Raw genomic sequence first — 144,179 nt, 5'->3', positions numbered from 1 at the left:
ATAAGGGAACAAGCATTCCTTTACCTTGAGGAGACTGCTGTGACTGCTCTCCCCCCCCCCCCCCACTACAGGATGCAGTACACGCACCATCAGTGTGACTGTATTCGACCTGGAAAGTAGAATAAGATTGAGCTCTTAGACAGTTGCATCGGGTGAGGGATTTGTGGGGAGTGCTGTGTTCCTGCAGCCTGCTTGCCTCCACTGCTCCCCTTCATTCATTCATATTTTTATGCTGCCTTACCTCCAAGGAACTCAGTGTGGTGTACAAAGTTCCTCCCTCCTTTTGTCCTCACAACAGCCCTGTGAGGAAGGTCAGGCTGAGAGAGTGACTGGTCCAAGGTCACCCAAGAAGCTTCATGGCTGAGTGGGGATGTGAACCTGGTTCTTCCAGGTCAAAGTCCCACTCCTGAACCATGACACCATCCATGCTTTATTCCATGCACTCCCTAGTCTTGAAAAGAAAGAAGAAATTGGAGGGCTAGAGTATCAGAGAGATCCTAACCCACCACATTCCTCCCCACCCTCTTCCTCCTGCTCCATTCTTCTTTTTTAAATGCAAGGAGGTGCAACCCTTTTTTAAAAGGGTGCAAGGAGGTGATGGAATGATGGAAGCGCCGGCAAGTTAGTGCGCCATTAGGTAAGAAGGGTCAGCAGTTGACATATCCCCTGTGCTTCACTGATCTCAATTGAAGAAAAGATAAACAAGATTCCCCATTCCATATTTTGGAGACCTAGTAGAATTATTTTCTTTTTTTCATTATACAGTGTTAACAGGCCATGGGTGGAATTTAATAGCTGTTTCAGAGTCAAGGGCAGGGGATTTATCTTACTTAAAAGGTAATTACCAATCTGGTAACACTGTAATTATTAGAACAAGCAAACATCATGGTAATCCCTATGGACTTCTTCAACCTTCCATGGCTATCTTTCTATTACTTGAATTTACAGGGCTATTTATTGTATTGGCAAGAAATACGTACTATAATAAAAAGTGAAAGCATGAATGCAAGTATATGAATGCAAGTACATAGATTCTCAGTTTTCACATCTCACATCATATTGACTTTGAGGTTGAAATTATTTTTAGTGACAAAAGGCTTGGACTGGATTCTAACCAGTATACCAAATATAGATATGTCTTTGTATCCATATAGTGTGCTTATTTCCCTTGCTTATATATTGGGTTTGCTTATTTCCCCTTGAAATCTAGGCAGATGTAGTGTATACCAATCCCAAGGACCTATTAACCATAATAACCTTGTGCTACTTTTAGGAAAGGGGAGTCAGAAATTTTAGACATAAAAATAAGCACACAACTTTCTCTGGATTGTGACCCATGTGCAAATGACATATACCTTATGGCTATAAAAGAACCTTAGCTAACTACGTTTCTGAAACACTGTCTTCCATTTCACTCTGCCACAATGCTTGCCAGTTAGTTACTGAGCAAAGCATTCTAGATGAGCTGTTGGATTGCTTGCAGTTTATGTTGGGCATAACATGTGGCCCTATTTATAATCCAAAATGTTCTCTTGGGGAGAGATGTGGGTAGTATCCATATGCAGACACTGACAGCCCCACTTCCATAGTTCTTTTGATTTACAATGTGATGGAGGCAGAGGAGAAGGAATCACCTTGTATCTCAATCCCTTCCCTTAGGCAGAGGTTACTTGAGGTCAATGGAGCCTCTCTTTCTCCTAGGGGAATTTCCCATTAAACACCCTGGGCTGCTTGTACCCTTGTCTGTGATTTCTTGACTACCAACAGCTTTTTTTGCATGTGAGAAGGCGGCTGGTTAGCCCAATATCCACAGTTGTAACCCCAAATACTCACCTAATTTGGCAATGGTGTTATTTGCACTGCTTTCCCTCCATATTGGGTCTGAGAAAGCATTCCTTCAGCCTCAGCCACAATGCAAGGAACAAAAGTGCTTCAGTTTCCCTCTTATAGGATGCCACCACAGCTTGGATGATTTCCAATCCTGATCAAGCTTGGCCTGTGCACCAGCAGCAGTTAATATTGCTGTGAGATCAAGTAAGAATGTAAGAGCCCCCCAAATTAGGCCAAAGGCCCATCTAGACCAGCGTCCTGTATCTCACAGTGGTCCACCAGATGCCAAGATACATGCATCCTGCACTGCATCTGGCATTCAGAGATAGGTTACTTCTAGAACCAGGAGTTTGCATATACCATCATAGCTTGTAACCTTTGATGGACTGTTCCCCCATCGACCTGTCCATTCCCTTTTATAGGCACTTAAGTCAGGTGCCATCACCACTTCCTGTGGCAAGAGTTCCACAGATTAATTACATGCTGGATACAGAAATATTTTCTTTTGACTGTTCTAACTCTCCCAGCAAGTGTTCCTTGCCTCTTCACTGCGGTTGGTGATAACTGCTTCTTTGCAAGTTCTAAAAGGGCATTTTGGCCCCAATTTGCCTCCCTGTGTTCAGAAGGCGTTTCTGTTTTGCTTTGCTTTTCTTTTTTCCTGGCAAGTAGGACATAACCAAAGAGCTCTGTCCTACTTGCTAGACACAGGACCCCACTTTGCCTATGCAGTAAAACCTTGTGAAAGACCATCACATAAGCCTGTTATCTGATTGCTGCCAGAATGTGAAGATATCTCTATAGTCGAAGCTATTAGCAATGGTGAACACTGTCATGTTTCTTCAAACTGTCCCTCACTGAGCAGCTGGAAGAGAAATGCGCCATTTGGAGAGAGATAAAAGAGGAACAAGAACACAGCTGCAGACTTCAGTTCGCTCATACAGTGCCACTGAGACTCAGAGCTGCAGTAAAGCTGAAAGCATTTCCTGACCATGCTGGCTTCCAGATCAAGATGTGTTTCACAAAGCACGAGTCCAGGACTTACTGTGCAGGCTCATCTAAGTCGACAAACCTGGTTTTTCAGGTGAATTTCATTATAAGCATACATTTCACCATTTCAAAACTAATGTGCAACTACTATCTTAAGGATGAAATATATGCAACCCTCCCATACATGCAAGCCAATGTGCTTATCCATTCCTAATCATGTCTGGGGCACCCTACATCTCACTTACATGGTCCTCTCTGAGGTACAGACATGCCCCCTCTTCTGTTCTGGAACGCCCCCGCGGGTAGCTGTAACCATGGATATGGGTGAACGCCCATCCCTACAGTTCGGAGAGCTGAGGTGAGGGGAAATTCTTCAGGCCTCCCAATGCCTTATAAGGCATTAAAAAGTCACTTCCAGTTTCTCCATGAAACCAGAAGTAGCATTATTCCTATTGAAGAGCTCAGTCTGAGCTTGGCAGAGGCCGGGGACGGACGTCCTCTGCCTCTTCGAAGCTCAGAATCCTCTCTGGAGATGAGGGTTGCAGGGGAAGGTGCTGGAGGGGCCTGGACCCAATCCATGGATAACTGAATCTGCCGAGACAGGAACTACGGATATGGGGCTCCCGCTGTAGTCTGTGTACCCAGGGTTTGGAGCATAGCAGAATGCTTGTTGAACTGTGAAATACAGAAGGGCATCATGATATCAGGATGGGCTGACTGCATCTTGTTGCTCCTGGCTGGAAACCAGTAAGTGGAAAAGGATAAGAAAACTCTATTTAAAATACCTTGCACATAAATGTGGAAGGGAAACTATCATCCCAATTTCTCCTGTCAAAAGTTGTCCTATTCATCATGTTCTTCATGCCAAAATGTAAATGAATAAAGCTAGGTCAACACCATGAAAAGTATTCATTCCATAGTTCTGGGCCAGATAGGTGCAGTATATCAACTACCATAGTAAATTAATATAATACTTTTTATTTATTTGACATGTTTATATCCCACCTTTTTATTCTCATGAGCCACAAAACGGCTCATGGTCAGATTAAAAACAACAATCTAACAATATTAAAAACAGTTACAAGGCAGATAAGAGAGCAGTAATTCAAGCCACAGCACAAACTGGACCTACAAATTAAAAGCAGCCCAGAACACGCATGTTTTTTGATCATGGCAAAATAAGACTACAGTGGGGACAAAGCAGACCTCCTGAGACAGGAGTTTCCATTACCTGGGTGCTGCCATATAGAAGGCCCTCACCTACATACACAACCCATGCAATTCAGAGGGCGGCATGACTCTCCAGATTGGAGATCATGCAATCTTATATGGTGGAGAGATGGTCTTGCAGGTTCCTTGGGCATAAGTTGTTTAGGGTTTGAACCATGAAAACCGGCACTTGAACTGACCCAGAAACAAACTGGTAGCCAGTGTAGCAAGTACACTGGTACTGTATTTATTTATTTAAAAGATGTATATCCTGCCTTTCACCCTAAAATATAGGATGTTCAAGGTGACTTACAATAAAAGCAAATAAAAACAGTAAAGCAATATCAAAAATTAACCATTAAAAATAAAAAAATGAAACAGCAGCAGCCAAATACCAATACAGTACATACAAAAATAAACATTCAGGACTTCCAGAATGACATTTGTGGCAGGATGGGAGTGGGGGTAAATGAGCTACCAGGCTTGAATGGAGAACATTTCAGTACTTTTATCCCTGGAGGGGTAACAGGAAAGAGAGCTGAAGATAGTGTCAAGTGGTCTAATGTAATGGGGTGATGTCTCTAAGAAAACGGGGTTGAAGGAAAGGCAGCTAAGTACTGGGGATGGGGAGAAGAGTGATCTACATTGAAACCTCTGATGGGGAAGAGGTCTGAGGTGTGGCAGAAGGCAGAAAAATAATGAATCTATTCAAACATGAGGGATAAGAAAGAATTGGGGGAGTGTGAGGTTATGGGAGCTTCACAAGTTCTCCTTGCAGAACAACATGGGAAGGGACTGGGAGGGTTTGGACCTCAGTGTTGATGGAGCCTTGTGGGAAAACAGTTACCAATCATGTCAGAGCTCCTGCTTCCTGTTAACATTCTCTGGTCATCCTCTCTAGCGTGCAGGCTTTCTACCTGTGTCTGTATATATGTTTCATGCTTATAGCAACTAGTAAAAGAAAGACATGATCAATCTTCGCACTTGCAGTAAGAATCAAAACAAAGTCAATGGGTGCAGGAGAGTGCAGGGGTATGCAGAGATAGGGTTCCCTGTATTCATGGTTTCTGTATCCATGAGGAGGGCCTGGAATGCATCGTCCATGGATATGAGGGAATGCCTGTATATGATAAATCAGAATCCAAAGCCAGCCATTGGAGTAAAAAATATAATATATATGCAGTGACAATTTAAGGTGTTGGGATTGGTCAGGTTTAAAAAAAAAATACACATCATTTTAGGGTGAGTTTATGCATTCAGTTTTGTAGACATTTCTTAACATGCGGTTAGAAATCTCTGTAATGTTTCCATTGTTAATATTTATATAAATGTGTCCCACTTCGGGAAGGCTACAGCTGCGGGGTTCGGGTATGTACAGAAATAGTTATACAAATATTAACTGCTGAAGTTTGACAAATATTTCAACATTCATGCTGAGAAATATTTTTAAGGAATAACTATGTTTGAGTGAATTAACTAAGGGCACAAACCCCAGGAGGGTCACAAACATGCCATAAAGCACGTTTGCGCATCCTTGGGAGTCGGCTGGGCCAGTGCAGAAATGCATGCTGGTCCATGGAAGCTGAATCCAGCCTCTACACTGACTTTGGGGGGGGGGAGCCTTGCATCAACTAAGCTCATCTGACACAAGGCTCTGGGGACGGCGGGGAGGAGGTTGGAGGGAGGCGTTCCAGGGTGGGGGGAAGCGGAAAGCAATCCCGGGGACGGGCAGGCAGGGAGCAGATATGCGGGATCCTAGCCCCCATTCCTGAGCAGTGGGGAGTGGCTTCAAGCCGCTCTGCTTTCCTCAGACTTTTGCCACCTCTGGAGGTGCACAAGTTCGACGAGACCCATTGGGGCTGCAGTGACTTACTCAGGGGCAAAGGGAAGAGTTTCCCCTTGCTTCTGGCTGAGCCACTTGAGGGCCCTATCTTGCGCTGGATACAATGCAGGCCTCCTGGCCTGTCTGTTCCAGCGCAAGATAGGATTGCACTGTAACATTGTTAATTGGGGCACAATCTCCCCTGAATTGCCGAATTATTCTTCACCATACAGGAAACAGAATACATGGACAGCAGCATGATACATGGAGCTTATACTTGAGAATCAGGTTGCATCTTCCTAAAGAATTTGAATTCCTTTATAGATTTTTCCTGTACTGTTATAGTAGAGATTATCTGACTTCACTAGTGTGCCTCTGCTCAATCTTTTGCACTGAAATGGAAGCAAGATAATGGATTCAACTGAAAGCCCCAGGCACATTTTTCCAAGAACTCTGGCATCAGGCCCCAGGCAGGCACCTTGTTCTGCATCACCATGGCACTTGCCAGAGGAGGTAGTTCTGACCTGCTGTTTGCTGAACTAGGGGGCTGTTCGCAGGACCACCCCCCCCCCCATCCAAGGATCCTGTGTAGAGGTGTTTGAAAATGGAGTTATTTACATTACTTCAAAGTAAGTCCATTGTATTTAGTAAGACTTGGGTTGCAATCCTAACCAACTTTCCAGCACGGACACAGCTGTGCCAATGTGGCGTGCACTGCATCCTGCAGTGGGGAGACCATCAAGGAGGCCTCCTCAAGGTAAGGGCATGTTTGTTACCTTACCTTGGAGGCTGCATTGCGGTTAAGTCAGTGCTGGAAAGTTGGTTAGGATTGTGCCCTTTGGCTGCAAACCTATCTTACTGGAAACAAACACCTCTGCATATCACTTATCCACAGTTCTCTGCTCCCCAAGCCCATTACTTATCTGCAAAAAGTGACCTTAACTGTGGCGCCAAGCACCTGCATTCTATTAGCATTCTCTCAGTCTCCGTCCACCAACATTCTGGATGGCTGCTTCTCACATACCTGTCTAGCATTCTAGAATAGGCTGTAAAGGAAGAGACAGAAGTGCTTGGTGCCACACTCCTGTCTCTTCCATTTCAGCCTGTTATAGAACGCTAGAAGAGGAATGCGTGAAGCAGTCAGCCGGAACACTAGAGGACAGAGAAAGCCAGAACTCTAACAGGGAGCTTCCTGTTAGCCTTGTCTTAGTCTTAACGCTCTTCCAGCCTTCCAGATGGATGCTTCTGGTATTTTTCTCTAATGTTACATAACAGGCTGCAATGGAGGAATGATGAGTGCATGGCACCATAGTGAGCATAAGATCCTTTTTTTATATGCGGTTTTGGTATCCACGGGGGGGGGTACAGGAATGTACCCCCGCCATGGATACGGGGGGTGTTTATACTACATTGTCACTTTGGAGAGAGCAGTACTGAATCTAGCAGGTTAGCAAGAGTCAGGTGACATTAGAGGGGCAACTAGAGTTCTAACTTATCCTACATGCTGCTACCTCTGATCTGATCAAACTTCTCAGTCTGATGCAATGGAGCCCTCAGACTGCCTCCTCCTCCATACCTGCCTGCTTCCTGGTTTCCCTCCAGATTCCAGAAATTACCCACAAGTTAAAGAAAACCCACATCTCATTGACATCTGTTGCAGAGTTGAGCAATGGGGCCCCCAAGATGCTTAGCTTTCACTGGCTGGTGCCAAATGTTGGGGAGGTAGGCCAGATGGTGGAACTGAAACGAACCATTAAAAAGTCTTTATATTCAGTAAAGCATTCCAAGTTTGCTCTAAGTACCTCAGAATCAGCATAATGTACTCAGATTTGCTTCAACTGTTTAAAATTCTAGTTCTATTTTCTATCATCTGCAGATGATCATGTTGGATATTCAATCACTCTCTCAGCATGATGTTGCACTTTCGAAAGTATAACCTTGAAAAAAGTGAGGCTGTATCTTATTAGCAGCAACAGAAACTTCCTGTTAAAGACAAACTGAAAATACATTTTCTTCCTAGCAAACAAGTGACAACTTGAGGGACAGGGCTATTCTGCTTGACAGGGCAGAGTCAAGTGGCAGCGGGGGGGGGGGGGGTGTCACGTGAATTGACATGAGGTGTCCAGTGTCTCTCCACCATTGCCTGGCCAGTCACCCCAGCTGGCACTGCAACAACACTTTTCCTCCTCATTTTTCTTCCCACCAAGGAAAGGAAGATAGCTAGGAAAAGATCATGGTGGCAGCGGTTAGTCCTAATGGACTAACATAGAGTGAACTTGTAAGATATCTGCTGGAAATCTTACAAACTGCCCAAAAGGTGGACGGACAGACCGTTGAATGGATACACACACACACACACACACACACACACACCCCATAACTTGGTATTCTATTGGGTAATAAATACAAAGTTCTGGGCTGCTGACATGGCAAGCACTCTGCTATTCTTAAGGTCATTACCTCCAGCAAGCCTCAGAGGCTGTGAAAAGGGAACACCAGTTTGCAGAACCTAGATTGTCACCAGTAAAGTGGTGTCAGGGGCAGATTGAGGGCAGTTCAGGGAGGGGAGCAGGTCAGATCAGGCTCAGTTCATGTGTGGTACAGAGGAGAATCTCACTGGCAGCAACATTCTATCCCTTGTTCCTGGCCTGGACCTGTCCCCATCTCTCCTCCTATCTACGCCAACCAAACAGCAGGCACGGGTCTGAGGTGACCCATTCAAGACCAGGCAACCTAAGGAGAGGTAAGTTAAAATGTTCTTTACTTACCTCCCTTTGGCTGTCTGGTCACAGTTTGACAAGGAGCTTTTTCTGGTGGCATCCTCATTATGAGAATTCTGTAGCTTCACTCTCAGCTATCTCTTTTCCCAAGACTTTGCTGCATGAGATGCATTCTAGTGACACAGTCATTTGTATTGCCACTTGCCATATCCTTTCGGATGTGGGAAGCACAGAACTAGACTCAGAAAACCACCACTGATTTGTAATAGGGGAGATTCTTGTAATATTTCCAGTGTGTATTTAAGATCCCTTTCCTTGTCATGGAGAACATTTTTCTTTTTACTGATGTCAAAGCAGCAGTAGGTAGGCAACCTTTAGTCTCGAAAGACTATAGTATCGCGCTCTGAAAGGTGGTTCTGGCACAGCGTCTAGTGTGGCTGAAAAGGCCAATCCGGGAGTGACAATCCCTTCCACACTGGGAGCAAGTGCAGTCTGTCCCTGGTCTGTCTCCCTGGCTATAGGCCTTCCTTCTTTGCCTCTTTGCCTCAGACTGTTGGCCAAGTGTCTCTTCAAACTGGGAAAGGCCATGCTGCACAGCCTGCCTCCAAGCGGGCCGCTCAGAGGCCAGGGTTTCCCACTTGTTGAGGTCCACTCCTAAGGCCTTCAGATCCTTCTTGCAGATGTCCTTGTATCGCAGCTGTGGTCTACCTGTAGGGCGCTTTCCCTGCACGAGTTCTCCATAGAGGAGATCCTTTGGGATCCGGCCATCATCCATTCTCACGACATGACCGAGCCAACGCAGGCATCTCTGTTTCAGCAGTGCATACATGCTAGGGATTCCAGCACGTTCCAGGACTGTGTTGTTTGGAACTTTGTCCTGCCGGGTGATGCCGAGAATACATCGGAGGCAGCACATGTGGAAAGCGTTCAGTTTCCTCTCCTGTTGTGAGTGAAGAAATCCTCTGTCTCTGCTGGAGAGAAGGTGGAGTACCTCAAGATATGAGGGATACAAACATCATCACTGATGTCAAAGCAGCAACACATTGATTACATGCTTTTAGAGGGCTATGAATATTGCTGTCACTCAGAGTGCCATGAACACAGGTACATGTGATAGAAATCGCACACACATGACAGTGAGCATTTCTCAGTCCCACACAGCAAAGAAAGGACAGCTCTTCCAAGCATAAAGACCATGGAATGTGATGTTTATGGGACCACTTCCTTCATTATTACTGGCTAATGAAGTGCCCAATGTTGTGTGAGCCAAAATGAGAGGGCTCAATGCATATCATTTGTGCTACAATGAGTGCTTAGTCCTCTATGACTTTTGCTCATTCCTATCATCCCGTTCCCCCCCAATTTTCTAGGGATGTTTGTAGAGGCAATGGTGAAAAGACATTCAGTGTGATTTGCAGCTTCAGCCATTTTGAACTATGATGCGTTTTGTGCAAACGACTGCTGAGGAAGCATAATCATTTATAGGCTAGCAAATACACTTATTTTGCTATTAGCTGTAGCAGTTCTGTCTTCTCTTCAGTTGTTATTTCTGATTTGTTTTCTTCCATGGTGATTTTGGATGCAGTCCCCCACCCTGCTGCCAAATTGAAGTGGAGTGATTGTTCTGCTTGATGAAAGAATACAAATTGGCAGCCTTCTTTTCCGTTATCTTTTTTTCCCCTTTAAGTTCTTTCTTGCTGCACTTTTCAGGGATAAAATACATCACTCTCCAAGAGGACAGGAGCACCTTGAGCATATTAGCATTAGAATGAATTCATAAGCAAATCAGAACCTATCCAAGTCACTAACACAATTCAGAAGAAAAGAAGCAATAGAAAATCTGGCCAAATCTTTCTCAGGCAAGTGTGCTTTTGATTATTTGCCCCATTTCCTGTACTAAATTTCTATATACTCCAAACAGAATGCAGATTATTTTGATCCTCCACAACAAAAAAATATATATTCCCAGTATTGTAAATATTACCAGCAGCAGAGGACTTGCTTTGGCCATCAAGCCTCTTGAGTGCGCTCCAGAAAGGAAGTCTCTCACAAAAAGGCCTGTCAGACATCACAGCAGCTAAAAGAATTCTGACATCTTTTGGATACTGATCCAAAGCATTTTGCCAACAAAAAGACATTGAGGGGATTTGTCTCGACTAGGGGTTAGAGGCATATTGTTGGAAGTATGCCACCCCAGATGCTAAGTATCATGTTCTGAAAGACTAATACAGGAAATGAATGCAGGAAATGCACAATGTTGTGTAAACGTTGGGTAACACCCACAGTTTCCTTGCTCTGGAGAAAGAGAATGGCTTTGAAGGAAAGGGAATTGTGGAGACTGCCCGTACTGTTAAATTGTTACCTTTCCAAAACACAGAGGCTGCTGGCATAGGGAATAGTGGAAAATATAAAGGGGCTTCAGTTTTCAGTGGCTAGAGCTCCCTGTGTTAGATGCATGACACTCGGTTGATCATAACCAGTTGCGGACCTACCATTAGGTCTGATGGGGCAAAAGCCCCAGGCATGAGTCACTAGGACCCCTAGAACCCTCTCTGAGGCTCCCAACAGGACAGAAACTGTGCCTCCAGTTTCCTGGAAGCATAGTTTATAGTGTCGGGGAACCTCAGATAGGCTTCCCTGACCTGGTCCTGGGTCATGAGAGGCTCTGTGAGCCTCAGGTGAGTAGGGGAGGGGTGAATTTTTATGCAAGGGGGCGGTGATAGCCCGCCGGGGGTGCCATCATGGACCTTTGCCACAGGCGCAGGGTTGGGGAGGACCACTGCTGATCATAACTCCTGGTTTAGTCACAACCAACTAACGTAACTAATCATCTGGAATTGGTTTTGCCAAAATTTCAGTGCGTGTCTGCATCCCTTGGCATGTGGAGGGGGTGGGGATGGAGAGAGAGTTATTATAGATACTTGCCTACAAGGCAAGAAATTTCTACCAATAAATCAAGTGTAGATTGACTCCTCTTCTTCTGTGGGCCACTCAAGGGTCATGCTGTTCAGGCACATTGCGGCAGCCAGGAGAAGCCTGGAGGAGCTTTAAAAGTGCTTGCGGAGGGTCTGTGAAGCTCCCAAGGAACATTTTGAGTGATTGCAGACAGCTTACAAACACACAGATTTGTTTACATATGTCAGAGCTCTGATGTAGAGTCTTCTGAGCAGGCTAGTTCACGCCAAACCCAGGAGTGCCTCTTAAAATGACAGTGAACTGTATAAAAAGTTGTCTGGCAGCAACTGAAGCTGGGTGTTGTGCTGAGGTAAGCTGTTTATGTTGCTTTATATTGGTACTGCGTTTGTTTTGGATGGTTTTTAAAAGTGCAAATGCTTTTCTGCAGTTTCAAACCTGGATTTTTTTTCTTTAGCAATTAAATGCAATGTTCAATTCTGTTGCTTTGGGGGAGAATGGCACACGGTACTACGTATGCTTTCAAAAACAGTGGCATGGCTCAAATTCTTTCCCCCCTTTCAATCAGGCTCTGGGGCCTCCTCACAAGCCCCTTTCCCTAAGTTTACCCCCAACTTATCCGAGGGTCATGAAACATTCCATGATTTTTGACTGTAAACCTGCCCTTGTCTTATCTGTGAGATCGACTTATAGGCAAGTATCTATGGTAGTAGGGTCCCCTGTATCTTTCCATCAATCTCCTCAAAACCAGGTAAATCACACAGGTTGAAATGAACAGGCAGGCCTGAAAGAAACAAGTATGCAAATTCAAATAAAGAAATATGAGGTAGCCTGATGGCAAAGCTGAAGCTGTCTGATTCTAATGTTACAACTATCTTCCCATCCACAGTTTCAGTCAGTTATGAGGATACGTCTAGGGGCATTATGTATTATGCCTTTAAGCCAAATGTTGAGCACAAGGCCTAACTGTTCAGTCTTGCTGCAGAGACCTTAGGAAGTTGTTGAGCCTGAGAGAAGAGTCTGAGGCCAAAAAGTAGTAGAATTTAGATCAGGGGTGCTCACACTTTTTTGGCTCGAGAGCTACTTTGAAACCCAGCAAGGCCCGGAGATCTACCAGAGTTTTTTTACAATGTTCGCGCCATCATAACATATAACATTTATGTGTACAATGTATGTTGGTGTACCTTGCATAACCGCATGAGCCAATATTGCACAACACAACATAATTAACTATAAACATTTTTTGTAATTACTTGAGTTTACTTTGATGACTTGCACTGAAGTGGATGCATAGTCTGGACAGTAGCTGCTGACAGCCAGCCTCAAGCTCACTTCCAAATGGTCATCAGTCATGGTGGAACTTAATGATCTTCATGTAGGAAAAGGCTGACTCACATAAATAAGTGAAGCCCTTCCTGCCTCAGGTGCTCTTATATCCTGAGGGCCCTATTGCCTTCAAGTGGCTGCAGCTGTGCAGCACACTCTGCTGGATGCCCAGGCCTTACCCTTAAAGGGGCCACTGCTGACACCACATCTACCTCCTCACCAGATCTTCCTCAATTCCAATACAAGTGGGGGGGGGGGGGGCAGATCTCTATACAGACCAGTGCAAAAACAGGGGAAAGGTGTGGGGGAGGGAAGATCTCTATATAGACATCACAGCAAGACCAGTGCAAAACCCCTTGCACACAGAACCAACAGATGGAAGTTGGGGGGGCAGATCTCCATACATACCAGTGCAAAAACAGGGGAAAGGTGTGGGGGAGGGAAGATCTCTATATAGACATCACAGCAAGACCAGTGCAAAACCCCTTGTACACAGAACCAACAGATGGAAGTGGGGGGGGCAGATCTCCATACATACCAGTGCAAAAACAGGGGAAAGGTAAGTCAGCCCCAGTAGAGTCAATGGGGCTCACTCCCAGGGATGCATGGACAGGAGAGAAGCCTGCCAGTGGCTCCTCTCCCAAGGAGGAGCCTGCCAGGGGCTCACTCCCTGGGCTCACAAGCCTGCCAGCGGCTCACTCCCAGGGATGCGTCGACAGGAGAGAAGCCTGCCAGTGGCTCTTCTCCAGGTCTACTCACGAGTCAGCCCCAGTAGAGTCAAAGGGGCTCACTCCCAGGAATGTGTGGATGGGAGAGAAGCCTGCGATCGACTCATTTTGCCTCGCGATCGACCAGTCAATCGCGATCGACGTATTGAGCACCCCTGATTTAGATATTTAACAGCCCAATCCTATTGGACTCTGCCAGAGTAGACTGTCTTATACCAGTCGCAAACAGCTCCCCGGCAGTCACATGTTGCCGAATCACTGGTGGGGAGGTTGGAGAAATGATTATGACTCTCTATGTCTGTAGTCTCCTCTCAGTGAGTTTACAAATGGCCCTCTCTGAGTAAGGAGTGGTCTGCATCCAACTGCATCCATCCAGTCTGAAATCAATGTTGGTTCTGTCTCATTTCCGGAAAACCTGTGACTGCATCTTCACAGTCTTCTTAAGACTGCATCTTCACAAACTTATGCAAATTTTAAACAAAAACAGACAAGCACACATTGATCCGGTGTCTCCAAAATAAATGGTACGTTAAAAGTGAATGATATTTTGTTAAATTAGGAAACAAAATGGAAGGGGAACATTTCCAAGCAGCTTAAAAAGTCTGGTTTCCATCATTCACGGGTGACACTGTTTTCGCTGCAATGAATTGTTTGTGCAGCACCCTCTCTGAATCCACAAGAAAGGGCAAAAACCCTTTGTAAACACATAACACCACCGCATGGGGCATGCCTGGAAGGCAACAACAAAACAGGAAGCAGAGACAGCTGCAGCAGGGCACAGTTGATGCCAGAGATCAATAAATACTGAGATTTTTTTTTTAACTTCTCAGTTTCTTTTAATGATTTCTCCTATTTCTTATAACTTTCCCTTTTTTCTCCCTGGTGCTGTTTGTATGAATTCAGCAGTTTGAATTTTTTTTGTTCGAGGCACTATCCACCCCAAGGCTACATTAACTTTTTATGAGGTTTCTATCCCTATGGATAAAAAGATTCCATATTTCACCTTTAAAACAGCAGCCCTGTGTCACGATTCGGCCAGCCAGTTAGAGAATGTCATTCAAGCAGTTTCTTTTCAATCCGTTTAGTACTGGCAAAAGTGTGTCTACCTGAGAAATCACTATGTTGCTCCCATGACACCTGATTACTCATCAGTTCATGCTATTGAGCCCAGTTCAAATCTATGCACACTATTCACACTGTGCTTTTTTTCGCCCCTGGTAAACAGGCAGAGACTAGCAAAAAAAAAAAAAAAAAATCATCTCCCCATCTCAGGTCAAGGGTGGCCAGTCTTTCAACTTTAGGACTCTTGGACCTTTAACAATTGGGTAAAGGAGGGAATTTCACCAGAATTTCACCTGCTGAAATTTCCTCCACTACACAATTGTTAAAGGTCCATGAGCCCCAAAGTTGAGGGGTTGCCCCCCCCCCCGTCCTAGGAATATATAAAAATTTCACACACTCTCCCCTTCTTCAAGGAAGAACATAAAATCTCACATGCTGCCCAGTTGGTAATATTTGAATCACACAACACGTCTGTGCCAAGGAATGTATTGAAACAATCTGCAAGTGATGAGGCACTCCGAGGATGCAGTCCTATTAGTGTTGGCACTAGGTAGTCTCTGAGGTAACCCCCCATGGAGCTCTCTGATACTTATTGGGTGCTAGCTTGCTACTAGTATTTTGGGTTTGGGGGTATATCCAATCAGGTGGGCCCTCTAATGGGAATGGGCCCTTGGCCATGCCCAACCTCACCTAACTTCTTCCTTGACTCCTAAGCGCCCTATGCATAAGCTTACCCTATGCATATGTATTTATAATCCCCATTGGGGCTTAGTTCTGAGTAACATTTGATCAGATTGTGCTACTAACCTGTTGTACCATTTCAACATATTTCCTGACAAAGCAAAAAAAACCTGTATGAATTTGAACTTAAAGCTGCTTTCTCCTGTAAATACAAATAGGACATCATTCCCCATGTAGTTATTTATTCATGCATGTCCCCAGCATGGTGAGAGGTGTGGTTTTATGTGCAGAGCCTGATGCTGTAACTATGTGCAGTATTGTCATATTCTTGCATCATCCTTGAAAGTGGTTCCCATGAAGTGTGCTTTCTGTTGGGATATAAAGTCTCAGCTTTTGAGGAGCTGAAATGCTTATGGAGCTGAAATGGCTTAGCTTCTCAATGTGTCTCATGATGTCCTTTTGTTATTTTGTGCACACAACATACGAAGACATCCATTTCCGTGGCACTGAGTGGGTGGAGCAGATATTTTCTCACCACATGTCATATCTTCGTCACAGGGTGGGACTTTCACTGGATTATAGACTACATCAGTGTTTTTCAAACTGTGGGTTGGGTCTCCATTAATTTCAATGTTTTATTTTTAATATATTAGACTTGATGCTACCCTGGTATGTGACTGCGTTTGGGGAAATGTGACAGATCTGTACCTTTTAACAAGCTACTATGTATATTCTTTTAACAATGATAGTAAATGGAACTTACTCTGGGTAAGTGTCGGTAGGATTGTAAAAAAATTTCCTGTTTGATGATGTCACTTCCAGTCATGACATCACTTCCTTGTGATGTGATGTCACTTCCTTCCTTCCAGGTGGGTCCTGACAAATTCTCATTCTAAAAAGTTGGTCCTGGTGCTAAAAGTGTGAGAACCACTGGACTACATCATTCTTCTCTCTGTGATGGACTGAACAAATCACATCAACACAAAAGTGCAAAGGAAGAGGAATCCAGAAAAGTAAGGATGCACAATGTGACCAAATGGGATCAGCAAGCAGGAATTCTTACCTGGTTGCTGAGTTCAAAGTGGAGGTAATTTTTGATTTCGGTTTGGACCCTGAGCTGTTTAAGATGAAAGCTTATGGAGGTTCCAGAGGCTGATCCCAGTTCATTCGCAAAGAGTCAGTGACAGTAGATGTCTTTGGTGGTTTTGGCTTTCCTGCATCAGAGCATGTCCCATGGATATGCATTTATTTATTTGAAATATTGGTATCCTGCCTACTCTGCAAGGGAGGCATTCTAGATGGCTCACAACATATTAAAAAACACACTAAAAGTAAAATCAATAATTAACCAAGCAAATAAAACCCTGCAAGTGAAGCAGCTGCTTTCGAGACTAAAGGTTGCCTACCATTAAACAGCGTACAGCGCCAAAGGAAAAAGAATGACGTGGAATCCAGAGGAGCATAAAGTTAGGTCCCAAGGATAAATGGAACAGAAATGTTGTTGGTCACTGTTGAACAGTGGAAATGATGGAGCCAGTTTTATATCCAGGGCAAGGAGTTCCATAACCTGGGTGCCACCATAGAAACGATGTCTTCTCTCACGTATCATTCCACATGACCTGATAACCTCACTCAGCAGTTTCATGTTAAACAATGTGAACCCTTCAGATACCAAAGGCCAGTGGCCTTGATGATGAGCCAGAGTCTAGAACTAACCTTCTGGAATCTACCTTCCAAGAAGGACCAGAACTACTGCAACACAGGGCTCACAAGCCAAATCCCAGCCAGTCATTCTAGAAGCATATCATGATTGATAGTATTGCAACTCACTGAGAACCAATAGGGATCGACAACAAAATACAGTAGATCCAATAGGGATGCACTTCGCCCATTTAGTTCTCAGCAATTGTCATAAAATAGTACAACCAAGCCATTCTGTCCCAAGAACGCGATGTTAGAGACTGGCCAGTAATTATCTGGACCAGTTGGATCAAGGGAGGGTTTCTGCAATAGATGGTGGACAACTGCCACCTTAAGGTAGGATGGAATCATGCTCTTCCCAAAAGGGTTTGTCACCCTCCCAGCTTTCCAGTTGGAAAATACCCTCCAATACTCTCCAACTTTCCAGTGCTGATGCAGCCATGCCAATGGGACATGTGTTGCATTCTGTGGTGGTGAGGAAGTCATGGAGTCATGGGCTGCATTGCGGTTGCATTGGCACTGGAAAGTTGGATAGAATTGGGTCCTCAGTCAGTCATCGTCCCCTTGTTGCTCCATAAAAGATCTTGTGGAAAGCTAGATCATCATCCCCTGCAACTGTTACTTATCCACAGGGCTGTTGGGAAACTATTTATCACACCAGTGTGATAGCTCTACAAAAGAAAAGGGTTGATTAATAACCAGCTTTAGGGTAAATAATGTTATTTAAACTGAATTCACACCTTGCACAGAGTGAAAGTATAATTCAGGTTGCTTGGAGATGGGAAGTGAAAATAAATGATCATCCCATCCCCCTTCATTTAGCACGCGATACCTTTTTTCCACACTACTGCTTACAAGGCAGTATTATATATATACACACACATTGGAAAGGTAGCTTCTTCAATAAACATTTTGTATGCCTCACTGGATTTTATAGCTCTCCCATGCAGGCCACGTGAACTAGAAATAGCAGTCTGGGAAATATTATTTCTCTTGAAATAACTCATGACTCATTGTGTGATCACCACTGTAAATCTCAGATAATTCTATTCTTTTTTTTTGGGGGGGGGAGGGTCATTTTTGTACAGTAATCTTGTGTGCAACATATTGTCAAAGCAACACATGCATCTAAAAAATATATTGCACTGATCAAATAGATTTTTAACATCTAAAAATAGATTTTAGAATGGCGTCAACTGCAATAAATTTCACAAGGGGGCAGCTTGATCCTATTGAAGCTTCAGAACATTCTAATTGGAAACATCACTGCAGGCCAGTGTAAAGTGTCCAACAGCCTGCAGAAGAGTTATGATAATCTTTAGATTTCATAAATGCAACTGCTGCAACACATTATTGGGGGGGGGGGCTGCCTATGAGGAGGTCTGCAGACTTCAACAGGTCCAAAGTATGGTGGCAAAATATTAACTGGTACCTGTAGACCTGATTTCCTCTCACCAGTACTTAACCCATTTTTGCCCAACCCACAGGTGTACACATTTGGTCCCTGTTGAGTATATGCAGAAATGGCTTAAATATCTCTATTAGCTTAGAAGCCCAGGTGAACTTTCACTCAGTGGTACAGCACATATTTTGTATCATCCCAAGTGCAATCCCTGTCACCTCCTGTAAGCACCTGTAAAGACACCTGCCTGAAATCTTGTCAGTATAGAAAATACTGAGCTGAATGAATGGACGACTGGATTCAGTTATGTTCTTAGTATGTTCCACCTCCAGGTTTGTTTCCAAGATCAATTCAAAGTGCTGATTTTGACTTTCAAAAAAAGAGTTTGCAACCAGGATACATACAAGTTTGCATGCTCTCATACAAACCAGTCTGTGTGCTAAAATAAGAATTGGCTCTGGTTTTCTCCATCTTTAGAGGTGAGGTTGATAGCTTCAAGAGTCTTTTCCATGATGGCATCCAGGCTACAGAGAATTCCCATCAGGCACCAGTATTGCTTTATTGCAATTAAACACCAATTAAAACTGTTTTATTTATCCAAGCTTTTACTGGCATTTAATTCCTGATGGTTTTTATCCATAAGCATTCATATGCAGTTTTTTTTTGTTTGCTTTTGTTTTTTGGCTGCTGTTTCTGTTCTGTTCTCCATTTATTACAATGCATTGTGTTTTTAACTTTGGTAAAATGACTTGGAGGCTGAAAAGAGTTTTCAATTAAAAAAAAAAAAACTACTAAAAGAAGGTTGGGCACAGAAGTTATGCCACAGCATGTGCCACAAACCAAATCACCTTTGTCTTCCCCACCTCCTTTGTAATATGCTTTCATTCAGCTTTCCAATGGAGTAATTTTCCAAAATAATGCTTCTTGTCTCATTACAAGACAAGCCTATTGTACCAACTAAGCAAGAGAATACTAGCAAGCTCAGTATGCACAAAACCATTGTTATCATCTCTGAACTGTCACATATGGCAAAGAGAGGGGGGGGGAGATCATGCTCCCCTGATTATCAGAGTTTATCAGGGATTGAGAAACTTAAACAGTGGAAGAAACAGAAGGTGCAGTTTGACAAAAGGTCCTCAGAACCTTTAAATCAGTCGCTTCCAAGCTCAGTGAAAGGGTTATTGATTAACACTGGTGTTTAGCAACTATCTGAGAGCCCAACTTGTAGACATTTTCTTATCTGGATGTGTTTGTTCATTACCCTTAGGTCAGCATGAAGGATGTTTTTAACCAATACATTATTGGGAAGGGAGCAGCCTCAGTCTCCTCTGAGATCAGAAAACCGAGAGAAGTCTCTTGATTCTTGGAAGAACATTAGAAGTACATCATGACAAAATGGGTCTTAGAGGAAATAAATAGAAATTCAGCAATCTCCTTAAGAGATTAGTTTCTTTCCGCTGCAAATATGTTGTAAACTTTTAACAAATTGTTGCTTTTCTTCCTTGGGCACACAATACACGTGGCGGGCTTAGTTAAGAAGCTTCTTTAAACAGGAGAGACAATCCTAGGGCAGGAGAGAAAAATGAGGGTAGCTTGATTTTGGCATGTATTTTTGTTGCTGTTTATGAGCTGAGCCACTCAGTATATAGACAGTGGGTATATATGTTAATCCTCACGTGTCAGGGGAGCTGCAACCTATTTTGTTGCTAGTTTAAAAGCTTCCAGATTGCTCTCTCCTACTTTGATTAGACTTGCCTTCAGTTTCTTGCCTTGTTATTCTGCCTGTGTTACAATGACTGCTATTCTTTTGTGACTGCAAAAGAGTAAATAAAACTCAGTTTTGCTGTATGTGGGATTAATTGATTCCCTCAGCACTGCTATTTCATTCATCATCATCATCATCATCATCATCATCATCAACTTTATTTATATCCCGCCCTTCTCCCCAAAGGGACCCAGGGCGGCTCACAACATATTAAAAACATATTAAAAACACATTAACATATACCCATGAAAACCATAGTCAGATAAAAAGTCAGATAAAAAGAGCAAAACGTAGCAAATCAGAGGAATCAGGCCTGTAAAAATACTAAAAAGATACAGAAAAGATCTAAAATGCCATGCACTCAGAAGGCATCTTTAAACAAAAATGTCTTCTGGCCTCACCGAAAAGTCTCAAGAGAGGGAGCCATTCTCAAGTCAAGGGGAAGGGAGTTCCATAATGTTGGTGCCACTACTGAGAAGGCCCTATTTCTTGCCGCCGCCCCACGTAATTCCTTAGGCGGCGGCACTTGTAAAAAGGCCTTCTCTGATGACCTAAGAGGATGAGCCAGATTGTACAGAAGTAGGCGATCTCTGAGATACCCTGGCCCAGAGCAGTATAGGGCTTTAAAGGTCAAAACCAGCACCTTGAATTGGACCCAGAAACGAATGGGCAGCCAATGCAGCCCCCGGAGAAGCGGGCTGACTCAAACCGCCTAGCTCCAGTGACCACATGGGCCGCTGCATTCTGCACTAATTGCAGTTTCTGAACCGTCTTCAGGGGCAGCCCCACATAAAGCGCATTACAATAATCTAACCTCGATGTCACCGTGGCATGGATCACCGTGGCCAGGTCTACACGATCCAAGTACAGCCGCAGCTGGCGCACCAGCCGAAGCTGAGCAAAGGCCCCCCCTAGCCACAGCCGCGACCTGGGAATCCAGGAGCAGCTGCGAATCCAGGTGGACCCCCAAGCTGCGGACCTGCTCCTTCAGAGGGAGTGCAACCCCATTCAGAGCAAGCCGATAGTCCAGTACCTGCATCAAGGATTTCCAAACCAGGAGAGCCTCTGTCTTATCCGGATTTAATTTCAGCTTATTAGCCCCCATCCAGATCCTCACTGCCTCTAGGCAGCGCTCCAGGCCCTCAACCGCCACCCTGGAGTCTGGAGGAAAGGAGAGATAGAGCTGGGTGTCATCAGCATACTGATGACACCCCACTCCAAACCCCTGGATGACCTCTCCCAACGGTTTCATGTAGATATTAAATAGCATGGGGGACAGAATTGAACCCTGTGGCACCCCGCACCTCAAAGGCCAGGGTGTCGAACAGGCATCCCCCAGCACCACCATCTGGGACCGACCCTCCAAGTAGGAGCGGAACCACTGCAAAACAGTGCCTCCAACTCCCAACTCGGCCAATCGGCCCAGAAGGATACCATGGTCGATGGTATCGAACGCCGCCGAGAGGTCCAGCAGGACCAACAGGGACGCACTCCCCCTGTCCAGTCCCCGGCGTAGGTCATCCACCAAGGCGACCAAGGCAGTTTCCGTCCCAAAGCCCGGCCTGAAACCAGATTGAAAAGGATCCAGATAATCCGTTTCATTCAAGACCCTCTGGAGTTGGGCCGCCACCACCCACTCAATTACCTTGCCCAGAAACTGGAGACTGGCCGGTAGTTATCCAACACTGTGGAATCCAGGGAGGGCTTCTTCAGGAAGGGGCGAACCACCGCCCGTTTCAAAGAAAGTGGCAACGTCCCCTCCATCAAGGAAGAATTAACCACCCTCCCCGTCCACTCAGCCAGTCCACCCCGGGCATCTCTTATTAGCCAAGCTGGGCAAGGGTCAAACAGGCAGGCAGACGGCCTCACACTCCAAAGGAGTCTGTCCACATCCTCAGGCTGTACAAGCTGAAAGAAATCCCACAACACTGGACAAGCAGTTGCCAAGGGGACATTCATCCAGTTTAACAATAAAATAATACAACATCCAAGTGACAGCTCACTGTGTGGGTAGGAGCAAGCACGTCATGAGGGGTGGAAAATTAAAATCTGCTTGTAATCATCTGAGTCAGTCTACTGATTATTCCCAAATGTATTGTTCCCATTGGTAGGAGATGGGAGTTCTCCTCACTGAAGGTCTTCAAGTAGAGACTCATCAGGCACCTGTTGGAGATGCTCTAGGACAGGGGTGTCAAACATAAGGCCTGTGGGCCAAATGCAGCCCCTGGAAGCAATTTATCAATCCCCTCCCCCATTATAATTGGGATTTCCCAGCATGATAATTGGGCTCTCACATGATCCTGAAAATATGAATAAGATTTGCATATTTTCTCTTCTGTCATTTGCAGCTAATGTGAAAACAAAGTGTTTATTTCTGGTCATCATCTGCTTAATGATATCACTTTCTGTTTAATGATGTCATTTCTGGCCCTTGGCAAGCACCATGAATGCTAACTTCAGCTCTCTGTATGAAACGAGTTTGATAGCCCTGCTCTAGGAGGGATTTCCTGCTGCAGGCAGGGGTTGGACTAGATGACCTCGTTGATCTCTTCCAACTCTATGATTCTAAGAATGTATGGACTTATGAAGAGAAAATGGGTAAAAAGGGAGAGATTAAGCTGTGGATAATCGCAAAAATTGTGACTATTGCCAGAGGTGTCGCGGGGGGGGGGGCGCTGCACTAAGTTTTGCAGAGAGCCTCCCTGTAGCGTGCAAGCGGCTCCTCCCCTCCCCTTTGGAGCCATGTGGGTGAGTGGGGGAAACGGAGGCAAATGGCTCCTGAGGGGAGGGGGAGGAGCTGCTTGCACGCTGCAGCGAGGCTCTCTGCAAAACTTAGTGCACCGCCCCCCTCTAGTGGTAGTAGTAGGCAACCTTCAGTCTCGAAAGACTATGGTATCGCGCTCTGAATGGTGGTTCTGGAACAGCGTCTAGTGTGGCTGAAAAGGCCAATTCGGGAGTGACAATCCCTTCCACACCGGGAGCAAGTGCAGTCTGTCCCTGGTCTGTCTCCCTGGCTATGGGCCTTCCTTCTTTGCCTCAGACTGTAGGCCAAGTGTCTCTTCAAACTGGGAAAGGCCATGCTGCACAGCCTGCCTCCAAGCAGGCCGCTCAGAGGCCAGGGTTTCCCACTTGTTGATGCCCACTCCTAAGGCCTTCAGATCCCTCTTGCAGATGTCCTTGTATCACAGCAGTGACACCTCTGTCTATTGCAGCTTATTTTGGAATATTTGTGGGTCCAAAAGCCACAGTCTGTTAGTGCCTTTATTAGGGCCAACCAAAATTGTGAATAATAAATTGTAAGTGTGTTAAGATGTATGCAGGAAGAGTCACAGAGACTTAAGTAGTAGCATTTTTTTCTGATGCATTCCTAGAGCTTTGTATTAAGTGTGTCATTTTTGTGCCATCCCTACAAAACAAGTCTACAATTACTGTATACCTGTTTGGTATGCTAGTAGGCACATAAGACAACTAGGTTTGCAGGGGACATTGCAGGAGACACAGTGAAAATAATGTGGTCGCATTTTATGCATGTATGGATATCATGAAGACTCCACATTCAAACTCAAAACTATAGTGACTCATCTAATGTTGCTAATTAAAGTGGGGAAAACTCCAAATGAGTATGGAATTTAAGAAGATTCCAAACTGGTCAAGCATTCCAGTGTGGTGTTTCCTGGCCAAGCAAAACACAGTTGGACAGATCTGGATAATGCTTGCATGTTCCCAAATAACCATTCAGCAAAACTACAGAGGAAAGAACCTGTTTGGAATTAATAGCAATCATGGGGGCATATGGGGATGGGGCAGGAAACAAAGATGAAAGGAAAAACCCAACAAGCCAAGGGCAGCCCCAGCTCCTGGTTTTTGTTCCCTGCCTGAGAGCCCAATCTTATCTTGCAGCTGTGCCACTGGGCATGCACAGTGTGAGGACATTCCCAGAGGCTTCCATTAGGTAAGGCAACATTTGTTCCCTTGTCTTGAGGCTGCATTGCAGCTGCATTAGTGCTGGAAAGTTGGATGGGATTGGGCCCTGAGTCTGCAAAACCAGGAGGTTTGTCAAGCATCTGGCAGGCCCCAATGGGAAGCTGCCTTTCACTTGGAGCAGGGGTGCCCAAACCCCAGCCCTGGGGTCACTTGTGGCCCTTGAGGACTCTTAATGTGGCCCTCAGGGTGCCTCCAATGAGCCTCTAGTCCTCTGGAGACTTGCTGGAGCCCGTGCTGGCCTGATGCAACTGCGCTCTCAATGTGACGGCCAACTGTTCAACCTCTCGCGTGAGCTGTGGGACGAGGGCTCCCTCCACTGCTTACTGTGATGCTGTGATGAGTTGATGATGCTGTGATGAGTTCACATCTGTGATGCTGCTGCAGCAGCAAAGGAAAGGCTGGCCATGCTTTGGGCAAGACTTTTTATAGGCCTTGAGCTATTTCAAGGCCTTCATTCATTCATACAAATTCCATCTCTAATATATTCATTTATGTAAATTTATTCAAATTTGAAATGTGAATTAATTTTTTTTCCCAGCCCCCAACACAGTGTCAGAGAGATGATGTGGCCCTCAGCCAAAAAGTTTGGTCACCCCTGACTTGGAGGGACATAAGTTGTGCAAGCCTGTGGAAATACTAAGCATTCACATTCAAAGTTAGAAAAAGTATGTTTCCCTCTCTCTCTAGACAGGAATAGCCAAGATTGCTTTATTGCTCTTGGCTTTAGAAATGATCTGTTAGTGTCTGCATTCAGACAGCAAGTTGGTTGTACATCAGGCAGCAAAACACACACACACACACACACACACACACAAACCCCTTTCTCTACGCTATTGTTACGTTGTTAAAATGCAGGGTGAATATATTCTTAAAGCTGAACATTGGAACATGACGCAGTTGCCGTAATTCTGATTTTTTTTTTTTTAAACCTAAGTTTCCACTTGTGAACATTTGATCACTTTCAAGTTGTCAGAAGGGAATTCATTTCCCAGTAGCCACTACAGGTGGTTAGATGATTTCTTTACCATTGCATTTATATCCTTTCCTGCTAGGAGCTCACATTGGTGTACATGGTTATCTTTCCCCTGCACTTTTATCATCAAAGCACCCCAATGAACTGGATTGTGCTGGAAGTGGGAACAGGGGTGACATCACAAGTTGGCCACTGAATAAGGGCCCATGCACACCTGGTCAGGCTGATCCGCTAAACCCACAGTATTGGTGAGAGTGCAGTGCCTAGTGCACCTTCAGGGGACCGGAAGAGAGCACATGGGGGGGGGCGGACAGTGCAGTGCTTTCCCCCATGCCCCCAGCAATCTGGAACCAGCACTGAGTAGGAGACTAGCTGCAGGTCACCCAGCGGGCTTAACATTGAATGGGGATCTGAACCTAGTTCTCCTTAATCCTAGTCTAATATTCTAACCACTACATATGGAGCAACTTTATTTTGTTGGTCTGTCCAGCTCAGTATCATTTATGCTGAGTGGCAGCTGCTCTCCAGGGTTTCAGGCATGGGTCTTTCCCAGCCCTAATTGTAGGCATTGAATCTGGAGTCTTCTGCATGCAAAGCAGGTGCTATAGCACTGAGCCACATCCCCTTCTTCCACAGCAGCCATTTTCAACCACTGTGCTGTGGCACACTGGTGTGCCGCGAGTGGTCCACAGGTGTGCCACAGGAATTTGGGGGAAGGTCATTTATTAACAGGGCCAATGGGAGATGTGAGCCCCACTGGCAGCATGGTGTGCCTTGTCAATTGTCAACAACCTGGTGGTGTGCCTTGACCAATTTAGTGCCTTGTCAGTATGCTGTGAGATGAAAAAGGTTGAAAATCACTATTCTACGTAATTGTCTACAGGAGAGATCTCTAGACTACAGTAGTCTACAGGGGAGATTGACAGCACTCACCGTGATCCATCCTGGATTGAACCTAAACAAGCTTTGTTTAAAATCATTTTAATTCAGGTCTGTCTTCCTCTGTGCAAGGGCTCACTGCCTCCTGCTGTGAGTGGAATGTTGGATTGCTGTGATTTTATGAGGCTTGTGTTTCCTGACATATAGGAGAACAGAGTAGCAACACCTCTAACCAGCCAACTCTCACAGAGTTCTCTCAAGCAGTGAGGATAGTGATGAGGAGCATTGTGTGCATGTGTTTCTTCCCACTTTGGTAATCCACTTGACAACAACTTGTGACAGTCCAGTTAAAATTTGGTACTGACTTAACTGACTTCACAACCGCATACCTAGCAATGGACTGCAACATGTGCCGATTTAAATCCCTTCTCTTTACCCTTCTCTTTGAATCACTAGTCACTGATAATTAAGAAAGTAGTTATTCCTTAATGCTTTTAAAATGCAAGTTTCACTTTTCCTTCAACTTCCATCCTGGACATGTGCTTTCATTCCATTGTTTATTTTTTGCAGTGCCTTGGAATGATTTTGTATCCATCCTGGCAACAATAATCATGTGGAATAACAACACAGCAGTTCACACAGGGCAGGCTAGTCTAAACCACCATTTTTCAATGGGGTTTTTACAGTATTGTTTAGTGAGAGGAACTCACAGAACCTTCAGTTCATCAGACGTTCTCCGTCAAAGTGCAGTCATCATCCTGGCTATGTTCTGCACTTTCAAGCTTTCACAGTAGCCATGTGCCCAAGGTGTTATCCAATTCTAGTTGACCCCCCCCACATTCCACACATTCCACACTCTCTCACCGTGTGCCTTCACAAGGTCAGTCTGCATAGTTTCCTTCTCCATCCAAAGCTGAGGCCGCAAATGAACCTGCTTAGCTTTCCTCAGGCAGGCAGCAGCTCAACCACCAGACCACACTGCCACCCCATTGGAGTAGACCAGGGGTGCTCACACTTTTTTGGCTCGAGAGCTACTTTGAAACCCAGCAATGTTCGCACCATCATAATGTATAACATTTATGTGTACAATGTATGTTGGTGTACCTTGCATAACCAATATTGCACAACACAACATAATTAACTATAATTAACTATAAACATTTTTTGTATTACAAAATTAATTAATTTTTTGTAATTTTTGTAATTACTTGATTTTGTAATTTTGTAATTACTTGATTTTGTAATTTTTTGTAATTTTTGTAATTACTTGAGTTTACTTTGATGACTTGCACTGAAGTGAATCAGCCAAGGATGCATAGCCCTGACAGTAGCTGCTGACAGCCAGCTTCAAGCACACTTCCAAATGTTCATCAGTCATGGTGGAACAGTACTTGGACTTAAAGATCTTCATGTAGGAAAAGGCTGACTCACATAAATAAGTGGAGCCCTTCCTGCCTCAGGTGCTCTTATATCCCTGAGGGCCCTATTGCCTTCAAGTGGCTGCAGCTGTGCAGCACACTCTGCTGGATGCCCAGGCCTTACCCTTAAAGGGGCCACTGCTGACACCACATCTACCTCCTCACCAGATCTTCCTCGATTCCAATACAAGCGGGGAGGGGGAGCAGATCTCTATACAGACCAGTGCAAAAACAAGGGAAAGGTGTGGGGGAGGGAATATCTCTATATAGACATCACAGCAAGACCAGTGCAAAACCCCTTGCACACAGAACCAACAGATGGAAGTTGGGGGGGGGGACAGATCTCCATACATACCAGTGTAAAAACAGGGGAAAGGTAAGTCATCCCCAGGAGAGTCAACAGGGCTCACTCCCAGGGATGCGTGGACAGGAGAGAAGCCTGCCAGCGGCTCCTCTCCAGATCTACTCATGAGTCACCCCAGTAGAGTCAACGGGGCTCACTCCCAGGGATGCGTGGACAGGAGCTCACTCCCAGGGCGGGCATCACTCCCAGGGATGCTTCACTCCCAGGGTGGGGCTCACTCCCAGGAATGCGTGGACAGGAGAGAAGCCTGCGATCGACTCATTTTGCCTGTCGATCGACTGGTAGATCGGAATTGACTTATTGAGCACCCCTGGAGTAGACCATGTAGACCATGACACAGTAGATCATGGTACAGACTGTGATACACAGACTATCTAGTCAAAGAGCAAGAGCACCAACTGTGGCCTCTGATAAATGGCCATTCATATAGGAAAGGCTGTTTTTTTATTGGTCTTAGGCCATTTAGGTCTTTAAAGATCAGTCCAAGCACTTTGAAGGGCACACAGAAACCAACCGGAATAGGGGCATAACCAGAGGAGGGCAAAACGCAAGGTTTTTCGGGTGTCTGAATGCCCATGTAAAGTTGCACCTCTCCCTCCCCTTCAGAGCCATTTGCAGTTTCAAAAGCAATGCAGGGGCCTCTGGGAACACCACTGGATCGGAAGGCAGTAAAAGATTAGCAGGACATGCACAGAATGATGAGTTCTGGCTAACAACAAGGGTTGTTAGTCACACTTTTCAAGGTGTGTTCTTCAAGGGCAGGTCCCCATAAAACACATCACAGTCGTTCAATGCAGACATTAAATCAAATGCCTCTCTAACTGCATGTAAATGTGAATAGAAAAGAGGTCTTCTTGCCCCCTCCCCCCTTTTTAAACCTTTTTGATACCCACTCAAACATCTTTCTCTTGTGGAAATACTACTTTTTTCTCTTATACAATGTTAAAAAAAATTCCTGAATGTATTCTGCCCTCTTGTGGTACTCTGTCATCTTCATAATATATATAAAACTCATCTGGAAGACACCGGCTGTCTTTCCATGACCTTGGAATCAGAGTTCAGTGCTCTTTTTCTTCCTATGGTTCCAGTTTGGAATTCCCTAGCTTTTCCAATCCCATCTGATACTGGCCAGTGATCTTGATGAAAGGCACACTGACCCAGTGCTTCAAGTGAACTAGCCACTTTCACAGTATGACTGTTCTTTTCCTTGAAGTTTCAGCAGCTGATTTTTTAAAGTCACAACCAACTTCTGAAAGTAAAAAAATGGCTCCAGGAATGAAAGTGGTGTGACTTTTTGGCATCAAGAGGATCAGACAATCAGTGCTTTGCATGGCTAACTTCTCCAGCAAAGAGGAAGAAACAGGGAACAAGGGTATCCCTGAGTTTGATGCTTGTCTGTACGCAATGTGGTGAATGTGTGTACTCAATGGGATCCCCACTTAGCATTTGCATGCCTGTATACAGCCACAGTAGATTCCACCAAGCCTAAAACAAGTTCCATGTAGACATGCTGTGTTACTCTTGTGCATGCAGGAGGCTAGCCAATATACACTACTACAATCCCCCCTTTTCAACTACATTTCTCTTCTTAAGCCTATGTTATCCCCAACCCCTGCAAACCCATCCCACTGGGGAAAGCCTGTATTGGGGGGTTGAACTGAGGTGTTGGGCTGAAACATTAACTCAGCTAAGAGGGTCAGATAAGGGCCAGTGGATTTGGTGCTATTTATTGAGGTCTAGTAAACTCTGTCTAATCCTTTGAGTTGAGTCCCCTCTCGTGTGTCACTTTCCTCATACTGACCCTCACTTTCCTGCTCTCTGCAGCAGCGTTGCTGGACTGGCCAGCACCCAGTGTGTCACTTACCTTGTGGAGGCTCAGTATTCCAGAAGTTCAGGAACAACATGATGACATAATCACATCATTGTGTCATGAGTGCCCTGATTTGGTGCCAACTGGAGACAACGGCAGGCGGGAGGGCCAGCGCGCAGAAAAACATCCTAGCACAGAGCACCACTCACTGGTCCAGGCCTTTCACCAACAACATGGCAAGGGCTGAAGATTCAGGCAGTGATGGTACTGCACCAGGGCCATGTTGTGCTGCCCCCCCCAGTGCGCCCCACCTAGGGTAGGCAACACCAACTACAATGGCCTCATGACACCACTGTCTCTCTGCCCTGGCCCCTTGTTTTTCTCTCCCTTTTCCACTGCCCATTCTTTCCTCAATCTATGCCTCCATCTGTCCGCTGCCACCTCTCTTCTCCTGGCTATCCACTACCTCCTGACTTTCACCTCCTCCATCCTTTTCTCCTGCTGTACCTTCCTTGGTCCCAGTCACCCTGAGCTTGCCACCTGCCATACAACCCCTGGCACATCCACCTCAGGGAATGATGTCACCACCCTGCAGATATGCTTCCGACGCTGAGACACCAGCCCCTTCTCAAGCGCCTCCAGGCTTCAGGAGGATTGTGAGTGCCACAGCTTCATGGAAGTAATTGTTTGTTTCAACCACTGACCATAAAAAAGATAACATGCCAGTATCATAATGTTTTTAAAAAGCTAATAAAGCACAGTAACTGAATATGCATATTCTATAAAATATGCAGATGTACATATTGCTACAGTTATACTTGGATATCACTCACAATCCAGTTTAAAGTTCCTATGTAGGTCAAGAATCAATTTATCATTGTTTTTCAGTGATCAGAGCAAAGTTTGCATAACCACCTTGTACTCATTGTCAACAAGAATTCAATTTTTGTACTGACCTTTCAAGGAATTTAATCCATACATTTCCTGAAATAATACATCAAAACATATCATTCAGGTTTTCTCCCTCTGCCACCCCAGGTGAAAGGTTTTTTTGGTGCCATGCCTTGAGAATTGCAGAGGGCATTTGTGGACATTGCAGCCAAGTTATGGCAAATTTAACATCAGCAAGTCCACTTGATCATTTTTCAAGGCAATGACAGAATTTTATTCTTACATACTAGCATGTGTTGATTTAGTATTGGTGAAGGAGGATAGATCTTCCTGCATAAATGTGCCCCTGAGGTTTTGCTTAAACTCTAAACTCCTTCAAAGTAATTCACAGGAATACCCTATAATTGGATCATTTGAACAATTTTCTAACACCAAGCATTTGATCTGGTAGCATTTATCTGCAACTGTTCACATAAGCATAACCTTGGCAGTCTACCGTCTGGCATATGATTTAATTTAAGTGAGAAATTAAATAGAAATGAACAGACTTTCATTTCTGGGAGCACTCCAGTTTCAATTCTCAACTTAATCAGCACAATTATCTGAAGACTTCCCAATTTGACTCCTCTTTTGTCTTGTCCCATACAGAGTCCTTCCACACCCTGTTGTCTGTGTGTAGCAAGGGTGAAATTGTCTCCCTACTGACTTGGAAATAGCAAGTCGAGCACCTGACCTCAAGCCTCAACTACTGTTTGCTGTAAAAGATCAAATGTTTATCAGATAGCAAGTAGCAAGTGTCAGTGGCATTGTCAATTGTCAAAGTGGTTGGGGAATTATTCTATAGAAAACAACTTTGGGCTATGAATGGGTCTAAGCCAGGGGTGCCCAAACCCCGGCCCGGGGGCCACTTGTGGGGTATGACAAATATACCAGAAGCAGGGCAAGCAGCCCAGGCTGGCACGCATCCAGATTGCAGCCCCATACCGCCATCCCCAAGGCACCCTGCACATCAGCTACATGCTGCAGCCAGGGTCACCAACAATCCTGCAGGAGCCCTACACTGCATTGGAACCTCAGATGATACCAGTATTAGCTATTGATTATGGAAGCTATTTTTGTTGGTTTGTTTCCTTGGAGCCAGCAAGAATGCAGGCAAGGAATTGAGCCCCACAGCCTTTCAGTGGCAACAAAGGCACCCACAGTTCAGCAAACTGAAAGAGCAAGAGAAAAACCCAAGTTGTCATAGGACATCCTCTGTGGACCACAGTGTAGAGCAGGGGTGTCCAAACATTTTGGCAGGAGGGCCACATCATCTCTCTGACACTGGGTTGGGGGCTGAGAAAAAAAAGAATTAATTTACATCTAAAATTTGAATAAATTTACATAAATGGATTTATTACAGGTGGAACTTATACGGATGAATGAAGGTCTTGCAGTAGCTCAAAGCCTATAAAAGGTCTTGCACAAAGCAAGGCCACCCTTTCCTTTGTTGCCATTGCTGCATCACAGATGTGAAACAGCAAGTAGTGAAAGGAGCCCTCATCCCACAGCTCAGGTGAGCGGTTGAACAGTCGTCTTTATGCTGAGGGCAGTTGCGTCGGGCCAGCATGGGCTCCAGTAAGTCTCAGGAGACCCAGAGACTCATTGGAGACTGGGGATTCCCTGTGGGCCAGATTGGGAGCCCCTGAGGGTTTCGGCTGGGGTTTTGGCACCCCTGGTGTAGAGAAAAGGAATCCCCAAGATTGAAGGAGACCCTTTTTACATATACCCTTTTTTCAGGGCCAATTTACACAATCACAGAAGCAAATTTAGGATTTATCACCAAGCATTAAAGGAACTGGGAGCTTCAGCCAGTCAGCCTCACAAATGTGATACATATGTTTGCAAACACCTTTTTGTTGTAGTTTTTTCATGCTGTCCATTGTAGTTGTGCACTTAAAGTATCTGCACTAGTTCCGCAAGAAATAGTAAATTTAAAACATGCATCCTATCCATGGTTGATATACTATGTAAAGGATAGAGCAGGTGCTCCCATGTCTCTGAGATAACAGCAGCAATGGTGCTGGATACAGGAAGAACTTGGCTTATAAAAGTACGTTAATGCTCTGTGAAGCCATCAGTAATGTGTGCTTCACATTTACCATGGCAACTGCTACTTGGTAACAAGGAGCCAGCTGAGATCTCCTGGAGTATAGCTCATGGGCTTTCATCCATTTTCTCCTGTCCGCAGTGTGGAACCAAAAGGTAACTGCATTATGTTCCAGAAGAGAAAAATCAGTTTGGGAGCCTGTAGGAGTCAATGAAAATGGCCTCTACCACCCGTTTTGTGCTTTTTTTTTTTTTTTGCCAGGGTGGAATAACAAAGTGTTCCAGCTTTCAAACAACAGCATCAGAAAAAGAAGAAAAAGAAGAAATTTGACAATCACCTTGAATCTTCTGGGTGTGTTTATAAGGAATGAGTGTGATTATAATTTAATAAATATACATCATCTAACTGGGGTAGATGAATGCCATTTCAGAATTGTTTTAGCTCGATGTTTTAGCTCGATGAACAACTTTGCACATTTTGCACACACACCAGCTTTGCACATTTTAATTTTAGTTATTTTTAGTGTGGTTGGCTTCTATTTCTAATAGTTATAACTAATTGTCATCTGCAAGGATTCCTGAACAATCACTCATTTGTACCCCTGACTGTTATCTTCAAGCTTCCTTAAGCTATTTCTGCCCAACATTGCATATATGCAACAGGGATCAAATGTGTACACCTGTGGGCTGGGCAGAAATGGGTTAAAGACATTTGTCCCCTTGCCTGGGGGTAAGCCCTCACTGCCTCACTGGGTCTACTTGGACCTGCTCCAGCAATTTTGTTGGTGCAAGTCCGGATGGACCAGGGAAGATGGATTGAGGCTGGGATGGGGGACAGGGGATCTGAGTCACCACTGCCATTGATATCACTCCCTTCCCAATCTCTATCTGCCCTGGTCTCCACTCTGTTCCTGTCTGTCCTGTTCTGCCCATCCCCATCTCTCGCCCACCCTCTGTGCTGACTTATCAGCACTGCTCCCAGTGCAGGCCACTGGCACAGCCTCTCGTCACTTGCAGCAGTGACCCAACTTCACTGAATGGTGTGTCACCTTTTGCAACAGCCATAAAGCAGGCTGCACCCCTGGAATGCAAGTTCTGGAGACACAGTGGCCAGATTGGATGGGGCTGTAAGTGGTATTATCCCCATATTGTAGCTGAAGCTGAGAGGGAGTGGCTTGCCCAAGGTCACTGAGTGAATTCACAGCACAAGAGATTTGAATTTGTAGCTCAGATGCTTAACCACTACACTACACCAACTCCCTCTAGTGTTGCAGGGGCCATTTCATTTTTTAAAACTTTATTCTATTTTGTGCAACAGAAAGAATACATAAATGTGATCATTTTTGCATAAAGGTGATCATTTCAACCAGAGCAGCTTTTCCTAAACTAACTTCAATAACTTACTGATCAGTACATGGGGGGAAAAAACTGGCTCCTCTGGATTTAAAACTATAACATTTTAGCCAGCTAACAAGAAAAAGGTGGCAATAGTTCCCTCTAGTGGTTTGTTAAGGAACTGAGCTAAGCTGTCTAATACAGTTTCAGGAATGTAATTTCCAACCCTAAAGAGCTTCGGTTTGAATTTACAGGTTTGTTACAAAGAAAATAGCAGGGCCCTGTCATCCTTGCAGCACTGCAGCTTTTTATAGGATCCTTGTAGCCAACTCTAGATCTGTTTGGGATTTTTATTGTGGACTAAAATTGTACACATGGAAATGGGATTTTCAATTAAAAAAATGTGTTCGTGTGCATAGATGTAAACATTTTACAGAGTTAATTGCAGTGGCCAATCACAAGGGATGTTCTGAAGGCACCTGAGAAATTTCTTATAGAAACTTCTTTGGCTTCCCTTGCAAAGTCTCAGGCCTTAGGAGGAGCCCAAAATTTATTTCAATTTGCTTCTTGTGTGAAAAGGGGACAGGGAGGAATCTGCCTCCCTGTCCCCCTCAAGTGATTTCACTTGTCTTACAGAAATACATTGGACTTCCCCTGAACTCGCTCAGATCATTCTCCTTGGCAGACACCCTGAAATTCTCAGAATTTTTTTTGTTCAAAATGTTGGTGCCAGTCCTACCAAACACCTAAAGTAGGGGTTCTCAAACTATGGGTCTGGGATCTACCAGCGGGTCATGACCCAATTTTTGGTGGTTCACAAAACTGACAGGGCAGATTAGGCTATGTGCATCGAGGGTTAAACAAGCTGCTACTTGGGGGGAGTACTGCTGCCCAATCACCATTATAGCCACACCCCTTGGCATTCATAAATCAGGCAGCAGCCTCTAGGATCTCTAAAAAGTTTGGGAACCATTGACCTAAGACAGGGGTCGGCAGCCCATCGATCATGACCAACCAGACAGTCATGGATCCATTTTTGGTCACTCGCTATCAGAGGGCCTGCTGATGAGGGGGTGGAACATTGGCTGCTGCCATGGAAGAGAAGCTGTGACAGCTGGTTGACTGGGAAAGGTGCAGTAAGACAAAGGGCTGAAGCCACCGCTGCTGCTGCCAATCAGCTGGGAGGCAGGTGGGGTAGCGAGTGGGTGGTGTGTAGTCACAGCTCTCTGGAGCTCCACAAGAGACCAGGAGCGAGCCAGTGCTGTTCAGGCTGGCCAGCAGCCTCAAAAACAGGCCAGGTTGCTGAGAAGGGAGGTCAGGCTGCCAATGGCTGGAGGATTGGGGAAGAATGGACCTGGCAGGCAGGAGTGGGAAGAGAGAAGGAGCTGGAGTTCAAGCAGGTCCAGGGTGGGAGTCTGTCTCTGGGACTCCACCCAAGATGACCAACTTGTTAAGTAGCTCACATATATCCTTTGGTTGCCGTCCTCTAACCTAAGAGAACCATCAGATCCATGGTTCAAAGAAGCCTGTAAGTGTTGGATGCAATCATATTAACTTTGCCCTCACCTTGTTAGTATGCTAGCCAGGATCTCTACCTGTGAAAGATGTGAGGCTTCAAACATTGCAAAGAAGCATTTCCAGCGGAAGTCATTTCTGCATCCAGCTGTCAGCACTATTTGTGCTGCCTAAGGAGAAATTTGAGCAGGTTGTTTCCAATGTCAGCTTCTTATTATTTGCCTATGTGTCTTTCCCCCCCCCCCAGGTAATGTTTCTTTGATACACCTTAATACCAGCATTTCCAAACATGCCTTTAAGGCACATGCCTTGTAATTAAAGCCTGTCCTTGCTACATCACAGTCCCCTAGAAAATAACAGATGTCCCCGTTTCTACAGAACAACCTATCATCAAAGATCAGTCTATCCGTCCTTTGTTTTTCAGATTCTGATCTTGCACATGCAGGATCCCGATGGTGTCTAGCAGCTTTCAGCTCAGCAGTCTATTAAACCCCCACCAAGTTGACTTGTGTATGAATCATTTTAAGCACCATTATGTTGATATAGCACAGGGACGAGGCAGAGATTTCATAAAATGTTAATGTTTAAAAAGTGAAGGCAAGCATGGAAGGAGCTTGTCACTACTGAAAATAACAATTACCATCAGGGAAGGTTCCCACCCATATTGGAAATTTACCGCACAATCCAACGCATGCCTGATTGGAAGGAAGTCTCACTGAATTCCTTGCACAGCTCCCTGTGGCAATGGTCTGTCCCAAAAGACAAAGGGGATTTGGATGGGTGTTTGGCTGGCAGTGGCAATGGTTGGAGGCCCTGCCGTTCACCAACTGAGGGCAGACACTCCCTGCTTTTAGCATTAGCAAAAAAAGGGAGAGTTAGGCTGCACAGTGTATGGCAAAGATGTATCGGACACTGCTGGAGGGTTTGTACGGGTGGGCAGAGGCATGACTAGGGAAGAACACGGCCAGTGAGTTATGCCTCTGTGGGTGAGGGTACATGAGACAGAGCTACAGCCAAAATGTGTGGCAGCATTGGATCCCCTTCACCTCTCCTTTGCCTACCTGCATGGGGTGCATTTTCCTCACTGGCCTTGCTAGGGGTGATCGAGCAGAGGTTCCAGTTCAGTGTTTGAGTGTGGGCCTCCTGGGGCACAGACCCTGCAATGATAATTCTTGGGGGGGGGGGGAGGAGGAGGTATTAACAGGTTTCCATTTGTGCGTCCATGGGCTCTGCAAAGTGCCTTTTCCCTATAGTTTCCCATCACCAGGATTGGTATTTGCATGCTCAAAGCATGCAGGGCATGAGGCCAGAAAGGTATAGTTCATGCTGCGAGCTTTCTTATTCACATTGTGGTTTCTCTGGCAAGGGGTTATATCATGGGGCTAGAATGCCATGATCGGGTGCACTGTGCAGTCTGTATCCTATGCTCCGTCATGGGGAAGTAAGCGGGGCATGGGATGTTACAAAATGAGATTTACCGCTCGATCCTATGCTTGCCTACTTGTAAGTGACAGTAATGCAAATGTAAGTTTGCATTACTGGCTTGTGAATTCAAAATATATCTAAGGACCACAAGGAGTTCAACAAAACCAAACCAAAATAGACCACATCAAACTAAAGTCAGCTCACCCCCTACTCCAGTGTTGCTATAGAACATCACTTGCCAATAACTTCATTCTATGTTGTGTTTTATTACATAGGTCAACATAAGAACATATAAGAACATAAGAACAGCCCCACTGGATCAGGCCATAGGCCCATCTAGTCCAGCTTCCTGTATCTCACAGCGGCCCACCAAATGCCCCAGGGAGCACACCAGATAACAAGAAACCTCATTCTGGTGCCCTCCCTTGCATCTGGCATTCTGACATAGCCCACTTCTAAAATCAGGAGGTTGCACATACGCATCATGGCTTGTAACCTGTAATGGATTTTTCCTCCAGAAACTTGTCCAATCCCCTTTTAAAGGCATCCAGGCCAGACGCCAACAAGGGCAATCTCTGCACAAGAGAAGGGAAAGATACAGACATTTGAAATAGCAGCATAGAATCGAGGTGTGCATTTCCATTCCTCACGAGATCAAAATGGCCTCAATGGCATGCGGACCATTATAGTGCCATTCATTTTGTGATGAAGGAGAGCAGCAGGCTTAACTTGCAGAGAAAAGTTACTAACTCCTGTTCAAACGGAGGGTTGTCTTACAGAATAAACTAACCTGACCCATGAGAAGATAGCAGATCCAACTTTTTAACCATAACAATAAAATAACTAATCTTCATTAGAGTCCTGAGGACTGAATATTGGCATTTTCTAGTGGGTGTTTGCATGAGAGTAGCTCAAAATATCGAGTAACCTCCTATCCATTCTATAGTTCCAAAGCTGGGTAGAACTAATTTCATGACCTGAAGTAGAAAAGTGCTTGAGATAAAACTCTGAAGCTCTTCTGTTCTCTTTTGCGAACGAATTCATTGCACAAAATACCATTCCTCATAGTGGACACAAGGTGGTAGCACATCACAAGCTTTTTGTCTATCCGAAACCAATATTTCCAAGACCAAACTGAAAGCACTTTCATTGGGGAATGATATCTTGGGTAACAATAAACACACATCTGTATGCAATGTTCAGGAGGGAACTAACGCAATTTGCTATCCAGCGAAGAGTGTAGCATCCATTCTGTACAATAGTCTCTCTGGTCAAGTAATTCTTGGCAAGGTGACAGACCCAAACCTGAAGCAATCTCTTTGTATATGCTGATACTGTTAGGTTGAAGAAAGACATGCCTCAACACTGGCACCAACATGAAGCAGTGCCTTATTTTCTACATGAATATAAAGACTGTTTGTCTTGGTCAAAGTCACATTTTGGGTATGTTTTTTTTTTTATGTTTCTTCTATTAACTATCCAAAAGTTGTGGATTTAGGGCAGACAGCTTTACAGAAAGTACAATTCCCACTGACTTCTGGAGGCCCCAAATAGAGGCTGAAGGAGGTTTGAACTCCACCCTTTCCTTCATAACTTTGAAACAAGGATATCTCTGGTTTCTCCTTGATTCCTGTAATTGTTGGGAAATTAGTGGAACTCAAAGATAAGATGTGATTATTTCATAAGTTGACAGTCCTGAAGCTTGACCAGTACCATGGCAATGGCTCAAGTCCTTGTCGCAAGGAAATGCTCATATTTTCAGCCAAAGTGCCATTCCGAGACAGCCAGGCACATTCCGAATGATAAAGCTTCCAGAGCGTCTTCTATTTGTTTTGTTGTTCCCAGTCCAAACCAGATTGCAATGGCCCACAGGGTATCTCTGTCTCTTTGCTTTTGAGGACAGAGGGGGTGAAGATATGAAGGCATATGGGAACAAGCTTTTGGCAGCAACGCTAGTGCTAAGGAATTGTCACTGCACAGCCAGTTAAAGTGGGCTTTTTAATGAAGATGTGAGAAGTACTTTCTCAAGATCAATGTTTCCCAAACTGTGTGTCAAGACAGTGGATTGTGACCTGATTATTGGTGGGTCCTGAAATTGAAACTGACAAGCAGATAGCTGACAAATGGATTGAGCCCTATGAAAAGTGAAACTGAGATGCATGTGTACATTTACTCATGATTAGACCAAAGTGGCTTGGCTCTTATTGAAGGCCAGGTGAAAGGGCAAAGCTACCAGAATGGTCCTTATCCGATATAAGTGGAGCTCAATAAATGCTCCAGAAGGCAGTCCCCCCCACCAGAGAAAAAAGAATGAAAACAGAGGCTTGAGTGCCTGGTAAACTGAAATTTGTAAAATAGAGCCAAATGTGTCCTGATAGAGTATCATTTTAAAAAGTGGGTTAAAATGTTTTGGAACCACTGCTCTAGATACTTTCCCCTTGGGAAAGCATGGAGCAGGACTCTCTCTGTGGTGGCACCACTATTGGTGATGAACCGCCCAAGGACGGCAACCTAAGTAACTTTACTAATCAGTTTCAGACATGCTTTGAGTTTAGCACAAGATAATTTTAAAATGTGGTGGGAATATTCTCTAGCCACTTTCCCGCCATGGTTTTTATTTTCATTCCTCATCATCATAATTGCTAGTTTGATTATGCACTGGCTTGGGTGTCTAATTGTTGTTTACACACGGGAGATTAATATGTTTGATAAATACTGATTATACTGACATAATTTGTATTATCACATCATATTCCTTAAAAAAAAATACATGTTGTTCAATTTCGATTATAGCGATAGTTCTTTCTGATAAGAACTTGATTGGCAGTTACCTGTGCTGTGAGATTTGGCATCCTTTCAGTGAATCAGCCACAGCCACAACATCCACAAGAACTCACTCTGCACCAGTGCCATGAGTTTTCCTGCATCCAGTCCACCCCAGTAGCGATCACTGGAGTGTTAATGGTGAGTAAACTCAATGGACTTACCATTGCTTACCAGTGTACCATCGAGAAACACTCCCATGAGAAAGGTTATGTCTGGACCAGCTTCACATACATATAGGATCAGTGCCACTCCATTGTCATGTCTAGTGAAGACCATGAGACGCAGTGCAATCTGCAAAGTGCTACCACCCTTCTTCAAGTCCTTAACTTCATAGCTACTCTCCAAGAATAATAATAATAATAATAATAATATACAGTATTTATATACCGCCTTTCTTGGTCTTTATTCAAGACTTTATTCAAGGCGGTTTACACAGGCAGGCTTATTAAATCCACGCAGGGATTTTTACAAATTGAAAGAAGGTTCTCTCTTTCAAGAACCACCACATTCAAGCTGTTACACTCCAATCTGGTTTAACATTCTGGCCTCCATCCTCCCACGCTCCGAGCAGATGGAACAGCTCAGCTGCAGCTTGTCAGCTGCTTCAAGGTCGCACGGTGCCGGTGGCCTCGAACTGGCGACCTTGTGGATGTTAATCTTCAGGCAAATGGAGGCTCTACCCTCTAGACCAGACCTCCTGCCCAGACCAGACCTCCTGCCTGACAAGGTCAGGTTACAAACAAGAATGGTTACTTGTCCATATTTACTTCTATCCTACAAATGATTATGTATCTTTTTATTACCCTTCCATTTCTGAGCCTCTACGCAAGTCATGGAAGTATGTATGGCTGGTTTCCTCTCCAGATGGGAAGTCAACAATGGTAGAAGAGAGAATACAAATAAAATAAAAACAAACAGAAGATTTCATTATATTTTTATGAGGTGTGTCATGTATTGGGATGGAACGATTAATCTTCAGTGTAGGCTTCAGGGATAAATTCATGAACGACAGTGCAAGCTAATGCATTTCGACCCAGAAGTTCACCCACTGAAGTTGATGGGCCTTATCTCCAGATAGGTGCATATAGGATTGTAGCTTCAATGTCTGTAATAATCTTAATAAATAATAATAATAATAATAATAATAATAATAATAATAATTATTATTATTATTATTATTATTATTATTATTATTATTATTATTATTATTATTATCTTACAGCATCCCAACTGTAAAAGACTTTTAGGGATGTGGTCCTTTGGTGTTTTTTTCCTTTGGGCAGTGTGTGATGGCATGTTTTTAGCTGTACCTGCTTTGCAACAGGATCTTAATGCCGAAGCTAAAATTGATCTTCCCAAATCTGCTTGCATTAGCCTGCTGCATGCAGACTAGTGACTCTGTCCGGCTAACCCCCTCAAGCCTTCTAGGTTAGGGGACAACTGTAAGCCTGTCTCCTGTCATCAGTCCCAGCCCCAGCCTGCTTCATTCCCTTCCTATATGTGTTTACACAAAAGTAAGGGCACAATCCTAACCAGGTCTTCTCAGAAGTAAGTCCTGTTTTGTTCAATGGGACTTACTCTCAGGAAAGTGTGGTTAGGACTGCAGCCTAAGTCCTACTAAGATCAGTGGGACTTACACTCAAGTATACATGCATTGAATTGCAGCCTTACACTGTATCCATCAATTCAAGAGCCAAGTGGATTTTCATCTCCTCCCCTGCTGCGAACCTCACTCAGAGCCCAATCCTATGCATGGGTACTCAGAAGTAAGCTCCATTATAGTCAATGGGGCTTACTCCCAGGAAAGTGTGGTTAGGATTGCAGCCTTAGGGCCAAATCCTATCCAACTTTCCAACCCTGGTGTAGCCATGCCAATGGGGTGTGCCAACTGCATCCTGTGGCGTTACGGAGGCCTCCACAAGATAAGGGAATGTTTGTTTCCTTGCTTCAGGACTGCATTGCAGCTGCACTCATGCAGGAAAGCTGGATAGTATTGGGTCCTCAGTCCCCTATTCATCTGTCTGCTAGTTTACAGGAGAAAAGGTAGCTAACACGGGAAGGAAGCATGATTGTGGCTAATGAAATTATGCAGGTTGTGAAGCAATTTGATAGAGAACAGTTTTTCTCCCTCTTTCATGACACTAGAACCAGGGGTCACCCAATGAAACTGATTAGCAGGAGAGTTAGAGTCGACCACAGGATGTTCACACAGCATATCACAAATCTGGAATTTGCTGGCACTTGATGTAGTCACTACCGTTGTTGAGATGGGAATGCCTAACTCAAAAAGGGAATTAGGCAAATCCTTGAAGGACAAGTCTATCAATGGTTGCTAGTTATGAGGGGTAAGGCTGCCTCCAGGTTCAAAGGTAGTGTGTGTGTGTCTCAGAATACCAGTTGCAAGAGATCAATGGTGGGAGGTCAGTATGCCTTACAGCCCAATACTAGGCAGGTCTACCCAGAAGTAAGTCCCATTGTGTTCAGTGCGGTCTATTCCCAGAAAAGTGTGCATAGGATTGTAGCCTTAATTTCCTTTGAGGGCATTCTAAAGGCATCTGGTTGGCCATTGTGGGAAACAGGATGCTGGACTTGATGTGCCGGCTTCATTACATGACTGAGTAGCATCAATCAAACGCATCAGCAAAACCAGGGGCACTTGAACTATTCCTTCCCTCATAGGGAAGAAGAGTCAACTTCTTTAGATAGACACATACTTCAAGATGGCTACCAGGGACCAGAACTGGCAGGTCACCAGAATAGTTTCTTTTCTTTTTGACATTTTTCAAGTGGACTCAGTAGGTGATCAGAGCAAGGCGATACATTAGAGTGACTAAACTAAGAGAAAAAGGTGGAAGTTGTTTGGCTGAAATATTAGTTCATATTTCTTTGCCCTCAATCACAGAGTTTCATTTGCAATTGCAGGACTTCTAGTGCCTGTAAAGATACCCTCACATGACCACACACCAAACAGATTAATGGCTGCTGGAGGATTGTGAGAGCATCTGAATGTGGAATAAGTTGAGATGTGGGGAAAGGAGAATTCCGGAAGTATGAGGGACACAAGTCTAGCTATCCAGTTGTGATTGCTTGCATCTCGTGGTGCGTTTGAACTTACCATGAAAGATGATGAGTTTGCTTCTGTCTTGTTTGCATTTAATAAAGGCTGTCACTGCAGTTTTAGCACTGTGCACAATTCCCACTTACTCTCTTTTACTGGTTTCTCTTCTCATATGTCATGCTAGAGGTGGCAGAGGGCAAGACAATATTGAGGCTACAACTTTTGGTTACAAGAAACTCGTCAACTGCTTGTTTAGCAGTGTACCGTTATGAGCCCAGCGCAGGAGCTAGGCATCCGGGTAGAAGTGAAGCGACATAAAACTGGCTCAAGAAGAAATAAAACGGAGCACACAGCCTATATTTACATGATTATTTTGATTTGCTTCACCTTGTCTAGCTGCATCCCCACTGCATCCATGCTGGAATCGGTTTCCTAGCAACCGATATTGCTTTTGTTGATTTATTCCCAAACAAACACAGCAAATGGGGGGGGGGAAACCCTCAGGAAAAATCATTGGCACTTGTTTGTCATGCCTCCCCCCCCTCCCACTTGGAGAAACTCAGCAAAACTGGAGAAATATTAACCAAAAGTCAAAAGAATGCTATGTGGGTATAATAGAAGATTAGCAGATGATGTGGTGTTGACAGCAATTCCCATGTTTTGAGAGCTGGTTGACAGCTCTGGGAAGGACAGGACTAGTGTCCACAGCTGTAATTAATTAATTAAGGCCAATTGAAACTTTGATGTACATAGACTGAAGGGGTAGCTCACAGCTGCACCTTATAATGATTACGGGACTCTGCATGGACGGAAGAGGTGGCTCACACTTGAGCCTCATTTTGGGTAACGAGGGATCTGCAAGAATGAAAAGCAGTGCCAGAAGGAGCATAGAACACAGAGGAAGAGAATGCTGGGAGTCTGCTGGAGAAACATGGAGGGGGTGTCAAGACTGCCTGTCAGATCTGTGTTGGACCTATACAAGGACAAATGTGGGGATGCTGCTGGATTGCCTTGGGACTGGGAAGAGTCTGTTGGACTGTGCTTTGAAGCTGCTGTGGACTTGCACTGTGCTAAGTGAAGTTTGCGGGAAGGGAAAGCCTCTGGACAAGAGGAATTGTCAGGGAGTGTTTGTATAGCAATAAATTTTGTTAATTGCTCTCAAACTAATAAGGGTGTGCTGTAGTTCCTTTGAGCACTACAGCTTTGCTGTTTCTGGAGAGGGGAAGTGTTAATTAACCAAAAAGTGGGAATTGGAAGGGAGATGGAATATTTTGAACCAAACAGTGTGTGCCAGTGTGTGCACATGCATTAAAACACTCCCACAGCTACCTCTTGACTATGTCAATGGAAACACAACTACCCCTTAACTCCTCCTTCCCTTGACACATTGGAGGAAAGGATTCTGACTAACCCTGAAGCCACTCCTTTTACATTACTTGAAACCAGTGGATCCCAGTGCACCAATACAGCAACTCCCATTTTTTGACAGCTGGTTGGCAGCTCTGGGAAGGGAAGGGCTAGTGTCCACAGCTGCAATTAATTAATTAATTAATGGGCTCATCAGGTGGGGAAGAACAAGTCTTAAACTAGAACTCCCACATCCATCACCATCATTTCCTATCATTCCCCAGTGAAAGAAACATGTGTGCAGGGCACTTCAATTCCCTGGGCAGAGAATGTCACACTTTTAGGCTCTCGGGAGACTCGCTGAAGGCCCAATGTAAACCTTCCCCTGCTAGGGCTGCTAAGTGTAGCTTGTCTTATCATTCCTTTCCATCTGAAATTGCTGCTACTGTGGGGATCCACTCAAGTTGGCTTTGCATAATGAAGGCTGAATTTCTATCTCCCAGGGATGGGTGAAACTATTTATTTATCACATTTTTAGGCCATCCTTCCTTAAAGGAGCTCTGAGTGGAGTACATAGTTCCTTCCCTCCTTTGTTTTTTTTCCTGTTCCCTATTGCAGTACTTACCACTAAAATACCATGCAGCTTGGAGGATTGCCTGCTAAGACCTTCATATGGTAGCTTGTTGTCTTACAAACCTTTTTATTTCTTTTAAAAGTGAAACATGTACACGCATGAATGCGTTGATGGGTGAAACCCAGGAGAGCATGACCCAGGCTGGTATTGTGACTTGAAGATTCATAATAAGAAGCCTCAGATCCCACAGACCTAGAGGAAGACCACACCTTTAATTGTCAGAGAAATTAACTTCCTATTCAATCAGGCTAGCTTGGAAGCAGCCTTACCTGACTTTTAGAAAATTCAGTGGGCAGCCTAACCTTGCTTGCACAGCACATTTGACCCTATGAACAAAAGTTTCATGGGGGCTTCCTGATCTACAGTAAGCAAAGTCATTAATGATACAAAAGAAGGGTCTCCAGCTATTGCTGTCCTCACTAACTCTGGGGCCAAATTCAACCAGAGTCTATGCTAATGAAGGAACTGGTCTCCAGAGGTTGTCACAAGATGCTTGGGAAGGTACAAAACAAGGAAGGAATAATCAAGAGTGATCAGGACACAAGGTCCCTAGATATGCTCACCCCCCCCCCCAAATGTCCCATTGAAATCTATAGGAACAAAATGTATCAACAGCTGGGCCTCAGGACCTCATGCGTATTCTTCGTTCTGCTGCCTTGCTGTTGGTTTTGTTGTTCACTGACCTGCTAGTGCTGCGTTAAGCCACCTCCATTCCAACTGCAACCTAAGAACCACCAAGCCAGGCCAGCACTCGGGATCAGTAACACACCCACTCCCTTTTCCTTTCTCTCCTTGAATGTATCTGATGGCTGCTGTGCTAGCACAGGCTAAACAGCCATCCTTTGTGGACTGCCATCCAATGCGCTCCCTTCTCCTGAGAAAGTGGTTGTGGGTTTTGTGCCCTGCTTTCGAAGAATGTGACTTGTGGCATGTAGTGTGCTACTCAGACCTCTTTTCTTACATCTCTTTTCTCTCTAATTGAACATCTGCATTTAGGTCTTCCTTGAGAAAAATCTCTTAATTACTGTTAAAATTAAATGCTTTTAAGTTTTGCTTGGTGCTTACTCTAACACACACTAATGTATTACATGTAATTTGGTTTTTCTTTTCTATAACAAGACACACAAAAGAGGCAGTCTTAATGCATTTATTATGGGTGAAGAGATTCCTTGCTGAAGAGTTTTGGTGAAACAAAAAGCAGAATTTTAGATTAAAATCAGTGAACTTTTAATGGTTAAAAAGCTGCTTTCAATAGTTCAAAAGAATGCAACATATATCTTTTTAAAAAATGAGAATGAATGTGCATTTTATGTGACAAGTGCTAATTTCTGTACTGCAATTGCTTACAAAAAGATTATATTTCAAAACCATAGCCAGATAATGTAAGATAGCCTTGGTATGAAGCAATCTGCACTCTGTTTTGTTTTTTGTTTTTTTGCTGAGAGAAAAGGTTGCAGGAGGGATAATCATGGAGCTTTGTGTTCTTCTATGGCAAATCTGATATTGCTTCTTTGATATTATATGCTAACCGGGGGGAAGGTTTAATTGCATTAGACTGTCTTGGCCTCAGAGTGGGTAAAATGAAATTGCTTGCAGCTGGAAAGAGAATGTGTAAAAAAACAATATTTTCTCTATGCACTGCATTTGTGGCACTGAATTGACGCGTCAGGGTTTTTTCCATAAAAAAGCATCATCAGAAAGAACTTGAGCCAGTTTTGTGTTAAAAGGCCGATAGAAATCTCGCAGAATTTCTTTTGTGAGAGGTAACATGGGACCTAGATTGCGATCCTCAGGCCTTCTAGTGTTCGATGCCGGACTCTTGGTTATTAGGGCTTCTTGTTTTTCACTCAGGGCACCTGTGGAGAACAAGCAAATAAATATGTATGTATAATTTTTGTTATAAATATTCTCAAATATTTCCCAATTAAAAACACAAAGTGTCTAAGGACCCAATCCTATCCAACTTTCCAGTGCTGATGAAGCTGCAATGCAGTCCTGAGGTAAAGGAACAAACATTCCCTTATGTTGAGGAGGCCTCTATGACTGCCCTCCTCCACTACAGGATGCAGTTCATGCCCCATTGGCACAGATGCATCAGTGCTCGAAGGTTAGATAGGACTGGACCCTAATAGCACAATTACTGAGAAGTAATTCTCACTAGGTTCAGTAAGGCTTACTCTCAGAGAAGTGTTTATGGCTTCGGTTTTCAGACTCTCCTGGAGTTTGAAACCCGTAGTAAGTCCTTGCAGGGGACTCACCAGTCCCTGCAGCAGCCATCTCTGGGTGCAGGGAGTCCTGCGCGAGCCTCCCCAGGTCAGTAGCAATGAAAGTGAGCAATTGCACTTTGCCTCCGCAAAACCGGAAGTGGAGCGCAATCACTCCACTTTCACTGCGGCTGACCTGGGGAGGCCTGCAGAGGCTTGCACAGAGCTCCCTACACCCCCAGGACGCTGCTGCAGTCCCTGCAGCCCTGTCAGAAGTGAAAGCGGAGTGATCGCATTCCACTTTCAGTTTAGAGGAGGTAGGGCATGATCGCCCCACTTTCACTTTGGAGGCCTCAGGGAGCCCTGCGGACAGCTGGGAAGCTGCAGGAGGGGACAGCACCCCCGGGAAGCTGCAGGAGGCTATGGTAAGCGCAGCCAAGCCCCTGCAGTTCCCTGAGTGGCGTGATCCTGGGGATTGCACCACTGCCTCCTCCCTTCCTCCTGGCTGCCCCCGTCCCTTAAGGGCAAAGAGGCCAGGGACCTCAGGCTGGAGTGTCGCAATGCCCCAGTCTGAAAACCTATGGCTTATGGGATTGCAGTCCATGAGTGGCTTTGGACATTATAGCTTTGAAGTGGAACAGAATCTATGGGTGATCTGTGCTTCCACACATTTCTCCCAACAATCCGATGCTCCAATTACATACAGCAACCCAATCCTGTCTGGGGTCAGCTTGTGTGATGCAGATATTGAAGCAGTCTCCACTACATCTCACAGGCAGGCTGGGGAAGATAAGTAAAGACATTTTTACTTACCTACTCCACCATCCTCTGGACTCTAATGGTCCTACTCAGATGCACACCAGTTATTTTGCTGGCATAAATCCAGTAGCTCCAATGGATGCTACCAGAGTCAGAGGATCTCATGGACACCACTGCTGCTGAGATCCATTCCAGGCAGGCCTGATCCCTTCCCTGCCCAGATCTTCCCTCAAACTGCCTCCTCTGACCTGATCCAGTGAAGGTTTGGCAGCCCGCTGCTGCTGGCTCAAGGCTTCTCAGCTCCTGTGCCAACAGTAGCGAGCTGCCCACTGTCAGTGGCCTGTCAGAATGGCTCGTGTGATGGTGGGCCTAGTCTTACACTGCCAGATCATGAGATCCATTGGTGTACATATAAGGCTCTGATAGGGTTGGACTGTAAGTCTGATAAGTGCAGTTTAATTACATAGTGATTGCTAATATTAATATGGTTGCGTTAAATAAAAGGCCAACAAATTATGTGCTGCTTACACATGCCCAAGAGGCAAAATACCACCTGTAAGCATGTCAGCTTGAAGACCCACCTACAAAGTTCCTACAAGTCACTGGGAAAACCCACTAATTCACAATTACTTTTAGGTGGCATGTGCCCATTTTTGAAGTTGGCAACTGAATAGGCAATTGATCTGTTTAACTCAAAAGAGCTAGAAATTGGCCTACCTAAATCAAGAAACTCAAACACCATGTGCATAGTAAACTTAACGTTGAATGCATGATCCTCCAAGCGGAGAACTAGTAGTTGATCTTTTTTAAAAACTGTGAGCCAGTCCTGGAGAAAAACAACATATAGACCAACCTGGAGCCTCACCTACAAGAATGGAACAAGCAAACAAACAAAAATCAGGTTTAGTTACATCTGTAAAATAAACTAATAAATAAGTGTTGAGTAGACAATTTGTATGCAGGTTATGTCTCAGTATCCACAGGGGTTCCATTCCCAGAACCCTCATAGATGCCAAAAATCACGTAAAATTATATCAATTTAAAAGAACAATGTCCCTTTAGTCTGTGGGTTAAAAATAGCCTTGCTTACTATTGTAATGTGGGAGAGCAGCAGGCAGGCAATCAATCAACAGCTTCATTTCAGTTCACTCCAAGGACTCCCCCTTCCCCTGGAGCACAAATGCAAAGCAGAGGTGATAATCACTTCTGCTTTGCATTATTTTGCCTGCAGTGGGGGGGGGGGGGAATGGTCCGTTGCCTCAGAGTGAACTCAAACAGCTGCTCTAAGTCCCTGGAGAGAGTTTGATTGCTTGCCCTCCTGCTGCTGCTTTCCTGCATTTCAATGGTAAGCGAGGCTGAGTAAAGGAACATTTTTCCTTTAATTTAAAAGGCCCATTTCATCATGTTGAGATAAAACCATGGGTGAAAAATCAGTGGATAATTAGGTTATATCTGTACATTCTTATCAACTTCACTGAAAATGTGAGAACAATTGAAAACATTGCCCTCCACAACACTTTCCTGGGCTACCTTTCCTCTGTGAGTTACCTCAATGACATCTTAGAAGAGGCATGTCGTAAAGCCTACAGTGCCTCGGCATTGCTTCAGACACAAATTGCCTTGTTTTAGAAGTTATGCACCATGATGAAATTTTCATTGATAGCAGCATCTTGAAGTTTACTTTGTTCATAAACTGTAAGCCTAGCTGAAAGCACACTCCTTGCCCTTCCGCAGCAGAAACTACAGGCTGCTATTACTGTTAGCAGCAACCAGAGAAAATTAACTGCAGAATAAAGGCATATATGTAGGGTTTTGTGACCCTTTTCTCTATAGCCTGGTTTTCACTGGTGATGAAGCTATCTCTGGGCTACAAGTGAGGGCTCATTTGTCAATGAGAAGAAGAAAAATAAACCACCAGTCTACTCTTCCTTGTTCCTCTCTTGTTCAGATGCATGGGAGTAATTACACATTAAATGAAACAACAAGACAAATTAGCTTATCAAGGCAGCAAATCAAAGTTTGCTGCCTTGCTAAAATTTAGCAATCAAAGGATTCCCTAACTTAAGCAAGCTCCATAGATTTCCAGGTGGCCAGCCTTTTAGCTGACCTCAGACCCTGATCCATTCTCTCATGCAATCAGGTGAATGTTTAGCAAGTAGTGAAAAGAGACCCCAATCAAATTCTGTCCAATATTTTATATTCTCTTTTTTACTAGGCGTAGCCCCTCTTGCCTCTTCACTCAGAATACACCTTACTAAGAGCATCTGTAAAGTTCAAGTGATTTCTAGCCAACTTTCCTTTTTCATTAGCCAGGCAATTTCCCTTTTTAGCTGTATGGTTTCAACATCCATTGGATCAGTTTAGAGATTCCTCTATTCTTACATCAACTGATTTATAATCCGTTTTTATGTTGCTTACAAGTATTTTCATGCAACTTTTACCCTACAAGCTCAGAAGCTGCAATCACAAGGCGTAGCCTGGCCATTGTATCATTGGATGCTTTCAATCTTTCCTCCAGCATTATTTTAATCCTTACACCTGATTAAATGCTCCTTCTTATAAACATCCCAAACAAAACCTTTTGTTTTGTTTTAAAACAAAACAAAACCTCAGCTGGTGGTGTCGCTAGGGATGTGAAGGGTGTGGGCCACACTGGGTGACATGCATGGGGGGGGTGACACCACTACTTGCCAAAATTTTTAAAATCTTGGTACTGTTGAATAATACCATCATGTTATATATCAATCAATGTGTAATTTCATGCAGAATGCAATGAAACAAACCATGTTGAAATATCTCTATTCTATCAAATGTTATAGCAAAAAAAACCACTGGGACAATGGTATATCACCATGATCATTATATGGGGTGTTGCCACACCCACTGTAGGGGAGGAAGTCCTTCATAGGAGTGACGTGCTGGCCTCCCACACTGGGTGATGCCAACCATAGTGATGCCACTGACCTCAGCACAGAAAACTTGATGTCAAGGTGGAGGTCTTTAGGCTAGACTTCTTCATGACATGCTAGTCTTCTATTCAGGGGAAACTTTTTTCATACGGAAGACTGAATAATAGGAGCCTTCAATAGAAGTCTGAAGAAGAGTGGCCAGACACAGGTTTACTACCTCGGTGAATATTAGGCCTGGGCAAAATGAAAAGGTTTTGTTGACATACAATAATGCTGGCTACACATCCTATTGCCTGAGCATCAGACAAAGCGCAAACTGAAAAGTACATACAGGCATGGCATTGTTAAGGGTGTTGTTGTACACACAGCCTCTCAGGGAGTAATCCACCAGGCAACTTTCGAAGAGCTGTAGTGACTCAATCACCTTTTCATGAAAGTCTTCTACAGATTTGTTAGCACTTGCAAAGTAGAGATAGTCAGAATACAATCTGCAAATGAAATAGCACAGGAATCATTAAGATGTAATTGCAATTTACCCATGTGGTCATAATGAAGATAATGATAATCAACCAATTACTACTTCCCAGGGAAAAAGAAGGAAGGAAGCTATTTGTACACTAAATGCCTGTTTAAACTTCTGTAGTAATTCTTTTCCTCTGGATGGTTCTCGATGTCATAGGGAAACATGCCATTTTTCATATTCACTAACAACTGAAGGATGTCAAAGCTCAGATATGCAAGCCTGATGGTAGCGAAAACTAAGAGCAATTGTCAGAAAGGTCTGAACTGCCAAGCTGGCAAAGACTCTGCCATAGAACCTCCATTTTCCAACTATCTTCCCACCAGAGCTTCTTTGCATCAGGTAGAGAAAGAATCAAATAGATTACCATAGGATCCCAGTGTCATAAAACACTGCCGAGGTGTAACAATCTTGATGAAATCCTCTCTTCTCTTTTCTTATAGGTTATCTGTACAACTGTCTGCACCAGGTGCAAGGGAAATTATGAAGGAAAAATTGCTTAATAAAACATTTTCTGCACTTCAGCGGCAGAAATGTTGCTATGGACTATGCTGATTCTGGACTGATCTATCATGAAATGTTACACAGCTACGGATAGGAAAATCAGAATAGTATCAGTTCAAAAGAGTCTTGTCTCTTTCCATGTGCTGCTGTAGACCTAAAACGAAACCATTCTGGTTTCTGCCTTCCGTTTGTTGTCTAAAAAGTCTTACAACATACTGTCCACTCCTGCAATATCAATTTCTCTGCATTCTGGTTTCTGCTGCTGACATTCCATTGAAATGGTTTTCACTAGTCCAAAGGTTTCAATCCCAGCCTCATCTCCACTGAACTTTCTGCTGCATTTGGCATAACTGACCTTTCCTCTCTGGTTGCCTCTTGGATTCCTTTATCTCCTTCTCACAATGCAAGCTGCCTCTGTGGATTCTTTTCACATTACATATCTATCTAGCATGAGAGGATGTGTATTTTCAACATAAAGATAATTTGGGGGGGGAGGGGGGCTCTGATACACACATCTGGAAATGAAAGACTACAATGTGAGAAAGCAGCACTTTGAGAGTGGTGCAGCAGACAGTCAAATGTGTACTTTAATATATTGTAAGAATTGGATGGCTCTATTCAGCTTATGCTCAGGAAATAACTTCAGCTGTACACTTTCAATGAATACCTGCATACTTCTTCCTTGGCTTTCTCCATTCTTCCAAAGCTTATTGTGCTGATGTTGCTATGGTCATCTGCCTGGCCAAATGCTGGGAAATGCATTTGAGCCCCATTCTTCCTGATCAGCCTGCTACTATGAAAACTTCTGCTACCAGCTTTATATTAATGAGGTTTTTGATGTGACACCAGTCTCAAAGCCACTCTATTTTTCAAGCCAGTCTGCTTCCTGCTTTGCCTCCTTTCATTATCTATTTTCTCTTATCTCCTGACCGGAGGGCTTACAGTTTATTCTACATTGGCAAGATAGACCTCTAGACTTGGACTGCATGACTGCCATGTTCTGCACAGCCCTGAGCACACTGTTAATCCTAAAGTAGTAGCTGTGGTTTGGGCCAATATGCAGAAGCACTGCACAAATGAGCCCTTCTGTAATATATTTGCAGCAGGAATAAGACCGTACTGAGGAATTATGAAAATTAACCTTTGGTTAAATGGCACATAAAATCAATGTAGAGATATTGTACATTATCAAAAGCCTGAAGTCAAGACATTACTCAGTTCCAATCAATATTTGAAATTCAAACACACACCCCCCTCCACTTTCTGTGTTCCTGGCAGCACTGAACGTATAAGCCTCTGCTCAACAGAATTTCCCCTTTATGTAATCCTTAAATGTACAGACTAATACTGAGAAAACCGATTCTCTCTCCAGCCGCCTTGCCACCGGAATCACTGCATTTTAGCTTTATTCCTGCTAGGACCTCTTCCTAGACTACACCTTTATCTGTCCTTAGAACCTATATGAAGTTTTAACCCCAACCAAAATGAGTCCTTCCTTCACTGAGAATGGACATCTTTGTTTCCAGAGTACTTTGAATGTTAGTTCAGTCAATCAGTGTCACAGGTTGCTTAGGCTATGTTTCAAATGTGTACTTTCTATTGAGAAATTTACCTGCAGAAAGTAATTTGGGGCTTGCTATTTCTGTTTGCAAACAGTAAATGGAATCATCCTATCTCGGTTTTATTTTTAATTCCCTAGGGTTAAGAAGCTACAACTTTCTTCATGGGAGATTGCTTACAATAATTAACCATAGTGAGTCAATCAAATACTAAATCACTGGCCGTCAAACTTTTTATTTATATCCCACATTTCCACCCTGCTTAGGGGCCCTTTTTAGAGGCCCCAGAAGCTGCTACCTGATTTATAAGTGCCAACGGGTGTGGCTATAATGGCAATTGGGCAGCTATGTCCCCCATGCCCCCCCTCCAGCAGCTTGTTTAGCCCTGGATGCACATAGCCTAATCTGCCCAACAAAATTTGGGTCACAGCCCACTGGTGGATCCCAGACACAGAGTTTGGGAACCACTACAATAAATGATTATCTTTTTTTTTTTAAGATTATAGACTGAAAACAAAGCAATAGTTTGGTCTTACTGTAAGCCATCCTCGTATCAACTCGCATTAAAGGAACATAATAAGGATAACAACATGTTAAAGAAATAAAATAGACATGTTGTTTTTAACCTGAAAATGAGCCTCTCTTTCATACCGTTCCTCCAAGGCTCTTTAAATATTCATGGGAGGTTAATGACAATGAATAGCAGACACATGAGAGCAGCCAGAGGTTGCAAAAGTGGCCTTATTTAACCACTGTCTCTGTGGGGGGTGTCAGAATAGTGACAGAGCAGTAGCATGTGACTTACAAATGGAAGGACCTGGCTGTAGGTTTAATGTAGGCAAACAGGATAATATGCCACTCCAAGATTATGTTTCACCAACAATAAACAGGCACTGAATATTTGGCTGTGCTTAATAGTTTGCTGCCTTAGGCAGCTGCCTGATTTACTGTGCGTGAAATAGTTGGCTGGGAAATTGGAAGATATGAGAAAACAGGAAGGATGGAGCCAGGCAATTCACTAAATGCAGCACTTCATAATATACACAGATTTTCCCCATCTTCACTTCCAGAAATGCATGTGTATAAGACAACAGGCTCATGGATGGCACATTATCAAAGACCTCCAAGGAAAGGTGTAGCATTTGTCTCAAAAATAAAAATTGACAGTACAAACTGAAGGTACAACTGACAGTTCTTGTTAGCCGGGCTACAGAGTGGTTGAACATGGGCTGGGATATGGAGCCAGAAGAATGGCTTGCAGTTTATTTCACTGAGATGCCCCTCTATTGCTAACCATATTCATTAGACTGTAGGCAAGTTAAGAAAGGTTAAAAAAACAAAAAGAATTAAACACGTAAGTATCAAAATACACCCTATAAAACAGATGGACAAAGGCAGGAGGTGCGATCTGATGACTGGGCTGCCATTCTGCCAGTAGCGCTAAGTAGGAAACATGGTCCCACTCTGTATGGGAGACGAAATGCCAGGCTGTAACAACCTGCCGTACCTGTTGTTGCAGAACAGAGTTGCTGCTGCGTTCTTGAGCCACCACAGTGCGAATAGGGGGGTATGTGAGAAGGTTGGCCAGCAAAGAATATAAAACAGCCTTGAGGACCTGCCTGGGCTTGATATACGGTTGCTTGTGGAAGCTTGATGGCACACAGTTAACCACACCGGGAAGGGAACATCTAGTAAACTTAAGGTTCTGTGAATCTTTTCTACAGATCATATTGTAAAAACCCCATTGAAAAATGTTGGTTTAGATTAGCCTGCCTGTGTAAGCTGCTTTGAATGCTATGTGAAAAGCAGTGTATAAATACTCCCTGTCTGTCTGTCTGTCTGTCTGTCTGTCTGTCTGTCTGTCTGTCTGTCTGTCTGTCTGTCCGTCCGTCCGTCCGTCCGTCCGTCCGTCCGTCCGCGTGTACAAGCACATGTATTCTGGTTGCATGAACCTGAACACTCTGATAGTCAAGAGGGGCATGTCCAGATTCTTTAGACATCAAAATAGTGTTTTAATCAAGAGCATCATGAGCTGCAGAGTTGTATTTTTTTGTCAAGATGATAGTTTTTATCTGCCGTCTATGTTCATAGTTGCATTGCTCTTTCTAGTGGGTCCTTAGGGGTGCATGCAGCCTTATGGAGAGCTGCACCAATGAGGACTGTTTGAGCTGCAACCATACCTTTAGAGCTTACAAATGTGCAAGAACTTCCCGGTTCTGTTGAACAGAGAACATCACAGACAGCAAATGCTTTAGCACATATAAAGGAGTCTTCATACTCCACTGAATGGGAAAGTTCATTTGAAAAGGAATTCCATTGATGCAGTGGAATGTCAATTGCACTCTAGATCAAGAGATCTAGATCTTGAAAGCCCAAAACCTAATGAAAAATACACATCCTTACTAATTTTCTACCTTCTGGAAAGTCTAGATGATTTGATTAGACTAATAAACTTGCACTTTAAGGGTTCTCTCTATTTGTTGATGAGGATTTCAGTCGCTCTTTCTGCTTATGGTTCACTTGAGCCCACTGCCTCCCATCACAACGCATTCCAATTAACTGAAGTGTGGGTGCCTGCATTTTCACCAGAAAAGGTTGTCAAAGACACAGAACCTAGCACAAAACAGAACAATTTTTCCAATGCCTTGCACAGTTTCTTATCTCAGTTATATTTCAATAAAGGTTTGATCCTTGTCACAGCTGTTGCAGGTCATAAACAGGAGGCTTGCAATAAAATGTTCTGGGTGTGGTCAGGCAGCCCCCATTGTTCTCAACAGTCTGAATGCCTCTCCTTCCTCCTTGCTGACATGGTATAGAATTGTGTTACAGATAGTACCAGAGCCTAGGAAAGGCTGATGAGGGGGAAATTGTTGTTATATTCTGCACTATAAAGCCTCAGTGAAAATATAGTGCCACAGCTGCTTCCAATTCATAAAAATGGCTGATCCAAAGAGAGGAGCAGATTACAAACACAGACAGTCAATAGGATTGTACAGGTGATTGTTTTGTTTTGTTTTCTTCTCTCTCTCTCTCTCTACGATTGCTCCTCTTACCATGGGAGAATCCCATGTTTATCTGAACACTGTTTTCTCCTTGACCCTGTGGGAATTACTTTAATAGGGCCCAATCCTATCTTCTTCAGCACTGGCAGTACACGTGTATTCCAGTCTCTGTTTGTTGCCAATGTGCTGTAAAGCACGTTCACAGCCCCTGGTGAGTAGGGAGCACCAGCACTGGGCCTCAGCGCTGTGAGGACGACGTGGGGTCGACCAGCATTAAGTTTAACTGCCGGCTACCGGTGTGGCTTTTTGAGGTGGTTGGAGGGTGGGGGGAAGGGAGGGGGAGGGGAGGATTGGGCCTGGGAAAGGGCAGAGATGGCAGCAGAGTCTGCTGCCATACTGTGTGCTCCCTCCCCGGCCAGGAATCCTGACACAAACCTCCTTAAGTCTGCACCTGCTCAATAGTGGGTGCAGACCCAAGGAGACCCATTAAGTCCACAGTGCTGTTACTTGGGGTAAGGGAGCAAACATTCCCCTACCCTGAGGAGACTCTGGCAGACACTACTGCACCCACAGATATACTGGCACCTGTTTCGGCACCACTGTTCCTGTGGTCACTGAGCATCACAGGGTTTGGGCTGCCCATCACCTAACATCAGGCCACATTTAATGTTCAAATAAATCTGGGACTAGCCTGTTTGAGTGTCTATAACATGCCACAGTGAGGGAAGTGGGGGAGCATACCAATTCTGCATGAGTGCACAGTCCACTCCCAATCTTTCCCTAGGTAAAATTCACAACTTCTGAACAACACCTATACCTGTGGACAAATCTAATGGAGACTTTAACTTATTTAAAACTGAACACTACACAGAATGTTTTCAGAGCATGGCTATTAGAATTCAGAGGTGTGAAAACTTGAAATAAAGCCGATAAGTATAGACACATATTAGAGCTTCTAAAAATTTAATGCTGACACCAAAAACATGCACGTAAAAACAAGAAACCATTTTTAAGAGGTGGTGGCAGGCATTTCTTTAATACTTCAAAAAAGATGAGTTGCTCACCTTTCAACAGGATCCCTAAGCATAACAATCAGTTTTGCATTTGGCTGGAAGGCATGAATAAAATCTTGTATTAAAAATGGAGGCTCCCCTTCTGTACTGTTGTCATAGAAGAAAATCCAAGCATTGTTGTCCCACATTGTCGAAGCACTGGCCTCTCCTAGAGTTGACAAGAGTGCACATTGTTATCCCTAATTCCACAGAATTGGATCTGAGCATTGCTATAAAGGTTATGCAGGTCCAGAACATCGACTGCAATGTACTATGTAACTTTTCAGAGATTTTGGTATCTACTTCTGCAAAAATGAAAAACAAACTTAACTAATGTTGTTTAGCTATGTGGCTTTCACAAGATTTGACTCTACCATATGAGACGTGACTTATGTGCTATCTCCAATTCATCTTATTCATCTTGGTTTCCCTTGTACAAGTTATCATTTGTTTCAGAAAATTACCTATCTCTTTTAACAGTGCCAGCATTGCACAAAGCCTTTACTGCTTTGAGCTTTCAGTGTATGCAGACTGCGGTCCTTGAAGGCAGATATAAAAATACTCCCTATTATCTTAGGACTTGTATTTGTGGTTCTGGTGAAATAGAGGTTGTTTCCCATTATTTATTAAAATGTCCTTTATACGACCTTCCCAGATCAAAATATTTATTTAATATTATTACTTTGTTCCAAGAGAGATCTATCTTAGCGCTGATCTGTTGGCTCCTTGCTGACTCAGACCCTGATATCACCTATAAAGTGGCTAGTTTTGCCCTTGTGGCAAAGAAAATTCGTGCCAATTTCTCAATCTTAAATTTTTCTGGCCTCTTTTTTAGTTGGTTAAAAATTTTCTTGGAATTTATTGAAGCTTGTTCCACCTCTGAACTATTTTAAATTTTATGTTTTTATCCTACGCTGGGTTTTAATATTCCCTGTTTTATCTGATGTGTTTGGAAGGCTGAAACGTTATTGCCTGCTTTTATGTGCATATTGTTGTATGTACTTTTTATATTGTAATGATCAATGGTTATATAATAAATTTTTTCATCATCATCAATTTCTTCATCATCATATGTGGCTTTCGTAAGAGTACCTTGAACTGTAGATTCTGATAATGTGTTTAAGTTAGAATGACCATGTTTAGGTTCATAAAACAACAGGTTTACATTCCACTGGTTTTAGATTTTTTCCTCTTCGCCTTGTATACATATAACAAAGTCTAACTGTGATTGCCATCTTCATTTCACGTACTTTGAGAAAATTCCCATAACCTTGATGTTTTTTATTCATCAGGATGAACCTTTTATTCATTTAATCATGATTTTATTCACCAGGCCTTATGGCATCCACTGTACAGAATCGAATTTTGTTAAGAGAAGCAAAACATTTCAAACTTTGCCTCCAGTTGTGTCCAATCTCTTAATCCTTGGGAAATACAATATTAATATAAAACTGTGGTCAGGGAGAACTCTCTCAACTTTCTAGCCACTTACGGGGTTGGAATTTAAGGGGCAAGAAGTTACAAGACTATACAGCAGAGGTTCCCAAACTGTGTGCCCTGGCTAACACACAGGGGCATTGCAGAATGTCCCCGGCATCATCATCTTCCTGGCTCTCCCGGACACCATCATCTTGGATCACATGAGATCTCACACACCCCATTAATTTCAATAAGCTTACAGCATAATCCTCTGCGTAGTTATCCAAAACTTCCATTAAGTTCAATCAGATTTACAGTCATGAATGTTTATTTGGGATACTGCTCCTCTGACAAGTCAGTCTCTTTTACTGAATTTGTGCTGTCTGCCCTAGCACAGAGAGAAGCCAGTCCACTTCTGTGTGCTAGTGCAACACATATGTGGGAAGCGGCAGCACAAATGGGGAGAGGAGCATGTACATAATGTGGTGTGTCCTTTATTAGTGTAACCCCTGTCAACACTTTGGAGTTCCATCGTTTTATTTTGTTGCAACTTATATATGATAGTCAACTCTTGACTACAATAGCAAATTAATTTTGACCTCCACTAGCTCTCCTGAAATGTTAATTTCTTGGCTGTGACAGCCAAATGTTCTCTTCCTATTGGTTCAAGCACTTCCCTCTCCACATCACAATTGTGATTTAACGTTTCTGAGGAGGAAGCTGTTTCAGCCTCATGATAAATTAAGCACTGCTGCATTTATATATCAAATTACAACAGTGCAGCCTGAAGTATACCAATTTTTCATATAACCTAAAACATAACATATGATTAAACCGCCAACTTTCATTAGAGAATGGATGTACAATGTCCTTATCCTGAGATTAATGGAATAAAATCATGTTATGCTTTCATAAAATATTCTGGTGAGTTTATCATAATAATGATCATAAATAAATAAACTCTGTCTGGAATGCCTGAAGCTGCAAGTGCAGTGTCTTGTGTAGTGCTTCTGAAACATCCATTGGTTCATCTGACAAAATATAATTATAACCCAATAAAAATTTGACTCAGATGTTTTTGACTACAAAATTACAGCCCTGATAAAAGTTCGAAGAATGTTTATAGTTTTAATTATATCTCCCTCTTTTAATAATCTGAAGTTTAATAACGTGGCTTACAAGGCAAATCTCTGCTTTTCATGTATCCTGTAGATGCCCTGTCGGCTAAATTGTATTTTTAAAAAGATAATAAAAGAGTTTGTTATAATGAGCACATTAACAGCCCAACCCTATCCTCCCTCTCCCCCCTGCGGATGCAGCTGCACCAAAAACCAGGCACGATGTACTCGGTGGGGTGGTGGTGGATGGGTAAGCTTCAATAAGGGAAAGGGAAGTTAAAACCCCTTGCTCCTGCATAAACCTCCCACTCTGCAATGGGTCTCTTTGAACCTGCAGTAGCAATTTCACGAATTCAAGTCTGATGTGAGAAAGGAGACTGCTGGAGGAGGGGATAGGATCCAGCATGCACCATCGCCACTGGATCCACCCACTCCCTCAGCCTCTCTTGGGGTTAAAACCAGCTTGAGGTTAAAAAAAAAACAGTTCAGCCTATGAGAGTTGAATTAGGAGGGCAATGCCAGCGAAGACTATCCCTCTTTCTGAGGTAGGAAAGAGCAGCTCTCCTATGGAAACTTCAGGCTTGCCCCATCCCTTATATCTAATTAAGTGATGGCCCAAGTCTCTGCCACTTCTCAGGGCTCCTGTTTTTCAAAAAGCAGCAGAGCAGGCAAAAATTCAACAGAGGGTTTTTTCGGCCATAACTGCAAGCAAAGTGACACCTGCCACTGTTCTGCCATATAGGCTTCCCATGAGCATATGTGGAGTCTGAATAGAATTTGCTTCTGGCTTGCAGATCGCTCACTAGCAATTATGCTGGACTAGCCCCCAAATAAGATGTTACTGAATGCACTCTGAGTGACTCAGAGTTAAAATCTGCATACCTTCAGGAGCACCTTCTCCTGCATTGTTTGTTGAGACAGTCAGGAGAGGGCTAAGCGTCCAATCTTATGCTTCCCAGTGCCCAGGACTGCAGTGGTGCCAAAACAACTATGCTGCATCCCGTAGGGCTGGGAAGCAGCGCAAGGTCTAGTTGGGGTAAGGGAGTTTACATTCCCTCACCCCGTGTAAACCTCAGGCAGCCCCAATGGGTTTCAAGAGCGGGCGCAGATTTGAGGAGATCTGAGATTCGAGGGGGACAGATCTGAGGGCTGGGAGAAGTGTCCGGGTATGGCAGTAGGGCCTGCTGCCATCTCCACCCCCATCCCACACCGCTCCCTCCCCCACCACGCCTTACCCCATCCTCTGCTAGCCCTGGAACAGTTCCTTCCTGCCACCCCCACGCCCCATCTTACCACTCTGCCACCCGGCACTTTCCATAGAGTGCCAAATGGCAGGCCGCAGACCTCTGACTGGCACATAACCAGTGCGGGTTCACGCTGGGCTAGCTCCGGCACTGGGCTGACACTAAGTTCTGCAAAGGTGCATTTGCAACAGTGAGTGTTGGTGGTGAGCCGGCACACACTGTTCTGGATTGGACTGTTATTCCCTAGTCTGTCATTTGCTGTCATTATATTTGCAAGAGTTTTGACCAGGGCTCTCTTTCTTATAGTAACCACTTACAGAACTTCCTCCATTAGGAATGCAAGTCTTGTAGAAATCTGTGGGTGGAAATCTCATACAGAGTTTATACTATACAGTGAATTCTTATCTTAACAGAGATAAATACAAATACAATTACAGCTAGTGTCATCAATGTATACCCCATAAGCAGTAGTTTCTGTACCAATGATGATGTTGCTCATCTTGTTAGAGCCCTTTGTAGTGTCTCCCTGCAGCACACTCTGAATCTGATGGGCAGCCAAGTCAAACAGATCCAGGTAATCTTCCACTGGGTAGCGATCATGAAATCCATCCCTCAAACGAATTATCCCTGAAAGCAAGGGATGAGAAATGAGATGGCGGCTGTAAACTGGAGAAGCTGATCTGCATTTTAGAACCACAGAAAACCAAAGAAAATTATTGGAAATTAAGAGACTAAATGAAAAACTACATAAACATTACTATGTAGAAAACCGATAGATCCTCATGTGTGAACATGTGCATGGGTGTACTAATAATGAAATAGATAAGTGTATTTGGTACATTAGTATATGAATGCTACTTATTTTGACCAAAGTATAGGCTTTAGTGGGTAACAGTGGGTGGTTTTGTAGATGTGGTTTTATGAACAACCCTGGCCACACAGTAATGGATTTCTCCTTTGGTACTTGCAGGAAGAAGCTCTTGGTGACATATCTAAAGGGTGTAACCTTAGCAAGACCTTATGTTGCAAATGGTCTGCAGGTGTGCTGTAGGAGTTTGTGGAAGGGTAATTTATTAAGAAGATCATTGGGGAATTTGAGCCCCCATGCCAGCAGTGTGGTGTACCTTATCAATTGTCAATAAACTGATGGTGTACCTTGACTGATTTAAGTGCCTTGTCAACATGCCGTGAGATGAAAAAGGTTGAAAATGGATGTTTCCGAGGTTATATTTCACAACCAAAGCCATAACCCAGAAAAAGACAGATTACAAAGAAGACCCAATAAAACATTTTATTACACTGTTCAGTGAAAAAAGTAACTTCCTGGAGGATGATAGTTTCATTAGGGAACAAGCCACAAATTATCCAGTCCCTTCTGCATTAAGCACAGTTTTGGCCCAATACTATCCTCCCTCCCACCCTGCTGGTGCAGCCACCCTGAAAAGATATTATTATTAATTATTAATAGTATTTATATACTGCTTTTCAACTAAAAGTTCACAAAGCGGTTTACAGAGAAAAATCAAATAACTATGTATGGTATGTGCTGTAAAAATCAAATAAAAAGGTATGTGCTGTATCCACTGAGGGGCGGAGTGGGTGGCTTAAGAAAGAACTGGTTATGGGTCTCCATGGATCTGTGCCAACATAAGTTCGAAGGAAAGAAAGGGGCAGAGAGGCTCTGCTGGAGGGAAAAGGTTCCAGCATAAGCTGGAACGTGCTTTTTGGCAGCCAGCGCTTGGGAAATAGAATTGGGCTTCCTGTCAAACTGTGCAAAATGAATGAAAAAGGAAACAGTAATATATTGCTGAGTACAAAGAAAGCTTATGGGGAAAGAGCGAGGCACTTCATCCAAAAGAATTCTGTAGAAATATGTAGCCAAATTCTGTGGAAATTCCAAGCCCTTCTTTGGAATGTTTTCTAACATATGGAAACCATATGGAAATCAGGGCTGGCATGGGGGTCACAAAATCGATCTGGCTGAGGTGATCCTGAACTGCTGTAGTGGTAGCAGCAGTAGTGCCCAACGCATTATTAGAGGGTGGGCATGGTGCTTTGACCAGAAACCTGGCACCAGCATTGATGATAAAGATTCTGGATTCCCACACATTTAGCACTGGGACCCACTTTTTAGAATGAGAATCTGTCAGAACCCACTGGATGTAATACCGTTGTACAAATCGATGGTAAAGCCACACCTGGAGTATTGTGTCCAGTTCTGGTCGCCACATCTCAAAAAGGATATAGTGGAGATGGAAAAGTTCAAAACAGAGCGACTAAGACTATTACTGGGCTGGGACACCTCCCTTATGAAGAAAGGCTATGGCGTTTGGGGCTTTTCAGTCTGGAAAAGAGGCGCCTGAGGGGGGACATGATTGAAACATACAAAATTATGCAGGGAATGGACAGAGTGGATAGAGAAACGTTCTTTTCCCTCTCACATAACACCAGAATCAGGGGACATCCACGAAAGTTGAGTGTTGGGAGAGTTAGGACAGACAGAAGAAAATATTTCTTTACCCAGCTTGTAATTAGTCTGTGGAACTCTTTGCCACAGGAAGTAGTGTTGGCATCTTGCCTGGATGCCTTTAAGACGGGATTGGACAAATTTCTGGAGGAAAAGTTCATTATGGGTTACAAGTCATAGTAGGTAAGTTCAAACTCTTGGTTTTAGAGGCAGGCTGCCTCTGATTGCCAGATGCAGGGGAGGGCACCAGGATGTAGGTTGTGTCTGTTGTCTTCTGTGCTCCCTGGGGCATTTGGTGGGCCATTTTGAGATACAGGAAGCTGGACTAGTTGGGCCTTTGGCTTGATCCAGCGGGGCTCTTCTTATGTTCTTATAAGTGATGTCATGACCGGAAGTGACATCATCAAGCAGGAACATTTTTTACAATCCTAGGCTGCAATCCTACCCACACTTACCCAAGAGTAAGTCCCATTTACTATCATTGTTAAAAGAATATGCATAGTAGCTTGTTCAAAGTACAAGTCTGTAACATTTCCCCAAATGCAGTCACATAGCATGGTAGCATCAAGTCTAATATAATAAAAAAAATTGAAATGAATGGGGACCCACCTGAAATTTGCTAGCGACCCACCTAGTTGGTTCTGACCAATAGTTTAAGAAACACTGTGCTATAAGATGTCTTCGCTTTAACAATGCAGGACAGAAGAGCTGTTACAGGTCTAATGATTGAGCTTAGTTCTGATGCAATTTCGTGTCTCATTTTACCAAGTAGCTCTACAGGGTGCAAGGTTTCTGCTTCTACGAGAGAAGCACTTAGCTGAAACAGTTCAACTACGCTTCCTTTATGTGACTTACACTGGCATCCTCCAAAGAAGCACACTTGGAATGAATTAAACTTTATTGATAAACATCAGACCTACAATGGGTCAAAACCTATTTAAACACCTCAGTGTGCTGACATCTAATTTCCTGGGGGAAATGACGCTTGCCATCTACCTCCCCTTGACCCCAATCGGGTGTCACATCCTGGCACAAGGCATCACTCTATTGAGGACTGAGTTATTCTGTCATGGCCAAACCCGAAGGGTCGAGGCAGCTGGCCAGCACAGACCCACACCAGAAAACCTTGCGTAAGCCTTTGCTCAAACTAGCCAAGGGGCTTACCAGCCTGCCTCACCAACCCAGACAAGTGTTGTCAGAGCAATCCTAGCTTACCCCTTGGCCTTGCTAACCTTAGGATGTACGTCAGCCCCCATTCCTGACTACCCAGCCAGCACGCCACCTGCCTAACCCAAAACAAACTTGCCAAAACTCCCAATTCAACCACATCCAAATGACAGTCTGGGGTAGGCAAAAAAAAAAAAAAACAACCCACTAACCAACAGCCAATCAGATGAACTGCAAAAAATTCCCATTCAGCCCCTTAAAAAGCAATCAGTTAGTCTCAGACTGATCGAGCGGGTGGGCGGACTTGCCAAACTGGCGCAGACTGAAGCTGAGCAGTCTGACAGCCCCAGTAACAGCCGCACCATGCTCCCTGCTCCAACGGGCAGCCAATTGTCTGCCTGCATTTTCCTGCCTCTGTCTCATGTGCAGAGTGGGAAGGCAGTATAAATGACAGTGGGGCTGCAAGCACCCCACTGGAATTCCAGGCTGGAACGTTTGAATTCCAAGCTATACAAAACAACAGCAGGTGTAATGGGACCTTTGGCTGATTGCGGCTTAGGTTTGAAGCCTAAATGGTCACTTCCAGCCATGACATCGCTTCCAGCCATGACATCACTTCCAGGTTAATGACATCACTTCTGATGGGTTCTGACAGATTGTCATGCTAAAAAAATGGGTGCCTGTGCTAAAAGTTTTGGGAGCCACTGCTTCAGAGCCTTTTCAAATTGTACTTCATTTTTAGGAATGTATTTCTCCCCCTCCCCTTTATAAGAGGTACTACTGTATTGAGAAAGGGAGAGTTGCTTGAAAGAACACCGCATTCCAATTAAAATCCCCCAGAAGTTGGTTCAGCTCACTTTTATTGAAGTTGTTACCTTAGATGCCTTAGTACACGTATCCAACTGTACCAATTTAGTACATTTCACCCTGTTTTAGGTGATTTTTGCTTGAATAATACCAGAAATGAACTGCATCTGAAAAGCTAAAACTTCTTATTCAAGCCCACTTTCTGCTGAACTCCTGGTTGACGAACGAAATACTGTCATATGCTCCATCTGGGCCTCTATTTTAAGGCAGAAAAACCACAAACTATGCACAATTGACATCTATGCCTTTTTGCAAAAAAAAATTCCCTTTGCCACCAATATAAGCATCAGCCTCCTAACTCATCCATTTGTTTTAAAAGAGAGCAGAAATACTTATGTTCAAATCCACAGGGATTCAGCTGTTCCCTTGTGTCTTGGGAGATACAGAAAGAAACCTACAGAGCAAAAAAGAAAGCTTCCTCTTCTACAACAAACAACAGAACAAGCCATGAAAATATCTTCACAAGTGCTTTGAAATTGGTTTCTCTTTTGAAAACAAAAAATGGAAATGTCTACTTGGAAACCGAAAAATCCTAGAGAATCCATTTCCTTCATGGATGCAGGGATTTAGAATGCACTATCTTAAAATATCTGCTTTACAGAAACTAACTACATATTGGGTGTATCTTGCCCTTGGTAAAGAAGACACAGTAGGAACAAGATGTGGACTCCAACAGGTTATTTCTTTATTCTGAATCCTTCTTATAGTGATTGTCTCCTTTCCTTCCTCACTTCAATCCATTCTCTCTCTGCTTTCCTCTTTCCCCTTCCATGTTTCTATCATACTCCTCTAGGAACAAACTTCTGAAAAACAAACACAGCTATGCAGTTAGAACTAGAGCTATAGATAGCTATATAGTTTCTAATGCTGTTCCAAATAAATAAATAAATGGCGCAATCCTATCTTGCACTGGAACAGGCAAGCCAGGAGGCTTACGCTGTATCTAGCATGAGATAAGGCTCCACAATGGCTCAGACGAAGGTAAGGGGAAACTCTTCACCCCCAGGTAAGCCACTGCAGCCCCTATGGGTCTCCTTGGACTTGTGCCACTTCCGGAGGTGACATAAGTCTGAGGACAGTGGAGCAGCTTGAAGCCACTCCACACTGCTCAGGAACGGGGCTTGGAATCCAGCATAACAGCCAGATCCTAGCCCCTCTTCCCCCGCCTGCCCCCCACCTGCCCCTGGGGCTGCCCACTGCCCAACCTCCCCCCACCCCCTCCCTGCCCATCCCAGATGCAAGGATCACCCCGCAAGCTGCCACGAAGGCTGGATGCAGCCTCCATGTGCTTCTGCAGCTTGCTCTAGAGGAGGCGCAAACGTGCTTTATGGCACATTTGCAACCCTCCTAGGCTGGTGCAAGGGACTTTTTTAGTTTAGTTCTCTGTTTTTAGTTATTGCTTTTATTATACCTGCATGTATCCAGGGGCAGCTATTTAGGGCTCCTGGTCTTTCAGTATTAAGAACCTTGATGTGAATTAGTGTCTGTATGAACTTACATCAGATTGTAAGTAAACTTCTTTTTCAGTCTTCATCTTTGGCCTAAGTTTCTTTTGTGCCTTGGTTTGCAAGCAGCCTGGGTAGAAGAACAATTCTTTTTGGGTGATAACCTTTGCCCTGTTCCAACATCACATACAATGCCACTCTCACCACATAGAATTACAGAAAAACAGATCTAATATGACTGCAATTGAATATCAACTGCATCTAGTTCTGTCTCCAAAACTATTTTTGTCTAGGTATTCTAGAAGTGTTTAACAGCCCAGTTCTAAGCTTCCCAGTGCCGCGCAGTACAGTGGCGCTGAAATGGCCGCCACTGTATGCAGTGGGTTCAGGAATGCTGCCAGAGGTCTCCTCAGGGGAAGGGAACAATCATCCCCTTACCCCAAGAAAAACCCAGCACTGCAATGGGGCTTCTTGAGTCTGGTTTCAATGGTGCATGCTTGAGAAGCCCTGTGTCGTGCTTCCAAACCCAACACAGGGGATAGGATCTGGCTGAGGAGGCCTCCCAGGCTGGTCCCACCCTCCTATTCCAGTGGCAGACATCCCCTGCCCCACACCCCACGGCAAAGGTCTGCAATGGCACATCTCCCCCACAGGATTCTGCCACCCCCTGCAAGTGAATCTGCTCCCTCCCACTCAACACGACATTCCGGAGCATCAACATTCCAGAAAGTCTCCTGAGGCTTCCCCACACTCTTAACTGTGCTTCTGGCAAATCAGAAGCACCGTTTCCAACTGTGTTGGGAGCCTCAATGAGGCTTCCGCGCAGTTCTAGAGAAGCACAAAGGTCTATGCCTGGGGCATTTGCCCCATTCAGTGAATGGCAGGTCCACCACTGCCCCATCCAGGAATGTCTTTACCTAACCTGGAGCTAGTGTCCAAAGATAACTACCTAAGAGGCAACTTGCAAAGATAGTTGCTTATATCCAATGAACAACTGCTCCCAACTGTAGGTGCTCCTAGGTAATTTTCTATTATTCTAGTTGTTGTAATTTGGCTACATTCATTTTAATATCAACTTTAATGTGCAGTTTTACGATATTTTACAGAATTGATCTGTACATCACTTTGGGAGCAGATACCAATACCATTTGTGTTGGGCGAAATAAGCTCACACCAATGATGTTAAGAATAAGGGTATATTATTGGGATAAGAATAAGGAGGTACAAACGGAGCCAAAAACATGTGGTCCCAGCAACTCCAGCTAATGAGCTGCTTCATATCAGGTTGCTGATTAGGGGTTTGTTATGGAATGTAAACACGAGGCCAGCATGTGTCCAAGGCAGCTTGATCTCTGGTTTTCCAGCACAGGGTTATGGCTTCATGGAGACTGAAAAACTTCAAACACCAAGAGAGACCACTTCCTACAGACATCAGCAGACTCAGCTCTGAAATGCCAGGCAGGGCATTTACTCACCGAACCGTTTCCTTGTCCACCAGTGAGGCTCTTTAATTGCGGAGAATCTCACATCCGGATGCAACCGGAGCCTATCATAAAGGTCTGTTGTTCCACACTTGGGCTGGCCTATGATGTAGAAATTGGGAAGGCAGCGCAGCCGATAGTGACTGTCTTTGTAATGATACAAATGCTTCCAAAATACCTTTCGGAGGTAATCAAATATTGTCCGAAAACGTTTAGAATACAACGCATAGGAGTTTGTAGCATAGGGGTTTGCGGTAGTATTTCCTCTGTATTCTTCATACCAACAAGGATTCTTGCTGTTTGGAATAAACTTCTTAGGAATTACTGAGAACATCTGCAATACAGACAACAAAGAAAGGTTACATTTTCATTTATAATAATTTATTTTTTTTATTTTAAAAAAATAATGGCCAGTGTTGGCAAATTCCAATCATTTTAAAGCTTAATGGCCCTACGTTGCTTCTCAGATACAAGACTGGGAGAATACTGTAGCAGCATCAGCAGCTAAGAGAGTAAATGCACATTTCTAAGCTCTAGCTTTTAAACCCAGAAAGGATTAATATAATTAGCTAGCTTGCATACAATCTTCCATAAAATAATTGAATTTTCAGATATTAATTCCTACAGCAGGTTTAATTCTCTTCAGCTATGTGAAAGAAACCTATAAAACTGAAACAGAAGAAATACTCAGGGCAGGTCTCATGTATGGAAGGTCCCTGGAAATGCTTTTACTCCACATAGAGAGCATAATAATCAAAAGGTTGATCAGCACATGGTCCAAACCGTGTAGAGCAGCAGTTTTCAAACTGTGGGTCCGAGACCCACCATGAATTTGATCCATTTTTGGATTGTTCGTGAAACTGACAGAGCAGATTAGGCTATGTGCATCTAGGGTTAAGCAAGCTTCCACTTGGTGGGAGGGGGGCACTGCTGCCCAATCACCATTATAGCCAAACCCTTTGGCATTTATAAATCAGACAGCAGCTTCTAGGGCCTCTAATAAGTTAGAGAACCACTGATGTAGAGTCTTCATTATAATGGCTTCTGGGAACATGGAAAGTGAAGAAGGGAACAGCAATGGAGGTTGTTTTTGATGCCTGTTTGCTATGAGAGTCATTTAATTATAATGCAATTTTCTTGTCTGGGATTCATACCTCCATACTCTCACTATGGCACTGAAAAACCGATGCAACACAGATCTGATTGAATGGCCACATTCACACACTTCCCATAATTCAAACTTCCCATAATTCAAAAGTTCTCAAATTTTTTCGACCGGCAGCTGACGTATAGGGTCATTTGCTGTGGTTCCCCATTAGGCTGCAATCCTATACATTATAAAGGGTGGCAGGTTTTTTGTGAGGATTCTGTAGCTCCCTGGCTAGTTTCCACAGCTCCCAGGGAGCCACAGCTCACGGTTGGAGAACCACTGCCATATCGACATACAGTCAGACCCTTAATTCGTATTTGTGTGTGCAACCCCAGCCACTACTATCATAAGCCATTGCCCTGGCTTATATCACAATATCATCCATTTGGCTGAATTTTGGATCCTCTCCTGCCTGTATTTCCCAGAAATAAAAGGCATCCCAAGGGAGTTTTTCCAAGGCTGCAACATGTCCGTTGCTGGATGCAACAGCATCCAGTTGAGATGCTGATACAGAAAGCAAAGAGGCACTGCAGATACTTATGAAACTGTCCACCCATTGCCCTCACAGTATATACATGGCAGTATCTGAAGTAGGCATGAAAAAGAACACAATGAATCGGAAATGCATTGTGTCAAATGACTCCTTGCTTTCTTCTGGCTGATTTGGGCCCAATCCTAACGGGGCACTGAGCTGTTGGAACTGGTGTTCAGGTGGTGCAGCAGCCTTTCCAGCATCACAAAATGCGGTGTACTATCTCATGGAACCGGACTGCCACTGGAGACACAAGCAGCAGCAGTAGCCGCATAACACCAACAATCCTGAGTGCCCTGGCAGAGGTAAGCAGCAATTGGGGTGGGTGAAACGGGATGGGAAGGGTGATGAACAAGGCAGGGAGAGGGTTTGCTGAGAGCAGAAGGAGACGGTTATTGGTGGAAGGAGCTCCACTCAGAGTTGCAACAGCCAAAGAGCTGGCGCAGGACAAACAGTCCTAATTGGGGGAAGTGGAGGCTTACCCTTAGGGAAGGGATCAAACATTTTCTTGAGGTAGCCTCTGGGACTTTATTTATTTTATTTACTTTATTTTATTTAGCATATGTCATATAATACATGGACATGTATCAGTTAGACTAGATCAAATGTCAATGTCCAGTTCATGCAGCCATTCAAGGACAGAGTTACCTTCAAAGAAAAAGTCAGACTATGGGCCCGTATACGCCCTCAGTTTGCAGCCAGATACAATGGGGGTAGATACGAGCCCCCATCTGAACACAGAGTCCTGACAAACACCATGTAGGGTACGGATCCTATTCAAAAATTTTCAGTGCTGAAGAGGTACTTTGGGGTGTGATGCTAGTTTGCTTCCTCGTGGTGCATTGTGGATAGCACAAAAGTGCGAACTAAATGAACTAGCAACCAGCTGGCGGCCAGACCACATCGTAGATTTCCTGGCTTTCTAAAACATGGCCTCTGGGACTACACCAGCAGGACACAAGGTGCATGCTGTTGGCAACATTCATCAGCAGGGAATATAATTAGTATTGGGCTAATAGTCTCTTTTTGGTCTCTATTGTCATGTTCATATGTGTTGGCTCTTGGCATTATTACTGTTTGTTTTTTGTTTTTAATTTATACATTGCAACTGGTTTTTCTTTAAATTGGATTATTAGCCAGCTTGAGCAGCTCCTTTGCTTTTGGGAAGGAATGCATTTTTAATGAATACATAACTAACATAAAACGAACAGAGAGAGAGAGAGAGAGAGAGAGAGAGAGAGAGAGAGAGAGAGAGAGAGAGAGTATCTGGCACAATCTTAATCTACATACACACTGACTTAAAACCAAGGTGGTGGAGTTGGTACACAAAACCTCTGACTCCACCCAAAATTGCTTCCCATTCTGACTCCATGACTGACTGAACAGGCTGTGGGGATAGAGTTGGAATTGGAAGCAATTTTGGGTGGAGTCAGAGTTGGATGTTGTGTGTACTCACTCCACAGAGCTACTTAAAATGTTACAAGGACAAAGCTGAGGAATGGTTCCAAACACAATGATCAAAGCCAACATTTTTAATAAAGGATAAAGCTTTCTTTCTTTTATACTTACATGCAACTCTTGCTTCTTCAGATCTTCAAAGTCTGGGAGATGCCTGGTTATGAACTCAGTCTTTGAAGTAATAGTGTCAATTATTACTTTAATGCTTGGATAATCCTTTGCATATGAAATATTCATTTTAGATGTTTTGTGATGATCTTTTGTATCACAGAGGCTCTCATTGTCCATTAAGTTTGAATTGCTAGTAAAAGCTCCAAAATGGAGCGCTGGTGGCATCAGCAAGAGGCCAGGTCTAGCTCCAGTCAGTATATACGATGCAGTCACTAGCATCATTATTAATAATCCAAATACCAAGCTGCATAGCTTTCCTTTCTTCAAGCAAAATAATCCAGTCCAGCTCTCACTGTGATCAGTCCTTACTTCCAACACTGCAAGCAAGTTCATTTGTTTGCTGTCCACGTGCAACAAAACTGTATTTTCCCCTCTGCACAGAGGACACTTTCTAGTATTATGACTTGCCCTCCGGCACTTGAAACACTGTTTGTGCAAGTCATTTGGTAACAATGCTATGCAACAATGAATGCAATGCCTCATATTAGTACCATTAAAATATTGATGTAGGAAGCCATTTACAGCAGTCAGGTAGGAAGTTCAGATGGATGAAAGTCATCTTCCACAAACCATCAAGAATACTTTATGTATATTCAGATAAAGACTTGTAAAGTTAAAAAAAAAATCAGAGTAAAACCAAAACAAATGGTAGCTATTGAAACAATAGTTTCAATAATGGTGTCTTAAGATATACATACAATGTGATCCAAACATGTTTTATTAGGGTGTGGCTCAGTGGAGGAAAAGTTATTACAATAAAAAGCAATTAGCGTTAGCTCAGGTTTTTCCCATTGAACAAAATATGATGAAGGGGACATCACTATACAGAGTGAAAAAACCAAAAACCCAAAACAAATTCATTGTTCTTATATTTCTTCAGAAGGAAAAATGTCTTGGTATATGAGAAGGAAGATGCTTTTGAAGATTACATAACTTCCCTTAACATGTACACTCCAAAATTGGACAGCTTCTTTTCATAACTTTGCTTTGGAGGAACTTGTTGAATAATCTAAAAGAGAGAGAAGGAGAGAGAAAACATGAAGATGTCTGCCCAGAAGTTATATTTATTTTGAATGCTTGTGTTTCAATTTATATTCTATCTTTTGCATAAGCATATTTAAAAACAACATTATTATCACACATCTAAAACCAATAAACTGTACTAATCACTATACTAAACTGATGGTACCCACAGTTGCTAAACAGGATAGCAAATTATTGGGGTGCAGAACTGAGTTAGGAGAAATGTGCTGGAAGTAAGAAAGTCAAGAATGTCCAAATAGCTTGGGGCCAGAATACCTGAAGAGTCTCCTGCTCTCTTATGAACCTAGAGACAAGGGGAAAAAAAGTGAAAAAAACTCTTAAGGTATTCAGAATGTAGTTTTGTGAACATTTTTTTTAAAGTATATCCAACATAAGCCTTCTTCAAGGGCATGAAGAAGCCTCTTTTTACTCACTGGTGGGAGGAACACAAAAGACATAATGTCTCCTTTTTTATTTTCCTCAGTAAAAATCACATTCTGAGCAACTTTTTGAGGTTTTACATCGGGGTGCCCAAACCCAGACCCAGGGGCCACTTGCGGCCCTTGGGGACTCCAATCTGGCCTGCAGGAAGCCCCCAGTCTCCAATGAACCTCTGGCCCTCCAGAGACTTTCTGGAGCCTGTGCTGGCCCAACACAACTGCTCTCAGTGTGAGGGTGACTGCTCAACCTCTCGTATGAAATGTGAGACAAGGGCTCCTTCCACTGGTTGCTGTTTCATGTCTGTGATGCAGCAATGGCAGCAAAGGAAAGGTTGGTCTTGCTTTGTGCAAGGTCTTTTATAGGCCTTGAGCTATTGCGAGACCTTCATTCATTCATATAAGTTCCATCTCTAATATATTCATTTATGTACATTTATTCAAATTTTAAATGTAAATTAAATCTTTTTTCCCTGGCCCCCGACAAAATGTCAGAGAGATGATGTGGCCCTCTTGCCAAAAGTTTGGACACCCGTTTTACATCATGGGTTAAGTTTCCTGCTTTTGGTGCTGCCCTCCTACCCTCACAGGTGTACCTGTCAAACTCTGGATAACTTCAGAAGTCCTGCTCAGAATGTCCCCACCTTTGCAGGGTTGTGGTACAGACCACAAGAAGAACAAAACATAGTATCCAGTGGGCATTTACAGGGCTAGAAAATTGCTCAAAAATGGAAAAGGAATAATCCACTTATGCTTGGATTTAGCCTTAAAGGGAAAATTGACTGACCAGATAGATTCAGACCCACTTATCGATTTGTTTTTGCTTCATTTTTTGAGATAAATCCCAATACTTCAGTACATTCTTCAGTACAGTATTTCTCAAATAACATAGATTTTCTTTAGAAAGATTTAACTTTTGAACTATTATGATTGTGTAAAAATCTATTTTAATGACGACAGTTTTCTGTTTTTGTACTGATACACATATTGCACTTTTGGTCTTCTGTTTGTTTTTATTTAGTTATTTATTCTAGAAACGTTTACAATAAAGACACCATTTAAAAACAAAAAAGATAGATGAAGCCCACAAACACAAGGGGATACGACAGCTTATAGTTACTTCTAAATCAGTTTATATTTTCCAGTTCTTGCTAGGACATATTAATTCTTAATCTCAGCAACAGTGAAATCATTAGTAACTACTTTATAAAGCAGATATATCTCCGGAGAGAAGTTAATTGAATGTCCCCTTTTCCCAAGATCGATAAAGTATATTCTATTTTCCCCCTAAGAAAAACTTCAAAGTATTGTAGATAAAAGCTACAACAGGAAAGTTGCAATACTTAAAGTAAAATAAAATATGTTGTTATCTGAAAAAGACATTATCTTTCCTCTAATAGAAAGAGGACAGGAAGAAGTGCCTGAACTCTGCAGGTATACACTGCACAAGACTGTTTATTTTTCCTTGAAAGCTTCCAGACTTGTGGGGCTCCAAAGCCCTAATACATAACAGTGCACACCATGGCCCTTTGGAACAGTCTCTAAACAGATTAATGTAATTTAGTTACGTCAATTTGTTTTATCACTATTAGTTTTCAATGGAATAGGAAAGCCTGTGATTCTGAATTAATTAAAAAAACACATTAATTTACAATCCAATCCTAAGGGCATGTTTATGCTGGCGGAACACACATTCTGTCAACATAATGCATTTGTGGATGTTGCAAACATGACACCACTGGAGAGCATGGCCTGGCTGCCACCAGAAGCAAGGAGACACCTGCCACAGAGGGTAAGGCTGTGCAGGGGCTGGAAGGAAGGCAGGGAGAGGGTGGAATGGGTTGGTGATGGGGGCAGGAAGGAAGGCAGATTGAGTTCAGGAAGAGGAGTGATGCCTGCTGAATCCTGACATGTCTTCATTTATTGTTCACGCAAGTGAACATTTATTGTTCAGCGCAAGCCCCTTGAACCGGCCAAAGTGTGTCGTGAAACTGCTGTAAACCCCCATGTGCGACTTTTCAGGGAGATAGACCAGTGCATGGACGTGCGCCTGCTTCCCCACACCAATGTGAGCCCCAAGCTAGGTGAGTTTGTATCAGCAGAGCTTGCTGGTGCAGGGGTCTGGGGGGGGCATGGGGAGGGTGGGAGGGATGCATTTCAGGGTGGGGGAGGGCAGATGGCAGGCATTCTTAGGGTGGGTGGGCGGGCGAGGAGCAGGTAGGGCCAGGATCCTAGCCTCGTTCCTGGGTAGCCCCGGGCTGCTCAAATTTGTACCACCTCTTGTGGTGGCACAGATCCAAGTAGACCCACTGCTGCAGCTCCCCCCGGGTAAGGGGAAAAGTTTCCCCTTGCTTCAGGCCAAGCCTAAGACAGCTCGAAACTTGTGCTGGATACAGCACAGGCCCGCCTCTTGCAGCGCAAGTTAGGATTGGGCTGTCCTCACATTCATCCTCATCCAGATTCTATTCAAAGCATTCTTGCAGGGGAATTTTGAGCTCTCCTCTGCAAGAATTCTTGCAATATCTCTAGTTGAAACATGAATGTTTTTTGGGAGAGAACCCTTTGTAGCACAGCCAAACAAAATTGTATGAAAATCAACACTGTATTTCTGCTTTTTGGAGCTGCAGGGACATAATTCTTTCACTTCCTGCAGTAGGTAGGATGATGGATTCCAGCAGGGTATTTCTGACTGCAAAGCCAATGCCATGTTCCCTGGTCTCGTTTGGTGGTTTTCCTTGCCAGAAAAATGAAAAATTTCTCTCCTTGACAGATCTGGAATCTGCTCAGCTCCATGTAGATGATAGCTGTTTTGCACGTGCCATCTATTTCTTGCAGGTCATCAGAAAAGCCAGGTGTCATCCTTACGTTCCATGTCCCCAACTTTAGGGCAGGAGTTTTCTGTTGCCTGGTGCAGAGTTGTCGATCCGCTTGTCGGTTTCCACCCTAAACCCCATGCACCCCATGAGGCTAACGGATCGTGGTGAGGCAGCACCTTACTGGCTTGGGACTGCCCAGCTTAAGGCGGGCGGTAGCTGCCCAATGAGATGCAGTGATCTCTCCCACCGTTGGAAGCAGGCCCTGGCGTCACGCTTTATGCCAATCGAGAGAAGACTTATAACCAGTAAACTGCTGCTTCCCGTGTTGTGCCGACGCCATATGGCGAAGTTGGAGTGTCCTCTCCAGTGCATGAAGCCTGGTAAAGAAGGTCTGGAGGAAAGGCTGTTACCCATGCAGCAAATCCCCCCTCTCCACATCGCTGGAATGGTCCAATGGAAAGGCAAATACGGTTGGTTCCAGCAGCATCGCAGGAGTTGCCAGAATGTGACTGTGTTCAGCCGTGAACTGCCTCAGGGACTCTGGCTCCTGATTTTGCCTCGAGGTTGACTCCTGAACCCTTTTCCATAACTGGATGTAGCCACAAGGCAGTGGAGGTTTGGGATCAGAGTTTTCCTTCTCTCAGATGAGCTGCCTTCCCAGGCTAATGAGTCCCACCTACCCAGTGGCCGTTTAGTCGCCTCTTACAACAAGTGCAACCAAACTGAAGCTCCAATCATCAGCGGGAGTTGTCACTCTCATCAGTGCACGTGCACCAACTCTGTCGTCACCCGCAAAAGCCAAAGAAAAATTCTACAATGACCTGGCCACCACTATCAAGAAAGTTAGTGGCCCACTTGCTTAGGTTAGTTCGGCACTGGGAGGATGAACGAAAATGGCCAACGCCTGCTAGAGTTTTGCTGTCATCATGGTCTCTGTGTCAGCAACACATTCTTCAACATGAAGCCCCAACATAGAGTCTCTTGGAGACACCCACGATCAAACACTGGCACCAGCTCAACCTGATTCTCATCAGACGCTCCAGCCTTCCCAGCATCAAGATCACACACAGTTATCAGGGTGCTGCCTGCAACACTGACCACTCCCTGGTGTGCAGCAGAGTGAAACTGTGAGCAAAGCGAATGAATCACACAAAAAAGTAAGGCAGACCTCCCATTGACACCAGCAAGACCTGGGATCAGGGAAAAGTGGAGGAATTTGCACTTGAGGAAATTCTCCCAGGCCCAGCTGATGCAAATGCAGCCAACAGATGGGAACATCTCAAGAATACTGTTTACAACACCTCCTTGTCCCTATTCGGCAAGAAGACCAACAAGATGGCAGACTGGTTTAAATCCCACTCTGAGGAGTTGACACCAGTCATTGAGGAAAAGAGGAGAGCTCTAGCAGCATACAAAGTTTGTCCCAGTGAGCGCAACCTGCAGGTCCTCCGAGCCGCTCGCAGCAAAGTCCAGCAGACTGCCAGGAGATGTGCTAACGACTACTGGCTCCAACTCTGTTCCCAGATACAGATAGCAGCTGACACAGGCAACATCAAGGGGATGTATGATGGTATCAAGCAGGCCCTAGGTCCAACACAGAAGAGAACTGCCCCTCTGAAGTCTGCCAAAGGCGAGGTCATCCAGGACCGGGCGCAGCAGATGGAACGCTAGGTGTAGCACTACTCTAAGCTGTATTCCAGAGAAAATTACCAAAGAAGTGCTGAACAACACTGAGTGCCTGCCTGTGCTAAAGGAGCTTGACAGTGAACCAACCCTAGAAAAACTTCACATGGCCCTGGACTCCTTTGCCTCTGGCAAGGTACCTGGGAAAGACAGCATCCCTGCTGAGGTCCTAAAGTGCTGCAAAGAGATCATCACCACTGAGCTGCATGAAATCCTCTGTCTTTGCTGGAGAGAAGGTGGAGTACCTCAGGACACGAGGGATGCAAACATCATCACGCTGTTCAAGAACAAAGGCGACAGAGGCGACTGCAATAACTACCGCGGCATCTCTCTCCTTAGCGTTGTAGGAAAGCTGTTTGCCCGAGTTGCACTAAAGAGGATCCAGGTACTTGCAGAGAGCATTTATCCAGAATTGCAGTGCGGATTCCGAGCCAACAGGTCCACCACTGATATGGTATTCTCCCTTAGACAACTGCAGGAGAAATGCAGGGAACAACAACAGCCACTCTTTATAGCCTTCATAGATCTCACAAAGGCTTTCAACCTGGTCAGCAGGGACAGCCTCTTCAAGATTCTCTCCAAGATCGTATGTCCACCCAGGCTCCTCAGCATCATCAGGTCTTTCCACAAGGACATGAAGGGCACCGTTGTCTTCAACGGCTCCACATCAGACCCCTTTGACATCCGAAGCGGAGTGAAGCAGGGCTGTGTTCTTGCGCCGACCTTGTTTGGGATCTTCTTTGCTGTCCTGCTGAAGCAGGCCTTTGGAACTGCAACAGAAGGCATCTATCTCTGGACCAGATCAGACGGAAAGCTCTTCAACCTCTCCAGACTGAGAGCAAAGTCCAAAGTCCAGCTGAAATGTCTGCGTGACTTCCTCTTTGCCGACGATGCAGCTGTTACTACCCACTCTGCCAAAGAACTTCAGCAGCTCATGGATCGTTTTAGCAAGGCCTGCCAAGACTTTGGACTGACAATCAGCCTTAAGAAAACACAGGTCATGGTTCAGGATGTGGACTCACCTCCCTGCATTACAATCTCTGCACACGAACTGGAGGTTGTCCATGACTTTGTGTACCTTGGCTCAACTATCTCCGACACTCTTTCTCTTGATACCGAGCTAAACAAACGCATCGGTAAAGCAGCTACCACGTTTTCCAGACTCACAAAGAGAGTCTGGTCCAAAAAGAAGCTGACGGAACATACCAAGATCCAGGTCTACAGAGCTTGCGTCCTGAGTACATTTCTGTACTGCAGCGAGTCATGGACTCTTCACTCACAACAGGAGAGGAAACTGTACACTTTGCACATGCACTGCCTCTGACGCATCCTCGGTGTCACCTGGCAGGACAAAGTTCCAAACAACACAGTCCTGGAACGAGCTGAAATCCCTAGCATGTTTGCACTGCTGAAACAGATGCCTGTGTTGGTTTGGTCATGTCGTGAGAATGGGCGATGGCCGGATCCCAAAGGATCTCCTCTATGGAGAACTCATGCAGGGAAAGCGCCCTACAGGTAGACCACAGCTGCAATACAAGGACATCTGCAAGAGGGATCTGAAGGCCTTAGGAATGGACCTCAACAGATGGGAAACCTTGGCCTCTGAGTGTCCAGCTTGGAGGCAGGCTGTGCAGCATGGCCTCTCCCAGTTTGAAGAGACACTTGCCCAACAGACTGAGGTAAAGAGGCAAAGAAGGAAGGCCTGTAGCCAGGGAGACACACCAGGGACAGACTACATTTGCTCCCAGTGTGGAAGGGATTTTCACTCCCGAATTGGCCTTTTCAGCCACACTAGACGCTGTTCCAGAACCACTTTTCAGAGCGTGATACCATAGTCTTTCAAGACTGAAGGATGCCAATTGAATTGATTTCTGCTTTTTGCCCCAAGTCCTGGATACTAATCACAGCTTAGTGAGAGCTAGACCAAGGACTCCCAAAGTTATGTTTTAAGGCTCACGGGTACTGTGAAGTCCCTAAACTAGACCACGGGGCTTATGGAAACACCTGAAACTTCGAACCAAAGGAGCTGTGCAAAGTCTCAGCTTGTACATCAAAGTTCAAGCAAATCTGTACCCCAATTAAGGTGAAGTTTAGGCAGAGTTCTTTTATATGCTTTCTGTAAGCCATCCCCCCAGAGTGCTTTATTCTAATCTCATAGTAGTGAGAAGAGTGTTTCCTGAATTAGTCCCAGAGGAAATCAGATGGCATTCACAAGAGTTCAGATAATATACTCCATTAGACCAAATGGACTTGCGGAGGAAGATAGGTATTTTAAAGTTACACAAAAGTCTTCAAACAGGAAATAGTCATAGACGACAATAACTCAAATTTATGGTCCACAAACAATACCACTGGCAGTGAAGATACTCATGCAAATTTCAATTGTAATTTAATAAATTTTACATTTGTAAAGCAGATGTAACATGTGAATCTTGACATACTAAAATCTTCTTACAAGATCGTAGAAAACTAAATATTCCAGGTTCCAAATTAATCTCCAAACTAATAATAATAGTAAAATAATAACCTCTCCTCTTCCTCATCATTATGTGTGAACTACACAATGGAATTTTTTTTAATGAAAATGATTCTTAATTTACAAGTGTTTACTTGAGATCTACAAGTACATTCATTGAAATGCCTGTATGGTATTGTATGAAATACCTGTAAATGAGTCTGAGAAAAGACAAGAATAAAATGACTAATTGATAAAAGTGAACAATTTCAATATCAGATACTACTAAACAAGACAGTCTCTTCTACGGATTCTACACTGTGGTGCTTGCGTATATAACTTTCATTTTTCAAATTAATGCACATTGGAGCTAATGCGCCTTGAGCAGTGATCCTGGAGAAACTTTAATGGATTGAGAACACAATATTATCAAGACTTTTCATGGCTGAGATGTGAGTTTCTTAGGGCCTTATTCCCCCCCACCTTCCCCCCCCCAAACTGAGAACCTCAGCTGTAGTCAACTTCTTCAGCCTTGAAAAGGCATACCAACTGATAACACAGAGTTGTCTAGCTTGAGAAACTGCTGATAAACTCTTTCCCCCAAGCAGAAAGCACAGCAACTCAAAATGGATTCTAGCCTCTCAGATGGGGTTCAGACCAGAGACAGATTTCTGGATTTCTTGACAGGTGCATATATTGAAATCATAGGAAACAATGGGATTGGCACTGGTTAGGTGAAAAGTCAGCAAGCACTCAAGTTGATGCCTGGCAATTATGGAGGGAGACTACTGGGGCAGTGAGGCTGCTGAGGTCAATGACTCAGATTGTTCAATGAAGGAGTTCAACCTCCTGGTGGTGTTACAATTATATATATACAATACAAAAATACCCTGGCTAGAATTACAAGAAGTAATTTATCAGCAGTAGTTGATTAGCAGCAGCTAATCAACCCATTTGCTTTCAAGCAGACAACAGTGGGAAGCTTATTTCATGCAGATCCACAGATTGTTCAAAAAGCAACTGCAAGCTATTGTTGGCTGTGAGCATGGCACTCATCACAATGGCAGCCGGTGTGTCTCCTCCAGTCATGACCTGTGGTGTCAGTCTGCACACACAGCCTTCACACGGCCAGTCACATGTTGGGGGAGGCGTATCACAAGAGTGGGACTTTTCTCCACCCGTTCAAAAAAATAAAAAAAAATCAGACATACCAAAAACAAAACAGAAACCTACAACCCTATTCCCACCAGCTCATCCAATACTCACAGGAAAATGTGGGTTATAGCAGGCTAAAATGCACATAATGCTAAGGGTACTCCCCTCCCCCCCAAATGCTTGTCATTATTCAGGAAGTAGCAATCTGAAAACTACTTTCTACTTATTGGGCCTAGTGGATTTAAGAGGACTTCAAAAGAGCAAATCATTCAACAGTTTCTTGATGATCCCATGCACAACAATCCCATGCATAACAATAAGCTTTGCCATTTATGGTGGTGCCGGCCACACAATGGAAGTTAACGTCAGCCATGGAAAGTCAACACAGTCAAGTCTTGCACTGAAAAATGCACTATTTCAAACACACACAAATGGTACTTCCAGTGTTCGTTTGGAAATCACGCTATTTCAAAAACAAGCAAACTGACCACATAAATCGAGAGCTACCAGTACAGAATGCATTTCCTATCGAACATTACCTTATCACACATTTTACATGCTGAGAAAGTCTTGAGAGTTGATCTGTGACTTTCATCAACAGCCAGCCCTCAAGTGTAGCACCATTTCAAATGCACTATTTCAAACACACACAAATGGTACTTTCTGTGTTCATTTGGAAATCACACTATTTCAAAAACATGCAAATGAAGATCATATAAATCGAGAGCTACCAGTACAGTATGCACTTCCCATCGAACATTACCCTTTCACACATTTTACAACCTGAGTAAGTCTTGAGAGTTGATCTGTGACTTTCAACAACAGCCAGCCCTCAAGTGTAGCTAGTTTGAAGTATAAAATGCTAGTACATAACTGAATGATTTGGATCTGAATTCAAGGTTCTGCAGTCCCATGCTCACGTTTTGAATTCTGATTCAGATTCCTCCTCATATTTTGCTAATCTGGGTTTTTATTTTAAACCACATCAATTGAACAGTTTTGTTGAAGCTGCAGCTATTGAAGCCTGACAAAATCTGAATCACTGGAATTAATTCTCATTCTCCCAAAAATGAACTGTCAAAAACACATTATAGAATGCAGACATGTGAACCTTACATATTTCCAAATCCTTGCCCTTCCTCACTTCTGCACAAATTTATGGTGGTAGTTCACATAGAAAAAAATGAAAAAGAATTTATTAGAACTCTTACATAAATAGACTGCAGTTCTAGTCATGCTTAAAAGTGGTATTTAAGCATGACTAGTTGCACCACTTAAACGTACATTCAAATGCATATCCCACTGAAAGCAATCTTGTGCATACAAGCTGTGGATCAGCGTGAACAGGTATCAACCTGTTCTGGATGGAGCTATACTCCCTTTAAAATAGTGTGTTGTGGGTTTTGGACTGCTCCTAGAGCCTACTTTGCTACTGAATTGCAACATGATGTCACGGAGCATTTTTGCTCAGCTTTGACTGGTACACCAACTGCACTTTTTCTATCTCAGGTCACAAATGAATTACTGCAATGCGCTCTGCATAGGCCACTATAAAGGCACTATCTAAGCTTCAACTGGTACAAAACACTGAGAGCTGCAGTGGCGTAGCTAGGTCACTTGACACCCAGGGCCCATAAATTTTTGTCACCCCATATGAATTAATTATACACATTTTTATACCACCTTACCTCTACAGCAGTGGTTCTCACACATTTAGCACAGGGACCCACCGGGACAGAATGAGAATCTGTTGGGACCCACCGGAAGTGATGTCATGACCAGAAGTGACATCATCAAGCAAGAAAATTTTTAATTATCCTAGGCTGCAATCCTACACACACTTACCCAGGAGTAAGTTTCCTTTACTATCATTAAAAGAATATACATAGAGTTTGTTAAAAGTACAGGTCTATAACATTTCCCCAAATGCAGTCACATATCATGGTAGCATTAAGTCTAATATATTAATGAATGGGGACCCACCTGAAATTGTCTCCCGACCCGCCTAGTGGGTCCCGACCCACAGTTTGAGAAACACTGCTCTACGGAGCTCAGGGTGGTGTGCATGGTTCCTCCCCTTATTTTGTCCTCCCAACAACCCTGTGAGATAGGTGAGACTGAGAGATAATAATAGTCATTACATGAAATGAATAATAATAATGGCTAGAAAATAAATGCAGTGAATATTTTCCCACAAGCAATGGATGAAATTCTGTATCAGATGGTATATAACATGATGCTATTAATCCTTAAAGCCACAATTTCTACAACTTTGGTCACTAGGGTGTCACCCCCCTCCCCCGAGGATGTCTCATTGGTTCATTTTGAGTTAAGGCAGTGGTTCTCAAACTTTTAGCACCAGGACCAACCAGAAGTGATGTCATGACTGGAAGTGACATCATCAAGCAAATCAAAATAAATAATTATAAATAATTAAATTAAAGAAAAACAATTAAATAAAGGGAAGCTAGCCCTGTCCCACCAAGTGAATTGTCTCTGTAACCTGCCTGCAGTAACACACACCCCCCCCCCACACACACACAAATAATGAGATTTTCAGCCTTCCCCAGTGCTCACCTTACCAGCTCAAGCCTCTTATTCTTTTGGGGGGAGGGAGGTGCTGCCTTCTGGAGTACTGCATGGCAATAAGTATACTTCATTCTTTTGTTTGCTGCATCTTAGGTATCAAAAAAGAAGGCATGAATTTTAATCAGGAGATAGATCATGAAAAAAAATGATCATTGTCATAAATGAACTTTGTACAATGCTTTATGCTCTCAGCCATGACTGCTTCCAGTTCCACAGCAAAATAACACTTGATTAAGGTGATGTGTAGTTTATTCAGATATTACTAAATAATGCAGTATCCAATTTTTTCCTGCTGAAATGAATAGTGTATTATTTATGGGTATAGACAAAGATTTTTGTACATCCAGGGCCTGTAATCCAGGCCCTGAACTTTGATCACAACACTGTTGAAACTAGCACATGCCCACAATATCCAAGGCCACCAAATTAGCAAACGGTACAAGGAAAAATCAACCAAAAAATGCCATTAAATGATAAAATGAAATAAAAACAGCGTTCAGTACACTAGTGGCCCAATTCTATCCTTTTCTCCACCATAGAATGCAGCTGTGCCACAATGGGCTGCACTGCATGCTGTGGGCAGGAGGTGATTGGGAGGCTTAGGAGAGGGTCCCTCCTCTACCCACCTTGGAAGCCCCTTGATTGCCAATGGATCGCTTCAGACCTGTGCCAGCTCTTTAGCTGACACAAGTCTGAGGAGACAAGGGTGGAATGTTGGCAGGCTCTGGAGGGGAAAGCATCTGGTGAAAGTCACTCGCTCCAGCCATGGACAGCAAGTTAAAATATAAGACCATCAGGCAAATAGCAAATAAAAATAAAATGAGACAAAAAGTCCAACTCATGGACTACCATGAGATCTGTCAATGGCCAATAGCTTAGATGGCATTATAAAAAGGGCTGGACACATTCATGAAGGATACGATTAATAAATTATCAATTTCACACAGGACAAGCATACCCCTTAGAGAATAAGACACTGGCAGTAAACCACCATATTCATTCGCTACTTAAGAATTAGAAGCATTTCACTGGCAACGTGATGTCAGCCAAAATGAACCTTATTCAGTCTTTCCTGCTGCTAGATAAACAATGGAAAACCTTCCAGTGTCAATTTAATAAGATCCCAGACGATTGTACCTACGGCACTCACCCTAGTAGCTACCATTGTTTTGTGTTTGGGATATGCTACTTTCCTCTTTCTGTTCAATGGTTTTCAGAGGAATGTGCCACTCCTAATCTATCTCAAGAGGTCCTTCTCCAGATTTCAAATACAGTTGGGCCAAATCTTACACAAGGATTACTTTCCAAAGTCAATGTATAGAATTACTCATAGTCCAAAAGCCCTTTAAATCCAACAAATATGTATTAAGAACTTAGGGCACAATCCTAACCAGGTCTACTCAGAAGTAAGTCCTATTTTGTTCAATGGGGCTTACTCTCAGGAAAGTGTGGTTAGGATTGAAGCCTTCGAGAACAGTATAAGAGTCACGTGGGAACTAATGGAACACCAGCTTCATTTTTTCTCACTTCTGGCTCCTTCCAGCGAATAAACAGACTAAGTTAAATAGTGGGTAGAACTGCCTGCACTATTTAAACAGTTGTTTTTTTCTGTTTTTTTTTTGGGGGGGGGGGTGTCGTAGACTTGGGTCTCACTCCCAGGGTTTTGGGTGCTTAGAGTTGTTGGTTCAGAACCCTAGAGCCCTCAAAGATCCCTGTTCGGTAGTACTGCCACCACCCTGTAAGAGCCAGTGCCTCAGTCCAGGGAAACCAAGACCCTTTAGGCTTAACTATATCCCTTGTAGGCACTGAGCACTTTCTTTACTTAAAATCTCAGTCCTCAAGTTTCTAGTCCACAATGAGGATTTTTGGTAGCTTGCTGAACGGCTAGGCAGGATTCTGAACCTTTGTCCCCAACAGACAATGAACCAACATGTTAAAAAAATTTTTTTACTTTATTAAGTACATAGGGTACAAAAGGTTACAAAAGGCAGCAAATGCTAGAGGCATAAAACTTCTAGGAAACATAACAGCATAAAACAACAAAGCTAACTGGCTAATTCTATTATTTCCTAACCCTCACCTGGGTCAGCTTCTTTTGTAGATCCTCGGGCCAGTTACCTATGGCCACATGGTCCTGTCAGGGCAGGATGTGCACCCACCACCTCTCTCACCAAGAGACAAGGAACAAAAAGACCCTGTCCTCTGGAAGTGGGGCTGGAAGCTTGCCCTCTCAGCTCTTCCCTCCCCCTGGAGATCTGCAGCTGCATTCCATCCTTGATAGGCGTCTTTCTGGCTGCCTAGGTGCTACATAATCACCCTCCATTGAGTTGTAAATCCTAGCAGTTAGGAAATGCAAGCCACTTCTGTGTTACTGTTTTAGCTTGGCTCAGGCCTTGCAATGCTACTAGGCCTGAACTGTACATGTTCATGACAGGGGGGAAGCATGCATACTTGAATTTGTGTAAGTCTATTGTGTGCAAGATGTGGGCTGGCCGTATATGGGTTGTTGACAGTTTCATAACTGTTGTATTCAAGAAACTCATATATTCTTTAAATCTTGCTAGCTGGCATTTCAAATTAGAAAGCTTTATATTCAATTAAGATTCCAGTCTGTGGTTGTTACTGTACCCTCAAGAGCGACTGTGAATTCAATATGATAAGTAATTTACAAAAAAAGGATGCAAATGAAAAGGTTTCCCACAGTTATACTAGAGTATGCATAATAAATTGTTATCTGAAAGTTCAAATTTTGTGACCAGAATAAATTATGTGAATTAGGCACAGTTATACAAACTTGCTAAATTTTGCATAAAGCTTGAATGTGCTTTTTTTCAAGGTTCCCCCCCCCCCTCAGAAGAGACAAAAGGTTACAAGAACACAGAAAAGGTACACATGATGTCAAGAGGATATGAAAAGCACAACAAGTGAGATGCAGGGTGAGAAGACACCAGGGGGTGCATGATCAATTTCCCAAAGGGTTTTTAAAAACTGAAATGCAGCACTGCAGTGCAATGAACCTCATCAGGAAAGGGATGGAATGTCTACCTCTTTTTCCTCTAGTAATTTTCCACCCACAGGAGGAAAAAAATAGAGGATTTGTATCCTTTTCTCTACAGATGGAAAGAAGCTGGGGAAATTTGAGAGCAAAGGGTTAAGTATTCTAGGCGAACAACTTAACTTGGGCAATTTTTCCCACCCAGATCGGTTGTGAAACCAAGTTACGTTTCTCTGCAAGCCTCCCCTCCTCTTATTCGCCACTTTGCCCATCTGCAGCCACTTCTTCCAGTGGCTCCTGCCTCCAGCCAATGGGGACAGAGGAGGAGGATAGCCAGAATGCACACAAACGAGTGTTGCAGGCAGGCAGGTAGAGCTTTTAAATCTTTTTGAACATTTTTGAACAGCAGTTGGTTAGGTTTCCCCACAACTTTTCATGCCCTACGGTTTCATGGAAAGGGACTTGAGCATGTGCAGAATATCTCATCCACAGGGGCTCTGAAACAATCTGCAGGGAGGCTAATGAGGCACTCCTTGCATATATTTCTATTTATTGATTTCAATTTTCCCAGACATTCTTCCATTCAAGCAACTTAACAGGGCCACACTTATACTCACATTCCTACTGGGCAAGTGCAGCCACCATAGTGTTTAAAACTGTTTTTAATTGCTATGCATGTTGCAACTTCTGTGAATAAATGTAAGAGCTATACAAGTAAACTTAAAACACACGTGCACACACAGTAAGAGATGAGGATGGAATGGATTGCGTCTCCTTTGGCCTAGTGTTGAACATTGTGGGCTTCTCCGATTAGCATTTCATTACTAAACTTTGCATGAACTTGTAGCTATTTACTTCTAAGTGATCAAGTGTCTGCCAAGAAAGAAAATAAATTATATGAGAAATCACTACCCTCAATGACCTCATTAAAAAAGCTTGACTAATGGTTTTGAAAACCCACATGATACATTATGCAGGGCAGTGACCTTCCCCAACTGGAGCCCTTCCTCATTTTGCTCAATACAAAAATTCACAAAACTCAACTCACAGGAAGAAAAAAAATCATATTTTCAAATGCTTGTCAAATCGTTTCCTTGAAGGCAAAAACTAACAGTATGTGGGTTTTTGAGACAATTTCTTTAAAGAACATTTGGTAACTGTCAGAAAATATAGACAGAGGCTGTCTAACAGTTGTACAGATCTAAACTTGCTATCATGCTTGAGAAATAGCAAAAAATCTTCTATTGAAGACAGCAACTGCATAAGGAGTTTATGACAGCACTAACATTTGTCCTAAAAGATTCACTCCAAATGAATGAATTAAAAAAAACAAAAACAGCTGTTGTGTTTACAGTACATGGAAAAACCTTGCCGTTTGTGTAAATCAGTATAACTTCATAGGTATCAAAAGAAGATCCAGCATTTCAAACTAAATCAAAACCAGTTATGAACCGATTCAAACCAGTTATGAACTGGTGCCCTAGAATTTCATAATCTATATTTTATAGCAGGGGTGGACAAACCCCGGCCTGTGGGCCATTTGCAACCTGTGGGGCCCCCCATGTCTAACAGGCATTCAGGCCACTGGAGAATTGCCCATGCCCATGCTTGCCTGCTGCGCCAGCTGTGGGCACAGTCCTTTGCCTGCTGCCTCAAGCTTTGCGTAGGCAAAGCTCTGCAGACAGCAGACAAATGACTGGCCTTGCCTTTGTGCAAGGCCTTTTATAGGGTTGAAATAAAGTGAGACTTGCAGGTCTCAACCTTATAAAAGACCTTGCGCCCACACGCATGAGGCTTTTCCTTCTCTGCTGCTTGCACGTGTAAGCACATGCAGCAGGGAAGAGACTGGGAGCAACTGTCGCTGCCTCGCACCCCGTGTATTGGGGCAAACAGGAGTGTGCAAGCAGCCCAGGCAATCTACCCAGCACAGTTGCTGCCACTGCCACCTCAACCTGGGCGAGCTCTGCTCTGAGGCTGCAGCCCCTGCCACCATCTCCTTCACAGCCTGGGCAAGTTCTGTGGTTCTGGTTGGGTTTGCAAGAGATCCTTCCTCTCCCTCCCCCCAAATGTTATTATCCAAGTGGTTTTGGTTGGGTTTGCAAGTGATCTTTACTCTCCCCCCCCCCCCAAAGTTATTGTCCAAGTGGTTCTGGGTGATTTTGCTGCCGTTAATGTGAATTCCAATAACCTGCTCTCACAAATTACAGTGGCAAAGGGATGAAATTATCCCATGATACTAAGGGGTCATATTGTTTTATCCTTTCAGTCAAATCCCACTCTTGGAGATTTTATAGGCTAGATCTCTCCCTGCTACCCTGTCAAGCATGGCTTCTTTCAACTGTTGGACATTAATCTTCCTATCCATTTTGATGGTATCAAGCCAGTGTGTTCTTTGTCTGCCCCTTTTTCTTGTTCCACTGACCATTCCTAACATCATTTACTCCTCTATTGAATTTGCACACATGACGTGGCCAAAGTAAATCAGGCATAGCCTTGCAATTTTGACTTATAATGATGTATCTGGTTTCATACGATCCAGAACTTCTCTATTGGTTACTCGAGCTGTCCATGGTATACAAAACCATTTTCTCCAACACCAGAATTCAAAAGCATCAATTCTTTGGTCAGCCTTTCTTATTGTTCAACTCTCACATCCACACATCATTACAGGAAAGATTATTGCTCTACTAGTCTGACTTTTGTATTTAGGGTCGCTGCTTTTCCAGATCTTATTGATGTTGACCATTGCAATGCGGCCTAAAATCATCTTATGTTTGATTTAGTGTGTAGAACTGTCATACACTTTGACCTGTTAGCTTAGTTATAAGATACATCGATTACTTCCACCTTCTTTCCTTTTATTCTTACTGTCATTTTTTTTCCCTTGGGTAGGAGAAGCAGAACAGTCAGCAAGTGTGTATTGCTATAAGTTGGTTAAATATAAAAAAATATTTCAGTGCTCCAGTGATCAGCATTTTAGTAACCTATCACCTCATCCCAACAACCCCTGCTAGAAAAGGGAGCCACTGGGATCTCCCCAGCAGTCCTGGACAGTGGGGGATCCCAGAAAAGGGGCTGTTTCCCTAGCTGCTGATGCCTTCAATATGGAAGGGAGGAATTCACTCATCATGTGTTAACTCTTGCCCTTCTTCCCAGTTCAGAGCAAAGAAAAGGAGACTGGCTTGGAAAGCTGTGTATACACTTAGTAACAATTCCTGAAAGACTTCCCAAATCTCATTGGGAGATTGGGCATGGTTTTATGGCAATAGCCATTTTCCTCAGAAGTTCTCTTGGAATTATGCTACATCTTGATGTTCCGTCATTCCTAGGGCATTTGGCAGGAAAAAAAAATGGTAATGGAACAAAGGAAGTGGCCAGGATGAGCTATAGCACTTCCAGCCTTGACACTAGGAGGCATCGCAGCATTCTGAGAGGGTTTCTGGGGGGAAAAGGTGGCTGACGATTGGGAAATTGTCAAAATTGGTCCATTTTTGCTACATGAGAATTTAGCAGACACACTGGGGTAGTATTGAAAGTAGTAGTATATGAAGCATACATTAAAAATTTCTGAAACTGACATGTGAACATGTATATTACATTAAATATTCACCTCTTGAGTAAAATACTTTAGTTTCATATATTCATGAGAAAAAAAATACAAATGGTACATGTGGGCAAAGTTATGTGTGGTTGAAAATGTATATATAGTTTTCCCATTCTTCTGGTCACAGTGAGCACACTTCCCAAACATCCCACACTACCCTTAAGATTAAACACTAAAACTAGGAAAAGAGCTGGGGTTAGGAACACATTCCATCCGCATTCTCAGAAAGACCGCTTGGAACCACTATTGCAATATATTCATAACAAACTGTTTTTATAGTACAAACTTTTGCGTTTGTTTAGTGCTGAAACTTGTGATGTTTCTGTTCCCCCCTCAATGGGGACTAAATGCACCACAGACTTAAATGTTATAATATGCTGCGGTTACGGTAATTAATTTTCACTCCCAACTCATTGAAGTATTCAGTTGACAGAATTACAGCTAGAAAATGCACAGAAACCAACTGGAAGCAAATTATGAAATGCAAAGTAATTTGCATATTCATGATTTATGACTACTGTGGAATTTTCTAAGCAAAGTTACCACATTGTTTCTTTTGTAATGTAGCAAAATGATAGAGAGATCTTTCAACATCCAATTTAAACTGGAATTGACAAAAATGGCACAATGATTCATTGAGAAAATAGTGGAAAGCCACAGTAATCTCTCAATGGTCACTCAAGTTCTGTCTCACATACAGATTATCATCTCTAAATATGTTCTCTACTACTCTCCATTATTGACAGCTATCAGTACACACCCTTTTCTTTTGATAGCTATCATCCTTTGCAAACTCACTTATGTGAATTCTTGCATATTTATTCTAACTTTCCTACAAGAAGCTCAGAGCAGCTTACATGGATTTGAACCATTTATTTCCCCACAGCAATCCCGAGTGATAGCAAATGGGCCACAATTACTGAGCAAACTTCATGACTAAACGGGGATACAAATTCAAATATTTTAACTCCAACTTCAATCGCTACACCACTCTATCTTGATTCTTCCTAGTCCATAAACAGCATTTATTTTGATCCATACGACTTGCTTTTGAATACATATGCATAGGATTATGCTACATTCCACTACCTTTCTATTTATCAATTATTTTAGACTCAAAACAGGGCAATACATTTAATCACCATGAAGACGCTCATGTCATCATATCATCCCACAGGGAATTCTTCCCTTCCTGACCATAACATATAACAATTATTGTCATGTGATACCGAGTCTTTTATTTCAATTTTTTTTGAGCTTACTCCATGCCATTGGCTGCCCCTAGCTGGGGTGGGAAACTCACAAGATTACATCCCAACAACACTATAGCAAGACACTTCTGAGGCAATACAAAACTACTAAATGAGAAAGATCATCCTGGGCAGGAGGTCTGGTCTATAGGGTAGAGCAACTGTTAGGCTCATAGATAACATCTGAAGGTTACTGGTTGAGATCACCAAAAGCTTCCATGAGCAGCAAGGCTTCAAGAAGCGATTGACAAGCTGAGCTATTCCAGTTACTCTTCAGTGAAAGAGAAGAAGCTGTCTCTGCTGTCCTTTGGTGAGAGAGAAGGAGCTGTTTGTTAGTCAGTGTGGGAGGTAACTGCAGTCAGAATTGATACCAGAATGTTAAAGATTCACCTGGAATGTTGTTTGTTCTTGAAACATTAGAACTTCTTTGTTATGGTAAAAAAAAAACCCTCAGGTGTTTAGAGCAGGGTTTCTCAACCAGTGGTATGGGGTACCACCAGTGGTACTTGAGGTGGTTTCTGGTGGTACTAACTAGACCCCTGGGCACCTGCTACCTGGCAATGAGTCCAGGAACATGATGCTACAAACAGCGGTAGGAGGCTAGGCTCAGTGGGCATGCCTTTCCATGCTTAAAAAAGCCCTCCCATCCACCCTGAGCCTTTTACTGGTATTTGTGCATCTGGTCTCCCAACTCAGAAGTAACAGGCAATGATGTCATCACCAGTTACTTCTGGTGGAATTTCGAATAGGTGCATCACGTAAAGTGGCACAGAGGAGGACAAACGTTGAGAAACACTGGTTTAGAGAAAGCCTGCCTACGTGAAACACCTTAGATTAAGTCAAAGGAGTAATCCAATGACCAAGAAAGGCAGAGTACAAACACCAGTTATTGTTGCTGTTATTACATAAGCACATCACTTTTGCATTGTGGCTGTCCGGAAATTGAATACATCTAAATATGGATCTCCATTGCTCCAAATTCATGATCAGATGAAAATTATTCTGAAAGCAGAAGAATCTGTCTCATATTCCTAACACTAAGCAAACAACCAACCAGCCAAGTATTATCTATGATCCATTTTTTCCTTTGTTACCATCTAGTCCAGTGGTTTCTAAACTGTGAGCCGGGGCTCCCTGGGGAGTACCAGAAATTGGCCAGGGGAGCAGCAGAATCCTTGTGAAAAACTTGCCGACCTATACAATGTATAGGATTGTAGGCCTAATGAGAAGCCATGGCAAATGGCCCAGTAAGGTCAAGGGAACCACCAAAAGTTTGGGAACCACTGGTCTAGCCTTTTGGTCAAGTTTTGGAGTATCTGTACATTTCTGTAGCCTTTGAACAGAGCTCCGAAAGACAGAGAAAGGAGATACTTTGTAGAAACTGGCACAAAAGATATTAAACACTTCTTTTCCTTTGCTGAACTGAAAGTGGCCACTTATTCTCAACCTTTTATCTAAACAGAGGTCTTACACTTCATCAATAGCTGAGTTTTGACCAGAAAAAAAGCATGGTTATGAGTCCAATCCTGGGGTCTGTGGCGTGGCTCTGTACCGTGGATCTTAGTCGCAAACATGCCACTGGGTTCCTGCTGGAGCTAACCCAGCACCTGCCAGAGCTGGGCTGGTGCGTGGTGGGAACCCAGGTTCTGCGACTTGGCAGTCCCCTGGACCGCCGAGCTGCAGAATGGGAGGTGGGGGCATGGCCGGGGGCGTGGGGGAGGCGTTCCAGGGAGGGGGGAGGACGGCAGGAGGCGTGACCAGGGGCGGCTGGGAAGCGTGTTCAGGAGGAGGGGGAGAGGTGGATCCGTGGAGCTGAGCTCCGCAGGATCCAAGGCTCTCGGACAGGGCTGCTTGCCCTACACTAGCACCTTTACTTTAGCACCGACCTTTTGGTCGCCGCTAAAGTGAGTAGCCCCCTTGTGGGGCTGCCTCCCTTACTCGGGGGAAGGGGAAGAATGTCCCCTTTTCCCGAGGAGCCTCTTGCGGTAGCGCGGGAGGCGCAGGATCCGGTGGCAGCCCTCCATGGAGCCACTGGGTCCGGGAGCTCCGGGCAGCTCAGGATTGGGCTGCCAGTCATATCCCTGTGAATATTAGGAGGGTATATTTACATTCATAAACATTTTTTTCTGAAAAGACTTCTGCAACTTAGATCTATTTCACAATGACAGTTTGCTTATCTAGATGTTACTTTTCCTACTAGCACGCTTATGGAAATCATGTGCAATTTTCATACCAGTGTTTAGTCCAAGATCTCCCTCCCTAGTACTGTTCTATAAATGTTATTTTCAAGTTTATTTTTATTTTATTTTATCCCTTTTGCAAAGGAAAGCAGTACATGATGGAACATTTTTAAAAATTTATTTTGACCTATAGAAACTGTTTTTAGACTAACCTTGGAAGGCTAGTTAGGAATATGTCACAATATGTTTTAGATTTCTTCCCTTGTGACATGGTTTAATCTTTTCAAAATACCGAGCCAGTTTTATCAACTTCATTAGTTATTGAGAGAAGAAAAGCAGGGGGTTATGTTAACCAGAAACTCTAAAAATACAATCCTGAAGATGTAACATTATCCTGCATTTGTCCCACAATCAACCCTTAAATTGTCTGAACAGAGATGAAGGTAAGGCCACTTAGGGATTTTCTACCTAGAGAGAATGCATTGGAGAACAAGCCTCTCTTGCTCTGCTAATGAGCTGAATATCTAAGCCTTCAATAACTTGAAACATTGGATAGTATTGGTGCTTAGGCTTATGCCTTTTACATAGATACCACTGAAGTGTAGAAAGTTAAACCATACCTGGAAGTGCTTGAACATTTCTGAACTGAACACAAGACAAAATCTGAGGCATACACGATAGGCTTCTTATCCCTTTACTGTCTTGCATATATTCCCAGGGTACAAATACAAGCCGGGGCTTAACATGTCTATACAAAGAGAATATATGAATGCATGAAACAAACAAAGACGGTATTTCCCCAACAATATCACTGTTAGAATGAAGGACTCTATGCTATAAGCTCTTGCTTCTTTCTACAAGCAGTGAAGGTAACTATTCTCCTTTATGTTCAGTAGATTTTGCATGTACAAATAACCCAAACGTGGAAAAGCCAACTTTTGCCCTCAGCTTATTTTCTGGACATATTTTCTACTGATCTTAATGGAACTTGCTTTCAAGTAAAGAAGCTTATCCTGGCAGCCCATCTAACTGTGTCCCATGTCACAGAAAAACCCTTCATAGCAATTACAGGGTTGTATCAGTTATGTGAAGCGTATATCTTAAGATCCCTCAAAACAAGTCAGAAAAATGAACCATTTATTTAGCTGTCTATTTTTAATGTGTGCTGTGCACTATCTGGGTGTCTTCAGTGAAAACAAAATGACAGAGCAAGTAGAAACTACGATCTAAACATTCGAACTATGAACATATACAATGCTGGGGCATCTATCAAGAGATGCCCCACGTTAGCTGAGAAACTTCCAGGAAGTTAATGGGGCAAAGGACTGCAAGTTTCAAGTACTAAAAACAAAGTTCAACTCAGAAAAAAGAACTTTTCCCCCATTTTCTATTTATTGCCTAAATTAATGCAAGAATGTTACCTTGGAAAAGTTCTGAGAGCACATTACTGAAAACACAAGCATAACAGCTGTGATGAAAAACATGGTCTTTACTAGTAAATCACTGAGATGAGGGAGTACACTGCAAGTATGTGTAGAAGACTAAATTAATTCTGGGGGAAATGAACAGAGTACAGAGGCACACCCAGTAAGGAGCTAAGTCAAACATAACTCGAAACCACTTGAGGTAGACTATGAGGGCATGATGACCTCAGTTATACTACCATGGAGTCAAGATGAAAATTAAGCCAACTATAATAAATTTCCATAAGCATGGTGGTATCCAAGATAAAATTCCATTTATATAATTCTCTACCTAGTTGGTTGAATGACTATCATATTACCCAGGTGACTGAATATAGCAGTAGCATAGCTAGAGGGGGTGCAATGCACTAAGTTTTGCATGGTGCCTCACCGCAGCTTGCAAGCGGCCCATCCCCCTCAGAGCCATTCCAGGCTGCTAGAGCAAAATGGAGGCATCTCCTCCATTTGACTCTATCGTCCGAAATGGCTCTGAAGGGGAGAGGACACTTGCATGCCGCAGTGAGGCACCATGCAAAACTTAGTGCTTTGCACCCTGAATAGCTACACTACTAGAATGTAGTCCGCATGTGAAATCTGCCTCACTTTGGGCCCAGTCCTATCCAAATTTCAAGCACTGATGCAGTCAAGCCAACAGGTTGCGTGCTGCATTCTGTGTTTGGCCGGTCAGTCAGGAAGGCCTCTTCAATGTAAGGGAATGCTTACCTTGTGTTGCAGCTGCATCAGTGCTAGAAAGTTACCCACACTTACCCAGGAGTAAGTCCCATTCACAATCATTGTTAAAAGCATATACTGTACATAGTAGCCTGTTAAAGTACAGATCTGTAACATCTGCCCAAATGCAGACACATACCATGGTAGCATCAAGTCTGACACATTAAAAATAAAATATTGAAATGAATGGGGACCCACCTGAAAATTGCCTTGCAGCCCACCTGGCGGGTCCCGACACACAGTTTGAGAAACAGTGTTCTAGAGCAGGGGTCTCCAAACCTTTTGGCCAGAGGGCCGCATCAGATATCTGGCATAGTGTTGAGGGCGGGGGAAAAAAAATTTAAATATTAAATTTAAATAAATAAATTAGAGATCGAACTTAGATGAGTGAATAAATGAATGAATGGGCTCATTCATTCAACCTCTCTGGCCCTTAGAACACTCTCCAGACACAACCAGAGCACAGCTCTGGTCATGTACAGTTGAATGGGCCAGGGGCTTTAAGGGGACAAGAGGCTGGCTGCAGGCCGGATAGAGGCTTGTTGCAGGCCGCATCTGGCCCCCGGGCCAGGGTTTGGAGACCCCTGTTCTAGAGCAGTGAGTTCTGATATGAAGCCAGAACAGACTAAAAGGGATGAAGAAAAAGAGATTTCCCTCTTCTCATGCCAAAATATGGCAATGTCCAACTTTATTTACTAAGAAGCAAAACAGCTGTCATTAAGATAACCATGAAGCATGTGGAAAGAGCCCTATTGTTTACTGCAGGACTAGTGTGTGCAATTGTGTGAACATGTATACAAGAGAATCATTCACCCTCCAAGTATGAGTCTGAGATCTACAGCTATGACGACACATAAGGCACAGCTGTAATACTTTAATCCTAGACTTAGCTGCAGTACTTAACTATTGCATTTAAATTAATAATCACTAAGAATTGGAAATATAGAAATCAATTGTCAATTCATGAATGGCAGAAAGGTGTATGGGACATTTTAGTACGAGTTAAGAAAACAGGTATCATTAGAACAGAGGAAAGATAAGAATGACCAAGACTTTTTGTAACAAATTGGACTCAATCTATTCAGTAATGGAACAAGAGCTATTATATAGTTATATGGCAGAATATATTAGCTTTGTCATTAGTAATGGCATTTAAGCACTGGCTCTAATCTCTGACAGCTGGCTAAAATAAAACCGAGAATTGAACACCTCTGAACCTTCACAGCTCTAGAGTATTATATCTATTTGAGTCATATTAAATATAAAGGACACAAGTGGAAAGATAAAAGAAGAAAAATACCCATCTCTCACTAATTCAGTTTCTGTACCTGCTGACAACCTTTGATTTCAATTGGCCTTCTCCTCTCGATTGTAGTGATAAGATAGACATACCATCTGCTACTTCAGATCTGCTTTTCATCTTATTGATTCATTTGGGGGGGGGGGTTGTATTTTTCATGATCCTGTTTTCATTTTAACTATGCACTTTTACAGCCCAATCCTGACCTGCCCGACATACAGGACTGCTGCAGTGCCAAAATGGCTGCCATGGCATCCTGAGCACACCAGGCACCTGGTGGCAACTCCTGGGGAGAAGGGGACATTTGTCCCCTTCCCCCAAGTAAGGAAAAGGACCCCACAATGGGGCTTCTCGACTCTGTATCGGCTATTCAGCCAGCACAGAATCAAGATGCTTTGTGTCGAGGGCCTGACACAGGGCTCTGAATCTGGCAGAGCTCAGCTCCCCTGGTCCCGCCCCTTCCCCTATCATGCCTTCTTTCCACCCTTCCCCTGCCCTGGAACGTGTCCCCCCCATGCCCCACTCGCCTCTCCACTGCCCAGCACTCCGAGAGAGCACTAGTTGGTGGACCAGCATTAGTTGATGGACTAGTTGGCGGACCACTGACTGGCACTGTCCCAGCGCAGCCTCGCGCTGGGCCAGCTCCGGCGCTGGACCAACAGTAATCCTTGCAAACATGCCTTATGGCACATTTGCTACAGTGCATATCAGCGGTAAGCTGTCACACACACTTCAGGATAGAGCCCTTAGCCACCTTGAGAACCTCCCTAACCAGATGTGAAAGAGCAGAATGTGACATTTAGTTCAGCCCAATCCTAACCAACTTTTCATACACTTTCCAGTTATGTTGCTTAGCATGTTTTTCCTGCTTGTTTCACCCAATCAGTTGGTGGATCAACACTGGACTGCTTTCTCCCACTTACTTTTGGGATATCTGGTCCCCAGAGATACATTTAAGTGAGATTTCTGGTTTCCCACAAATATTCCTATAGTGTATGCAGAAGTCGATGTGATTTCTGAACAAAGGTCACACACACACACACACACACACACACACACACACTTCCACCTGCCTCAAACTGTACATCATCAAGCGCTACATACCTCAGAAGATACCTTCATACATCAAGCATTTCTGGGGGGGGGGGGGAAACATAACTGGAATAAGTTAAGAGGGAAGCAAGCCATTCAGAAGTTGAAGACAAAGGCAAAATATATATAAGTACTGTCCTACACATCAAAGAAAGTGTTCCCTAAGGGAAGATTCTGTTCAGCATACATCTGGGTTAAGATAAGAGTAACAAGGATGTAATGGTGGGTGTTCCCTATGTGCTTCCAATCAAAAGGTGAGATTTGGAGAATTAATCTTTTTTATCAATTTACAGAAGCTGTCCAATAAGCTATCCACAGAGCACCGGAATTGTTCTGTCTTCTGGGGACAGATTGCTGAATGTAGATTTATGTAGCCACTGTAACTCCATGCCAAGTAGTTTAAAATTAGAACAGCATTTGTTTAGGGGCACACACAGGAGTAACATCACAGAGAAAAATTCTACACTAAGTTAGTACCCTGTTCATACAAAAATCAATAAACACAATACAAAAGTCGCACTGATGACTCAACTGAAGTTAATTTTACATTTCCAACAAAACAACAAGCATAAAAATGGAAAAGGATAAATTCCCACATATTGTGAATGCAATACTTGTATTTTAGTAGCACAATGTCATTCTGAATCTTAGACCTATCAAATTATGCATACCTATCACAAATGTATTTGCAATATACGAATAAGTTGTATCTATAGCAGCTGCAAATGATATCATTTTTACACAGCAAATCCTCTAGAAATTTTGGCTGGATCACACCCTCACTTATTGCACAATCTGTTAAAAACCTTACATCTTGAATTCAATGCCTGTGTGCTATTTTAGGTGATCTGAAGTGCAGGACTTTTTACAGACCAGTCCTAACATGAGCTGGAACAGGTAGGCCAGTCGGCCTGTGCTGTATCCAGTGCAAGTTTCGGGCTGCTCATGGGTCAGCCCGAGGCAAGGGGAGCCATTTCCCCTTACTCCAGGGAGAGATAAAGCAGCCCAATGGGGCTACTTGGATCTGCATCACCTAAAGAGGCAGCGCAAATCCGAGCAACACAAGATTGCCCCAGGCTGCCTGGGAATGGGGTTAGGATGTGGTATAACTGACAGAGCCTGGCCCGCCTCCCACCCCGGGAACGCCCGCTGTGCACCCTCCCCCGAAACGCCTCCCTCCTTCCTTCTCCCCACCCTTTCCATGCCCCCCCTCCCAGAGCCCTACACCAGCTGAGCTTGGCCGACGCAACTCACACATCACTGGGTCCTATGTTGGCATGAGGAGTCCTACATAGTGCGACAGCCTATCTCCCCTTATGTTGGCGCAAAAGTGCTTTATGGCACTTTTGTGACAACACTGGGCTGGCACAAGGGACTTGCATCGGTCCAAGGGCACTTTTGGATTGCACCCTCAATCTCCTGTATACCGTTTCCTCAAGAGGCATGCCCAGAAGGTCTCAGAATAAGACAGACCATTTGAGTCAATTAGAATGGGGGTGCCCAAATTTATTATTCTGAGGAAGACAAGAGAACAGCCAATGATAACAAACTTTAGGAAAGTTTTTAAAGGAAGATCTAATAGGGAGCAAATCCATAAGGAAAAGGTGTCCAAGAGTTTTTTTCCCCCCTTCTCTGAAAAATATACTTTTTGAGGCATGAGGGAGAACAAGGTTATGATTTCTAAAAAGAAAAGAGAATTCAACTAATATGTTCCAGAGATTCAAGTGGATCTTTTTGTGGTCTCCACACAAAGTTTATAAAAAGTTAAAATCTGGAGACAGCAATACAACGATGCAGAGATAAAATTAGAAAGGCAAAGACACAATAATAAAAAATACAATTGGCAAGAGGCAGAAAGGCAATTAAAAACACATTTAAGAAGCAAGGAACTAAAGATAGGGTAGGGCTGTACTGACTACACTTGCTACATTCTTTCAAACATATGTGGTTGCAAAAATTTCATTTGCACTGGCCCCCGGCTTCCATATAGCAACAAGAGCTGAAGAGACGTAAACATTCACCACACACCGACAGAATCCTTCAGAGCAGTGGTTCTTGCTCATTTAGCACTGGGATCCACTTTTTTAGAATGAGAATCTGTCTAGAACCCACTGAAAGTGATGTAATTACTGAAAGTGACATCATCAAGCAGGAAAATTTTTTAACAATAATAATAATAATAATAATAACAGGTATTTATATACCGCCTTTCTTGGTCTTTATTCAAGACTTTATTCAAGGCGGTTTACATAGGCAGGCTTTATTAAATCCCTATTAAATAGGGATTTTTACAATTTCAAAGAAGGTTCTTTCTTTCAAGAACGACTACATTCAAGGTGTTTCGTTCCGATCTGGCTTCACATTCTGGCCTCCATCCTCCCACGCTCAGAGCAGATGGAATTGCTCGGCTTCAGCTTGTCAGCTGCTTCAAGGTCGCACGGTGCCGGTGGCCTCGAACTGGCGACCTTGTGGATGTTATCTTCAGGCAGACAGAGGCTCTACCCTCTAGACCAGACCTCCTGCCAACAATCCTAGGCTGCAATCCTACCCACACTTACTCAGGAGAAAGTCCCACTGACTATCATTGTTAAAAGAATATACATAGTAGCTTGGTCAAAGTACAGGTCTGCAACATTTCCCCAAATGCAGTCACATACCATGGGAGCATCAAGTCTAATATATTAAAAATAAAATTTTGAAATTAATGGGGACCCACCTGAAATGGGCTTGTGACCCACCTTTTGGGTCCCGACCCCACAGTTTGAGAAACACTGCTTCAGAGAAATATGCTTGATTAAAGAGAACAATGAAACAAATCCAACACTGTAGCTACATTTCTAACAGATCCCAACCAACCAGACAGGATCTGAACTGGCTACAAGAAATGATTCTAATGGACATTATAAGAGGCAGGAGTTAGTGGTAGAGCTGCCACCTATGATGCTCAAAGAACAGCTGGGAACACAGTTTGAAACTGCTGGAAACATCTAAGAGCTGCTGCTGACGAGTCATCCCAGCTGGTGAGAGGAGCAGAGGGTGACCCCTTCGGTGAGAGTGAAGGAGTGCCATCAGATAAAGTATGGAGGCAAATGCAGCCAGAAAGATACCAGACTGTGAAGGATTACACCTGGAATGAAGGCATTCTATGAAAGATTAGAATTTGCAATTGTAAAAATTCCTATATGGTGATTTAGAAACCCTGCGTAATTCAATTACAAGAAAGGCGATATATAAATAATATACAGAAAATGTAAAAATGTAAAACCTCTACAGGTTAATAACAAAAGCTTTTTCATCTATAGATCAGGTTAGAAATGGGGTGACTAAAAGCACTCAACTTTTGGGAGGAATATATTTAGCAGAGTCAAAGTGTGCCGTATCTTGTGGCAATTTTATTGTACACACTTAAAAAGCTTTCACCTATCCAAGAAGCATTACCTTCAATTTCAATTGGCTTCATTTCCTGCCAGTGATGTCAGCATGTACTCAAATTCGATTTGCTACACAGCATTACAGCATCATCACATTCACTACTTGATCACTGTTTGGCTGGGATCAACAATGTCAGCAACGCGGGCTCAGGAAAGAAGCTCCAGCCTGTAAATTTGGTTATGAAACAAGATTACTCAGGCAGTGATTTTCAACCTTTTTCTTCTTACTGCACTGACTGCACTGAGAAGGTACTAAAATTGTCAAGGCGCACTATCAGTTTTTTGACAAGGCACACCGCACTGCCACTGGGGACTCACAATAAGGCTATTGGGGGATTTAACCTCCCAGCCAGCAGTGCAGGGAGGTTAAATATCGCGTATCTCCCTCAAACTCCCACAGTACACCTGCAGACCATTCACAGTATACCAACGTGCCACACCACAGTAGCTGAAAATTGCTCACACCCAGGGAAACGCAAAAAGAATTTCATGAAATATTTTATGGGAGCAAGTTCTGTCTCTTTCCAATTTCAAGAAAATTTCAATTTCCATTTCTCTTCAAAATAAATCAAAATGGGAGAATATTCAGCGTAGTCCTATGAGAAAAGAACCTACTTTTAATCAGCAGATTATTAACCAAATGTTTCAAATGCTAATTTCAACATGTAGCATGTTCTTCTATATCCTTTCTTGAAAGTAATTTATACATTCTTAAAATCACTAAGTGTCAAATGTGAACCTGCCACATTTTAAAACATAACTCAGAAGGGATTCTTTTTAATACTAGAGGTGCTATATGATTTATGACATACATCTGCCAGCTCAACAAAGAAGCATCTTTTAAGTGGTGGTTCTCTACATTTCAGCAGGAGGAGAGGAACTGTCCCTATTCAGTCCAGCAGAGGTTCCAATGGCTGTTTGTTGGTGCCTCCCTAGCATTGATTTTAGGATGGTCAGTTCCTTGGGGATGAGGAATTATCTTCTTTCCATTTTTTTTAAAAAAGGAAACATCTTTCATATTAGAGTGCAGTCTTTGTTACTTTAGATATAAAGGTAAGAAAACATTTCTTCAAGCATTGTGAAACTCACTATTTTTTAAAACAAGTTTTCACTACTGTGTACTTACCTTGAAGCATGCACTATATAGTTTATCTGCTATTGTCATCAATGTCATTCTCATCGTTACTTAACTATCCACCTCAAGGGAGCGACCTTCAAAACCAATACATGTTATAGACCATGCCTCCAACTCTGCTGTTTCATATAAACTAGTTCTTGTACCACTTGAGATTTTTGATTTTATATCACAACAAAGTACAATTTCTGGTGCAATTTGACAAAAACACAGTTCTCAGGGTTCCATTTAATTCTGTTTTCTTTCAAAAAAATAAAACCACAAGAAATGGTGGGCTTAAGACACTTTGAGATTGCTTCAGTTTGGGGGGGGGGGGAATGACTCTGCAAGTGTCTCTTTATGAAACCTGTTAGTTCAGTGTCCCATACTACTGTAGCCATAAACATTTATTTGAACCTGGACATGCAAAGGGGTGACTCCTTTTCCCATTTGTTTCTTCTCAATAATTTATGAGACAATTGAAATGTATTTGTGTAGCAACATTCATGTGTTTTACAGCTCTCTGTACTCCCATTCTTGAATGGCCTACACAAGCAATTGCCTCCCTCTGGCTTTGTATACTGAAAGCTAAATTTCATGCAATTGCAGCAAATTCATACCTTTAAATGATGCTCAGCGTATCAGAGAAGAAGTGTTGAGCTTTTTCCATTCATTATTGAGAAGATTCATTATTCCCTCCCTCCGCTACTTTAACCTGGAGAAGATGATTGCATTGGCTGTTTTGAAATATGAAATGCATATTTTGAAGTATGTGTGTGTAAATACATAGCATAGTGTGCAGCAACAGCAGTATGTTCATGTGTTTTCTCACTCAGCCATTGGAAACATTCCCCCTTTGTATTGCTGATGCTAACCTTAGAGGCATCTTCTTGTAAACATACATGCCTTTTAAGGGATATCTTCCCCCAAACACTTTGTCACTTACAGCTTGTTTTGCACCACTTATCTGGTTCAATATCTGAACGTTAAAGCTAATTATATACTGGCTATGTTTCAAAAGACTGAGTGTTGGTCATGCAGAGAAAGAACCAAAGCAACAGCAAAGAATCAAGCGCTCTGTCATGCTTACAAAGAATAACCTTGCTACAGATCAAATGAGAATCACTTTGTGGGAAGAACAAAGTGGCAGTCTCTAGTAACAGGGACTAAGCCAGCCACAATATTAACCCACAGATACTACTTAGCTACTAAAACTATATATGGGGGTAATCCATAGTCGTAATCCAACCAGCTGACAGAAAGACTGGGATGAAAAATGAGCAAAATGTCCCTGGTACAACTTCAGTTCACTCTGAAACTCACTAGCTTTGTTATCAATTCCCCATGTGGGGAGAAGCAGGAATCCCACTGGAGCAGCCTGCAACCTTGTTGGTTGAACCATAACATTATGCTCACAGACAGCAGTCCTTCTTGTGATTGCTCCAGCCTGCTCATTGCGCAGGCTGGGGCTTACCCCAGGGCCAGGGGAAAAATGTCCCCTTACCTTGAGGAGGTTTTCCACCAGCTAAATTCCCCTAAAGCTAATTTCCCCTAAATTCCCCGGTGTGTCCAAACCCCAGCCTGGGGGCCAGATGTAGCCTGCAGCAAGCCTCTATCCAGCCTGCAAGCCAGGCTCTTGTCCCCTGAAAGCCTCTGGCCCACTCAACTGAACATGACCAGCTGTGCTCTGGTTGTGTCTGGAGGGTGTTCTGAGGGTCAGAGAGGTTGAATGAATGAGCCCATTCATTCATTTATTCACTCATCTAAGTTCCATCACTAATTTATTTATTTAAATTTTATATTTAAATTCTTTTTCCGGCCCTCAACAACATGCCAGATATTTGATGCGGCCCTCTGGCGAAAACGTTTGGAGACCCCTGCCCTAAAGACTAAATAAGTCCAGCATTCTCACAGCCTGTCTGCTTTCTCTGCTGTCCACTTCCTGTTAGCGTTCTCACAACCGCATCAAGTGTTCCTCTAGCACAGCTGTTTTCAATCTCTTTCGGCTCATGGCACACTGACAAGGCACTAAAATTGTCAAGGCACACTACCAGTTTTTTACTCAGATTACAATTAATTTTAATTAATATAATACAATTCACTGCCCAGTCCCAAGGGGCAGCCCAATCCTGAGCTGTGCAAGGAGCCCCCACTCGGCGGCACCATGAGGGCTGCTGCCAAATCCAGCGCCTCCCGCGCTACCACGGGAGGCACCTCAGGAGTAGGGGACGTTCATCCCCTTCCCCCAGGTAAGGGAGGCAGCCCTGCAATGGAGTTACTCTCTTTAGCAGTGCCCAAAGGGCGCCGCCAAAGAAAAGGCGCTCGTGTAAGGCAAGCAGCCTCCACGAGTGCCTAGGATCCTGCGGAGCAGAGCTCCATGGATCCTCCGCCTGCCCACCCCCTGGCACACCTCTGGCACGCCCCCCTCCACACATCACGCCGGCCTCCCCATCCCCTCTCCACGTCACGCTGGCCTCCCCGCCCCCTGGATCTCCCCCGTCCCCGCCCCATTCCCTGTTCCACAGCCTGGTGGTTGCAGGCACCAGGTCGCAACTGCGGAATGTGGGCTCCTGCCAGGCGGTAGCTCAGCACCAGCCGGAGCTGAGCCACCTCCGGTGGGAGCCCGGCGGTGAGCCCTGCAAACGTGCCTTACAGCACGTTTGCGACTGTGGTCAGCGCCGCAGATGTGCAGATGTGCACATGTGCAGATGTGCAGCGCAGACCACAGGATTGGGCTCTCAATCATTAAATGACAACTAAAGAAATTCACAAGAAGCTTGAATAGGGAAGTGTATGTGGTTTTTGGAAAGGAGGCAAAAAGTTTTGAAGTAGGGGGATCAAATTGTCATCAGAAGTGCCAGAAAGTGTTGGCAAACAGCGGTCAAATTGAGCACATACTGGAGAAATGTGGGCTGAGGGGCAATGAGGAGACAATGGGGAGGGGCAATGGGGGAAAGAGAGAGAGAGAATGTGAGGCAGCTGATTCTGGACTTTTGGAAGGTGGGGACGAATGAAGAAAGGCACAGTAAGAGAGGTGTTAACTGCGATCATGAGATTTTGGGGGGAATGTGCGTGCAGGAGGGGTGGGGTGAAGGAGAAGTCCAAGTGCCTGCTCATATATTCAAAAGAGTGCAACCAGGAGCTCAGGCCAATGTAGGTCTACTCAGAAGTAAGCCCCATTATAGTCAATGGGGCTTATTCCCAGATAAGTATGGATAGGATTGTGGCCCAACATCCTTACTCTAAAAGCCAAAAAGTGCCTTGTCGATGGAGGCAACACAGGGAGGGTCACTTTGGAGAGTTGCGAGCAAACAGTAGCAAGGCAAAGGGTCTCTCAAGGACCCTTTTCAGTCAGCCAATCCTTCGGGTGGTGGCCTCAGCAGACTCCCACTTTGCTCGCTCACTTTGTACCTGCCTGCCCACCTTTTGGCTTGCTCAGCCTCTCGCTTTCACTCATTGCACGGCTCCCATCCAGCCACGTGAGACGCAAACAGCCGTGACCAGCCCCTTCGCTGGCTACTTCTTTTACTTGTGCTGCCGCATGAGGCGCAAAGCGGCTGTTTCTCCCGTGCAGCTGCTGTCGGCCTCCTATGGCCCCGCAACACATCTCAGACAGCACAGGTGAAAACTACTCCTCTAGCTGCTATAAGTCTGGGTTCTTGCTGTCTGCTTCCATTTCCAAAGCAAAAAGAAGAAAAAGCTGCCTTTTGCAAAACACTTACAAATGAAGAGAGGTGAGTCATGAGCACAATGAGTAGGTTTCGCTATCATCCATGGTTTGGGGTATCTGTGATAGCAGCAGAAACATATCCCCAGCGGTTACACCTGTAGTTCAAAACTATTAGATTTGAAGTCCAGCACTGTAGTCCAGCACTATTCACTGCTGGACATTACTGTAATTAGTTTTAGAATTTGTTTTGGTTATAGACAGTCTAGTCCAGAGGTTCTCAAACGGGGACATCACTGAGAAGCCCTGCCTCTGGCACCTAAGGGGAAGGCAGCAATGCAATCCCCAGGATTATGCTGCTGCTGGGAACAGAAGGGTTTTTTTTTTTTTTTTTTACTTACCTGGGGGGTCCAGAGAGCTCTCTGTAGGACACCCCATGCCCACAAACTTCTAAAAATAACAAAAATGGACACTTTTCATCATGAAAGCAGAAGTGTTCATTTTTTAAATTTTTAGATGTTTGGAGGCACAGGGAGCCCAGTGGGGGAGAACTCCATTCCCGGGGAGCGGGAAGCCGCTCCGTTTCCAGTCGCTCCACTGTCCTCGGACTTGTGCCACCTCAGGAGGTGGCGCAAGTCCAAGGAGACCCATAGACGCCAGCAGCCCTTACCCAGGGGTAAAGGGGAAAGTTTCCCCTTGCCTCTGGCTAAGCCGCTGCTGGCCACAATCCTGTGGTGGATACAGCACAAGCCTCCTGGCTTGCCTGTTCCAGTGCAATAAAATAATTATAGGCTAGTGTCTTCTGTAGACTTATTTGGAAAGCTTAATTAAAACATTAATTAGTTAAAGGTTAAATAAACAAAACGTATCAATTTAAATGGAAAGAAATTTTGCACAGAAAGTAAATACTATCTTCCCAAAATTAAATTTTGAACACATTACACTGCGTCTCAGCCACGCAATTCCAATTAAAGTCAATTGAAGCTATGCAACAAGATTCCTGATTAGAATGCTGAGGAGTTTAATTAGACTAATACCAATTTAATGTTTTCAGAACACTATTATCTTTTCCAAAAAGCCCTCCTACATACACAGCAGTGTACTTTTTAAGCTGCTATCACCATCATAAGGATTTGTGATCTTTCTGAGAATGTGTCCCATTTTGCTAACACATTTATTATTTTTTACAGACCCCATCTCATAGTTCTACTCTTGTCTTCCAACCAAATACCCCAATTAAAAAGCCAATTTAAACTTGGGTTGCAAAGCCAAGGTTTTTGTTTTGTTTTGTTTTTAGATATTAGACATTCTCATTACAACAGTGAAAGCAATGGAATTGATCCAAAACTGAATAATTCAAATTATTTAAAATTCAATTACTCCAAGTTTAATAATTATTGGAGTATTTATTACAGTTCTGCAACTATCCTTCTTGAGGAAAGAGATGCAAGGGAATCACCATCTAAATTCTGAACCACTATACAGCAAGAGTGGTTATACAGAGATACAATTTAAAACATAATAGTGGGGGAAGCTGAAAGATCAGAATCAAAGAAAAAAGTTCAAGAAGTTCAAATTTATTCATGATTTTTGAATCCATGATAAGGTTCGCCAAGCGATAACTCAAAGTTTTTCACATTTCTGAGTCAGAATATGTACACTATGTAACATATCCTCCATCTAACTAAACTGCAAGTAAAATATGGAAACTAACAGTTCTTATGAAATATTCATGATACTAACTTCTACTCATCCCTGTCACAGAAAGCATTTCTAAAAACTGTTTAAAATGTGACATTAGGATTCAACAAAGGAAAGATTTAACAGAACTGTGCTTGTAGCTAGCCCTAAACAGTAAAAGCTAAACATCTGTTAGCGAAGAAACTAAGCTATGAGCTGGAAGATCTGCAATCCAAATTTTACTTCAGCTGTGAACACACTCAGTTGTTTTTGCCAAGCCGACGGGTTGTATATTAACAGCCCAATCCTAAAGGGGCCGGGCAATGAGGACATGCTTCTTCCGCAGGTGCTGACTGCCGTAAAGCAGTCAGTGCCAGTCACAAAAAGGCTGGCAGCAAGCTCATTAGCACACTGCTGGGAAGGCTGGACATTTCCAGCCTGCGTCAGCTGATCTGGAATGCCTGCCACTATATGTAAGGTGGCAGGGGAGGCAGGAGAGGTGGCAGGAGGTGGTGATGGGGTGGGGGAAGTGAAATGGAGCAGCAATGGGGTAGGTGGATTGTGGATTGGTTCCAGGAGGGGGGTGGGTTTGGCAGCAGCAGTGGCCGCTGAATCCTAATCCCTTTCCCAGATCTGATCCCACAGTGTGAGTCAACACAAACCCGTGTGAGCTATTTAGCTAGCACAGGTTCAAGTAGACCCCCCCACACCAGGCAAGAGAATGATTGTTCCCTTACTCAGAGAAGACCTCCACAACTCTCACCCCCCCCATCTCTGCAGGATGCAGTAGTAGCCTTTTTGGCACAACTGCCTTGGTGTGGAGGGGGGGCAGAGGAGAGAGATTAAGATTGGGCTCTTCTTCACTAACTAAGCTTAAGTTTGGTCATGACCAATGTTCATCATCTGAATACCCTAACTTTGAATAGGAAAATAGCAATACTGGCTTACTTACAGGATAAAATACAACATAAAGACTCCCAAGCCTCAAGGTATTCGCAGTCCACAGAAACAAGAGGTAAAGCTTTTCCTAGTCTGTAACATTTCAGATTGTAGGCAGGAGTTACAAATCTGAACATACTCTCAGAAAAAGAAATAAAACCTATGTGCGCAAACAAAAACAGCATGTCTTGAACAGAATTGAGTTTAGCCTTTTCCCTAATTTTCTACAGGACAGCACTGGAGAGGTATACAACTAGTGTATATTAATGACCCTGTTCCTAATTGCAATGCAGGAACAGTCCACTGTAGTAGCTCTTGCACTATAGATGGTGATACAACAACCAGGCCTGACTTTTGGAAGACCTTACTAGCTGACTAATATACATGACTCCCAAGGCTCTTCAAATTTTACAGTTTTTCAGGAAACTGCCTTCATGCATAGTCACAAGCCTATAAACTTACCCTTCTGCAAAAAGAAAGCTTCTAGATCAGTGTTTCTCAAACTGTGGGTTAGGACCCACTAGGTGGGTCATGAGCCAATTTTAGGTGGGTCCCCATTTATTTCAATGTGCATTTTATTTTTAACATATTAGACTTGGTGCTACCATGATATGTGACTGAATTTGGGAAAATGTAACAGAACTGTACTTTGAACAGGGTACTATGTACATGCTTTTAACAATGATAGTCAATGAGGCTTACTCCCAGGTTAGTGTGGATAGGATTGCAACCTTTAGGATTTGGGGAAATTTTTTACATAAGAACAGCCCCACTGGATCAGGCCATAGGCCCATCTAGTCCAGCTTCCTGTATCTCACAGCGGCCCACCAAATGCCCCAGGGAGCACACCAGATAACAAGAGACCTCATCCTGGTGCCCTCCCTTGCATCTTTAAACAGCAACTGCTTGAAAGGGTTAAAAAGGTTCTTCTTTATTTTTAATAACTTTTTAAACTTATTGTAAACTTTCAATTTACTAAGGACACAATCCAAACCTCATGTTAGGCTGGCACAAGTCCCTTGTGCCAGCCTAAGAGGGTCACAAATGTGCCGTAAAGTACATTTGTGCCTCCTCGAGAGCAAGTCGTGCCAGCGCACAGAGGTGTGCTGGAGCACAGAGGCTGTATCCAGCTTCTGTGGCGGCTTGCGGAAGGTAGGTTGCGTCGGCCAAGGGAGGGAAAGGAAGGGAAAAGCAATGAAAGCATGTACAACTGCTCCAGTTACACAACCTTAGCTTATGGTCCAATCCAATGGGCCAATTATGGAAGCAAAACTCCTGCTGTAAGTTCCACTGCAGCATCATAAAAACACACTGCTGTTGTACACTGTGGTTGGCAACCTTCAGTCTCGAAAGACTATGGTATAAGCCTACAGCACCCGGTATTCCCAAGCGGTCTCCCATCCAAGTACTAACAGGGCCTGACCCTGCTTAGCTTCCGAGATCAGACGAGATCAGGCACATGCAGGGAGCCACCAGCATAAAGAGCTGAGAGCCCCATGCACATGGCAGGAGCTGCTGGATGCTGCAATGGTGTAGGTATGATGGCAGTCGGGGAGGTTCGAGAGGGGGAGGACTGGAGCAGGGAGCAGGGTGGGAAGCAGAACCTTTTGAAGGCAGGTGGTTCCCAGTCGCAGCTGCGCATACTGGGATGCTACCATGCTCTTACTGGGTGCAATACAGTTGAGATATTAGGGTTTACTCTCATGAGGAACAAGAGCAATGTTCAAGTGTAAAAGAACATTATAATGTAACATTCTATAATTTAAAAATAAGATGCAGGAACCTAAAATATATGAAATTTCTTCTTTTAAAGGTATACTTGGTTATATTTCAACTGCTTAACAGAAATGTATATAAGTCTTGTTGGCATCCTTCAGTCTCGGAAGACTATGGTATCGCACTCTGAATAGTGTTCTGGAACAGAGTGTCCTCTCCAGTCCGCGAAGCCTGGGTAAAGTAGATATGGAGGATAGACTGTTTCCCATGCAGCAAATCCCCCCTCTCCACGTCGCTGAAATGGTCCAATGGAAAGGCAAAAGCCAATACGGTTTGTTTCAGCGGCGTCGCAGGAGTTGCCAGAACGTGACTGTGTTTAGCCATGAACTGCCTCAGGGACTCTGGCTCCGGATTTTGCCTCAAGGTTGACTCCTGAAGCCTTTTCCATAACTGGATGTAGCCACAAGGCAGTGGAGGATTGGGATCAGAGTTTTCCTTCTCTCAGATGAACTATATAAGTCTACATTAGCTATGCAGCTATATAAGTCTACATTCAGTATAAATCTAGATTCTCATGATAACCAAAGTTATCATGCTTGTAGCTTACATTTTTCTTTTTTCCTCTTGTAACATGAAAATAAATGGGAATCAAATTAAGTGGCAAAAAAACTTCTTAAGGGGGAGTATACAAACTGAACAAAAATATTTGAGACTCAAATGGATACCTACACTATATTTTAACAGCACTTTCTTGAATGCCTTTGACGTTTGCAACACAATGTACCAGTGCTGGAGGATAAAAGCCTGAATGACTGGATAAATTATTATGCCTACTTAAAGGCTACCATTAAATAACTATTAAATTCTACCAGAAGCTTTTTCATACATTTCATTGTATAGTGCCAGAGCAAAATATTCCAAAATTGTAGCTTGCGCCATCTGAAAATTACACATTGTTTAGTAAGAACACTTTGATGTGCTAAAACTGTGTTGAGTAATTGTTGGTGAGTGACTGTGGAAGAGACATTTATGGAGAATACTTCAATCATAAAATTACTTAAATTTGATTTAACAAAATTCAATTGCAGTGACGTTAAGCTAAAAGCTACTCATAAAACATCGAGTCCAAAAGTACTAGTCAGTTGCAAGAGATTGCTCTTATATTTTACTACCTTGCTGAGAAAGCCATACATGTCATTTATGCAGCAGTGGCTGGTGAGTTGAGGTACAGAGGCATACCTGGGGGAGGTCAAGGGGCAGATCCCCGGGCATCATATCTGCAGGGGCAGTTCCACCAGACTTGCCACCAGCCACTCAGTTTTTCATCTTTTTATTTTTTTTTTTAAGACAAAGAAGCCAGTTAGCTTCTTTCCCTTTTAAAAAAACGTTCCTCCTGATGAAGGAGAAGGTGATTCGGAATCAAGCCGAGAGCGGTTGCGAGCTGCAGTCCGGGCATAATTCCACACCGCTCTGGATCACCCGTTCCTTCCTCTCCTCCTCTAAAAGGAGGGAGGAAAGACACATCTTTCCTTTCCTCCTTTTTTAAAAAAGAGAAGAAGGGGGCAGCCCAGAGTGGCACGAAATCATGCTGGGAGTGCTGCAACTCCTGGCACGGTTCCGGAAGTAATTGTGATGATGTGGTGATATCACCAAAATTAAGCCCAGGGGGAGGAGGAAAAGTGGGAGGTGACCCCTGACAGAAAAAGTTCCAGGACCACCTCTGTTGAACAGAAAACAGCCCCCTGATGTTCAGCGGTGGCAACTAAGAGGATGGCTTGTTTTGGAAGCAGCCAAGGCAAGAAAGAGGTCAAACCACCCTGAAGGTATGTTTAAGGTACCTGTCCCAAACCTGTGTGCTACACTACCAGGTGTTTAACAGCAATCCACTTGTGTGGGATACTGCAGGCAGTTCATCAGCACTGCACCTGTGTAGTCATGGTCAGAGATACACCCTCCTGCTAAGCTTCCACTAAATGCTGGCTAGAAAAGGTGCAATGCTTTACTGACTTGGGTGCTGCAATCCTATCCACACTTACCTGGGATAAAGCCCCATTGACTCTAATGGGACTTAGTTCTGAGTAGACATGCATAGGATAGGGCTCTAAAAGAGCTTGAAAACTGCAAGAGTCAGCAGCTAGGATGATGACTGAACTATGAACAACTCTATGAAATTGTCTCTATGGAATAACACTGATGAAAATCTTTGGTGAAAATCTCATTTAAAAACAGATTTATGTTCAGCATGCCTATATAAACCACCTTGAGTCTATAGAGCAATGGTTTTCAGACTGGGGCATCGCAACGCCCCAGCCTGAAGGCCCTGGCCTCTTTCCCCTTAAGGGGCAGAGGGTAGGCAGGGAGGAGGCAGTGATGCGATCCCCAGGATCGCGCAGCTCAGGAGAGCTGCATGGACTGAGATGAACTCACCAGCCCCTGCAGCAGCCTGTCAAGGGTACAGGGAGCCCTGTACGAGCGCCTGCAGGGCTTCCCAGCCTGCAGAAAGTGAAAGTGGAGCGATCGTGCACCACTTCCACAAAACCGGAAGTGGAGCGTGATCACTCCACTTTCACTTCTAAGTTGCTGGGGAGCCCTGCAGGTGCTTGCATAGGGCTCCCCACACAGGCTGCTGCACTCCTGCACCCTCGACAGGCTGCTGCTAATCCTGCAGATCACATCACTGTCTTCCCCCTGCCCCCACTGCCTCCCCCCCACCCCCACAAGGACCTACAGCGGTGCAAACCCTCCAAGAGAGTTTGAAAACCGCTGCTATAGAGAAAGGTGGTATATAACAATCAAAATAAATAAGCTACTAATTGTGGCAGCAGATACAATCTACCAAGGTTTTACCTCTTTGGCTGGTTGTCCAATAAAGGGAAATTGGGAAGCAGGAAGGCATGTGTGCACATTAACCACTAGACACTCCTCCCTCTGTCAGCCTGCTTCTCCTGGGAGTTCCCTTTCCTGACAACTCATTTTGTTGTCTTGATGCTTCCTGAAGAGAAAAAAAAACACTATAAATTTATTTCAAATTTATAATGGCTTCACTGAGAGTTTAAATGTGTTCTGCAGATGTCAAGATGGTTTCACTAAAATATCCACTCTCTGACTAGTTTTATATTTTGTTGCCAAACCTAATGTGGGAAGAATTCCCTCCAGTGAACGTATGGATTTAAAATAACCTAACAAAATTAACATTCATTTTTATCTTATAGCTGAGTCAAGAGAAACTTACATTACTTATTTCTGCGCCACATTTCATATCTAGTTACTTCAGTGAAATGGCTTAACAGCCAATATAAGTAGTTTTGCAAAGAAATGCACATGATAAATGTCAAGTGTGACAGTAGCCTCATCAATCTGAACTCTTATTATTAGCCTGATTTATTCCTAATCATTTCTTCAAACTGAGAAACTTAACTGTTTTCATAGCCCTCTGAATTATGAAATTTCTCATCTAAATTATGTTAAATTTTGAAGTATTCCATTGACCTACTCAAGAGCTGATCTTGAACACACAGAGAATGAATGTCAGGGAACATATTGTAAGAAGATTTACAAGGAAAAGTAAAATGAACCCTTAGTGGCAAGGTGTTTTCAATTCCTTGAAATACCTTGATTTACACACAAGAATTCCTTTCTTCTTGTGCCCTATGCATGTGTTTGATCGAGGGCACTGGAAAAGTTGTGTTAAAAACAAATTTGCCTGCTCTGCACTCCTTCCAGCACTCCATTCAATTGATGTTAGTGCAGTGGTTCACAAACTATGGGTCGGACCTGATTTTGGGTGGTTCATGAAACTGACAAGCAGTTGGCTAAAAAAGAAAATGTATTGAGCCCTATGGAAAGCTAAACTGAGCCACACATGCACATTTACTCATAAGTAGGTGAGTGTGCCTTGGCTCATATAGAAGGGCAAAGGGGAACACAACGTCACCAGAATGGTCCCAATCTGATAAACATGGAGCTCAACAAATGCTCCTGAAGGTGGTCCCCCGTGCCATCGTAAAAAGAATAAAAACAGAAGCTTGAGTGGTAGGTAAAGTGAAACTTGCCAGGTGGGTCATGACAGAGTGTCATTTTAAAAAGTGGATCCCTCTGCTGAAACGTTTGGGAATCACTGTGTTAGTGTTTTGAACATCATGTTTGCACAGGGGTCTAAGCACAACAGAACTTGAATGGCAGTTCTAACCATGTAATCTAGATCCTCCAGTTTATGACATATGAATAAAAATTGTATTTGGTGGAGCATACAGATCTATGCAAACAGACCCTTGTGTAAACATGATAACCAATATGCAGACATCAGGGCTGAAACAAGCCAGCATGATCCCATTTCCCCACAGTGCACCAGATTTGATGTATGCATAAGACGTTGATATCAGCACCTCTAAGTAAAGCTAAAGAACTCAGAGCATCTCAGATGGTCTGGTGTCCAATTCTATTTTTCCCCTCCACTAATGCAGTGCAGCAATGGGCGCAATCCTAACCCCTTATGTCAGTGCTTTCCAGCACTGATATAAGGGCAATGCAGCTCTGAGGTCAGGGAACAAACATTCCCTTACTCTGAGGAGGCCTCCATGAGTGACACCCAACTGCAGGATGCAGCACATGCCCCACTGGAACCGCTATGCCAGTGCTGTAAAGCACTGACATAAGGGGTTAGGATTGCGCCCAATGTCAACTGAACCAACCCTGAATGGTTTAATAACTGCATCTTCCAATGTCTTGATTTTTTTTTGTTGCTTTCTCCAAAACTCTCCTCATATTCAATAAGCAGCAAAACTGAACCTAGTAATTTAAATGCTTATACACTAGTTCAGTGATGACAGAAAATCATCCACTCTGCTCCATGCATGGAAACCTTAAAAAAAAAGCTAGGTAGGCCAAATTTGTAACAATTTTGTTACTAGGTTGTGCTTCATAGAAAACATGCTCAGGGTGCTTTTTTAAATTATTCTCTTCCATTCTGGCTATGTATACACTTTTGATAAGATTTTGGGTTTTTTGTTTTAGTTTGTTTGCTTCTCAGATGGATTACAGCAATTTACTGCTTCATAGAAAACATACTCAGGGTGCTTTTTTAAGTTATTCTCTTCCATTCTGGCTATATATACACTTTTGATAAGATTTTGGGTTTTTTGTTTTAGTTTGTTTGCTTCTCAGATGGATTACAGCAATTTACCTTTTTCAATCCTGAATTTTATTTTCTCATTTCTTCCCATACTTCTAACTATTATTAGTATCATTTTTCCCTTTAGTAAGTGTTCAGTTCTGCTCAGTTATAAAATTAATTATTAAATTTAAACATTTTAAGCATCTTCAAATTCATATGGATCATTGTAATGTTTTATTCAATGACATTCAATGACACAATTTACAAGGAACATATTTATAAGATTCATAACTATTGCCCACTTTTAACCTCTGGTTTATTTCTGAACCATGTCCACCTATCCATTCATTTTCTCTTTACTGAGCTCTAAAACAGTCAGATCGCTGAAACCATGGATATTATAATTGATGCCTTTTCTCAAGGACTCATTCTTTTACCTCAAAACAGTCATCATTTTCATAAAAGCCAGTGACAAAATAGGGCTCATGTGCCAAAAAATTTGAAAATAACATTTCTCACCGCACTACTGAAAAGGTAGCCAAGAACATATTGGCATTTTCCTGTTAAAGTTCATCATGGACTCCTGTTCTTGACCTGACTAACTCATGACAGATGGCACAAGTTAACCTTGACATTATAGCTGTATGAATGGCAAATAAATGATACAAACCAAACTGTTGGGGTTAAACCAAAACATCTGGCAAAACTATGAAACATGTGTGGGTCTTCCTCTGGCTATAGTGACTAGCCTCTCTCATAGAGTGGTATGTCCAAAATAGGAATGAAATCAGTGAATATCTTCTGAATGCTCTAGCAAGGTGCTTTCTTTCTTATGAAATAACCAGAGTTCGTGGATGACTTCATTCCTTCACCTATACCAAATTCAGGAAAAATCACTCTTTTTTTTACTATTATAGCTTGATTGACTAGCACTGCAGAAGAAGCTTCCACAACTACTAGATGCTTGTGATTACTATAGGGCAACATGCCTTTCACAGATCATAATCAATGAGAGTTCAGTTCAATCAAAACAATCTAGTTAGACTTGGGGGGGGAGGGGAAATGGTACCCAAAGCCACAAACCTGGAAAATCACCAATAACTTGAATCAAGAGTCACCTTAAGTCACCTTAAGTCACCTATTCACAAAGCAGAAGTGTATTTATCATACAGATAAGTAATCCAATCCTATCCAACCTTCCAGCATCAATGGAGCCACAATGCAGTCCCAAAGTAAGGGAACAATTGTTTTTTTACCTTGAGAAGACTTCCTCCCCACTGCAGGATGCAGCTCACACCCCATTGGCACAGCTGCATCAGCGCTGGCATGTTGGATAGGATTGGACGCTCAATCAGTTTTACATCAGTTTCATAATGAATTACAGGTCATGCCTCATTATCCACTGGGGTTCTGTTCTGGAACCCCAGTGAACAAAAAAATTCAGTAGATACCAAATCAGTGGAAAAACCCACTTCCAGGTTTCTTGCTCCTCCATGTTTGCCCCAGAATGCACTGGTATAGATGCTGTACTGTATTCAGCCACTAGATGCAGAGAATAATGGAATCTAATGGAATGAAATTATAATTATTTAACAGCATGAAGAAAGGAAATTGGATTTTGATCCTTTTTTCCTTACCACAGGCATTTAAAAGTATCAGTATCAGTGGTGAGTAAAATCAGTGAATACCAGATCAGTGGATACCAAGGTCCAACCTGTATACACAATAGCAACAACTGGCCAGAGCTGGGCTACAAATCAAGCATGGCCTTAAAATTACCTTAATAAACAAAGAACATCCAAAGTAGATAACTTTATTGTATTTATGAGAACTGGCCAAACAACTGAAAATATACAAAGGACAAAAATAGCTTTTACAAGAAGTTTCCGAACTGCTTCATGGTCAGAATCATTGAACTGTTAAGAAGAGAAACACAGTTGGAAACTTTTCAAAATTTACAATTCACCATCTCCCACTGTGTATTCACACACACACACACACACACACACACACACACACACACACTCTTCAGGCCAAACTAAACATTATATACAAAGACATAAACAAAACAAAAAATGGAACTTGCAATTTTTTTAAAAAAGCTACTTCAAGAAGGGATGGTTGGAGCAGAAAAGAAACGGAAAGTAAGGGAATGCTCTTTTGCAATTCATCTCTACATCTGAAATATCTCCATGGGTTGGGGAACACATAGTTGAAATTCCATGTAGGGTAAACATGTTGGAACCCAGTGGAAAGAAACACAGGAGGGAGAGGCAATTTAGACCAGAGAAGTGGCAGACTAGGCAGGGATTAGGCAGCTCCTCTCCCGTGTTTCTATGATCCAAATCACTCCTGAAGTGGTTTTTCTCTCTAAAAATTGAAGTCAAGATTTTGTTACCTTCCTTACTGGTAAGGTAAGGTAATCCTCTTCTCCCCTGGGGGCTGGGGATAAGAATAGGCCCTCAGTTTGGCTGTACTTGTCGTAAGAGGCGACTAAACAGCCACCGGGTAGATGGGACTCGTCAGCCTGGGAAGGCAGCTCATCTGAGAGAAGGAAAACTCTGATCCCAAACCTCCACTGCCTTGTGGCTACATCCAGTTAAGGAAAAGGCTTCAGGAGTCAACCTCGAGGCAAAATCCGGAGCCGGAGTCCCTGAGGCAGTTCATGGCTGAACACAGTCACGTTCTGGCAACTCCTGCGACACCGCTGGAACCAACCGTATTGGCTTCTGCCTTTCCATTGGACCATTTCAGTGACGTGGAGAGGGGGGATTTGCTGCATGGGAAACAGCCTATCTTCCATACCTACTTTACCCAGGCTTCGCGTACTGGAGAGGACACTGTTCCAGAGCCACCATTCAGAGCGCGATACCATAGTCTTCCAAGACTAAAGGATGCCAACAATATTACTGGTAATCCCTAAATATCGAAAAGAACCTACAATTCACTCATCAGATAGAACTGACTCCTTAATCAATACTGATGAAAAGACAAAGATTACAACCCTATATGTACTTTCCTGTAAGCCCTATTGAACCCAGGTGGGACATTTTTGAGTAGACACGCATAGGATTGTGTTTTTTAAAATCCTGCCTGTTCCACTAATGCCCACTGATTACAGGTCCCTGCCTATAATGCCTGCTGGGAAATGGCAGCCTATTCCCTTCTCCAGCATCCAAAACTGACAAGCTGGGGATTCAAATACACTCATCAGTAGGTTAACATGTGAACCAGCCCTCCGTCTGGACATTCACCCCAATAAGACTATACTACAGATAACGATAAGGCGGTACATGATATATCAACCTGCTGACATTTTGATTATTGGAAGAGGTTCTCTGTAATCATAGCTTCCTATAATATAAACTAAGACAAACTGAGAAAGTGGAAGTATTTATTCTTCCATTATGTTCATTTAAAAACCACTTGTCCAAACAAAAGCCCACGAAACCGAAGGCTTGAGAAAACATTGTTTTAAAAATACCAAGAACTTCTAGGGTTTCAAAAACAAGAAAAGGGGAAAAGTTGAAGCTATTTTTGTTTTTACTTTCATGTAATTAGAAGTATAGTCAAGGGGCAGCAGGGGGTGGGAATGGAGCAGGAGTGGCAATGTCACCAGCAAGAGCACTCTTGGGCTGCCTCGGAATTTTTTCTAGCATCTCAGCCAAGAAGTATTTGACTCAGCAGGCGGCAAATTTATTTTCTTCTATTTAAAAGATTTTTTTTACCCTGCCTTTCCTCTGCCAGAGCAGATGCCCAAGGCTGCTTACAATTTCCACCTATACAATATACAAAATAATAGATAAAATCACAAAAAATAAATAAAGCCAATTGGAAATGTCAAAAAAGACATAGTGGAAATGGAAAAGGTGCAAAAGAGAGCGACTAAGATGATTATGGGGCTGGGGCACCTTCCTTATGAGGAAAGGCTACGGCGTTTGGGCCTCTTCAGCCTAGAAAAGAGACGCCTGAGGGGGGACATGATTGAGACATACAAAATTATGCAGGGGATGGACAGAGTGGATAGGGAGATGCTCTTTACACTCTCACATAATACCAGAACCAGGGGACATCCACTAGAATTGAGTGTTGGGCGGGTTAGGACAGACAAAAGAAAATATTTCTTTACTCAGCGTGTGGTCGGTCTGTGGAACTCCTTGCCACAGGATGTGGTGATGACGTCTAGCCTAGACGCCTTAAAAAGGGGATTGGACAAGTTTCTGGAGGAAAAATCCATTATGGGGTACAAGCCATGATGTGTATGCACAACCTCCTGATTTTAGGAATGGGTTATGTCAGAATGCCAGATGCAAGGGAGGGCACCAGGATGAGGTCTCTTGTTATCTGGTGTGCTCCCTGGGGCATTTGGTGGGCCGCTGTGAGATACAGGAAGCTGGACTAGATGGGCCTATGGCCTGATCCAGTGGGGCTGTTCTTATGTTCTTATGGAGGAGGGCAAACTATTTACAACCAAGGTACTGCCACAGAGGCACAGTAGGCAGATAAGCCAACACCCAGACATCAGATGGAACAAAAATGTTTTAAGCCCTCGCCAATGCGCCATGAGGGGGAAGATCTTAATTCTCCCTGTAGGGAGTTCCATAATTGCAGCACCACTACCAAGAAGGCTCGCCCCCATGCTGCCATCCCCCTAACTTGGGAGAAAGGTGGCACTTGTAGGAAAGCCCCCTCAGACAACCTAAGATGGCAGGAAGGAATATGTGGGAGAAAATGGTCCATCAGATAACCTGGCGCTAAACTGTGAAGGGCTTTAGAAGCACCTTGAATTGGGCCTGGTAATGAATGGGCAGCCCGTGCAGCTGCCAAAACAGCGGTCCGATGGAATCAAACCACCTAGCTCCAGGAACCACCAACCACCACATTCTATACTAATTGCAGCTTCCAAACCATCTTCAAGGGCAGCCCCATGGAGAGTGCATTACAGTAATCCAATCTTGAAGTCACTAGGGCATGGACCACCATAGTTAGGTTCAAACGACTCAAGTATGGACGCAGTTGGTGGACCAGTTGGAGCTGGCAAACATATCCTTGGCCACCACTGCCACCTAGCTCTCCAGGGAGAGCTGTGAGTCCAGGAGCATTCCCAAACTGCACACCTGCTCCTACAAGGGGAGTGTAAACCCATTCAGAGCAGGCAGATGGCTCAGTACCTGCATCACGGATTTCCTGACTAGGAAGACTTCTGTCTTCTCTGGATTCAATCTCAACTGACTGATCCTCATCCAGACCCCAACTGCCTCTAGGCAACGCCCCAGGACTTCCACAGCCTTCCTAGAATGGGATGGTAAGGAGAGATAGAGCCGAGTGTCATCTGCATATTGGTGATACCCCACTCCAAATTCCCGGATGATCTCCCCCAGAGGTTTCATGTAGATGTTAGAAAGCATGGGGGACAAAACAGAGCCCTGTGGTACCCCATGCTATAAAGGCCAGGGTGTCAAACAGGAGTCCCCCAGCATCAACATCTGGTACCTATCAGCCAAGAAGGAATGGAACCACCAGAAAGCAGTATGCCCCAATCCCCAGCTGACCAAGAAGGATACCAAGGTCGATGGTTGATAAGTTTGCTTAAGGATACATATTAATGTCTAGGCCAGGGGTGTCAAACTTGTTTCATACTGTGGGCTGAAAAGCATCCACAGCACTTACCGAGGGCCTGAAGTCATGTCATTAAACAGGAAGTGATGCCTTTTGACACGTGATGACAAGAAATAAGCACCTAAGAACTCATTAGATGCAAATGACAGAAAAGAAAATATGCAAATTTGGATCATATTTCCAAGAAATGGGAGAGCCCAATTATGCAGGTTGCCATTTCAGTAGTGCTACTTCTGCCAAGGTGTCACTTCGCAACTCAGCAGCTTACTGCAACTAGGAGAGTCCAATTGTCATTGGGGCCAGAAGAGGAGCTTCCATGGGTAATATCTGGCATGCTGACCTTATGTCTGACACCTCCGCCTAGGGTTAAGCCATCATCTTTCCCAAGAGGGACACTTTCTGGAGTGGAAAGGCGGGGTATAAATTCTGCAAATAAATAAATAAATATAGCTCATGTTACATTAAGTCTAAAGTTCTACACAAATTTACCTAGTTGCAAGTCTTATAGGACATACGAGAAATTCTTTATGAGTATGCATACAGAGGCTAGCACTCTTCATATGCCTCTTATATATAGCTAGGATAATTTTTTATACAATTTTTTTTATTGCTATACTATACAATCTACCTTTGCAATTTAATCTAAAGGATTCAGGATGAAATGAGCCAGATCTTTGAAGTTCCAAAGTAGAAATGAGTGGCAAGAGAAGGTCACACTGATGAATATATTTAATTTTTCTTTTTTCTCTTTGGTATATTCTTAGTAGGGTGGTGCTGTGGGGAGTGTCAGGCCAAGCTCCTGAACATCAAAATTTACCACTGCATGTAACTACAATGGAGGATATAGAAAAATCATGGCTGTTACATAGGTCTTTTTACAGGTATGGCATTACAGATTCTAGTAAAAAAAAGTAAAAATTATTTTCTTCAAAAGTGGCACCTATTTACAGGAAGGAAAACACAGTGGCCCTTGGAATCATCAATGGCAAGGGCACCATGCCATAACCTTGGCACACTGACAACAATAATGAAGAAAGGAGGAGGCAAAACTCTCTCCACTCCCCATATGTCCTACCACCACTGAACGGATCGATAAATAGCAGGGGAAGTGTATTTGTGAAGGGGAAGAGAGGGGAAATTGTTTTCTGGGCTTGGGAATGATTTGGAAGATGATCTGATCTCTTTCCAATTTAGGAAAAAAAAAAAAAAAGATCATTTCCAAGTCAAACTGAGACAAGTAAGAGCAAGCTCTTTTCTTCAGAGCAGTTGCCAAGGTGTTTGCTGAACTTTCCACTCCCTGAGGTCACAAAAGCAGTAGGGCATCCGGAACTGCCAGACCCTGCAGGTGGATCTGGAGAAATAACATATCAATAACCTTATTTATTAAGCACCTAAAACAAACAGAGCTGTAGAAAAACAAAAACAAAATCCCACCTTCAGGATCACAATCCAGAATATTACTCAAAATAATCACAGGTGTACCAACTATAAAGATAGAAAGATATTCAAAATGTCAAGTTGCAAGTGGCCTTCAAGGCCATCTGCTAGACACAGAAAAATCTCTAGAAAATCTGTAGAAGGCGCCTGTCAAACCTCTGCTTAAAAACCTCCAATGAAGGAGAAGTGCTGTTCCAGTGCTGAACTGCTCTTACTGTTAAGAACATCTTCCTGATACCCATTAAGATCTAGTTCAACTCTCTGGGGCAGTAGGGAACAAATCTTTGCCTTCTTCCATGTGACAGCACTTCAGGTATTTGAAGAGTGCTATCATGATCCCCCCCCCAGCCTTTTCTTCTCCAGGCTAAACATACCACATTCTCTCAACATTTCTTGATAGGACTTGTTTGCCAGCAAATTAAATGTGTTTGCTGCAATTAAATACATACTCACTTTTCCTGAATAAGTACGAGTCTCTCAGAAGCTAAGGAACTTTGGTATTACGTGAGATACCAAAATAAAATAGTTTCTAAGAAAGCTTTCTTTTCCTGAAAGGATTATTTTTCTATCTATGCTGGAAAAAAAATCTTTATGGAGAGACCAAGAAAAATCACTTCCTCATCAAGGTGTAAAAAATTGATTTTTCTCAATTGCTGCGTGCATCCATAACACAATAAATCAAGCTGAGTTCAGCAATTCTTTTCTGAACACACTATGCTACAAAATTAGCCCAAAATTTTATGTCATGATCCGTCTCAACACATAGGACATGATCTATGCATAAAGGTTCTCTTACTGTCTCTCCTGCCATCCTTTAGCTGGGCATGCAGCAACTGTTTCAGACACAATGCAACATCCCCTACTTGTTGGGAAAATCTCTCCCCCGCCCCCCAACCACTCCAGACATTATTGATTTACTTTCTCATTCCAAGCCTTCTACTTTTTCTCCCTCCATACTGAGGCTTCAATCTGACTGCCTCGTCTAGGTACAGTGGACCCCCACTTTACAATCAATTCATTTTGTGCCCAAATCATTTTATAATCAACTCTTGGTAGTAAAGAGATGTTCAGTATATGTTATTCACTTTACGATGATCTCAGAATTGCTGCCGACAGGACCTGGTGGATGATAGAGAAGCCAATCAGCAATGTGAACGCAAGTGTTTGGTGGGGGCTCAGCCAACAGAAGCTTTAACATTGTGGCTGTGTGTGTCAAGGGAAGGACAGCCTTGTAATTTGTGTTTTATAATTACAACATCGTGTAAACTGATAGCTATGGCCCCTAAAGAGAGCAGTAGGAACCTTTTAGAGAGGGGAAATAGCTTAGTGCTGTGGTGGAGCTTCAACTACAGATATGCACCCCTTAATGATCTTCGGGGCAGTGACAGGTCACATACGTGACAGTTGCTGCTGATCAGGAGGTCGCAGCCCCCAAGCCTACGAAGCTGAAGGGAGCTCTGCTCCCCTCACCACCAGAGGCTTTTCTGAGCCTCCCCAAGGCAGCGCATGTCTGCATGCTGCCTTTGCGAGGCTCAGAATGCCCCAATCGCACAAGAGAAACGATTTCCCACAGGAAACCAGAAGTCAAATCTCTTATGTGATTCCGGCATTCTGAGCCTCTGGGAGGCTCAGAAAAGCCTCCGGAAGTGAGGGGAGCAGAACTTCCTCTCGCCTTCAGAGGTGCTGCACAGCATCAATCCCTGCTTGAAGACAGGGATACCAGTCCGCATCCCTGTCATTAAGAAGCGCATGACTGTACTGCAATCTTGGAACAAATTACCCCCCACCCCCCTAAAAAAAATACATTATTGGATTCACATGACAATATTTTCTGGTGTCTTCAGAACACAAGACCATTGTAAACAGGGGCCCCCAGTAGTTCAGTTCTATAGTTAGAGCTTGTCAGTCAAAATGACCTTTCACTGAGACATGGAATATGAATGTTAAAAATCTTCTATGACCTCCCTCAATAGACAGAAAGTTTCTGAACACTCAACTCAGCATATCAATTCAGTCAAAAGATACCAGAGACTTCAGTTCCATCTCCATAAAATTCCATAGCACACTGCAGTGCCATGGTGGTGTTAATAAATTATTCTGCCAGAACTCAAAAAATCTCAGGGGCTTGATTAGAGGCAGTTATCCTCTGGATCAGGGGTCTCCAAATCCCAGCCCTGGGGCCAGATGCGTCCCACGGAGTGCCTCTATCCAGCCTGCAGCCAGCCTCTGATTCCCTGAGAGCCTCTGGCCCAGTTGACCAAACACAACCAGAGTTGTGCTTGTGGGGTGGGGGAATGGGGGTCCATTTAAGTGTGTGCTTTATATCTTGGACTGTGCTTGAAGAAATCCTGGACATTTGAGCCCATTCATTCATTCATTCATTCCAGTCATTCATCTCAGTTTCATCTCTAATGTATTTATTTAAATTTTATGTTTAATTTTTTTTCCGGCCCTCGACACCATGCCAGATATTTGATGCGGCCCTTCAAATATTTAAAGACCTTCAAAGTTTAGAGACCCCTGCTCTGGATGATCAGCTTCAGAGATGGGGGTGCACCTAAGACTCATGGTCATATTGCCTTGGCAGAATTGGAGCACCTGCACTCCCATTTCTCCCTGCCCTGGGGCTTCTTCAACTCCTCTACATACCAGTATCAGATCTTGGAAAACTTAGTTAACACTTGCATGAGATGCAACCACAGAGACTTCTCATGCAGGGATTCCTTGAAGTTTGCATTTGTCCAAATGGGGTAACAGGACTTGAACCCTGGGTTTGGGGCTTCCTAGCATTTCACTGTTTTTGCCCCTGCTGTTTTGTGCCATGGCATTCCTGAGGGTCCCGGCCCCCCCACCCCTTGACCCCCACCCCTTTTCCGCCCTCCCACCCATGACCCAGAAGTAACTGCGGTGACATCATCATCACCGCAATTACTTCCGTCCGGCTACCTCTTTCATTCCCCCTTTGGAAAAAAGGGGAAATGAAGGAGGCAGCCGAGCACCCACGGAGCCTTCCGTGCTGCTTGTAAGTGGCACGAAGTTCTCCATGGGAGCGGTTTGGGGCTGTTGGCAGCTCACCTGTCTGGGGCGCTCCTTCCAGCACCCCAGACCACTCCAATGGAGACCTCCGCGCTGCTTAGAAGCGGCGCTGAAGCCTCTGTCAGGGCCCAGGAAGCCGCACTCTCGCTGCCTCCGGAGGCCTCTCCAGAGGCAGCGAGGAGGCAGTGCCCGGGCCAGAGCATTAGCACCGACGCTCTAGGCCACCCTCTCGCTGCCTCTGGAGGCCTCTCCAGAGGCAGTGAAGGGGCAGCCTAGAGCGTTGGTGCTGACACTCTAGGCTGCCCTCTTGCTGCCTCTGGAGGCCTCCGGAGGTAGCAAGAAGGCGAGGCGCCCGGGCCACAGCGTCAGCACGACAGGAGTCGTGCTGACGCTCTAGGGTGCCCCTGCCCTCTCCTCCTATAAAGGAGGAAGTGGGGAGCGGCCCAGTCTGATGCTGAGTCACTGCCAGAGAAGCACCTTCTTCCTGCCTCTACAGGAGCACTCCTGGGCACCTCCGTCGGGAGGAGGCTTTTTTTAAAGGCAGAATAGCCGGTAGAGCTGCCGGCTTCTCTCCCTTTAAAGAAAAAAGGGTTCGGGCAGGCAGGGGGGAAGCTTGAGGAGGCACCCCTGGAGGGTCGGCGCTTGGGGCATTTGCCCGTCTGCCCCCCCCAGGTACACCAACGGTTTGTGCCTAGTGCTGATGCCACAGTAGTACAAGATGGGGTTGCTGTGGCATCCTTGCATCATGCTGTTGTGTTTGTGTAGTATGTTTTGTCAAATTCCCAGTTCAAGCTTCACCTAGAGAACCTACTTCCATTTTAAGCTAATTAGCTCCCCTTCTTTCCCCAACAATGGCCCTATTTCTGCCCTACAGCACTGCTGGACCCCACCACCAGGGTAGCTCACCTGTTCAACCTGCAGTGGTTCTTGTTCCCTTTCCTGCCAGCAGCTTCTGCAGCCACCACAGCAACACCTTCATCCTCAGCAGGTCTTGAGAGTGGCAACCACATACCAGTCTCCAGCAGTCCCCATTCCAGCAATCCTTAGAAGTCTATTCACCCATCTGTCAGTCAGTCCATTGGTCAGTCAGCAGGTCCAGTAGTCCGTCAGCAAGCCCATTAGTTCCTCAGTTTAGTTCTCACGCTTCCTCCAAGCTTTCCTCATTCAACTACCCACAACCCTTTCCTTTCTACAGATGCTGCTTTTAACCCTGAGGGCCCTGCTGCCTTCAGGAGGCTGCAGCTGTGAAGCACACTCACTGCAATCTAAGGCCCTGGTGTTAACCCCATGCCTGCCTACCAGAGTGACACCACACCCTACCTCCTCGAGGGATCTTGCACATTTTCATTACAAGGTATCCTTGGGGTATCTCCCCCGTGTTGCCAGTAGTGCCAGTCGCAGTGTTGCTCATTCCTAGTGCTAGCAGGGTCCCCCAGCAGCAACCACTCATTGGCCCTGTGCCTGTCTCCACCCCCTGCTCAGTTCATCCTGGCACCATGTCTCTGACCACTGGTGCTGATGCTTAATGGATGTGGTGATTGGCTCCTTGGATATCATGAGCATTGGCAGGCCGGGGGGGGGCCAGGGGAGCAAAAGCCCCAAGCGCCATGCCTGTGCGAGAAGCCTTCTGACACAGTCTTAAATAGAACTTCTGGTTTCCCAGAAGTACTGTTTAAGATCATGTGAGAAGCCTCGGAAGGCTTTTCAAGCCATCCCTAATGCAGCATGAGGCTTTGTTGTGCTGGGTATGGGGTGGCGGCCTGCTGCGGGGAGGGGGGCAGCATAGCACATCGAGGGGCAGGTCTGCTACTGCTAACGAGTCATCATGTCAGGATGCCACTCCATCACTGATTGACTATGTTGGGGTTTCCATGGACACTGTCAGTGTTATTAGAAGGGCTGCACCAATGAGACATTCCTGGACAAGCTAAGAACATAGTTGCCACTATGCCATTGTGTCAACGTGCCATTGGTACAGTGTCGGATTAGGACTTGGCTATTACTTTTCTTTCAAAACCAAAAACTGAATGCTCTGCTATTTAGATACCAATAATATCCATGTTAAAGGTCAATTTAAAAAGCGAAGAAAAACAAATCACCAGTGCTGGTTCAATAAGCTACCAGCATATATACTTGAAATGCAAGTTTTATGACTAAGGGCGCAATCCTAACCCCTCATGTCAGTGCTTTCCAGCACTGGCTTAGCAGTGCCAATGGGACATGTGCTGCATCCTGCAGTTGGGTGTCACTCACTGAGGCCTCCTCAAAGTAAGGGAATGTTTGTTCCCTTACCTCAGAGCTGCATTGCCCTTATGTCAGTGCTGGAAAGCACTGACATAAGGGGTTAGGATTGCACCCTAAAGCTCTTGGGTTATCCAGTTTCATGCCTTCCTTTGAATATTAAGAAATAATTGAAATATCACAGGGAGCTTTCATCTTCTAATTCATTCAATTCCCAGCCTTTTTCACTTGTAGCTGGGCAAGATAACAAAACTTATTACAAAATTTTACACTGTTAACTGGAATCATTTTATAAAATACCCACAAAGATTTGACCATATTCTTCTTTTTTTGAAAAAGAAAAAAAAGGAAAACTGCATTCATGATTAAAATTTGTATTACAGTTTCTAAACTGTAAAAAATACTAACTTGGGAAATCAGGCTGAGGGTCTATGTTGACTATGTTTAGAAACATCAGTGGGTTTTTCTTGATCCCCTCAGGTTGCAAGCCTATTAAAATACAGTTGTTAGGTGACCTTTATATAAGCAAAATGTTCTTTTCAGCATGTAAATTAATTATCTTCTCTTGGCTTGTAACAAGCCAAATGACTATTTTGACTCAATGCCCAATTGTACAAAATGACTCCAGTAAATGAAAATAACATAGAAGCTTTTTGGATGTCAGATATGAGAGCATTTGGTTCACTACCATGAAAAGACTTGTTTTCAATAGTTATCTCCAGTACACTGAGTGAACACAGATCATTTTAGTGATGAGGGGTTTCAGGAGCTGCCCTCCATGATTAAAGAAAGCCAATAACTAGCATAAAGACTAATGCTGCTCAATAAAACATTTGTTTACACAAATGAACAAACAAGCACATTTGATTGTGTCCAATGCCAAAATATTTACTCATGAAAGATTTTAATGAACTAGTGTTTTTAGTGTGTAGTATCTGAATTATTCTTTGGACTAGTCCAGTTTTGCAAGTTGCTGGTAGCTTTTTATGTCAGGAAGCAAGAGAATGGTCCGTTTGATAAGCTTCAGATAATGAAGATACTTCACTGCTACTCAAATTCAGCATGGGTATTTGTGGATATGAAAAGTAAAAGAGGTGGAAGAAGTCACAAAATTATGGTTTATGAACTGAAAAATATAAGCCATAATTCCTTATGTCAAGATTTCAGAAGAAGACACCAAAGACAAGAAGAACAACCATGCGAAAAATATTATTGTTTGTTCTACAAGACCATGAATAATACTATGATCCAAAGGGTCCGATCTCTACAGAACAAGGTACCAGTACTATTATAATGATATAATGAAAAGAAAAATCACAGGTGACAATGCTGAAGTTTAGGTAGTGATTTTCTGTGAAAGGTTTTGTGCTTCCTAATAACTTGTTACTGAGCAATTTCAGCAAATAAAATGATGAACTACCAAAGCTATCCCTTTGACACATATCCTTCATTATTATCTATCTATATTCACTGTCAAACAGTCATACTCATACACACACTTCAGTTGAAGATGCATACCATATATCTTGCCTGAGTTAAATGAAAAAGCCAACCCTGCCTCAGTGGCATGCGATTTCACAAATGTTTTGACTGACTGACAAATCACCATAAAAATGCTGTAATTAGCCAATCAACAACTCTCAGTCAGACCAGGCTCAGCCCAACAGGCAGCCCAGCAAGATAACAGCAAAATTACATTATCTTTGCTATTATGCAGCTCTTCCAAGGCCTTGCTCCAGACAGTTAACATTTTGAAAGGGCACATTTTTAAAAAAGTCAAGTGCCCCTATCTGTTTACAGAGTGCAAATGCTGAGCAGTTCATTGTCTGCACTGAATTCATGGATGTGTATATTAAGAAACAGACACAACAAAGTGCACACACCTCAGTGTTGTCATCTAGCAGTTATGAAGCAGCAAAAAGAGATTTTTTTTTTACTTCTAAGAGGAGTAGGCTTCAGCCTTTTTCCAAGAACATACTGTACGTGTTGTTTTATAGGAGGAGTTAAATCATTTCAGAATCAACAACAAATTGTCAATGAATAGTGAATTCTACTACCAGAAGAAGGCACTAGCCAACAAATAGAATGACTCTGTAAATTTGCTCTGCAAATCTACCTTTGCTCTGCAAATCTACCTTTTCCATAGATATTGTGACAGGTACAGGCACTGAATGACAAATGAAACACAAAGTCTTTTGGGCAAGACATCCGATTAAGCAACCACACAGTGCCCTGTGCATCAACAGTAATAATAAGCATCCCTGATCCTGCTAACATAGAAAGATCAGCAACAGACCATGTACACCTGCAAGGATTCATATACAGGTGGACCCAAACAGCCATCTTTACATCCACTCTGCACAAGTGCCTCCGATATTACAGAATAGAGCTGGAAGATTAATATGTTAGGTAGGCTTATTAAAGCTACTATTATTCATTCAACAGCCACAATGATCTAGCAGAAGCTTGCTGCATGAACAAGCATAGCACTACCCTTGGAGTAGTGTCCTTGGGTTGGTATAAAGGCAATGATGCTGATTAGCAAGATACTGTACTGATAATGACATCTTCATGGAAGAGCAGGCTGAACTTAAGAACAGATTTGCTGTAACAGATTTGCTATAACTGCATTGTGTTTTCACTAGCAAGGCTGAATATTTCGTGCATGCTATAAAGCAGGGGTCTCCAAACTTTTTGGCCAGAGGGCCGCGTCAAATGTCTGGCACAGTTTTGAGGGCTGAAAAAAACATTTAAATATAAAATTTATATAAATAAATTAGAGATGGAACTTAGATGAGTGAATAAATGAATGAATGGGCTCATTCATTCATCCTCTCTGGCCCTGAGAACACCCTCCAGATGCAACCAGAGCATAGTTCCAGTCATGTTTAGTAAAGTGGGCCAGGAGCTTTCAGGGGACAAGAGACTGGCCACGGGCCAGACAGAAGCTCACCGTGGGCTGCATATGGCTCCAGGGCCGGGGTTTGGAGACCCCTGCTATAAAGTATGGGTGTCAAATACATTCAGTATAATGTACTCCAGTGCATGTATTTATATCTGAGCGGGTGATCCTGAATGAAAGTCCAATACTGTGTTGATACAATGTATAGTCTACATCCCATCAAGGCTGTTAACAATGATCACTTCACACCACTATATACATAATTACTACAATCAACTCTGCAGCATGCGAACTCAGCATTTTTGAGTGACAGTGCAAATACCCCAAGTAGACAATGCTTTTTGTGACCTGGCATATGACCATTGCATCAAGTCTCTATGCCTTCTTATTTCCCCCCCCCCCCAACTTACACACTTTGCAAGCCAAGAGATAAGTGCACTGGATTATACTAGTGCAAAACAAAGTTAGTAGGAGAACATCCTCTGAGGAACGTGAAAAGAAAAAGACCAGCACAAAAGTCCCAACAAAATCTCCTGGAGTTCTAGTAACACACTCCACCTACAGCCATCAGCAAGTACAATACTTCCAGTACAACTGCATATGTTTGCATTAGTGCCACACAACCAATACTTGAAAAGCCCTTGAATTGCCTGAGCCAGCCTTCCCATCTGTGCACACTGTACAGCGGTGTGCAAAGGAGTGGCAAGAGGAAACTCAGATTCAAACCTTGCTCAGTCATGCAGCTCCTTTGGGCAAGTCACTGTCTCTTACCCTAAGCTGGTTTACAGGGCTATGGAAGAAGAGGGGGGCACTGATCAGCCTCATCACTATACACCCAACCAGGGAGCAACTATCAGCCTTGAACTCCTTGGAGGAAGGACACAACACAACCACATGACAAAACTACCAATTATTTTCTTTTCCCTTCATCCTACACCTGGCAGGTGTGTTGCCTGCCAGGAGGATGAAGGGGGCGACAGTGACTCCAGGTTTGCAGGTGTGTTTCCAAATGCCACTCTCCCTCACCCATAGATCCGATGGCAAGCTGCCCTGCTGGTGGGCACCCTTGGTCCTAAGAGCAGAGCAGGGCAGTGCCGCCTTCCTTCCTAGGCGTGCGCGTGGTCAAGTGAGTGAGATGCAGAGATGCAGGCAGGCACACACACACCCTTGTCCCTCACAACTTCTCACAAAGTGAGCCCGGGGGGCTCTGTCTCTGAGCCCGATCCGATCCACGCTTTCCTGGGAGGAAGACCTATGGAAGGCAGTGAGACTTACTGCGGAGTAGGCAAGCCTAGGATCGTGCTCTCCCCTTTGCGCGCGGGTGCAAGACCGACCTCGGGGCGCTTCCCTGGCCGTGGGAGTAGTGCCGGTCCCAGGCAAGACCCTGCCACGGCCTGGCGCAGCCACAACTTCTCCCGGCGGCTGGAGCGAGCCAGCGGGCACCTCCTGCGCTCGCCCCCCACTCACCCCTTCCTCGCGTCTCCTCCTCGCACTTTCCTGCCCAGGGAGGCTGGCGTTGGCCCCGGCCGGCGCAGCCACTCAGCCCTCGCTCCGCTCCGGCTCTGCGCCTCCAGCCGCTCGCTGTGCTCCCCGAAGCGCACGCTGCACCACCAAGCCGGGCGGGGGGAGGGAGGGAGGGAGGCGTGGTGCCTCCCCTCCCAGAGAGCTCATGGTCTGGCTACGGCAGTGGTCGCTGCTGCTCGTGCAGAGCTGAGAGGCGGAGGCTGTTCCAGCCAGCCAGCCAGCCAGCCACCAGCAGCGGTGGCCACTGCCGCGAGCCAAGCGCCACCGAGAGCCCAGCCCAAAGCTGCGGGCTGAGACTTTCCGAGCAGGCTGCGGCCGCCGCCGAGTCCGTCCCCAGAGGGCTGCCGGGAGCCTCAGCCCAGGCGAGAAAGAAAGTTGCCCTTCTTTGGAGGCAGCAGCACCGTGGAGGAGCGAGCGCCCTCCGCCAGTGGGCTGGAGAGCAGTTCCGCCCTGCTGCCCGTCGAGGTCCCGAAGGGAAAACACTGCCGGGAGCTTTGCACCAGCACCAACCCTCTGCGCGTCTACTCAGAAGCAAGTGCCACTGAACACAATGGGACTTACGCCTGGGCAAGTGAGCACAGGACTGCAGCCAGCCAGAGAGCCCTCCCCGCCACACATGGCCACACATGACCCACCACACATGACCCGTGACCTGGTCCAATTGCAGGTCCACCCTGGCAGGCGATGGCTGCCCTCTGTGGGCAGGCAGGCAAAGCAGGCAGCAGCTGTCGCAGAAGGCAGGTCTGGTTCGGCCCTGCAGGCGCACAGCCTCACAGGGCAAAATCCTCGCCATGTTTTCGCCACAGTAATTCTGCCCAACCTTGCAAATACGCAACAGGGACCAAAGACGTAGGCCTGTAGGACAGGGAAAAGTGGGTGAAGTGTAATGGGGTCACTCCTAGGGAAGTGGGGATAGGACTGCAGCCTATAGGACTGCAGCCTATAGGAAAGCCCCTCCCTTGCTCCAGGCAGTGGACGGGTGAGTGGGGCAGGGGGAGGGAGCAGGGCTGGAGGGGAGTGGAACACCAGATCCTGAACCCCACCTCAGGCTTCCAGGCCTGACACAAGGTTGTTTGGCACCAGCTAAATAGCTGGTGCAGACTTTAGTCCAGTTGCAGGTCCTCCTCCTTTACCCACGGGAAGGGGACAAATGTTCCCTTCCCCCCCCCCTCCCAAGAGCTGCTGGTGGCTGCCCAGGGGCCACTGGATGCAACAGCAGCTGTTTTGGCCCTGCTGCTGCTGGACAGCTCAGGATTAGGCTGCCCCTCCCATTAAATTCTATAAATTAGAGAATTTCAGTCTTAATTTATGCAACATAGCATAAATGCAACATAGCATAAACATAGCATAAACATAGCTGCCAGGAGGCTTGCGCTGTATTCAGCGCAGGATTGTGGCCAGAAGCAGCTCAGCCAGAGGCAAGGGGAAACTTTTCCCCTTACCCCTGGGTAAGGGCTGCTGGCCACAATATGTCTCCTCAGACTTGCACCACCTCTGGAGATGGCGCAAGTCCGAGGAGAGCAGAGCGGCTTAAAGCCGCCCTGTTCTCCCTGGGAACAGGGGTTGGGATCCAGCATAACTGCCAGATCCCAGCCCCACCACCCACTCCCCGCCCGCCCACCTCCAGGGCTGCCCATCACCCGCACTCCCCCCACCCAGGAACACCTCCCTCCCTCCTCCTCCCTGCCCCCCCCCACGCCTACCTTTTCCGCTTGTGTCAGCGCAGGCAGGCCAACACAATGGGGAAGCTGGCACAGAGGGTTATGTCAGCCTCAACAGGCCAGCGCTTCTTGGAGCGCCAGCCTAGCTTCCTCTCGAGGAGGCACAAACGTGCTTTACGGCACGTTTGCAACCCTCCTAGGCCAGCCCAAGTGACTTGGGCCGGTATAGGGCACAGTTTGGATTTCGCCTGTATCTTGTTAACAAGTACATCTGTGATCTCCCTGTTGTACACCCTGTCCAGCAACTTCCAGGCTGTAAATAACATATATTGTACTAAGGTTTGTTCGCCTGCTTTGAACTCATGTTTCAGCTGCCAGTTGCTCTTGTTGGTCACCCCCCACAGTTTGTGTCATTAGCATATGGCAACACCAAAGTTTCAGCTGGATCTCCTGAAGAGATGCAGGCTTGAAAGCTGGGGGTGGGGGGGGAGTAAATATGATTCTTACAACAGCAACAGAGATATTTCAACTGTAAAGAAAATCAATTCCATTTTATAATTTGAAAGGTGTACAGAACAGCATGATAGAATGAGTAAAACTGCTAAAAGTGACATGTTTACTATGAAGATCTTATTTTCCTGCAATGATATACACAACTCCTGGAACAGAACTAAGCTTTTATTGGGCTATTCAGTGCATGTATTTATGAGTGCAAACCATTAGCTTAGTGGTTTTCAAATTTTCCATCTCCAGAATCCTTTCCCCATTGATATGTCTGCTGAGGAAACCCTAAACATCTGCCATGCATCTTCTGCATGCCGCAGAGCATTCTGAACATAGGCCAAGGTACACACAGTTCATATGGGGCACTGGTCAGAACACTTGGGTTTGACCACTGTCCCTACTCAACTTACAGTACAATCCAGACTGCACATTGGGCTGGTGCAAGTCCCTTGCATCAGCCCAGGAGTGTCGCAGATGTGCCGTAAGGCACATTTGCACCTCCTTGGGAGTTGGCAAAGCCGACGCACAGAGATGCACCAGCCTGCAGAGGCTGGCATAAGCCTCCGTGCCAATGGAGGGACCAAGTCTTGCATTGGCTGAGTTCGGCCAATGCAAGACTCTCGGATGGGCAGGGAGCAGACGGGGAGGAGGCGGGAGGGAGGCATTCTGGGGCAGGGGAAGGGTGGGCGGTGGGCGGCTCTGGAGGTGGGCAGGTGGGGAGTGGAAAGCGGGGCTGGGATCCAGCAATTATGCTGGATCCCAACCCCCGTTCCCAGGGAGCTCAGAGTGACTTCAAGCGGTTCCGTTCTCCTTGGACGTCTGCCACCTCAGGAGGTGGTACAAGTCCAAGGAGACCTATAGGGGCCAGGGTGCATTACCCAGAGGTAAGGGGAAAAGTTTCCCCTTCCCCTTCCTGACTGAGCCATTTTGGGCCCCTATCCTTCTCTGGATACAGCGCAAGTCTCTTGGCTTGCCTGTTCCAGCGCAGGATAGGACTGCACCCTTAGAATATGCACCAGACTGGCTCAATACCCCCTTGCAGCTGAGGATTGCAAAGGAAGATTAGTAGTGGAAGGCAATCTCTCTTTTAGGGAAGTTTGTTCACCATTACTGATGATGTTCTTAGTGCCAAACAAAATGTGATTTTAAACACTTCATTTGCCCTTTCCCCTTTGTTTTAAAAAATATCAGCTTCAGGGAGCCCAATCTGGACTGCTTATATACTGCCTCCCTTGTGAAAAAGGCATCCAAGGCAGCATACAATAATACAAAATACAATAGGTACAAAATACAAAACACCAGGAATCCCTGATAAGATTTTAAGGAATCACCATTTTCTGGAACATAGTTTGAAAATGACCAGATTACAGTGTGACCCAAACTCCAGCTTTGGCTGGTGCAGTGATTCCTGTACCGGCCAAAGGTGCTATGAATGTGCCATAAAGCACATTTGTGGCATCCAGAGAGTAGGCTGTGCCAGCAAAGAGGCCTGTGCCACCCCACCAATGGCACAGGTAAGGTTGTGCTGGGCAGTAGAGGGGCATGGGGAGGGTTGTGGGGAGGGGTCCTTTCTGGGAAGGGGAGGGCAGAACGGAAGTGGATCAGACCTAGGGGTTGGGTTTCGCAGAGGCCTCCTCTGCTGTATCCTAACCTTCCCAGTATTACATTGGGCTTCCTGGATTTGTGCACAGATTCAGAAACCCCATAGAGCAGGCTGGGGTGTTAGGAGAAAATATCTCCTTTCCCCAACGAGACCTCCAGCTACCTCCTAACCTGTACTGGATTCAGAGCAGGCCACAAAGCCTGGCTGTGCCAACGCAGGTTAGACTTAGGCTGCTAGTCAAATAAAAAGCTATTAGTAGCCTATCAGCTTCAGCTCTTTCACCAATGATCACCTCAAATAAATCAGTCAAATACTGTTTCAAGAAGGTAAGAGTTCATTGCAAAGTAAAATAAAATGAAAATTAATCTTATTTTAATTTCAAGCTGTTGGCTGTTGTCTGGGTCTGTGGCTCCTTAAAACAAAGAAAATCACTGTTAACCACAGGTCAGACCTTGCCAAAAGAGATGACTGAAGGGTCATATTTCTCTAATCCTTCAGAGACAAATTAAAAAGTGAAAAATGCAGTGAGTGAAAATATTGCAACTAGAAACCAAGCCACACCATGCTTTTGTAGGACTAGGAAAATATATGGGAAAATATAAGACAATCTGGGAAAGGTACAACTAAGTAAACATAAGAACAGCCCCACTGGATCAGGCCATAGGCCCATCTAGTCCAGCTTCCTGTATCTCACAACAGCCCACCAAATGCCCCAAGGAGCACACCAGATAACAAGAGACCTGCATCCTGGTGCCCTCCCTTGCATCTGACATTCTGACATAACCCATTTCTAAAATCAGGAGGTTGCACATACACATCATGGCTTGTACCCTGTAATGGATTTTTCCTCCAGAAACTTGTCCAATCCCCTTTTAAAGGTGTCCAGGAAGTACCTCCATGGAAAGTACCTCCATGGAAAAAGAAAAAAAAAATTCCAGAAGTGCAAAGTGTTTCGGTTGAATTCAAAACAACTTGAGCAAAACCTACAGAATTCATGCAGCACCCATGTGGCCCCAACAATAAGTTTTTTAGTGGTTACTAATTAGAGGTTTATTAGTGGTAACTAATTAGAGGTTATTAGAGGACAGGGTGAGTCACAGCCCAATCCTAAACTGCCCAGGGCACGAGGCTGCAGCGGCACAGAAAATGGCTGCCGCCACATCCTATGCACTCTGGGTAGCCACCGGCAGCTCCTTGGAAGAAGGAGACTTTCGTCTCCTTCCCCTGGGTAAACAGAGTAGCCCCACAATGGGGCTATACGATTCATCACCAACAAGAAGGTCAACGGTGAATCAAGAGCATTCGTGTCGGGCAGTAAGCCTGACGTGGAGGCTCTTAATCAGGTGGAGCAAAGCTCCACCAGTCCTGCCTCCCTCCCTTCCTCCCCCCAGCATGCCTCCTCCCCACCCTCTCCCCACCTCCCGCCTCCCCATAACTCCACCTCCCAGCCCTTTCTCCACCCTCCACCCACCTCCCCCTTCCCGGAATGCCTCCTTCCCACCTCCCCCGACACCCCCGCTTATCTCTCCACTGTTCGGCAGTTCATGTGACTGCCGAGTGGCGATGCTCCGGTAGCCACCTGGTGGTAGCCTGGCTACTACCGGCGCTCGCCCAGTGGTAGGGCCTGCAAATGTGCCTTATGGCATGTCTGCAACAGTGTGCGCCAGCAGTAAGCCGGCATGCACTGTTCGGTATTGGGCAGTAAAACTGTTGCTCTTTCAAAGCCCATTGCAGGGTTACTTTCCTTACCCAGTGGAAAGGGATGAATTTCCCCTGAGCAACCACCGGTCTGTGCTACAAGAATTTGACTCCTTTGAATGCTAGATTCACAAGGCTTCTCTTTATGTAAGGCTTTATGTAAGACTTATCTTTATTCACAAGTCTTACTGAAATTCGTTCTCTCCACATAGGAGCAGATGAAATAGTGCTTGCTGCTATATAAATATTCCTCCACATAAAAAGGCAAAGTAGCAATGAGCGTATTTTACAAATTCTAGGATCAAAAATCTTCAGTTTCAGAAAAGAGTTTGAATTCTTACAGGTTCACACATGCTCCCAAAGGCATGGAAACTGTAAGCTGAGGCCCCTTCCTTAACTTCTTTAACTCCACACCAAGTCAGCATTAAAATATTTTACATTCTCATGTATTTTGCGTATTTTGCTGACTTCAGGCTGCCTTATACACACTTTGGCCTTTTATCCCATCTTCTTCATTTGTAAGAGGCAACACTGAAATTCAGGCTGGCACAGAAGCAGTGGGCATTTAACTGGCCAGTCACTTCTTACTATTCATGTACTTTTATTCATAGTCATCCCTTGGTTTCTATGCATTAGGGGTGTGCATAGCACAAGTAGCAAATAAACAAGAGGCTAACAGCGCTCAAACAAGTGCTGGAGAGAGGCTGAGGATCTGGGAAACAGCGGGAGGCTACAGTAGGGTATGCCTAGACATCACTTCATTCATGTGGATTCAGTGTAGTGCTTAGTGGGCAGCAAATTCAAGTTTTGCTTTATGGAACTTCCTGGAATTTTTTTTTATATTTTTGATCTGCAGTTGGTTGAATCTGTGGATATGGATATGGACGGCCAAACGTATAAGCTTTACGTTCAATTCCATCATAGGTTGGGAGCAACACTAAAGCCAGCATCAGTGCTTTTATAAATGTTTAATAACAATTTGGTAACATGTTAAAATTAATGGCATGGAATGGCCATTGAAAGGAATGAATGCAACAGAAACACCAATTTGGAAATAAAATCCTGTTGACATTTGCATTTCTCAATAACAGCCCAATCCTGAGCTGCTCGGCGTGCAGGGCTGCCATGGCGCCAAAATAGCTGCTGCAGCATCCTAAGCATGCCGGTCATCCCCTGGTGGCTGCTCAGGGGAAATTCATCCCCTTCCTCTGGGTAAGGAAATCAGCCCTGCAATGGGTCTACTCAGCAATGCGCCAGCTATTTAGCCAGCGCAGAGTAAAGGAGTCACATGTTGGGCCAGGAGGCCTGAATCAGGGCTTTGGATCCAGCGAAGCTGAGCTCCACCAGTCCCACCCCCCTCCTACCCAACTCCCTCCCCCTGCCATGACTTTTCCCTGCCCTCTCCCTACTCCAGAACGCCTCCCCCATGCCCCCACATACCTCTCTGCTGCCCAGTGCTCATTCTCTGTGCTGGCTCAGCACGGCTTGTGCTGAGCTGGCCAGGCGGTATGTGTTGCAGGCATGCTTATGGCTTGTTTGCGACACTGCACACCACCACTGAGCTGGTGCGCCATGTTCAGGATCTGGCCCTTAGTCATTGTTAAAGAATACAATAGAGCTGAATCTTTGGAAATGAGAGGGGCATGCAAGTGTGCAACAAGAAGGATGTTCAGGCACAGCTGCAAAGCACTGGATGGAATGATAAGATGAATGCCATGGCAAACAGAACTAGTTTTTGAGTGATGTAAGTGAATGAGAACATCTGAAGCTGCCTTATACTAAGTCAGACCATTGATCCATTAACTCAGTATTGTCAATGCTGAGTGTCTGACAGCAACTCTCCAGGTTTCAGACAGGAGATGTTGGGGGTCTTTTGCATATAAAGCATTGTCATAAACTTAGGGGGGTTTGGGGTGCTCAGAGTTCTTGGTTCTTGAACCCTAAAGCCTTCAAGGCCCCCCTGTCCAGTAGTACTGCCACCACCCTGTATGTGCCAGTGCCTCAGTCCAGATACACTGAGACCCTCTAGGTTTAACTCTATCCCTTGCAGGCACTGAGTTCTTTCTCCAATTAAAGCTTCAGTCCTCAAGTTACTAGACCTCAGTGAGCACTTGGTAGCTTGCTGAACGGCTAGGCAGGATTCTGAACCTTTGTCCCCAACAGACAATGAAACAGCTTGGTAAAAGAGATTTTAGTTTATTAAGTACATAAGGTTACATAAGGCAGCAAATGCTAGAGGCATAAACATCTAGGAAACAGATCAGCAGTAAAATAATAAAGCTAGCTGGCTATCTCTATTAATACCTATCTCTCACCTGGGTCAGCTTCTCTTGTAGATCTTTTAGCTACAGGCTACCTGTGAGGCCAGATGCCCGTGGTGGACAATGGAGCTCACAGCGTGCAGGATGTTGCACCCAAAAACTCTGCCCAAAAAGAACCAGACACAGCCCTTGGAGCACTCATTATTATACTTCTTATGCTAATAGTACTGAGGTGACTTCATATTTATTTAGACTGTCCAATAAGAAACTTTTGAGGACAGAACCTTCTCGGAGTGGGTCTGGTTGCTAGCCCTCCTAGTTCTTATCCCTCCCAACTGGAGATCCATAGCTGCATTCCATTCCACTTGATCAGGCACCCCTCAGTCTACTGAGGTGTTAAACATTCCAATGGGTTGTAATTCTTGTTGTCTGTCCTTTCTGGCCAGCAAAGGAGAGACAACAATCTTTTTGTTTGCTTACTCACATTCTTGCAGCTAGGAACTGCTAGCCACTTTTCCATTACTGACTTAATTTGGTTCAGGCTTCACATGCTAACCTAGGCCTAAACTGTACATATTCATGACAAGCATGTACTCAATCACTGAGCTGTGGCCCCATACCCTACTTTTCCTACCCAGTTCCTATAGCTAGATAGGATGGCCATATAATAGTTTCGAGTGGCAGCTGGCACTGATCATACATCAAAAGCACCCATTTTTAAACAGCTGAAACTCAGTCATGTTTCACCCAACACCAGTGGCATAGCTACGGGGTGCAGGGGGTAGCAGTCATACCAGGCAACAGCTTTAAGGGGGCAACAAACTGAGCTTGACACTAGTGGCCAAAATTGTGAAAATCTTGGTATGTACAAATAATACCATCATTTTATATATCATTGGGAAGGTAATTTAATGTAGAATTAAAGGAAACAAACCACATTAGAATATCTGTATTCTACCAAAAGTTTTGGCCAGTTAATCAGAAAACAAAAACACAGCTGTCTTAAGGAATAAAAAGTAGATTTATTTAACTCAAAACTGACCTATGAGACTGATTGTTCTGAGAGCCAGTGAGATGTTATTATGATACTGCATGAAACCAATACAGTGTTAATATGAGTCAGCTCTCATTTCCCTGTATCATAATACAGCTACTCCTGCTAACTGGTAAAGAGGCACTTTTTCAAGTGGCACTCCTCTTACATTTAGCAGGGAGAGAATAACCATCCCTCTTCACCCCAGCACAGTGTCTCTAACCAATAAGGGACACACTTTTTAGTTATCTACTTAATTAAATTTGATTTTGTCATGGAGGTGAGGGGCTACAAAATCTTCTTTGATCCCAGGTAGCAGATAGATGCCTTAGTTATGCCACTGGCTAGGTGGAAGTGGCAGATCAAGTGAGTGGTGAACTGCTGGGGGGGGAGGCAGGTTTCCCCTCAATCTGCACTTTTTACAAAGCCCAGGCATGATGTCACTTCCAGTTGTGACATCACTTCCAGGGTATCATTTTGAGCTCTGCACAGGGCTACTCCACTTCAATAGCTACTCCACTTCCCAACCGCCCCTTGTAAGAAACCTGCCGTGCCAAATATCATAGTCACAGTCAATTCATAGTCAATTCATTCTAGTTTCACAACAAAATTATCCTGCTTTTCATGGATAAGGCATCATGGTTTAACTAGAGAACCATTCTTGTGATTCTGTAATGCCTGTGGGCTACCTGCATAAGAAGAACTGGAGTTCTTTATTTTCTATCCATGAATTTGCCTAGAATTAAATATAATGAGCTAAATGCAAAGCAGGTGAGTAGTAGGAAATAAAGTACAGTTGTGGGTAGCTTTGAACAGGCAATAGTAACATGTTGTTAGGATATGCATCAGAGCATCACTGTTCACTTTGTGAAACACTTAAAATTAAGAACATAAGAACATAAGAACAGCCCCACTGGATCAGGCTATAGGCCCATCTAGTCCAGCTTCCTGTATCTCACAGCAGCCCACCAAATGCCCCAGGGAGCACACCAGGTAACAAGAGACCTCATCCTGGTGCTCTCCCCTACATCTGGCATTCTGACTTAACCCATTCCTAAAATCAGGAGGTTGCGCATACACATCATGGCTTGTACCCCATAATGGATTTTTCCTCCAGAAACTCGTCCAATCCCCTTTTAAAGGCGTCTAGGCTAGACGCCAGCACCACATCCTGTGGCAAGGAGTTCCACAGACCGACCACGCGCTGAGTAAAGAAATATTTTCTTTTGTCTGTCCTAACCCGCCCAACACTCAATTTTAGTGGATGTCCCCTGGTTCTGGTATTATGTGAGAGTGTAAAGAGCATCTCCCTATCCACTCTGTCCATCCCCTGCATAATTTTGTATGTCTCAATCATGTCCCCCCTCAAGCGTCTCTTTTCTAGGCTGAAGAGGCCCAAACGCCGTAGCCTTTCCTCATAAGGAAGGTGCCCCAGCCCCGTAATCATCTTAGTCGCTCTCTTTTGCACCTTTTCCATTTCCACTATGTCTTTTTTGAGATGCGGCGACCAGAACTGGACACAATACTCCAGGTGTGGCCTTACCATAGATTTGTACAACGGCATTATAATACTAACCGTTTTGTTCTCAATACCCTTCCTAATGATCCCAAGCATAGAATTGGCCTTCTTCACTGCTGCCGCACATTGGGTCGACACTTTCATCGACCTGTCCACCACCACCCCAAGATCTCTCTCCTGATCTGTCACAGACAGCTCAGAACCCATCAGCCTGTATGTGAAGTTTTGATTTTTTGCCCCAATGTGCATGACTTTACACTTACTGACATTGAAGCGCATCTGCCATTTTGCTGCCCATTCTGCCAGTCTGGAGAGATCCTTCTGGAGCTCCTCACAATCACTTCTGGTCTTCACTACTCGGAAAAGTTTGGTGTCATCTGCAAACTTAGCCACTTCACTGCTCAACCCTGTCTCCAGGTCATTTATGAAGAGGTTGAAAAGCACCGGTCCCAGGACAGATCCTTGGGGCACACCGCTTTTCACCTCTCTCCATTGTGAAAATTGCCCATTGACACCCACTCTCTGCTTCCTGGCCTCCAACCAGTTCTCAATCCAGGAGAGGGCCTGTCCTCTAATTCCCTGACTGTGGAGTTTTTTCAGTAACCTTTGGTGAGGGACCGTGTCAAACGCCTTCTGAAAGTCCAGATATATAATGTCCACGGGTTCTCCCGCATCCACATGCCTGTTGACCTTTTCAAAGAATTCTATAAGGTTTGTGAGGCAAGACTTACCCTTACAGAAGCCATGCTGACTCTCCCTCAGCAAGGCCTGTTCGTCTATGTGTTTTGAGATCCTATCTTTGATGAGGCATTCCACCATCTTACCCGGTATAGATGTTAGGTTGACCGGCCTATAGTTTCCCGGGTCCCCCCTCTTTCCCTTTTTAAAAATAGGCGTGACATTTGCTATCCTCCAATCTTCTGGCACCGTGGCCGTTTTGAGGGACAAGTTGCATACCTTAGTCAAGAGATCTGCAACTTCATTCT

The 144,179-nt window shown here is 44.1% G+C and overlaps 1 protein-coding gene across 7 annotated transcripts; it reads right to left on the bottom strand.

The window, feature by feature from the left end:
* Positions 1–45,831: 45,831 nt before the first annotated feature.
* On the bottom strand, positions 45,832–133,583 carry CHST15 (carbohydrate sulfotransferase 15). 7 transcript variants are annotated; one of them, XM_066620382.1, is made up of 10 exons: positions 132,858–133,111; positions 113,890–114,034; positions 101,934–102,092; positions 71,662–72,730; positions 68,405–68,744; positions 61,464–61,610; positions 57,215–57,371; positions 50,897–51,053; positions 48,374–48,521; positions 45,832–46,549 (listed from the first exon to the last, which is right to left on the bottom strand). In XM_066620382.1, the coding sequence occupies exons 4-10, from the start codon at positions 72,202–72,204 to the stop codon at positions 46,359–46,361; spliced, it is 1,683 nt and encodes a 560-aa protein (XP_066476479.1). In that variant the 5' UTR covers positions 72,205–72,730; positions 101,934–102,092; positions 113,890–114,034; positions 132,858–133,111; the 3' UTR covers positions 45,832–46,358. The 7 variants fall into 7 exon arrangements, with proteins under 7 accessions (XP_066476479.1, XP_066476481.1, XP_066476483.1 ...); XM_066620384.1 differs by lacking the exon at positions 101,934–102,092; XM_066620386.1 differs by lacking the exons at positions 101,934–102,092; positions 113,890–114,034; positions 132,858–133,111 and adding an exon at positions 133,567–133,583.
* Positions 133,584–144,179: the final 10,596 nt, after the last annotated feature.

This window comes from Tiliqua scincoides, chromosome 3 (genome assembly GCF_035046505.1).
Source record: "Tiliqua scincoides isolate rTilSci1 chromosome 3, rTilSci1.hap2, whole genome shotgun sequence".
NCBI lineage: Eukaryota > Metazoa > Chordata > Lepidosauria > Squamata > Scincidae > Tiliqua > Tiliqua scincoides.
This window is presented reverse-complemented; position numbering and strand designations above follow the sequence as displayed.

Coding starts and splice junctions, on each gene's coding strand:
- CHST15 (XM_066620386.1), bottom strand. CDS start 72,204: ATGAGGCATTGCATTCATTGTTGCATAGCATTGTTACCAAATGACTTG. Junction 48,522..50,896: donor CCCTTAACAATGCCATGCCT/GTATGTACTTTT, acceptor CCATTCTTGTAG/GTGAGGCTCCAGGTTGGTCT. Junction 46,550..48,373: donor GTTTGAGTTTCTTGATTTAG/GTAGGCCAATTT, acceptor TGTTCTCCACAG/GTGCCCTGAGTGAAAAACAA.